Source organism: Micromys minutus, assembly GCF_963924665.1.
Source record: "Micromys minutus genome assembly, chromosome: 26".
Classification (NCBI taxonomy): Eukaryota; Metazoa; Chordata; class Mammalia; order Rodentia; family Muridae; genus Micromys; species Micromys minutus.
Genome location: NC_137961.1, coordinates 19,830,213 through 19,974,391, shown reverse-complemented (window position 1 = coordinate 19,974,391; position 144,179 = coordinate 19,830,213). Strand labels below are relative to the sequence as shown.

General features: G+C 40.2%; 3 protein-coding genes and 1 pseudogene across 7 annotated transcripts; 2 read left to right on the top strand and 2 right to left on the bottom strand.

The window, feature by feature from the left end:
• Nucleotides 1–2,865: 2,865 nt before the first annotated feature.
• NBN (nibrin) lies at nt 2,866–35,158 on the bottom strand. 3 transcript variants are annotated; one of them, XM_080938512.1, is made up of 16 exons: nt 35,002–35,158; nt 30,504–30,637; nt 28,860–29,008; nt 28,359–28,518; nt 27,190–27,293; nt 23,690–23,807; nt 22,138–22,331; nt 21,199–21,296; nt 17,981–18,110; nt 14,943–15,212; nt 12,865–13,306; nt 11,195–11,263; nt 8,587–8,739; nt 6,317–6,430; nt 4,131–4,180; nt 2,866–3,027 (listed from the first exon to the last, which is right to left on the bottom strand). In XM_080938512.1, exons 1-16 carry the CDS (start codon nt 35,036–35,038, stop codon nt 3,000–3,002), a joined length of 2,250 nt encoding a protein of 749 aa, XP_080794638.1. In that variant the 5' UTR covers nt 35,039–35,158; the 3' UTR covers nt 2,866–2,999. The 3 variants fall into 3 exon arrangements, with proteins under 3 accessions (XP_080794638.1, XP_080794639.1, XP_080794637.1); XM_080938513.1 differs by having other exon boundaries at nt 35,014–35,158; XM_080938511.1 differs by lacking the exon at nt 35,002–35,158 and adding an exon at nt 34,669–34,805.
• On the top strand, nt 23,194–23,584 carry LOC308437378 (large ribosomal subunit protein eL33-like; annotated as a pseudogene). Its single transcript has one exon. The product of its transcript is annotated as a large ribosomal subunit protein eL33-like (transcript).
• Nucleotides 35,159–45,188: 10,030 nt separating the features above from the next.
• Nucleotides 45,189–75,229, top strand: DECR1 (2,4-dienoyl-CoA reductase 1). Its single transcript, XM_080938810.1, has 10 exons — nt 45,189–45,298; nt 59,201–59,403; nt 61,307–61,364; nt 61,488–61,574; nt 62,598–62,745; nt 68,887–68,986; nt 70,643–70,715; nt 74,340–74,486; nt 74,899–74,961; nt 75,061–75,229. Exons 1-10 carry the CDS (start codon nt 45,230–45,232, stop codon nt 75,118–75,120), a joined length of 1,008 nt encoding a protein of 335 aa, XP_080794936.1. The 5' UTR covers nt 45,189–45,229; the 3' UTR covers nt 75,121–75,229.
• Nucleotides 75,230–87,593: 12,364 nt separating this feature from the next.
• Nucleotides 87,594–110,731, bottom strand: CALB1 (calbindin 1; the record flags this gene model as incomplete). Of its 2 annotated transcripts, XM_080938599.1 has the most annotated exons (11): nt 87,594–87,707; nt 88,036–88,107; nt 91,012–91,065; nt 91,190–91,229; nt 91,330–91,385; nt 93,228–93,305; nt 96,539–96,595; nt 96,702–96,785; nt 106,493–106,567; nt 110,090–110,166; nt 110,653–110,731. In XM_080938599.1, the coding sequence occupies 11 exons, from the start codon at nt 110,729–110,731 to the stop codon at nt 87,594–87,596; spliced, it is 786 nt and encodes a 261-aa protein (XP_080794725.1). The 2 variants fall into 2 exon arrangements, with proteins under 2 accessions (XP_080794725.1, XP_080794726.1); XM_080938600.1 differs by lacking the exon at nt 106,493–106,567.
• Nucleotides 110,732–144,179: the final 33,448 nt, after the last annotated feature.

Sequence of the window (144,179 nt, the reverse complement as noted above, 5' to 3'; positions counted from 1 at the left end):
TGTTGTGTGCAAGCATGTGTGCAGTGTGTGTGTGAGTGAAGGAAACGCAGAGATGCGCAGGAGTGTGGTAGTTTGAAAAAAGAAAACCACACAGGAGAAAAGCAGAATGTGCACGAGAAGGCAGAGTGTATGCAGCCTCAAGTTTTGATCAATTAAGAGAAAGGGAGAGAGGGAGGTATTGGGGGGGGGGGGGGAGGACAGAGAGAGGAGAGTAACTTTAAGCCTTGAAAATTTGCCTGTCAGCTTGTACCCAAAAAGTAGTCTGTGTTTATTTATTATGCTCCTTCCAGATACTTCCTGCTTCCAGTTGAGGACTCCCATCCTGTGTTGAGGCTGGATCCCCACAATTTAGTGTCAAAATACTAAGTGCACTAGGGTTCAATTCAAAACATGCAAGCCTCATGTCTTAGTTAGGGTTTTATTGCTGTGAAGAGATACCATGACCAAGGCAAGTCTTATAAATAACAGCATTTAATTGAGGCTGGCTTACAGGTTCCAGGCATGGTACAGGAGCTGAGAATTCTATTCATCCAATGGAAGCCAGGAACAGACTAAGCATCCTCAGAAAGCTAGGAGGAGTGTCTCCAAGCCCATCCCCAGAGGGACACATTTCCTTCAACAAGGCCACACCTTCTACTAGTGCCACTCGCTGGGCCAAGCATATACAAACCATCACACCTCACAATTAAAGTACAAAACTGCTGAGATAGGGGATTTCATTGACAGAATATATAGATAGGACATATTAAAGATATCAGTTCTTAGCCTGGTGTGGTGGCACACTCCTTTAGGGAGGCAGAAGCAGAAATCTCACTTAGGCCAGCAAGCCTGGTCTACAGACCATTCCAGGACAGCCAGGGGTACACAGAGAAACCTTGTCTTGAACTTTTCTTCTCCCCCAAAGGGCATCAGTTCTCTTAACTAATTTCTAGTACAATGTCAATTAAAATCCTAACAGAAAGAAGCGGGCTTGCTAGAACTGCAAGGACTGTTGAGCTCAGGGACTGGGGAGACTGTTCAGAGACAAAGCACTTGCATCACAAACCGAGCACTGCAATTCTGGCCCCCAGAAGGCAGAGATGGGACCGCTAAAACACGATGGCTAACCTTATCTGAGCTCTGATGTGACAACCCCGCCTTAGAGAATAAGGTGGACCAGGATATTCAGCTCTGAGGCTCCACATGCCTGTTAACACGGGCGCATGCTCCTAAACAGGAGTATGGGTTTTCAAAGCTTATAGTATTTCAAGAAAGAGTAGTCTGGTGAAAGGGTGAGTAAGCATAGGAAATCATAATTAATATGTGATGAAGTTGCCAAGATAATTTAATGCAGAAAAGACGTCTTCAAATAAACAATGTTTGATGTTCATAGGGGGAAACCTACCTCTGACCCATACATTACAACATACTCAAAGAGATTTACATTAGTATTTATGGAAATACTAAAATGTAACCTTATGGGCTAACCCTGAGTCTTGGAGTTAAATACTAGTTTCGTTTATGTGTATGATAGGAAAAATATCAAAGGAAACAGGTAAGTGTGACTTTATCAAGATTTAAAAGTTTGGGCAGGGGATGTAGTTCCGTTGGTAGAGCGCTTGCCTGGCATGCAGTCTTGGATTCTTCCCAGCACGATAGCAAATGCTCTTCATCGCTGGGCCATCTCTCCAGCCCATAGATGGAATTTTAACAAAGCCCTGGATCTGAAACTAGAGAGCTTTAGTGCCAGTCCTTCAGTGGGCTGAGGAAGAGCAACTCGTGGACACATGCTTACTGGTTCACAATGGAGAATGTGGAAGTGTGATGAAGGATGAGAACAAAGTAAAAGCCCGTGTTTGACTTGTCTCATGAAGTGAGGTCTGGTAGAGAGCAGCTGATCCAGACACTTAAATATAATGGTAAAGGGACACACACAATGCCACACAAAGGTAAGACTGCCAGGGAGGCCGTTTACAAGACCCAGAAAGCCTTCAGTTCATAAGAGGTTCATTATGCTTTCTAGAATATACTATGCCATACACAGCTGGAGCTGAGACCCACTTCTCTGTATCACAATATCTGAACAATAATCCATTTCCAGTCATCGTTTTCCTTTTTTAGGTAGAGGACAACCTTTCTGCCTTTACTTTATAGACAGGCGTACTACATTTAAGAAGCAAAGACAGAGTCACTGTGCTCAGTAAAACGACCAAAGAGCGGTCCATCTTTCTCTGTGGTACGATCTAGTCAGTGTGAAGGTTGCACACTATCTCTTGTACTAAGTAAGATGTGGGATATATTCTTACCGACGCCATTGCCCTTGGGTCACATCAGTTTAGAGAAGCTACAGAATAAGGAAAAAGTCATCTAATCTGAAGTGAAAACAAACAAGGCTCAGAGTAACCACACATGCTGATTCCTGAAAAGTGCAATTTGAATGAGTCAGGGAGGGCTGGAGGGATGGCTTACAGGCTAAGAGCACCAGCTGCTCTTCTAGAGGTCCTGAGTTCAATTCCCAGCAACCACATGGTGGCTCACAACCATATACAGTGAGATCTAGTGCCCTCTTCTGGTGTGAAAGCATACATGCAGATAGAGAACTATATATATAATAATAATTAAAAAAAAACCTAAAAAGAAAAAGATTGAGTCACACGAGTAAGTACATCTATATTTGTACTTATTATTTATGTATAGATATAACTCCCCACCCCACAGCAGGAATCAATCAGCTAGTGGGTTTAGAGACTTTGGTCTTTACCTTTAATGTAGTTTCAGGATTCTGGACACTATAATTGTGATAATTACTTAGTCTTAAGTAAGAAACACATTTAAAATGAGGGAAAAATTATAATATATATTTCCCCAGAAACCACACAAGAGGAATGGAGTTTGTTTGCTTTATGTAATAAACTGAAATCTTACAGCATTTGTGATTTCTATGTACTACATCGACATAGAAATCATTTCCCAGATGGTCTGCAGTAGAGATGTGCTCCTGTAGCTTCCTGTAGGTTCAATTATCTTCTTTTTACATTAGGATTATATCTGCAAAGAAAAGAATCGTTAAAGGACACTTCAGGACGGTGCCATTAACAGGCTGTCAACCACATTAAAACTAAAACAATAGCATAAAAACTTGGTGAGGATTTGAACAGATCATATACAAACATTTCCCTACAATAAAGTATATTGTTTGTATCCAAAGGTTAATGGCTCTAAAATATAATTACTGCGTTATAAGATTTTCTCCTATAGAAATTCAGCAACCTAATATCTGATTGATTTTTCTTGTTATTTGTGAAAAATCAGTCTTGTCACCATTCTTACCAGTTACGTACACTATCAACTATCAGGTCAATAAAACTGTAAAACTGATTGCAAACAGACTGGGTGGCAAGACGGCTCAGCAGGTACAAATTCTTGCTGCTGAGCCTGATGGTCTGAGGTCACGATGCACATGGCAGGAAGAAACTCAGTGTTGTTCTCTGAACTCCACACACTCACTACAGCGTGTGTGCTTCAACACACAAACACACAAATGTGGGTGTAGATAAATGTGTGCACACACAGTAAATGTGTTTTAAAAAAGATTAAGGCATCCTGTATTTCAGGTTGAGAAAGAATGTCACTCTGTCTCAGCCCGTGTCTACCTGATATAGTTCATTAGTACTGGAGAGGTAACCATTCCAAAGTTTATTGGGTTTCTAGAAATCTCAAAGTATATTAAATTATAAATGCTTAACAACTCTCTAAAACCTGTCATAAGGCAAACAACCAGTTTTGGGTCTCTATCCATCTGTCAAATTAGCACTAGGTAAATGGTCTGGACTCTTAACTGTCTGACTTCAAGATCTGTTCTTTTAATTCTCCTGTAATAAAAACCTCATAGATTGGTAATTTGAAATACTTTTGGAACTTCCTTCGAAATTTAAACATCTTATGATAAAACTGAATCAGCCTTAAATCTTTAGCCAGGAAATTTAATCAATGTGTTCAAATACTTGAGTTAAAAGTCAAACATTCTTTAGGTAAAGGCACTGCGTTGTCTCTTATAAGGACAGAGGAAACAAATATTGATTGCATTAACATAACTGAATTAATTATATCTACATGCCTCACATGACCTTGGGAGAAAACTAGAATCTTACCTAAACAGGTCGTCGGCAAGAGAGTCTTCTTTTGCTTGTTGTTTCTGTAGCTGTCAAAGTTAACATAACAAACCGTTTACCCAGCAGCAAATACCTGCTACTACTGTCACCGCTCACCCTCAGACTTCTGTACCCACACTTCCCCTGTCAGCAAGTCTTCTGTAGTCTTTCTCACTCGGCCAACCCCTCATTTTCACTTCATGCTAAGATTACTGCAGGACTGTAGTTAAGAAACCGTCTAGTCAATGTCAAAGTCCACACAGATGATTAACTTACTGAGTTTATAAACAGTCTTTCTGGTAGAAAGTTTGTGCTCTAGGCTCAAGGATGATGGTACACGGGCTTCATGAAAAGTGAGGATTTAGAAACAGATGGTTCAGGGAGTGAAGGTCCCTGATGATCTGAGTTCAGTACCCAGGTCTACATGACAGAGGGACAGAACGGACTCCAAAGGGCTGACCTCTGGCCTCCATGCACATACAATAGTACAGAATATGCAAAACCACAAAATCAAACCTTTTAATTAAGGATTTAAAGAGAGACTTGTCTGTCTAACTTGCTCTGAAGTAAGTCATACTGATTGCCCAACATTCCAGTGACCATGAGCTTGAAAGTACAAAAATCACGTTGTCTTCAATCAAAGCAACATGACAAAGACCTCCCTTCCTTCTGCTTCTAGATTGGCATGGAGTCGCTTCTGGCCACAATAATTTTCAATGGACCTCACCAAGCTCTTAAGCACCAGAGTTAGGATCAGGGAAAAGCCTCTGTTAAAGCTCCTTTCTCAAGTCTAGCAGGATCCTAGTACATGCCATTTGGTAGATCCTATCTACCAAAGAGAAAACGACCCCCAAGTCTGACCCTTAAGTATGAAAACCCTTACATCTGGCTCGTAGGTGTGCTGTCCTCGTAACTACCTTGTGCCTCCTCATGGTCCCTGCACTTGTTTTGTTAGTCAGAACCACAGATTCATCTCCCAAATACTCAATTCTTCTTCTCTTCTTTGTTTTTGTTTTTTGTTTTCTTATTTCTCCCTCTGCCCAGTTGTTTTTCCATATCTACTTGTTTTCGTGGTCAATTTCTTCAGTATTTACTTAGTGTCTACTACACAATGAAGAACATGTTCAAATCCGGTAGCAGAGTTAAAGATTATGTCTGATCCACAGAAAAGACAACATCTCCAGTTCAAGGAAAGGTTAAGCACTGGCCCCATGACTGGGAAACTTAGGATGGATCCGCAGCATGAGGAGAAGGGGAAGGACGAGCCCAGACGAGGATGGGATGCAGTGGGGGTAAACCTAGGGCCCGGTAATAATCCACAGAGCAGTTGTGTTATTATTCACTTGATGTTCCAACAGCTAATTGCCAGGCTTTAGGTTTTACCTTCTTCATTATTTATGTACTACCATAAAAGGATGTGCATTCGTAGAACATTTGTATACGCAAAACAAATAATTTAAAAAATTATTGGAGTCACTGGCAAAACTACCTGTAGAAAATAGGAAGAGTTGGGAAAAACAAAACAGACTTTCAGCAATGAAAGAATCCACGTCTTTAGGACCATGGCTGGATGTAGACAGTATTGAAGACAATCAGTAAACAGAGTGCCGACCCAGAGAAATTACCAAAACTAGCGTGAAACAAAAATTAGAGTTGATAACATTCTCTGGGTGCTCCAGAAGGAAAGAGGAGACAGCAGGGGATGCTGAACTTCTGGAAGCGGCTCCAGGGTGCAAGGCCCTCGCTCCCACCTGGGTCTTCACCCAAGAGCTCCTTAACCTTCTGTAGTGCGATCATCTTAAATGGACGAACTAGAGTCACTCTTCAGTTTGCTTGCACAAGTTTTCCTAACCGGGGACATGGCTGTGGGTGAAGGGCAGGCTGTGCATGGACAGCCGGAGAGCAGGGCCCTGGACACACCCCAGGACCTCTGCACCAGGGCAGTGGCCCAGGCGGGATGGCTGAGTAGCCAGCACTCCAGGACCAGGGAGAGACCCTGTCTCAGACCTAAGGAATACACTTAAAAAAGGTAGGAAATAATAAAAACTCTTGAAATCCACCTCTGGCTGCCACATGTGCACAGGCACTCTCCACCCCACACATGCGTACACACGCGTACGTACCCCCACACTGAGAGTCTCACAGGGCTAAAGTGCAATCCCAAGCACGCGGGCCTCACTTCTTACCTCCATTTCTTGTTTCAACCACTCTTCTAATTCGGTATTCTTCCGAGCATGGTGACCTATTAAATCTGATCCTCCAATGATGTGTGGAAGCCTTCCTGCTCCAGGAAACGTAGCCTGCGAAGGAGTGGGCAGTGAGGGTAAGCAGGTTCATAAGGTGAAATACTAGTTTCCACAAAAGAAAGAGAATACGATCCGTGTAAGCTGTGCATAAATGTCTCAGGTGCACACCTTCTATTAGTGAAACAGGACACAGACAGATTGTTACTATACCTCAAGCCAGATGCACCGCTAGGACTTACACATGAGTGAAAAACACTTCGGAGTGTTAATTGTAGGTTTTACTTCAAAACTGCTTTAATTCGTTACCTAGCAATTAAAGCAACCCAAGGAGAACAAACTATAATTTAAAACACTGTATCTCATTCTAAGATTTTCAAAATTTAACCTACAATCCCAGAACTTTGAAAGGCTGGGGAAGGAGATTTCACAGTTTAAAGTAAGTCTGGGTACATATTGAGTTCCAGTCAAGCTCCTACTTCGTGGAAGACTCTATCATAAAACAAGCAAAAATGGGGCTGGCCCTGAAAGGAAAGATGCCTGCCACCACACCTGTCAACCCGAGTTCAATTCTCATGACTCATATAGTGGAAGAGACATAACTCTCAGATGTTGTCCTGTGACCTCCAGACATACATGCTGTGGCATGTGTAAATGTGTCTGAGCATGTGTGCACACACGTGCACATGCTCATGTATTTCCTTTAATGAAATTACTCTACTTAGGGGAAAAATGTTCCCTCCAAGAGCCATAGACTAACGGAAACCCCAGTACCAGACTTGAGAAACCTCCTTGTAAGTTGTTGGTCAGAGGAATCCAAGCAACTCCCAAAATAATATGGACTGTTGCCATAGAGACTGATTCAGCTTCTGGGGGCAAGCAAGGGCTATGGTGACGGTCCATATTATTCTTTATTAAAAAAAAAAATAAACGCGCATGTGGACATGTACGCACACATGCTCAGACACATTTACACACTTACACCTGGAACTTCTGAGCCTCCAGTCCCCACCAATCCTGGTACTGGGTTCCAGGAATGCACCATCCAGTGCTGCCATCAAACTCAGCCCTTCACCCATGCTAAGCAGACACTGCCGCTGAGCTGCAGTTCTGATACTGCTGCTCATTTTATTTTAAAACATTTATGTGGGTTTATTTTATGTGTAAGGGTGTGCACATGCTACCATGTGCTTAGGACACAAGGGTTAGAAAAATGGAACTGGATTTGACCTGCAAACTTCTTTTCTGAAAAGCTTTCACAGTTCAAGAGGGAATGTCACTGAATGGACTCAGTAGGCTGTATTTATTTACTAATTTGTATTGGATACCAATAATGAAAGAAAAAGGCTCTGAGTTTGACAAGGAGTGGGAAGAATTGGGAGGACTTTGGGGAGTAAAGGGAAGAGAGAGTGATGTAAGACAGTGCACATATCAGGTCTGACAGCGACAGAGGGAAGTGATGTAATACAGTGCACACATCAGGTCTGATGACAGTGACAGAGGGAAGTGATGTAATACAGTGCACACATCAGGTCTGACAGTGACAGAGGGAAGTGATGTAATACAGTGCACACATTAGGTCTGACAGTGACAGAGGGAAGTGATGTAAGACAGTGCACACATCAGGTCTGATGACAGTGACAGAGGGAAGTGATGTAATACAGTGCACACATCAGGTCTGACAGTGACAGTACTCAGTTCCACCTATATTATCCAACCATGAAACACTTATAATTTCACTACTGAATTTGACTATTTACTTTAACTCTCTTATCTTCATAAAGTCCTGAGGTGAAGAATGCTTTCAGGTAGTCACATATCAACATTAGAACCAGGATGACACTGCCTTTAGAGATAAAGCCTACTTAATTCTAGAACTAAGGAACAGTAAGTACATTCCTTTCCAAATGTCCTATGTTTATTAATAGTTTGTGTTGTCTTTTAGTAACTCTTTTCCTTAACTGTTTGGAACAAAAGAAATAGGTTTCAAACTTGACAGTCAAGACTTCATACTCTAGAATGTACACTGTGGAAGGAGAGAACTGCCCCCTGCAAGCTGTCTTCCAACCTCCACATAACACAACAAAAAATAAATTAACGTAAAAAACAAGAACATCCCATTAAATGGTCCTTTCATCTGTACTCAGTGACAGTGGTGTTTCTAACAACAATCCGAACACTGGCCTTTGGAGACGGCTAATGAAGACACTTACCTTCTTGAATTTCTTGAAATTCCTCTGTTGACCACAATCATTTAGTATGCACGGATTTCTGGAAGTGGGGTTACTGACGACCAGTGGCCTAAATTCAGTCAGCAGCAGTTTTCTTGGAAGCTCCTCACTGCAGTCCGGAAGTTCATCACTATTCTTAAGTGGAGATTAAGTGGTTAGATAAGATCAGAAGGGACGGAAAATTTACTTGTCATTTAGAGATCTACAGAAAATGTGCAAATACTCAAGGGAAAACAGAGTTCTTTCTGACACCTGACCTTTGTGTTTGGGATCAATCATATTCAAAGCTCTGAAGACATCTAAAGCATGTCCACCTCAAAGACAATCATTTGTACATTATTTTTCACCTAGAGGCTTGGGTAGCACCTCAGCAAGCTTCCTTCTTATACATGTTCTCCTGACATATGTCATCACAGTCTGCTTCTTTCCCTCTAAGACTGTGTGCCACGACTATAAAATATTCCATTCTATAGGTTCCCAACTACTGTATTTATGTTTTTAACACACCGAGAAACCAAGAACACACTTGGGCATTAACTGGTAATCTGTTCAGTGAGGATCTGTGCTGATGTAATTTACTATCACACTGGTAGTAAGTGCAGTTTTATACTGTTAAAATCTGCTGTATAATATTGAAATGCATTCTTAACAAAGATGATTACAGAATATGGAATTGTAATGCATATTTCCTGCTTTATAGTTTTAAGAAAGACTTTCTCTTGTGTGCTTATTTTATATTCATCTTATATTATAAAAAACAATGTCAGACAAAAACAAATCTGAGTGAGTCTGTGGAGTTCAAAATAGCTTGTAAGGCAGCAGAGACTACATGCAATGCACTTGACCCAGCAACATAGAAACATATAATGAACATATAGTGTAGTGATGGCTCAAGAGCTTTAGCAAAAGAGGCAGGAGCTTTGAAAAGAAGGAGGTGGTGGCAGCCATCAGAGAGCAGTGGTAAGAAGATCTCACAGCTACAAGGGAAGTTACTGAAGAACTTGGTGTGGACTACTGTTCAGAATCTGGAGCAAACTGGAAAGATGAAAGGGTGTGCCTGTGAGCGTGATGATGACAGTAATAACTACGTCATACAACAGCTTCCACATCATCCTCTCCTGCTCTATGCAGGAAGCCACTTCCCAGTCAGTCTATGACAACAGTGAGGGTTAGTTCACTGGATGGACTGAGAAGCTCTAGAGCAGATCATTCACCAAAGCTAACCGTGCTCCCCAAAACCATGTCACTGGCCGGATGCTGCTGGCCTGAGCCAGTACCGCTTCTCAATTGATTCCTAGCAAACCACTGCATAAGAGAAGTACGCACAGCAAACTGACAAGATGCACCCAAAGCTCTAGAAAGGTCCCAATTTTCCATGACAACATCTAACTACACATCACACATCCAACACTTCCAAAGTTGAAATGAACTGGGCTGGGAGAAACGTCTGCCATGTTCTTGCCAACTGACCACCACTGATCAGGCACCTCGCCACCTTTTACAGGGAAACACCACCGTAAGCAGATAATGCTTCCCAAGAGTTCCTCGTATCTGGGTTTTTAAGCTACAGGAAGAAACTCATTTCTCACTGGCAAAAGTGTATTGATGATAATAGTTCCTATTCTGATTAATAAGGATGTATTTGAGCTTAGTTAAGACTACAATGACTTAAAATTCACAGCCTGGATCTGCAATTCTTCTTACCTCTAGTCTAATTTATCCTAATACTTATATAAAGACTGACCAGCCTAATCCTTTTTTCTTTTCTGGAGAAAGGGTCTCACTATGAAAACGTGGCTAACCCAAAATTTGCAATATAGACCAGGCTTGCTTAAAACTCATAGAAATCCACCTGCTTCTGCCTTACTGGGATGAAAGGCATAGGCCACACCCAGCTATTAATTCTTTCAATTGAACCATATAATTTATATGTAAGATAATTGCAGATAGAAAGAACAAAAACGAAAAGCCCCCATAAAGGCTCATCTGATGCTAATGGAATGTAATCAGAACCTTACTTAAGTAAAACTGGCCTAGTCCTTTCGGGACTTACAAGTATCACATATCCATTACTGTACTTGATGTAAACAACAACCCTGCTGGAAAGGTTCAGTTGCTTAATTAACAACTTTCCTTAAGAAAACCATTTGGTAGGCTGGACAGATGGCTCAGCAGTTAAGAGGATTGACTATTCTTCCAAGGGTCCCGAGTTCAAATCCCAGCAACCACATGGTGACTCTGATAACCATCTGTAATGAGATCTGATGCCTTCTTCTGGTGTGTCTGAAGACAGATACAGTGTACTTATATATAATAAATAAATAAATCTTAAGAAAGAAAGAAAGGAAGGAAGGAAGAAAAGAAAACCATTTACTCAAGACTGTATCCATGCAGTATGGTAAAAGGGGTTAAGCGTAAGATTCTCTATACTCTTTAATGTCTCATGGCTATAGCAGAATCTATCTCCAGAAGACGCAAGCCCCCAAATGGACCAGAATTATAAAAGGAAAATGTAAAGTGACAGAAATGTATATGATGATAATCATTTTAGGTCAAAATGTGTGGAAGAGTAAAATAAAAATTTCCTTACAGTTACTTCATGTTTTATTGACCATGATTCTGTCTGAAGCTCATCTTTCCTTTCTGTTTCATCTTCCTGCTAAAAAATAAAGAAAAACTGTTTATAGGAGTTATAAATAATCTCTTTAAAAACCTCAAAAACAATCATGCTGTGACCCTGGAAGTAAAAGTAAATTATATCCAACAAAATGTAGACACAACATAAAGTTATAAAATCATAGCCAGAAAATTACATTGACAGTTAATCTATATTGTATAAAGAAGATGGTAGAATATCAATAAACTGTTGGTCAACTTTCTTTTATAAGCATTTACAGAGATGTATCTTCAAAATGGCTTAAGAAATCCAATGAAGAATAATCTTACACTGAGCAAGGCTGTTGACTCTACCATTCCTGCATGTGTATCATGCAGGGTCGTACTGTGCAGGCTGGCTGGGAACTTACTAAGTCCAGGCTGATCTCAGACTCACAAGATATGCCTGCCTCTGCCTCCTGAGTGCCAGGAAAATAACAGGTCCTTAACACTTTACAATAAAAACAAAAACCTTTTTGCAAAGATCCTTACTAAAAACAAGTTAGTGTTAGAATATAGTGATCTACTTTTTAATAGATCCTAACTTGTTTATTCTCTCTTAACTCCTACATTGTATTTTTCATTTATAATGTCAGTGTTAGATCCAAAGGGAACCCCCAATACCAGACCCCTCCCCCAACCAAAGCATAAGATTCTCAAGATAAGAACCTGGGCTCAGCTCAGGCTGGACTATAATATTCCTGGTAGACAGATAAAGCTCAAAGGCAGCATTCCTCAGGAGCTTGTGAAACAGATCTCTGTTTGCCAAAGAAAACAGCTATTTACTCATCTGTTCTTACTGGATATGGGCAAATGGGGCAACTAGTTACATACCAAAGTGCCAATGTTATTAGCCTTCGGGCTCCTCTGGTCCCTATTAACTTGTACCTGTTACGTGTACCAAAGCCCCCTAAACTCCCATGCTGCTTTTACAGGAAGTTTACAGGCTTCCATCCCCTGACCCTACAGCTACTTGTTCTTTAATATGGGGGAGCACTCCTCCTCGATCTCTCTGTGCATCAGAGAGATATCTTTGTCTGCTACGTTCCTCTCTGCCCCAGAGAAGTAGCCACATTGCTTTGGACTTCCCCAAATGCCTGTGGTTATTCTCTTTGTCATATCTACAATGAGAAACTTTCCAATATACGGAGGGCACAAAACAGTGCTTTGTACGCCCTTGCTTACATCAGTTTGCCCTAAGTTTCAGAATAGTAAAATACGAATAAAAGAATTATATAATGAGACCATATACTACAACAACATAACTTTGTTGTCTGATCACATTATCATGAACCCTTAAATATTGAGTGAAAGCCCTTTGCTGCTTCACAGAATACTGTGTTAGTGGTATCCACGGGTACATGGTACTCAATTCTCGTCTCTTCCTACCTGGATTCTAACTGTGAGGCAGAGGCAGAGCAAGGGCTTCCATGACACAAACTATACCCACTCTTCTATAGGTCCTTGTTTAAGAAAAGATCTACTGCAGTTACAGCTCTCAAGACACGGGAGAAGGTTCACAGGTTTAGATCATCTGCCCTATACAGCTCACGAGACCAGCCTTGGGAACACGAAATCCTGTCTCATAAAAAAACCATTACTTACAATTACGCCACTGCTTTCTGTCACTGTTCCACCATTCAGGTGCCAATTCCTCTCGGCATCCATCCGTGGCTTTTTTCTGTTGCTGACATCTGCCTCCTGCTTTTCAACCTTCACGTGAGCTGCCAGCTCCAGCTTTGTGCTCTTGAGTAACTCTTCCAATACTTCCTCTTCTGTAGCCAAATCAACCTCTTTTCTTTTTTTGGCTCTAAGGTTTTCTGTGGAAAATGACTTACTGTCAGGACTCTTCCCATTGGGTTTTAGGTCTATTTCACCCACAAAGGAGGCACTGGCTTCCCTGTCCAGAGTCTCATTCTGAGACTGATGCTCTTTGCTTTTCCACAGTGAGGGTCCTGCAGGCTGAGTTTGTTCTAAAAGAGAACAAGAAAGTTCCATTCTTGATGATTTGCATGAAGACAGTTCTGGATTTTCTTCATCCCTTTCCCTTAGGTTTAAAAAGGAAAACAAAGTCGGAATGAGGAATTTTGTTTGATCTGTCATTATTTAGTACTCAGTCCCTGTAACTCATAACCTTCTCCTGACGTTATTAACAGGAAAATCAGCCTTCCCAATGGTATGTGCTTCATATTCTTTCTACGGTGCTGACAGACCTGGCGGGTCCTGTGGTTAAAGCGTTTGAAGAGCCCTGTCCTCTGTTCAGGTAGAATCATCCGTAAATCGATGTGAGGGAAATGAGAAATATATAAAAACACACAGAGTCCGCTGGCAGAAGGCAGCACCTCATCCAGCAGTGTAGGGAATTCATGGGCAATTAAAACCTTTATACCTGGGACTATAACTTGCTAAGTTAATGGGAGCTGGAGTCAAGAAATCAGGCCAAACGAGCTAAATTTAGAACACACATCCACTGAGTACTGAAAACACTATGGGACCATGTCTCTAAGAGCACTCTATACAGCAGCACTGTAAACATTCGCTCAATGTAAACATTTTGGTTAACATAAATTAATCAGTCCAGGAGTAACACTTGCTTCTCTTCTTTCCAAGTTCTCAAAGATTTCCATACAGTGCTAGCAAACATCCAGTAAAGAAGAGATGATTCCAGGGAGGCAAAGAGGAAATAATTAAGGAATACAATAAAGTAAACTACCCTTTTTTTTCTACCTTCCTAGACAAGAAAGATGATTCTGGAACTTTGGTTTGATTAATCTTTCCTAAAGACGGGCACACAAAAACAAATGCTAAAGTAGGAGGAAGATGAAGAAACATGAAGTACAGTCTGTATAATGGGCCTAGTGAAGGAGATGTGGGTTTTAGAACAAAACTGAAATGGAATAAGCTCAGAAATAAAATCACTAGGCCAGCAAGATGGCTGAGCTGATGAGGACCTCTAATCCCGACTGCACTGGTTGGCTTTGTGTGTCAACTTGAAACAAACTAGACTTATCACAGAGAAAGGAGCCTCAGCTGAGAAAATACTTCCACAAGATCTAGATGTAGTACATTTTCTCAATTTATAATGGAGTAAGGGGAAGGCCTAGCCCATTGTGGGCGGGGACATCCCTGGACTGGTGGTCCTGGGTTCTGTAAGAAAGCAGGCTGAGCAAGCCATGAGAAGCAAGCCAGGAAGCAGCACCCCTCCATGGCCTCTGTATCAGCTCCTGCCTCCAGGTTTCAGCCCTGCTTGAGTTCCTGTTCTGACTTCTTCCAGTTATGGATTATTACCTGGAAGTGTAAGCCAAACAAACCCTTTCCTCCCCAACTTGCTTTTTTTGACATGGCATTTTGTTGAAGTGATAGAAACCCTTACTAAGACGCTGACAGTCTGCAGTAGATCCAAGGACACCATGGTGAAAAGAGAGAACCAATACCTACAGGTTATCTTCTGATCTCCAAAATCTACCACCACCCCCCCCCCCCCCACACACAGACAGAGAAACAGAAAGAGAAAGAGAGACAGGGATGGAGAATCATTTCTAAAAGCATAAATACAAACTTTCTATAGATACATTCTGTTTCTTTTTCAACAGAACATGCTAAAGAAAATATTACTCTACAATTACCATCCATCTAACCATTTTTCTCCCAGGGACACAGTAGAAGAATTTTTGGCAGCATACCTTTTTCTGGTGCATGGCTGGAAGTAGTTTTTGATGGAGTTCTGCTGCTGCTGAGAAGTCCAATCTTTACTTTTGCTTGCAGCAGGAAATTTCACTGGAGAAAGCTGATAGCTCGGGGTCTTTCCTCTAGCCGGTGTATTTGATTCTACATTCTTAGCTTTGGAGCTTGGTTTAGGGGCCTCCTTTATATTGCATGTTTCCTGTGAAAACTTAGAGTTTTGTTCCATTCCAGGGATCATTACTTCTTTTGGTCTTTCACTCAAAGACATACTACAGGGGAAGGACAGAGAGCCAAACAATTAGTGCACCTTTTAGTTACAGACAAAGCTTTCTAGATGCTCCGACACAACTTCAGAAGAGCAGCAGATAATTTAGCTAATGTATTTTCCCATTCCAAGAGCGCAGTCTAGTGGCTGAAGGACATCTTACTCTTGGCACAGAGCCCAGGAGGCTCCCCACAGCACACATCTTCAGGCTCTCTCCTAGAGACACTGCCAGATATACTCAGGGCCCAGCCTAGTATCCTAGTGTATACTAAATTACGTGGTAGGCCTGTGTAATTTTTATTTAAGCATTTACAATATTTTCATAAAAGAGTTATGATAAAATACAGGGAATCATGAAAACTATTATTCCAGCCTCACACATATATTGCTATGTGTGCATTTAAATCCCCATAGACAGACTGATATCTGACTATCTAACCAGATGGTAGCGTCTACTGTAGAACTCCAGACTACCAAAAAATATTTTAAAGACATAAATTGTTTTGTGATTTAATGGACCAAAAAAAAAAAAAAAAAAAAAAAAAAAAAAAAAAAAAAAACAAACAAACAAAAACCAAAACAACAAAAACCAAATAAAAATAAAGTTCCTTCAAGCAACTACTAAAAATTAACTATTTCTTTCACAAGTTCTGCCCACAATATAATAGTAAAAATTTATACACTATCTAACATCGTTTATTAAATATCTTAATAGGAACACATTTTTGCATAATATTAAAAATAAGACAAATGAAAACTATCATAGAATACAAAAACAGTAACCCTTTCTGTTAAACAACAAAAACAAAAAGAAACGTATTTTTCAAATAAGAAAAACCACTGAAAAATGGCATGCATGGATGAATATTAACTATTTGGATATCCAAGCTGACATAATACATTATCTCCCAAATTATAAGCAATATTTAAGTATAGGTACTATGTAACAGAGGGAAACACTGCAGAAGTTCCTCCGTCCTGTACTCTTACTGAGGCCATCTGGAGTCTAACTAGAGTTTGATCTCCTGGATGGAGAATCCCATGGCAAATTACCCAGCTCTACTCTAGGACCCTAGGCCACCAGGCCCCAGCTAATTTATTTTAGCTTCTGTTAAACTGTGCAACACTCCCCGCCCACAGCTGCTGAACAAGATTACAGGACACGGTTTTTGCCTTTAAAATCCTCCTGATCCAAATGCTTAGGGCTACACTTAGGTCCAAATACTAAAATGTAGTCCAGGGACGGACATGGAAAAAAAAAATAACATCTTTTGATTGGCTATAAGCTGTGTCTATGGTCATCTCTGGGGGGTTATCTGTAGCAATTATACAAACTAACATATTTATAATAATATATCCAAATTCATGAGGAATACATTCTAAAATAATAAGGCACCTGAGGCCTGAAAACAATGATAGTGCCAAATTATATAAATACATATTTTTATGTATACATACCATTAATTTATAAAGTAGGCATAAATTAGAGGCTAATAGTAGAAACTAAAAAAAATGAGTAATCACCATGTACTACTTACTACACTATACTCACCCCTCTTATGATAGGACATGAAAGAATGACTATATGATTAAAGAGATGAATGGTTTCAGCACTGGACATAGCGTCAGGCCACTATGTAAAATTTACATGAATGTAAACACTGGAACACTAAGCCAGTCACTGCACACAACAGCTAGTAGTGAACAACAGCTGGGTAGCACATGCAGTACATCAGTCAGAACATGACGGTGATTCTCAATCTGTGGGTCGTGACCCCTCCTGGGGTTGAATGAGCCTTTACACAGATACACAGAAAATACAGATCTCTACACCATCATTCAGAATAGTAGCAAAGTTATAGTCATGAAGTAGCAACAAAAATAATTTTATGGTTGGGGTAGCCACAGTGTAAGGAACTGTATTGAAGGGTCACAGCATTAGGAAGGTCGAGAAGTGCTGTGCTAAAGTATTTGATCATGCTACTCAGAAGTGTGCGTTAAAACTTAGAAATCTCTAATTTCAGCATTTCCATCCAATACTTTTAGACAATGAAATACTATGGGTAATTAAAAATACATATATGTAAGGGCTACTCTGCTTCAAGTTTATTTCATTAGTGATAAATACCTTTTCTCTTTAAAACACATATGAAGGACTAATAAAAACTGCCCTACGGCAGTCAAACAGCTCACAGCCTGACTCAGCCTCGTCACACTACCCCGTCACTCAGCCATGAGCTGTTTACAGCTATTCTGATTCCTCAACGGCAGAGCTAAGTAACTACAATGAGGATCAAGGCCTCACGGGCCCGTGACATTTCCTTGCTGAAAGAACTACATCCAACGAAAGGCTGTTGAGAGTGGAAGAAAGTCTTCCCCGGGAAACGGAGCACACCAGCTGGTTATCCAATGCCAATGGTCAGCCCTGAAAACACACATACCAGTGAGATTATACAGACTAAGCGGGTTGTAGGTATACACTAAGGAATACACATGTGCATGGACACACACACACAGCCCAAAGAAAAAAGAGGCTATTAATTTTTTTGGTGGGGGGGCAATACAAGAAGAAAAGGGAAGAAGGAAACCATATAATTATTTAAAAAAAAAAAAAGAAAGAAAGAAAAGAAAAAGTTTGCCGATCCCTATGAGACACCATTTTTTCGAGCATCCTCCTTTCCCCTCCTTTGTCTTGATAAAGGAAGCAACCTTTTCTTGAATATGCTCTTAATTGATAAAATAATTACAGCAGTATGCTAAGAGATGCTTTACCATGTATCTGCTGGCTCTGATTCTGTGTCAGCTACGTATGTGGTCATATTCATTGGAGCACTGGGGATGATTCGTCCATTGGCTGACAGGCCTTGGGAAAGGCTTGGTCCTGGAGTCGTTGTCTTTAATTCTGTACATCATGCAAGGAAAAAAAAACCAACTATTACGAATTTGATGGAGAACAGGCAGCTGGAGCCTAGAAGACAAGGATGTGCTACAAAGGGCAGAGCTGGAGAAGTGACCCAAGCCCTTGGAGGAGCTCAGAAGTTCGTGAGTCGATCCCAGACACTGGATGGTTAGTTTGATTTTACTTTTGATTGTGACTGTGCCCTGATATTTTTCCCCCTTGAAGGAAAAAAGTATTTTAGTGGAGTTCACAGTTAAAAGACTTAAAAAAAAAAAAAAAAAAAACACTTTGAATTTTAAAACAAATTGGATATTTTAAAAGGATTAGAATTTTAATATGTAAAATTTTGTAAAGACTGTGAGACTCTTAAGGTTACTTAAATCTTGTGTTATTAAATCACAACTATGAAAAATTATGTTTTGAGACAACATAACCAGATATATGGATCAAAATAACGAAGCACTGAGAAGCTAAGGGGACTGGTTTGTTAGCTTTCATCCTGAATATCAAAGCCAGTGGCTCGAGGGCTGTGCAAAACACGCACTTAACAACCATATAACACACCCCGCTGTCTCGGCTACTTCCCAGAACATTTTGAACTACAGAATTCCAATTTAAAGTAAAAAGTGTTTCTATGGTGTGCATATATAGCTGAGAATTAAACAGAAACAGAGAGCAGATACCAAAAAAAGGGCCAGGATACGAGATACTGGCACAGGACCAGTAGCTAGTGTAATGTTATTGTTTATGCCTTAAATGATTGATACATTTGACTCCCACCCCAATAATAACCACAAAACAAATAGCACCTGCTACATCCCAAAAGGTCAGATAATTTTGTAACAGACAACGGGATGGCCTCTCCAAGAATGTGGTGGTATATAGGTAGCTATGTTAGTTTTCTTGTTAAAGGTTGAAGAGTTCATCTTTAGCTAGTAATCTAAAAATAAACTCTGAGAGTTTTATTCATGAACTTTGGGGAAATATTAATCATAACACAATTGCAGGAAAAAAGTTATATTACATGTTTAAAACTTCAAACTATATGTTTGTGGAACTTGGTCAGCAGGAGGAGAAACAAAGATGCTTCACCTCGCACATCAGACTACAAACAGGAGAATGTCACACAGCTGGGATTGAAGAATTGGTTGAACGCATTATCTGAGTTGTAAACTCGGATTACTGTACTAACTTCTCTGTCCATTAATTTCCTTGCCTATACAGTGTATAAGACATCTTTAAAAAGATTTCTGCTTCAAGCTAAGTTGCAATGATGCATGTAAAAATCTCCCAATAGCTTCTGGACATGCAAAGGCAGCAGTGATTTTACTAATCAGTACCACAGATAGTCTCTCTACCTGATTCCTAGTCATTAAGCCCTTAGTGGCTGTAGTGGCTGTTCCTGGCTGTCAACTTGACTATATGTGGGATGAAATACAATCCAGAATTGGAAGCCTCACCTGTGATCCTGACCTTGAGGCTAGAAGACACAAGATTCTGACCTGGACCTTGGCATGGAGATCTTGAGGCATAGTGGCTATGAATCCCAGGACACTAAGGCAAGGAGATCTCTGAGTTCAAGGTCATCTGAGACAAAGCAAGTTCCAGACCCAGGTGTGGTAGTACACACCTTTAATCTGGGACACACTTTATATTGGAGATCTACATAAGGACATTGGAAGAAGGAAGGTTTCTTCCCTTTGCCTGCTTGCCTTGTGGGACTGAGCACTTGGTAGATCCTTGGACTTCCATTCACAGCTGCTGCTGACCATTGCTGGGGAGTTGGACTACAGACTGTAAGTCATCAACAAATTCCCTTACTATATAGAGACTACCATTAGTTCTGTGACTCTAGAGAACCCCGACTAATACAGTGCTCAATCTTTCCAAACTCTAATTTCAAATATCCCCTATCCATTTAAACCAAGGTTGCAGAACATAACTGAATTAGTGTCCAATTTCCCAGGTACTGTTCAGTACAGTACAGCACCCCAAGTGGAAGTGGGGAGCATATGCTCTACCTTGTCTATTACCGAAGTCCAAAAACTGCTCATGAAAGAGTCAAAGAAAAGAAAGCTACCAGAAGAAATAAACGTAAAGGTCTCTAAAGTACCCTGTCCCGAGGTATATAGCAACTCCTGTACCTAAGGCTCAAGGAACACTGCAGAAGAGGAGGCAGAGCCACTACAAGACCCAGAGGATCAGAGGTTTGCTAAGAGATTGCGTTTCCTACAAATGCCAAAAAAATACCCCTAGTCTCACCAAGCAGAAGAACCATTACAGATGGTTGTGAGCTGAGAATTGAACTCAGGACCTCTGGAAGAGCAGTCAGTGCTCTTAGCCACTGAGCCATCTCTTCAGCCCTTAAAATGGGGTCTTGCTGTATAGTGTAGACTGGCCTGGAATACATATGTACCCCAAACTGGCCTTAGATTTCTGATTTCCCTGCCTCTATACTAAGTATCATTGAGTCATTTTGACTGGATTGGTAACTTGGTAGAAACCATAGACAGAGAAACCCATATGTGACAGAGAAACCTTTGCCACCATCTCTGAGGAGCCCACAGTAGTTTTCTACTTCAGTCTGCACTTCCACTCAGGACCCCGAAGACCTGTGTGCTACACCGAGCCATGTGACCCTTCCACCTGGAACTCTCCGTCAGACCCCATGCAGCTGCCTTGCCTGAGCAGTTCAGGTTGCAGGAGACTCAAGTGCCTGTCCTCAGTACAGTCTGAGCCTGCACACTTCCCGTTAGGGTTACAAATCCTCATCAGCTTCCTCCTGACACTTGGTTCTCCTGAATTGAGGAGTGTGGTCTGTTTGTTTACTGTCTGAACCCTGACCTTCAGAACAGAGAGTTCAAAAAAACAGGGTCCTGCTCACCCCACTACTGAGCCTTCAGCAACAGAGCAGCTCCCTGTAGTATAGCAAGACTGATTATGTACTGAGTGTATAAATGAACAGAGGTATGTACAGATACGCTTTCAAAGGTGGATATGATCACACCTCAAAAGTGTAACAGTAAAGTGTATAAATATACATACACACATATATACATTTTGTAAAGATTTAATAAAATGTTTTATTTACCTGGGCAAGGCTGGCCCTTGGGATTACAGTAATTCTCTGTAGTCATAAAAATAACAGCCAATCCAATCTCTGCTTCAGGAATAGGTCTGAGACCGTGCCTATGAATATAAAATAGCTTAAATATAATAGTATATTAAAACTAACAACTTTCAGTAATATAGTATCGAGCTTCATAAATCTATATTTTTTCCCCAAAGAGACACTCAAAGTTTATGATATAAACAGAGGAACAAGGTCATTCTTGCCCACATAGCAAGTTTGAGATTAGCTCTTTCTCAAAAAGTAAAAAAATTAAAAATCTAAAAACAAAACACCCAAGTCAAAACAACTTACATTTTCCTTATCTTCCCAAACTAGCATGTGCATGTGAGCACGTGCACACACACACACACATAACTATATATGTATGTACATCCACACATATGTAATTATATACACTATATGGTTATATATATAAAATATATAAGTACAAGTAGCTATGAAGAGCAAACTCTTCAATTCTATGTACTTTCTTAAAATATTTTGTTTTGATTTTTAATCCCAGCTACAATATACTGTGCATAAAAACTACTAGTTCATTAAATTTAAGAAACCACTGGGTGTGGTACCACATGCCTTTAATCCCAGCACTCAGAGGAAGAGGGGCATGCAGGTCTAGACCAGTTTAATCTACACTGTGAACTGAAGGCACCCAGAGCTACAGTGAGGCCCTGTCTCAACAAAACACAGCAGCAACCCACAGAAGCAAATCCTGTAAATTGTATTAAAGGAGCAAAAGGTGGAAAATACCTAGATAACATTATACAGCTATACCACTACTTAGTACCCCAAATCACAGTTCCTGAGAACATCGCATGACAGGCCCTTGTATATTCTTTTGCATTAACTGGGCTGCGTGTAAAATCTACTTGCATTTTTAATTAGTGAAGAATTATGCACCTTTGAAGAATATCCATTATCAAGTGAATCCATTTCTTCTGGGAGTCCGTAATTATGAGCTGTGTGTTTGTTATTCCAACGTCAACAACACAGGTTCCGGGAGCTGAGAAGAAGCTCTGTTCCTCTTCACTGTCTTCTGTCATCAGCCGGGCTTCCCCACCTCCGAAAGCAACTGCGGCGCTGAGCTTCTTATGCTGGAGATGGGAAGAAGCACCGTGACAACCCAGCAGCAGCTGCAGTGAGGGTTCTGAGCACACTCTCCTTGTGAACACAGTTAACTTGGCAATGAAAACGGAAACGCTCATCCTTCTTCCCAGTGGGGAACTTGAGCCTCCATGTGAAAGCCGCTAGGTTTTCTGTGTTTTTCTGCGGCACACAGCACTACACTGCTTCTCTCCACACTCCGACAGTTCTCCTGGGGTGGGTGGGAGCCGTACAGCATAAACTTTGCCACTATAACATAAACTTCTGAAATCCACATTTCCGGAACACAAAATACATTCTATACGTGTTCTGTTAGCTAAACCAGTTAGGACTTAAAATATTTTCTGTCTTCTCCACTAAGGTGCTCACATCAATGAAATAGGCCAATAGCCAGTGTTAGGACGTACCATAGTCAGATACATAATCACTGGGCAGGGTCTGGTGCATATGTAGCTTTTTATCTTCCTTCAAACACCTACACAAAAACTCCAAGTGGGAAGCCCTACCAGCCATCAATAAGAGTATCAGTGTATTGGAGGGAGAGACGCGTCAGGGATTGGACTGTCTTCCAGAGGACCTGGATTCAGTTTCAGGTACTCACATGGTAAACTCACAACCATCTGTATCTCTAGTCCCAGGGGATCTGACACCCTTCTCTGACCTCCAGTGTACCAGGAATACCCATACACTTCTTTCCACCATCTTGGTACCTGTGGAGGCCTGCTGGGAACAGGACTTCTAGATCTGACACCCTTCTCTGACCTCCAGTGTACCAGGAATACCCATACACTTCTTTCCACCATCTTGGTGCCTGTGGAGGCCTGCTGGGAACAGGACTTCTAAAGAGCAAGTATGTCTGGAAGGCTGAGGTGCAAGGGCCATTTTTGCTGGCTACAGGCAAGGTTTCCAGAACCAAAGAGAACACAGGGCTCTTCTTAAAACTGAACATATTTATGCCTGAGATGAAACTGCGTTCTATTTAGACAAGAGATGTGCTTATGTGTATAAAGCAAAAAAAAAAAAAAAAACAAAACAAACAAAAAACAAAAAACAAAAAACCAATACAGTGACTCCTGGAGGCAAACCAAACAAAACCAGAGTGATCTGGGGAAAAGTAACTCTGGCCCATGGAAACAGTGGCATGGTTCCTGACAAATTTAGAAGCAACCTTCCTGCAAAGGCTGCTGGACACAGAATCTGTGTGATGCTGTTCCCTTCTCTGATTCAAACTAATAGCAAGTAAACAAATAAAAGCGAAGAACAAAACAGACAAAACAAACCCCACACCCATACACAGACAGATAGACAGACAAATCAAAAATTTAAAAAAGGAATACTTTAAAATTACCTGTTTGGCATTTAAAAACACAAATGTTTTCCCTTTGAAGATTTGTTTTCTTTCATGCCGTCCTGACAGATCAACACTTTTACTTCCAATAGCTGGTTCATCAATGGGTGGGTAAAAACTGTAAAGATAATCAATATACCCTAATTATGTACTGTTCTCTATGATCACTATTAAATTTGCAAATAAAGTGACTGCCTGATACCACGAAGGGTGCATCTCACTATTACTTGAGCCAGGCACACTGATACAGGTCTGTACCCCCACGAGGTAGAAGCAGAGAATCAGTGTGTTTGGGGCTAACCTGGCCTACATTATGAAGTGAAGTAACTGAGAGAGCGTGTTAGAACGTAAGTGACCAGCCAGGGCCACATGGTGACATCCTGACATAAAACAAACAAACAAACAAACAAACAAACAACCAAAAACCAGGAGAAGCAAACAAAAGCTAGTACTTCGAGGGTTTTGATTTGGGCAAAGAGTTTTTATCTGGAACAAAATAACCAAATGGCTTTTCCTAAAATATGATACTGGTTCCATAAATCATAGTCTAATAGTCTAATGCCTGGATTTTCTTAAAATGAACACTGAGAAAGATGACTGCAACAGGACACATTTAAGTAAAGTAAAGGTGAGAGGTTGTTAGTGGCTCGTTTCTTCTCAAGCACGATCCTTGGTGAATAGAAGGCACAGGGATCACCTGTGCTACAAGATCCCAACTACCTGTCAGTAAGCATGCCCTCTATTTCAGAAGAGACACTACTTCATCTCCCAAGATGCTCACTACAGCATTATTCAGAAATGGCTGTGCAAAGGGCTGGCAGAATTTGTAGTCCTCACATAGCCAGCAAGCTATATATGAATGCTAGAGATCCAGGGAGACTCTCCCAACAGTGAGTGGCTTGTTGGAAATAACAACATGTAACAACGTGAGAGTTCTGTACTAACTGAATGGGAACACCCTCCTGTTTTCCTTGCAATCAGACATAAACAATGTAGACTCTGCTATTAGAATATACATGACACAATTAAACAGTCTTCTAGAGATGACTTCATCTATCCCAGAAACAAGGAAATCAAAAAATTGCATCAGCAACACTCAGTGGTGACTGTCTTACTGTTTTGTTTTTTTCCCCTTGACAACCTGTAGAATGCAGACATAGCTGTACTGAGTAGGATAGCACTTGCTGCAAACACCGTATCACAGATCTGATTTCAATTCAGAGCTAGTCAACACTTATTGAGAACTAAGAGTATAGTGACAGCAAGAGTTATTATAGTTAGTTTGCTATCCCTTTTATATTCGCTTCTCTTAATATTGTTTTCACTTTTGTTATGAGTGTTTGCCTGCATTCATGTTGGTATATCATGTGTAGACCTCAAGTAGAGTTACAGACAATTGTCAGTTTACCATCTCGGGGCTGGGAAAGAAATCTAGGGTCCTCTCAAAGCGTAGCCAGCCTTCATTATGAGATCTTGTTTCAAAAAAAAAAAAAAATACTTGGTCTAAAACAGACGCAGGATCTACTACGTACATTTTAATTTTGTTTGTTTTTTTTTTTATGAGACAGTGTCTTACTATAGAACATAGGCTAGCCTCATCTTGCTCTACTGAGTGCTAGGATTACAGTGTACCACCATGCCAGGTCTTAATATGTGACTGTCACAATGCCAATAGAAAACACTGACTACAGTAGTAGGCAGTGAGTTAGGAGTTATTCAAAGTTCTCCTAGAGTAAAGCTATTTCACTGTGGCCATGTGTTAATTTTGGATAGAAATCTGAATAGAAGGATGATTCAACAGCCAATTCTAAAAGCACCAACAGCAGGACAAACACTCGGTAGTAAACATTTACCAGGTTCTCTCATCCTGTCTGAAATCAACAATGGCTTCTGACCTGTAGTCAGAGTTATTTACAGGACTCCCCAGACAGAAAGACAGACTTCTAAAGGACAGCATGATTTTGCTTAAAGACAAGCCAAATTTGAAATGTGTCAGGGATGCTTCTTGAAGCTGTTTTGACAAGGCTGTACAGCTCAAGGTTAAGAATTATCTACAATTGACCAGAATCCAAAAGACTATATTATCTGATAACTGGATCATAAAATAAACCTCCTAGATAAAAATTATGTATGTATAAAATTTAAATCAACCACCCCAAACAAACAAACAAACAAAAATAATCAGAAGAATCTAATTTTTGGCTAAGTTAAACAAAGACACCTATAATCAACAGGGGCATGAACAGTTCCTAAAACTAGTGCAAAGAAGCCAAGAGCACATGCCTTTAATTCCAACACCCAGGAATTCCAACACTCAGGAAGCAAAGGCAAGTGGATCTCTGTGAGTTCAAGACTAGCCTGGTCTACATACTCAGTTCTAGGCCAGCCAGAGTTATTTAAAAAAAAAAAATCTGTACTGAAAAAAATTACTTGAGTTGGGTAGTTTAAAACTGGTGATAAAATTAACTTGCAAAACATTAAAAAGCTTTCTTCAAGGCTGATGATGTAGTTCAAGTGTTTGCCTGGTATGCAAGAAGCTCTGGGGTTCACTTCCAGCACCACAGAAACAGAGAACTGTGGAACTCACAGGTCAGCCTGCCAGTCGGGAGGAGGCCAGATGACCACACGTTCAAAGTCATCTTTTGGCCAGCCTGGGACATATGAGACCCTGAATCAAAGACAACGGCAGGGCTGGAGGGATGGTTCTGTGTGTAATTCACTGGTTACTGAACTTCATGCTCTGAGCTCAATCTCTGGAACCCACGTACTGGAAGGATAGAACCTCCACCTGTCAGCTGTGGCACATGTACCTACACATACACTAGGTAGGAACCTATAGAGCTAAGCCTACCAACAGTCAACTTTACCATGGAACCTATGAAAAAGGTCAAGTATCTTTCTATTTAATCTCAAGTTATATTATTTCAAAGTGCCACTACACAATATATAAATTTCCTAGGATAGTTGTTCAATATTTGACACAATTATCAAAAGCAAATAAAAGAGTATGAACCTATTCAGATGTTTTTACAGTTAACGGCAGCAAGCACTTGTATCAGACAACATGCTCAGATTTTAAATACTGTAGGTTATTACTAATACCTAAAATAGCTCAGCTAGAAAGTATTAGCCACCCCTAACACTCAGGTGTGTTTTCTTTTGAGAAAGGCTTTGGCCCTGTAGTTTGTGCTGGTTGTGAATGGTCATCCTTCCGGCTTAGCCACATCTCTGGATGAGGTGACGGAGAGCAGACTCCTGGCCTCTGTTGCTTCAAGAGTCTTACTGCACAACAATGCTTTGGGCTTCCTCTCCGATGACACTAGGGACTGCGACCACACATGAGGGTCATTCATTGTCTTTACATTGTGTTATTTAAATATTGACACTTAAGATTTGTTCCATGGCAACAAAAAAATATTTGACATGGGATTAATATGAATGAAACCAGTGCTTACTCATTTGTAGGCTATATTTTATTAAATTTAATGTAAGTTATATACCTTTCAATATCTGGAGGCTGCTTCTTAGACTCAACTGCTTTGAGAAATTCAGAAAAGTATTCCGGCTTTACAATTGGACATCCACAAATGAGTGCACATATAGTCTAAAATGGAAAATCAAATGTAACTATAAATACTTACATTCATAATCAGCTTATTTAAAAGGAAGTTATAAGTTATAAATTAAAAGAGATGGTTTTACACCATTTCTTCTTTCAAAGCCCTTAATGCACAAAGAATACACATTCTACAACAGAAGTCAGTACTTGGGTCATAGCTTAGGTTCATATTACCATTATATAAAGACTTACATTTAGAAAGCCCTCAGTCACAAAGGACCCTAGGGGCTTTCGACAGCCTTAAACCCACCACCTCAGGTCAAGGTTAGGCCAAGTTCCATTTTTCACCCACAGTTCTCCAGAGGAGCAGGTTGAGAAACCACAGAACGTACTGACTGATAGTCATGGCCTGTCACATGCTTGCTAGCCAATAGATTCAAAGGCCAATACGCTTAGCCAATGAATTTAAATTATAACCTTGTTGCTGTAACCTGTAACCCTAAAAAGTATAAAAACTGCTTGTAACAGCCTTTCGGGGTCACCTCTCCTCTGGATGTAGGCCACCCCAGTGCACTGGATGAATAAACCTCTTGCTTTTGCATCGATCCCCGATCTCTTGTCTCATTCATGGGAGCCTCTAATAGATAAGACTCAATTTGGGTCTTACGTGCATATCTAGGTTGGTGAGACTTACTAAGGTAATACTAAACTCCAGGAACTGCAAAGTCTTCGTGACTAGAATCCTGAACACAGAAGGAGTGTGGTATCATGAGATGGTATGAGGGCACGAGAGGCAATGTGACACAGGAGAAATAAGATGCCAGCCTTCAAGAGGGGCGAGCCCATTAACTGTAGTCTCTGCCTCAGACTGAAACATGCTCTATACGATCAAATACATTTCATGGCAAAACCCTTTTAAAATGTCCAATCAAATTCTGAAATATAACTGGGTGTGCTTCTGCTTCTCTGAGGCAATAAAGCATGAGAAGCCATTCAAGCCCAGATACAAACATGGGACAGTCACTTGTGAATCTGCAGCCATTCTAACTGTAAGTCTGTGCATAACTGAGGGGAACCTGACAGAACTTGATCTAGAGACGTCCAACCTACCTTAATGGTGACTTTAACTGACGACATCACAAGGTGAGTACATTCTTCTGTCCAGTTGTTTGCAGTGAGTCCTCCGAGCTGTAAGATAGCTTGATTCAACGCAGTTTTCCCAGAGACATCCAAACAAGAGGAACAAACAACCAGAGGCTCGTATTCTACTCTGCAAATGAAAATAAATGACAACAAGTTAGACTGCGGAGCCAGAGACAGCAGCACAGCATTTTAAAATAGCAGTCATCTTAATTTCAATAGATTCTCATTTCTTCAGCCTGGAGTCCTAAGGAAGGAAAAGCAATGACCCAAATTAACATTACAAAGTAACCCAAGGGGGCCCAAACAAGTCAGTCCACACACACACACACACACACACACACACACACACACACACACAGAGAGAGAGAGAGAGAGAGAGAGAGAGAGAGAGAGAGAGAGAGAGTTACAACTCATTATCCAAAGTCTCTTCCTTTAGAATTAGAATTTCACAACTCTGAAACTTCTTACCTGAATTTACTTTCAAACACCCCGAAGGTAACTCTATCTCCTGTTTTCAAAGTGGAGGAAAGGCCATTCGTCATTTTTTCTTCGTTAACAAAGGTTCCATACTTAGAATTATCTTTTATTGTTAAAGTAGGAATTTCCTCCGTTTGACTCTTAAAAAAAAAAAAGTCAGCAGATGATTTAAAGGCATTTACTACTTAGTAATCACAGAGTAGATTTCCCAAGCGTAATAACTTTCTGAGGAAGCAGAAACTAAGCAGACGATGACTCCACTTAGACCACCTTCTGGGAAGTCACTCAACTAGCATTTCCCCCTAAGATCATTTCTTAAAGTCAAGCCTTACCCTGAGAACAGATCTCACTGCTACAACCATGTGCATTTCCCGAGCCTCTCAAACCCATTCTTCTGAGGCTTCGCCTTTGGTACAGTCTGCGCTATGTTTCACATGCCAGATGCATTCTCTCCTACACATTTTTTACACTATCATTAAAAACTAACCATGAGAACACAAGGTTAAAAAGCTACAGTTTCTGACTGAATGCAAACTGTTGTACTTTCTCTAGATGAATTTCAATAACAAACATTTTCTCCATCCCTAAAACAGATTAAAACCTGAATTTTCCATGAGTGCATCCAACATTTATGGATGTGCAATCTGTGCATAAAATAATAGCTTTCCTTGCACCACAAATACTAACACAAGCATGGGCAGTTAAAAATATTTTATCACCTTTACCACCTATGGTTGTGATAAAATATACTCAGATCCATTCAATGAACCAAATGGCAGAATTATTTTCCCTAGTAACATATATCGAAAGTACTCACAGAAAAAGCCAGTGTTCATACACTGCATAAAGTCCTCTAAGTCAGTGTACTGACTTAGTACTCCCAGAATTGGCACTGATTGATATACACAAACCATTCAATGCCTAACAGTGGATCTGAGTGTCCTCCAAAGAATCCTAAGTGAAAGGCTTAGCTGTCAGCCTGTGGGGCCAGTGGATAGAAGTCAGATCTCTGAAGGGTAACCAGGAAGTTCTGGGGCCTCCACTGTTTGCTCTGTTTCTTAGCTGTCAGGATGGAAGTAAACTCCTAATGAGTGTTCTCTGATGTATGGCATGGGCCACAGATCCAGTATGGTGAGCAAGAAGACAGCAGATTGTAATTATTTAATCTGTTTATCTTAGGTAGTCCATCACTATGACAAAGACTAACATGGGACGTTTCCGGACAAACACTTTTTCTGATTATCAAAATCAGAGCCCCCTCCCCAAAATTAACCTATTCAAATGGAAGCTTCCTATTTCAAAATAAATACCACTAGAATCATTAACTATGTGTGGTTTTTTTTCCATTGTTGTTCCTTGTTTTGTTTTGTCTAATCTGCTAACAAGATAGTAAAATAGGGGCTGGAGAGATAAGATAGGTTATCAGTTAAGAGTACTGGCTGCTCTTCCAGAGGTCCTAAGTTCAACTCCCAGCAGCCACAAGGTGGCTCACAACCATCTATAATATGACCCAATGTTCTCTTCTGGTCTGCAGGTGTCCACACAGATATAACACTCATGAGCACAAAATAAATAAATACATCTTACAAATCTTAAAACAAACAAAAAGGTAGTAAAATAAAGTTAGCAGCATACCAAATTAGTTACAGGAAAGTTTACTGTTAACACAGCATGACTTCGACTGATTGACTGATCATTTTCGATTAGAATGGCACAGTTTTTCCTCCCAACAATGTAGTCTACGCCAGCCAAAAGTCGGCATGGTTCTCCTAAGGGAAAACAGAAGCAAATGAATATAAGGCACACACACACACACACACACACACACACACACATTCATGATACAGGACATACTATATACTTATTACAAATAACTCATACTTCTGCTACTTAAATACTAAGCAACGTGACATTACGCATGTGCATATTTATACAAATTATATATGTCACATCTGAGTTTGTTTCTTTAAAAGTTTTGCTAGATTTACTTTGTTTTGTCTACATGTACGTATGTCCATTGTGTGGGGGTCCCTGCCAGTTCAGCAGAACCACCATAGGCGAAAATGGAGCTCTGTTCAGCTTGACTTACTTAGCCAGTCCTGGGACAAAGTTCTAGAGTCTGACACCAGGCAGTTGGTATTACCCATTCTACTGGCTGGTTTTGTGTCAACTTGACACAAGCTGGAGTTACCACAGAGAAAGAGGAGCCTCAGTTGAGGAAATGCCTCCATGAGATCCAGCTGTAAGGCATTTTCTTCATTAGTGATCAAGGAGGGAGGGCCCAGCACATTGTGGGTGGAGCCATCCCTGGGCATAGAACTGGGTTATAAGAAAGCAAGCTGAGCAAGCCAGGGGAAGCAAAGCCAGTAAGTACCATCCCTCCATGGCCTCTGCATCAGTTCCTGCTTCCTGACCTGCTTGAGTTCCAGTCCTGACTTCCTTTGGTGATGAACAGCAATGTGGAAGTGTAAGCTGAATAAATCCTTTCCTCCCCAACCTGCTTCCTGGTTGTGATATTTTGTGCAGGAATAGAAACCCTAAGACAGCCATATATAAGCACAGCACAACTTTGAAGAAGTTCCTGATGACAATTAACCCAGCCCCATGTGTACAACAAAGCTTAAGACCGGTTTACACTGAAACTCTTTACAAAGTACCTATGGCTTCTCCCACAAAGATGGGCTGTGCTGACAGAGAGGACACTCAAGCTAAGGGTCTAGGGAGAAGGACTAAGGTAACAATGCCTGTGGGAGTCAGGGTTGGCCTGGCCCTAAGATAACAGAAGTCACTTAGGCTGTTTAAAGCACAAGTGGCATCTCTCATAAGGACAAGTTTAATGGACTGAGAAGCAATGTTCATGATTTAGGGAGGGGAACTGGATAAACAGACATTAGAATCTGGGACATTTGGGTGAGGCCTGGTCCTACAGATAGCAAAGATCTCCAGGGTTTGAAAGTGAATCACATCTTTCCCCAGCTTTCAGTGGAAAACAGACAAACATCTCCTTCCTTTGAAGAGATAGGGATAAGCCTGCATGTTTTACTTTCCCAGTTTTCCTAGTGTTTGTGAGCACAAGGATTTAGTTCCCTCTACAATTAGGTAAGTGTTTGGTGTCCCTGTAAGTCATAAGAGGGCACTGGATTCCCCAGGAATTGGGAGTTATAGCTGTGAGTCACCATGTGGATGCTGGGAACTGAACCTGGGTTCTTTGCAAGAGTTACAAATGGTCTTAACTGCTGAGCCATCTCTCTAGCTCCATGGGCCTTTTCCTAATAAAGCCTCACTGAAGAATATGAAAGGTTATCTAAATACATGGGAGCCTTTATCATTTTACAGAGGAAATACTGAATCAATACTCCCTCCAACGTAACAGCCATGACCCGGGCTGGCAGCCCAGACCAGGGATGTCCACATGACCTTTGGTGGTAACATGAGCCATGGATATGCGATACGATGAAACCACACTACTGAGTTTGGAGTTGATTAAATCATTTTAAAACATAATTGGGAAAATGTCTTAAAAATAAAGCAAGCAAGATGGACCTAAAAAGCACATGCCTTTAAACCAAGCACTCAAGAAGCTGAATTCAAGGCCAGACAGGTTGAGACCACCCCGCCCAAAAGAGGGTGCTACAAGAAAATAATTATCAAAAAATAATTTACTTTTACATGTATGAGCATTTGCCTGAATGTATGTCTGTTCAGCACATGCATGTAGTGCTCAGAATCCAGAGGATTCAGATTACAGCAGACTTGAACCCAGATCCTCAAGAAGGGTGGCCAGCGCTCTTACGGTGCTGAAACTTATAATCAGATGAAAGGAATTTGCCTTATTAGATGGCCCCTTCCAAGGACCATTAAGAAAACACCCAGAGGCCCCGGTGCAAGTATGAGGAGCAAGTGGAGAGATGGAAGAGAAGCAGAAGGATGTGGTACAATGAAGGAGGAACAGGAGACCGGAAAGTCGGGAGTAACGGCCTGATGTGAGTAGCCTTTGATGGTACCTGAGGCTATGTCTGGGTCCACAGCCCTGCTGCACTGGGGGCCTGTGTTGATGTCCATGGCCCATGTTACCACCAAAGGTCCTGTGGATATCCCTGGTTCTGGGCTGTCAGCTAGGGCCGTGGTGATGTCCAAGGGCTGTGCAGAGCGGGCCCCACCCCTCACCAGCTGTGGCACAGTGAAGAGCTGTCACCGTGACCAATTAAGCTACAACCCAGACCCAGGGCTTTGAGTTGGCTCACCCCTACATCTAGCCCCTTGATAAGCAGGAAGTGCACAGAGTAACAAGGGAACATCCAAGAGGAGTCCTGGTGATGATCCAGTATTGATAGTGTGGCAGAAGACAGAGGAGACAACCAGAACAATAACTCACAGCAATGAACATTTACAAGAAAAGCTGTTTGGGCAAAAGGGTGTGCTGTCGACATTCTGATCCAGGGTGTCACTTTTGTTTTGTTTGTTTTCTTGGGTGAAAGAGGGGCTGCCAGGACGATGGAGGGCTGGTATGAAAGGATGAAGAGTTATTGAAGTGCATGATACCAAATTCACAAAGAATCAGTAAAACGTTAAAAGTTGTAAATCAGCAACTGCTGGAGTAACAGCAGACATGTTGGAGACCCGTGGATTTTGGAGGCACGGGCGTCGATTCTGGCTGGCAGAGTAATTATCACAATTAGACAAACAGGAGGGGTTCAGCAGAATCCTGGGAGCCTTCTAAACAGTTTGAGTGGAGTCTTATCAACGAGATTCCCATTTGTTTCGCTCATCTTTGAGACCAAGCCTCACTATGCTGCCCAGGCTGACCTCAAACTCAAGATGCCCCAGCCTCAGTTCCCAGGAGCTGGGATTACAGGCAGGAACCATCACACTCAGTTTACCAGAGATGAATGTGGACAGTTCCAAGGAAGGTAAATATTCTGTTAGTTTCTGATGTAACACAAAGGTGACCAACTAACCTGAAAACTAATTCCTTAGCTTCTATCAGATGAATACATCTCTGATGTTGCTTCTAGAAGCATTTTTAATCTGCTAGCAAGTTAATAAAGGGTTAAGGCTACCTGGCTGGGTATTAAACTATAGCCTAAAAGGTACATTTTTCTAACAGCCAGGTATCAGTCAGCCACAGACTACGAAAGGATCAAGACAGAGTCCTTACACTGTAAATGCCTCTTCATACACCCCTCAAGTGGGGTGGCTGGTGTAAAATTTAATCAAGGTGCTTTTCTAAGCTATTTTCTTTTCTGTCTATAAAATATTGCCCGACCATGGTGTTTTGTGGAACTCTGTGAAACTCTACCGGTTCACAGATCCTTCCTTTACCCAAACTTAAACTTGGCAGATTGTCTATTTGTTTTGAGATAAGCTCTCCTGTAGCTCACAGGCCTCAAACATCTGTAGCTCAAAACCTTTAGCTACGGATCCTCCTTCCTCCGCCTCCTAAGTGCTGGGCTTATAGGTCTGTGTCACCACCTCTAGCTGATCTCAAGGCTAATTACCCAGAGTCCTACTTGCTTGGCAACACAAATTTACGTTCTACCTTTGCAGTGCCCGAACCCACGTAGATAAGCTTTCAGACTTCTTCCTTCCCTTTATACTATTAGCAAACTGCATTAAGGTCCCCGAAAACAAGATACAGTCGCAGGCACGTACTTAGTCTTCCATCACTCACGACTATAGAAGGGGACAACCACTTAGCACGTGCTAACTTTTTCACTGGGTAAAAATGGGTGGACGGCGGACTTTAGGGAAATTCTGAAAACTTTAAAGCGGGCCTGTGGTGTCACGTGATTTCCCACACCTCTGCTCCGGCCTGTGTCCGTCCCCACCCTTGGCTGGGCGCTTGGGCTAACTCCGCGTGGTGTTTCCATTAAGGGCGTAAGTTCTGTCCCTCGGTTCGCAGCCTAGCTGGAGCCGGTCTAACCTGAGCACGCACACCTCACCGCCCGAATTACGGTGGGCTCCCATCTCGGCTCCCACCACCCAGCTTCCGTGTCCAGGAAGCTTCGGCCGCCCAGGCGTCCGCCGGAAGCCGAGGAGGACGGACCGGAAGCGCGTTCCATGACTTCCCAACCCCCACCTCCCGCGGCTGTTTCCCGGGAAGAACTCCCCGCCGCCTCCTTAATCCGCCTACCTGGGGCCGCACCTGCGGCCGGGAGCAGCTTCCACATGAGTCCCGCGTCTCAGAGCCACGCGACGTGCGACGCCAACCGCGGCTGCTCTGCGTGCGCGGTCACCGTGCTGCACCGGCGCGGGCCCGGGGACGTGCGCGTTCCCAGGACTCCGCCAGGTTCTTCGGAAACGCGGGAATGGGGCCAGAGCGCGCCTTGGCGCGGGCGCCACCTGGTGCCGAAGATGCAGCAGTGCAGGGCAGAAAGCGTTCCGCTAGGACTGTGATGGACCAAACTAAACTTCACGCTTTCATCAACGAGCTGCAATAGTGTTTTTAAATCTCGGAAGTACTGTGGATTTTAAATTACATGCATTCAAAGTGCTGGTTGAATATGTTATTTGCTGTATTTAAAATGCCTTAATTTACATCATTTGTGGTAGTATCATCAAAATGAAGATTTAACGTCAGATTCAACCGTATGTTTAATCTTTTTCCACTATTTCCTGAGTGTGTTGTGCCAGGTCCATGTTTACGTCTTCACACATGTCAGAATTTACTTAATAACAATAAATCCACAAGCTGCATAGTTATCTTTGACTGCAATTTGCCAAGTAGCCCCCGGTTTCTCTTAATAGTTGATCACTGGCAAACAGGTTTTTTTTTTTTTTTTTTTTTTTTTTAAATTCCAGTTGTAATATTAATACATCATACAGCAAGGGTCTGTGTTCATTAAAGAATGAATTGGAAGGCAGAGGCAGGTGGATCTCTGTGAGTTCGAGACCATACTAATCTACAGAGAAAAATCCCGCCTAAAATAACTGTAAGGGAGCCACAGCAAGAGACATCGAGGGATTTGAACCAGATGCAAGCAGAGTACAAGCAACACTTACCTCGCATGCACTAATCCCTGGCTTTGATTGTCAGCGCCAGCAAACAGCACAAATCTTCCTGCATAGTTGTGACTGACTAGTAGATTACATATTATATACATATATATATGTAATGTAAGTGATATTTAAACAGCTGTCTGGTTCTATTGTTTAAAGAAAAATAAACTATCTGTACATGTTCAGTAGAAATACTTTTTAAAATAGTATTTTTGGTCTGTGGTTGTTAGAATCTGGAAACCCAGAAGAACCCTTAGAATCTTATCGGACAATCAACTGTTTACATTAAAGGGCCTCTTCCTTTATTTACAACACAGATAGTTAAGCTTGAAAATGAGGCTTACTGTTGTTTTGTTTTGTTTTGTTGAGAGAGTCCCTTTACTTGTCTGGAACTCTCTAGGTAGACCAGGCTGACCTTGAACTAATAGAGATGTGCCTGCCTCTGCCTTCCAGTATTAAAGGATTAAAGGTGTGAGGCACGTGCCTGGCTCAGTTGCTAAGCTTTTTATTATTTATTTATTTATTCTTAAAATAATTTTATTTATGTATGTGAGTACACTGTAGCTGTTTTCAGACACACCAGAAGAGGGCATCAGATCTCATGACAGATGGTGTGAGCCATGTGGTTGCTGGGATTTGAACTCAGGATCTCTGGAAGAACAGTCAGAGCTCTTAACCACTGAGCCATCTCTCCAGCTCCCAGCTTTTTATTTTTAATTGTGCCTATACTGCAAAGCTGCAAGAGACTGACTTCAAGTACTTCCCTCACCCCAGAAGCTATGAGCTTTGATTTAATCCAAATGACCTGTCATAAATGTATACAAGGTCCGGCATATTGGGCTTTTATAAAGCTAACACAAACATTAACCAGTACTTCAGTAACTTCTAGACAACAGTTAAATAGGACAGTTGAAGTTCTGCTCAAAAAACAACAACAACAAAAACCTGAGGTCATTTGTTTTGCTTTTTTGTTCAACTTACTAATGGATTACAACATGGGAGACCGTGAAAAAAGAACTGAGTACAACCCCAGTGTCAGTTCCTGTCATACCATTCTGGCCTAGCAACCATTCTTCACAGGCAGGAAAAGAGTGAGCACGTCCTGCCTATTACTACGCTAAAGCGGGTTAAAAGTGCTTTAGACTTATTGAAAGGTAAAGGAAACTCGAGTTAAGTTCTACTCCAAGGAAGCAGGTAACTAACATATATGTTTCTGTAAGACCCAAATCAAGTCTTATTTTTCTGGAGATTCCCATGTATGAAATGAGAGATCAGAGAACAATGCAAAAGCAAGAGGTTTATTAGTCCAGTGCACTGGGGTGACCTACATCCAGAGAAGAGGCAACCCTGAGCCCTCTGTTAGTATAGTTTTTATACACTTAGTAACAAGTAGGCTACAGCAATGGTGACTAGGCGTGCAGGCATTGGTGGGTTTGGTTGACTTTTAATTCGATTGGCTGCTGCCAATGTGGGTTGCATCTTAGTTTCTTAAAGTTCTTATGGTTAGAGAAAAAAATGAAAGTCATAAATCAATATACTTTCTAAATAACTTGGTGAAAACACCAGTTAAGTAGGCTAGAGCAAAGGAGAGGAAGGCCCTGGCTTTTTTGTTGCTGGAAGCTGGTTGTCTGTTAATACATGTTAAAGGGATTTAACTGGTACAGAGCTGTTGAGTCAGACACAGAAGTAGGTGTAATAAATGGCATTAAGGGCATTAAAGGTAGCCTAAGATAATTTGGCTTTGGATTTATAACATTTCAACTCTTCACAATCACAGAGTTTTTAATCAATTACCCTGTCATCAGAGGAGCAGCCCAGATCTGGTGCCAGCAGCCTGAGGACTGCCTGTCTTAGCTTTTAGGTTCTGCCATTCAGAACAAGCTGGATTATCTTCACTGCAGAAAAGAACTTCATAAAGCAGAATTGGAGTTTGTTGAAATGTTTAAACATAGATTTAAGTGCAGGAATTAACATGGGGGTTCTCAGGGAAAGGTTAGAGTATATCCCAAGGCTTCTGAGAAGAGGCTTGCACCTCTGAAGTGTCTTAGGGTGATCATGTGTATGATTATATATGCATGCATATGATCTTCAGCTACATCTAAAAGTTTATTAAGAAACTTTCTTCCCAGCTGTGTTTGCTGGCACTCAGGATACGGAGGCAAGCAGATCTCTTTGAGTTCAAGGCTGGCCTGTCTACATAGTGAATTCCAGGACAGCTAGAACTACGTCATAGACCCTGTCTAAAAAATAAAAAAGGAAAGAAAATCTTTTCTCATTTATTTGGTGTGATTTGGTGCGTGCATGCGTGCGTGTGTGTGTGTGTGTGTGTGTGTGTGTGTGTGTGTGTGTGTGTGTATCCCTTCACATCTTTTGTCCCCTGTTGTGTTTTAAATGAGAATGGCTGGGCTGGAGAAATGGCTCAGCCATTAAAGACAAGGCTCACAACCAAAATATATATTTTGTGTGTTTACATGCTAGTCCTCAGTGGATGAACCTTTGGGGAAGAATTAGGGGGTGTAACCTTGCTAGAGTTGGTGTGTCCTTGTTGGAGGAAGTGGGTTTTAAAGTTTCTCTACCTCTCCCTTCTCCTCCCCCCTCTCTCTGTTTGCCATCTGCAGATTGTTAAGGCCTAGGCAAAAAGTTAAGGTTTAGGAAACTGTTACCTGGATAGCCTGCCATTATAAGGAAACTTTCTCATGTTTCTGCTGTTACTAGGAAACTTTCTATTGCCAAACCGACTACATATTCTGTTATGTTTTGTGCCCTCGGAAACTAATCATGATGGAGGTCAGAAGCACTGCTTTGTATAGTTACTACAATAAACTTGGACCAGAACCAAATACCCACCAGTACTTCCTGCATCTGTGTATATATTTTTATGGTATTTGCTTTTATAAGCTGCCTCTGGGATGGACCCCAGCATAAGAGATATAAGAAATTACTTAAAATAAGACTTTCATTTTGAGTGGCGATCAAGTAAAGTTTAAGTTCCCAAGGCCTCCCTGAGAACTGACATCCTACATGGCAGAAAGAGACATGAGCCTGGGTAACTGACATCCTGATTGACAAGTGTCTTAGTTAGGGTTTTACTCCTGTGAACAGACACCATGACCAAGACAAGTCTTGTAAGTGACAACATTTAGTTGGGGCTGGCTTACAGGTTCAGAAGTTCAGTCCATTATCATCAAGACAAGAGCACAGCAGCATCCAGGCAGTCATGGTGCAGGAGGAGCTGAGAGTTCTACTACTTCATTCGAAGGAAGACAGAAACAGCATGGGCATCCTCAGGCAGCTAGGAGGAAGATCTCCAAGCCCACCCCCACAGTGACACACTTCCTCCAAGGCCACACCTTCTAATAGTGCCATTCCCTGGGATGATCATATGCAAACCATCACCACAAGTTAGGACATGAATGTTAGACAAGTTTCACCCTGGTCGACAAGTTCAAACATGAACATTAGACAAGGCAGATCCTCTGCCACCGTTGAATTTTCCAACTAATGGGAACAGGAAAAGTGTGCAATATACATTTCTAAGGAAGTCTCCTATCCCTACATCCTGATTGGTGGAGTAAACATCACACAGATGTTTGTCGGCTCAGGCTTAAAAGCTCTGTAGGTCCTTAACTCAGGGTCATGGTTCAGCTCCTGAGCCTGATTAGTCTGAGGGTGTGGCATTCAATAAACCATCCTTATTTGACTGAGATCAGTGTCTGAGTGGTCTGTGTGGCAGTTTCCAGGATCAGGATATAAAGCTCTCAGCTACTGCTCTATTGCTATGCCTCCAACCATGATGATCTCAAGGCTAGCCCTCTGTATTAGTCATAATTCCTTAGAGTAGCAGAACTTACAGAATGAATCAGCAGGAGGCTAAAGCAACCTTGCACTAGTGGAACACAAGAGTGTTGCAGACTGAATATACAGTGGCCTTGGTCCTGATAACATAGCCCTTTAGTTGGGTTCTCAGGATCTAAAATCATAGATTCCCAAAGGTCCTGGTACCAGGCTATTACGGGTTCTCTGAAGCATATTCCCACTTTTAGAGAAGGAGCTGTTATTTTTGGGGAGGGTTGTTTTTGCTTTTGTTTTCTATACATCAGGGCCTCATAGAAAGGCTGCCCAAGCCCTGGCCCCAGCCTCTTAACAGCTCTGCCAAGCACATTCCTCGTTTTGAAAGAGCTATGCTACTTACCCATATATCAGGGCCTCAAAGATCAATCCAGTCTCCAATAGTCACACTTCATGAAATCTGTATATGTCCAGAATACATAAACGGTCCAAACTAAGGTACTTTATAGGTGCATTGGCAGAAATATAAAGCGGGGGTAAAACAAAGCAGGAAAATGCTTCTTGCTGTTGGTGTCAGATGCTATTTGATAACAGTCTTAGCTTTAGGGTTGGTGGAAGTAGGCTGTCTGATGATATGCCCTTCAAAGTTTCACATAGTTTCTTTCCTGCTTCAGACTCCAGGCTCGCTGGTCCTACGCTACCAGGTGACTGTCCTGTCTTTGTTTATCTCATCGGGAACTTGCTTGGGATAAAGATGTATGGTTACATACAGATTTTTCTATGCATCTGAGGGACTGCATGAATGGTTATGCCTTTGCACTAACTGCATTTACCTGCTCAACCTTCTTGCTGGTCCCCAATTTATAAATTTTTTTTTAGGGAGGAAAAAAAAATCATAACTGACTCGATAGAATATAAAATCTGATAGGAAAGAGAGAAAGTGAAGGCAGGTGGGTTGTGTTGAAGTCCCTTGGGGAGCAGCTTCTTTCTGATGAAGCACTGTAAATTATGTGTGTATATGTATGTCTGTGTGGGTATACACACATGAATGCTGGTGCCGGTAGAGGAAAGTGAATTCCTTGGAGCCAGAGGTACAGGTGGTTAATGAGCCAGTGGGGGGTACTGTGAGCTCAGCTCAAACCTCTTAATTCTGATCCTCTGGGTGGGTGAGGACTAATGTTCTAAACTTCCCAGAAGATAAAGACATCTAATGGAGCATTTCTGGTGAAAAATAAAAATTGTCCTTTCCATTATTCTAAATGGGACAGTGAATTACCTGGTCAGGGCTGCCCTCCTCCCTGAGCAATGTTTTAGAGCTTTTAGAAAGTAGTATATATCCTGCCTAAACATGTTTGTCAGCAAAGGGACTGTTGTGTAGTTATACCACACCATGCTACCTCCTGTTAGTCCCTGACCCCAGCAGCGGCCGCCCTCCTGTGAATCTCTGCTTCGAACTCTGCCCAGCATCCACCTTCTGTGGTTATTGTCACAATTCCCAATAACCTGACAAAAATCAAAACTCTAGAAGCTTGTAATTTATCAGTCAGATTTATGTCGGTAAATTCTCACTCTACAAAATGTCCACACAATAAACTCAGAGCCAATTGATATTGATACAAACTACCCACCTAGAGCAGACAAATTGTCCTGTAATAGTCCACCCCGTATATGATATTCATAGTTACCTGTGGTTATGTAAAGCCACACAGGGATAGTTTCTTCTCCTCCTCCTCCCTCTTTTCCTATCTCTCCAGCCTCCCAAAAACTCTGTCCCCGCCTTACTTTTTCACTGTCCCATCACAGGCCTGGTCTTATCATGTGCCTGCGCTCCCCTGCATATAGACACCAACCACATTGTTATATTTTCATCCATGAGAGTGCTCTCTTCAGAGATGGGGGATAAAAGCTAAGATAGCAATTGGTAACAGACTTGCGTCACTGAGACACGCCTGACTATGTGGCTCTTAGCATGTTTTGTGGCTGGAGTCTGAAAGAATTTCCACCTTGTGGTTCGAAGAAGCCGAGAGTGCGTACCATTCTGATGGAATCTTGGATGACAAGAATGTTGAGAGAAGTGTGGATAGTGAGGGCCCGCTCTCGAGATCTCAGAGGTCAACAGTGACGCTATAGAGAACTGGAGAAGGGACATTCGTTTGATATCTTTGGTCAAGAATATGGGTTCATCCTACCCAGGCCTCTAGATCAGAGAAGACTGAAGTTGAATTTGAGGACAATGGAAGTATTTGTTTTAAGACAGGAGAACATTCAGGCTCATGCTGAGAAGACAGTGGCGCTTGTTAAAGAGATTGGCATTGCTGAAGAGAACTATGCTGACATGGGACAAGAGGATAGAAGACTTGAAGGTCAAACTCAGTCCCTTAAAGGTGCCATACTATGAAGACTCAAATCATTTAAAGGAAGCCTGGGTTGAAGACGTAATTACCTAAGAACACATTTCCTTGGGGTCAGTATGCAGAAGCTGGGGCAGAAATAGGAGCCGGACTCTGCAGGTTTGTGGCAGAGCTTGGCAACAATGTCCTTATGGAACTGCTCTTTGAAGGCATGAAAGAAGCCAGATAGAGGGGTCGTGGAGAACAGCTGAAGCTAGACAATGTGTGGTGAAGTTCGAGTCCATGTCAGGAGGCCCTGAGAGGTAAGTCTAGGCTTCAGTGAAGACCCGGGGGTTGGAGATGCCAGGACAATGGGCTCAGTACCAAAGAGTGCTGTGGGCATGGATTGGAGACAACTTAGCAGAAAATGTGCAAGCTGAGAGCATCAGGGTTGCAATTCCCCAAGCCTCTGGAACACAACTGATGTCTCAGTCACTTTTCTGTTGCTGTTACACAGGGAAGAAAGGGTTTATTTTGGCTGATGGTGCCAGGAGGCCAGAGGGCACGTAACAGCAGGAAAGTACTGGCATGGTGACAGGAATAGAGGAAAGAGAAGGATGGGGGAGAGAAAGAAGGAGAGGAGGAGGAAGGGGGAGAAGGAGGGAGAGAGGGAGGGAGGGAGGAAGGGAGGGAGCGCAACAGTTAATAATAACAACAGTTAATTACTCACAGAAGGTGATGCTGGCCACCAGACAGTCAGTATTCCAAGTACCTGATACAGCATCTTGGCTCCTTCCAGCACTTTCTGACCCACCCCTACCCTAAACCTCTTCAGTTCTTGAGCTTCTTTTCCCTTCCCCCAGCCTCTTTCCAATATAACCCAGGCGTTTTGGCCACGTGCTTCCTTTGTCCTCAAACTCCCTTGGTTCTTCTTGCCATCCTGGTCTCTGTCTTGCCCCCCCCCCTTGTCCTCCCTTGCCACTAACCGGGCTCCTTTCATGCTCCTGTCTATTCTGCTGGCCATGGTCAGTCTGGACCCTTCCAGATGCCTCTGTTTGTTCTCTTTCTCACATCTGCAATAAAAAAATCTTCTCAACGATACCTGGGAGAGGTCATGTCTCTATTTTCATTCAGTATATCCTGGGTCTTCCATTTTTAAGGTTTCTTTTTCTCTTTCTTTCTTTCTTTCTTTTGTTCTTTCTTTCTTTGAATATATATGTGAGTACACTGTAGCTGTCTTCAGACACACCAGAAGAGGGCGTGAGATCCTATTACAGATGGTTGTGAGCCATCATGTGGTTGCTGGGAATTGAACTCAGGACCTCTGGAGGAGCAGTCAGTGCTCTTAACCACTGAGCCATCCCTCCAGCCCTGGATCTTCCATTTTTTAAGGTTTCTTTTCCTCTTTCTTTTTTTATTTCTTTCTTTCTTTGAATATGTATGTGAGTACACTGTAGCTGTCTTCAGACACACCAGAAGAGGGCGTGAGATCCTATTACAGATGGTTGTGAGCCATCATGTGGTTGCTGAGAATTGAACTCAGGACCTCTGGAGGAGCAGTCAGTGCTCTTAACCACTGAGCCATCCCTCTAGCCCTGGGTCTTCCATTTTTGAATAGGGATTCTTATTCTGTACCATTATGTGTTGGGAGTATGGAACTTGTTTATGACCTAAGTCTTTGAAATTTTAAAGTGTTATAATCGTTAAAGATTATGGGGACTTTTACAGTGAGGCTGAATACATTTTACATTATAACATGCTTATGAGCCATTACACACACACACACACATACACACACACACATACACACACAAAGCTGGGAGCTTATTGCCTAAAGTTAATGGGATAGAGTGTCGGGCTGATATAATCACATGACAGATTGGCCTTTGAGGCCTGGCCGTCATCTTTATTCTGTTAAGTGATGTGGAAAGACCCATCTTCATTTTGGGCAGGACCCTTTCCCAGGCTGGGGGATCCTGAACTGTACAAAGTGGAGAAAGAGGACTGATCACTAACAGATACATTCATTGCTTCCTCCTGTCTTCCAATATAGCGTGAGCACATCTTCAAACTCCTGCTCTTTAGACTTCCTCCTCATGAAGGACCTGGAGCTGGGAGCTAACGTAAACCCTGCCTCCTGTTTCTTCAAAGAGTTTAAGTTTTTAAAATAGATTTATTGTTTTGTGTTCAGATATACTTGTGCAGAGGTCAGAAGACAGCTTGCTGGAGTTGGTTCTCTCCTCTAGACCCTGTGATCGCTAGAGGTGGAACTCAGGCTGGGAGGCAAATTACTCACCAGGTGAGGTACCTCACTGACCCCAGTCAGGTTCAGGGTATTGTATGTTATCACTCCTACAGGAAAACAAACCGAGACCCATACCTTTCGGATTTTTTCTTTCTTGATAAGGATAGGCGTTTTTTGTTTTGTTTTTGATTTTGTTTTTTTAAGTTTCAAGCAAGGCTGGAGAGGGCTCCAGATGGTTAAGAGCACTGACTGCTCTTCCAGAGGTTCTGAGTTCAATTCCCAGCAACCACATGATGGCTCACAACCATCTGTAATGGCATCCGATATCCTATTCTGGTGCGTCTGAAGACAGCTAGTGTATTCATCTACAATACATACATACATACATACATACATACATACATACATACATACATACATAATGTTTTCAAGTCTGAGAAATTGTAATCTTTTATAGTGCCCTGAGCTTTCAAACCCTGTTATCCCAAGTCGTGTATTTTATAATTGTGCATTTGCTTTTCAAGTGTGCACTTGTTACTAGGAGAGAAAAGCAAGGGCTTGGAAGTCAGAGCCAAGCTTCTTCTAATAGGCGGTGGCGAGCCCTCCGACGTTTCAAGGTCTGCTCGGCTTTAGAAGAAGCCATGCTCTAAGCACGAAATATTACTGATGGTGTGTGATGGAACTTCCCAGGGACCACGGCTGTACAACCTGGAGGAATAAACGTAACCGACTGAAAGGCATTCGGTGGACTAACTGCAGGTCGCGTTGTTTCGGGAAACTTTTGCATTACGCAGGGCCTAGTCCCGAACCCGTTTCTCTCTAGACAAAATTCTCTGTTCCCAAGGAGCCCAGAACTGCAAGGAGCCAGCGGGGAGCCGCCCCGATCTGGGCTAGACAGTCCGAGATCGCAGCCTGGCCCGGCTCCTCCCTCCGCCCCTGAACTGAAACTTCCGGGCCAGGGCGGACCCTGGCATTAAGGACTGAGTTCTGCTGCAGGAATGACGCTGCTGGGCCGTGCGTTCTCTGCTGGGGTGTCCCGCCTCCCCTGTGATCCGGGTCCTCAGAGGGTAAGGCAGCGCGACGTGGGTGAGGGCCAGGCTCGCTTCCACCGGCGAAGCTGAGTACGCAGGGGACGAGAATAGGGGCCCCGGGTGCTGGAGGCTTGAAGGGCCGGGGCCTTGGGGTGCAGGGATGTGGGAGATGCCAGACGAACCCAGAGCACAGAGTGCAAGGAGAGGGGCGAGGGGTCAAGGGTTCCAGGACTTGGGGGAGATGCAATGAGAAAGGAGAGCGCTCCAGGGGCGCAATGAGGGGAGAGGGAAAGACCCAGCTAATTTTGAGAAGCCAGAGGTCTCAGGGCACTGGGAGCTGAGAGAATGAGGGGGTTGGGGCGGAGACACGAATCTCCCAGAAAGGAACTGGCATTTGTATATAAACAGGGAATTTTACACACCCGTAGCAGGCTGGTTGAACTCTGGTCTGTCCCTAAGCAGACAGGGGTTGTGTTGGGATGTGGAAACCAGAGATCACTTTGGAAGAAAGCCAGGGACCTTTCACCTACTTTTAGCAGTGGCAAGCCCTTAGTCAAAACTAGCCTGAAGGGCAAATCTGTCAATTCGGAGGGTAGGAAAGGGAAAAGAGTAGGCTGCTAGGTTGGTGCCCTTTCTAAAGAAGCCTTCCCTGAGCATTGTTGCCCCTTTACAAGCCCCCCCCACCCCACTCCCACCCTACCCCATCCACTGTGCCTCATTTTGTGGGACATGGCAGGGATGACCTAGTTTTCTATAGTTATTTATCCAAAAAACAAAGGCACATAAAAAAGGAAATAAATGAAAAGCCAAAACTTGGGGAAGATAGTTCTCACCTTCTACAATTGGATCCTAGGGTCGAACTCTTTGGTCAGACTTAGGCTCGGGCCTTTCTCCCCCAAATAAACAAGCACGCCGTAATTAAAGTAATTTGAAAATGTCACGGTGGAATCCATGTCTGTTTCCCTCCAGTTTTTATTTGCTTCCCAACATTTACCCCACCAAGTCGACAGTGAGAATTGAACATGCAAGCGAAGAAACCAGGGGAGAAGAGGAAGAGGAAAAAGCAAAAAGCATTATTAGTTCGAGACAACCCATCCCCCTAACTCGGTTGAAAAATCTTAAGCTAAAAATCAGAATTTCCTTATCCAAGTAGGAAAGTCTATCCATCGATACTTCAAGTCAGAGGACCTTTTTTTTTCTGGAAAGGAGTCTGCTCACTGCTCAGATTGCCTTGATACCGTTTCTCTTTTAAAAGACGATGTAGCCTGGCAAAGACAAACAGACAAAACCCCCACATTCCTGAGAACTGGTCCTTTTCCAGGCCTGCAGTGCCTCTGTGACCTTAGGATTGCAGCAACAGGGCATAGCCCAGAATCCCGCTCTTCTGATACCACAGGATAGCCCAGAATCCCACTCTTCTGATACCACAGGATAGCCCAGAATCCCACTCTTCTGATACCACAGGATAGCCCAGAATCCCACTCTTCTGATACCACAGGATAGCCCAGAATCCCACTCTTCTGATACCACAGGATAGCCCAGAATCCCACTCTTCTGATACCACAGGATAGCCCAGAATCCCACTCTTCTAATACCACTGGATAGCCCAGAATCCCTCTCTTCTAATACCACAGATAGCCCAAAATCCCAATTTTCTGATACCACAGGATAGCCCGTTGCAGGAAAGAAGAAAACAATGAAAAGAATTGCAACCTGACGTTTTTGAAATTCATTTGCTTAAGGAAACTGTTAGGAGTCAGGTGTATCGGAGCACACCTTTAATTCCAGCAGTTGGGAGATAGAGTCAGGTGGATCGCTGTGAGTTGAAGGCCATCCTGGTCCACACACTGAGTTTAAGGACAGCCAGGGTTATGTCGAGAGACCCCATTTTCAAACAAAAGTTAGTTCTGAGGTAATAGCCGTGCCTGTCTCCCTGACACACGAGGGCTGGAGTCTGAACACTATGAGGAAAAGAATAACATTTGTGAATTGGGAGCTGCCGAGCAAGTTTATGTTTTTGAGAGTAAATATATTATAATAAAACCTTATATGCGAGAGAAATGTTTCAGTTGTCATAAGCACCGTCTGTGAATGCTGTTTTACACTGAACCTTGACCTAGGAAGTCCACACATTTCAATGCAGTAAACATGTAATATTCCCTCTGCTGAAAAGGACCTTGCCCTTAGTTTGCATTTCATTCTTCTGTAAAGCGTTTCGTTTAATCAGGTGTTCGTCATGAAATGTAGTTGCGGGGCTTTCTTCAGAGAGACTCCGTGGCTGGAAAGGCAAGCCCGCATTCAGCGTGGGACTATCTCAGTTACATTTCTGGAGCGTGGTTAGTAAGTTAGGATGGCACTTCGTGTGTGCAATCAATACATTTAGTGCAACCGGAGTGCGTGTGACAAAGGACTGGGGCAGAAGGCAGTGCCGCTGTGTCTTTCAGTGAGGCCCCATTTCCCTGCTGAACACAAGAGGATGTGCTCAGGTCTGTAGATTCTTGCTGGCTCGTGCTTGCCGCACGACCTTCTGTTTTTAATCTACAGTCATCACTTTATTATTTTTATGAAAGTGATTCCTGGTTAATGGTAATATAAGCAATCTAGCTAAATAAAAGGACAGAGTGGTACTTTTCTGGAAAATGAAGTTTTTCTTTATCCTATTTACGATTCTATTAGCCCTTCCGTCGTTTCGTTACGTCCGGTTAGCTTGTTGCTCGATCCTAGCACTAAGCCTGGCACAGAGTAAACGTGGAACGGGTGTATTACATGACTGCACATTACCATGTTGTGGGGTTGGAAATCTTACTACCATGGTTCACATAAAAAAATTCATATATAGTTGAGATACCAGCAGCTCCCGCAGACTGAAAACATGGTGCTTTATAATGCATAGATGAACAAAACTATCTGCAGGCGAGGCAGGAAAGGCTTGTCTAGAGGAGGTGGATCTTGTCACCTTGAGTCAGAAGTCAGATTGTAAAGCCAGCAGTTTCGACCCAGGGCAGGAGAGAGAGTTCGGTGGTCATGATTGCTTGCAGGTTTTCTGGAGGACTGAAGCTTGTTATACAACCTTATATGGCACTCATGTTGGCTCGTCAAGGTCACTTGTAACTACAGCTGCAGGGAATCTGACCCACTTCTGACCTGGGCACATGTCTTAGTCACTGTTCTGTTCTTGTGAAGAGATACCATGACCGAGGCAACTCATAGCGGAAAGCTTTTAATTGGGAGCTTGCTTACAGTTTTCATCGTGGCTGGGGGCTGGAGAGTAGCTGCCCGCTCTACATCTGGATGTGTGGGAAAACTATACTTAGCATGGGCTTTTGAAACCTCCAAGTGCACCCCCAGTGACACACTTCCTCCAACAAGGCCACATCTCCTTATCACTGTAATTTTTTTCAAATAGTTCTATTCCCTAGAGATGAGCCTCTGGAGGCAATTCTTATTCAAGCCACCACAGCACAAGCACAGCACACATTTGTACGTACGAACACACAGACACTTGCACATTGTTTGAGATGTCTAAAAAAGATCATTTCAACCTGAAGAATAAAGCCCATCAACAAGCGAAGGCCATTGCCTCTTTCTGAAAGTTCGTGTGGTTTGGTGTGTGGAGTTTGTGTCTCAGGACATGGATGAAAACACCCAAGGTTCCTCATCTCAGTCTAAGGACATTGGAGAGCGTGGGGATGATGGTGGAGGGGTGGTATCGCTTTCTTCTAATCTGAAGAAGATAACCCCTAAGTATCACCATTTTATTTTGATCTATTCATTTGAAAATATTTATTTTGATTTCACGTGTATGAATGTTTTGTCCTCACACGAGTTTGTGTCCCAGGTGCATTCCTGATGTCCCCAGGGGGTCAGAGGAGGCCATCAGTTTCCCTAGAACTGGAATTCTAGATGTTTTCAGTCACCGTTCAGGTGCTGGGAACTAAACCGAGGTCCTCAAGAAGAGCAATATGGTCATTTTACCGCTGAACCATCTTCTCAGCCCCCATTTGGGGAATGGCTTTTGCTTTGTAGCCCAAGGTAGCCTCAGAATCTTGGTAATTCTCCTTGCCTCAGACTCAAGTGCTGGGATTAAGGTCATGTGTGTCTCCCAGCTTTAAGTATCTCTGTTTTTAGGTTAAGGTTTGTTCTAAGATCCAGCTGTGCCCTACTAATTGCACTTTCTGATCAAACCATACTCACCACCCCAGAATGGTGTTCCGGTGTTGCCCAGTGGGGACAGCTCCCTCCCAAGAGCAGATAGGTCTTCGAAGTTTCTGTCCAGTGATTATCTTCAGAGTTTTCCGGATAGATCAAGCAGTTCTATGGGAAATTGTGCCCAAGAGCAGAAAGAGCTGGAGAAGTGTAAATGAATGGTTAAGATGGGAGTTGGGGGGAAGGAAGGTCAGGCTGCTCTGAGGGATGCCATTAGCATTTTATCAGATAGCCCCACTGCACTTGCCATAGGGCACCCTGGGAGCAGCTGTGTCCTTCTACCTGTAATAATGTCCTGCCTCCCTTCTATGCTATCCTATAACATGCAGCAAGGCTTAATGTACTGTATATTTCACTTCATTTATCTCTTTCCCCCACATCTGATGTCACCAAGGATAGAATAGTATATTGTTTTGTCTGTCTATTGCTTTATCATTGCCTACAATAGTGCTTGGGGCATAGTAGATGCTCAATAAAAACCTGATAAAACTAAGTAAATGGGTGAACTTTACCCTAAAGCTCGTTTTCTGTCTAATAATTTCCCACATAAGCAAATTCTCAAATTCAACCAATCCTTTTTATAAGAGCAGTGGCTCTGATGTTTGGTTCAACAGTGTGAGTCATGTTTCACTTGGCTTATGTAATAGGGAGTCAGTAAAAGATGTCTCCAAGGCAGACAGGAATGAAGACTCCAGTGGAGTTCCTCAGACTGTTTCCTCATTTAAGGCTGATTTCATCTTCTTTTATTGTGCAGTGTTGGGAAGCATCTTAATGTGAAGACCGATAGGGACTGTAATAATGGTAGGAAGTGCACCCCAAAGCACAGCATAATGACTTTTTCAAAAAAGGTGGTCCATTGCTATGGGATGTGCCATGACTCAGAAATGTAATTTCTGCCTTGCTCCTGGCAACTGCATGATTCAGCCTAGCCTTTGGAGCTTGGAGTCCAGCAAGTGCGTTTTCTTTTACATTCAGACTGGTTGCTGTGGCAACAAGGTCTGAGCTCCTCAGAAACTCAGCATCCCAGCCTTCTGTGCAGTACGCTGTTGTAGGAGTGGGTAGGCATGCTCAGGTGGTGTGCATGGTTACCGAGATGTGCTTACAGTGGCCTGTGAGGAGCCAAAGGTAACAGAGTTTGGACAGTTTAGTTCGTTTAAGCTTGTAGGGTCATAGTTGGCCGTTTGGGATGCTGGACAGGTCTTCCTTTCTAAGACCCAAGCTTTCTACATGAGAATGGGGAGAAAAGCCATTCCTGTGTTACCACATGCCTCCTGCTAAGAACCATAGGTGCTTTGCTGAGAAGGCAGTGTCTGGACACAAAGATCTCATGGCTGGCACTGATAAGCACGTTCTGGCAAATGGACAAAAATTGCAAGTCGCTGTGGAAGGCTTAGCGGGCAGGCAATCCTGTGAGTGCTCTGAGCGTGAGAGATAAAGGAGACTCGTAAAAGATGCGCATTTTCAAACACATACTTTGCGATACAACGGCTAGCCAGTTTTTGCCAAACATATGTTATATGACAGTTAGAGAGTAGTCTGCACAAAATGCCCACTTTGGTATGAGTCTGAGTCAGAGTAAATTTGATCTAAATATAGTCACCTGACACAAATCAACAGCCCCCTCATCTCCCTGAAAGAGCCGAGGAAGGAGTTGATTGTCTATAATGGAACTCCAGCCGGATGTTAAATGTCCTTATGAACTGTTCATGTGCATTTCTGGAGTGTTGTCTCCACCTCAGACCTTCCTGAATTGCGAGCCCGTTCACACGTTTCGCTCTTCTGTTGGCTATTTCGAGTGAAATATAACCTAATGAAAATGTCGAATACCCGAGCAGTGTTACGCTGTGCCGATCTTGTAAGAACTCTTCTGACTAGTTTCCTGTAGATTGTTCCAGAAGCTTTTGCGTTTGTGTCAACACAAGTAGGAAGACAGCCTTTTCTAAAAGGCACACAGATCACACACCACTTTCTTTGCATCTTTCTCTTAACAAACAATACATCGTTTTGTTGATATTAAACATACAGCGTTGAGCAGTTGGACAAACTAGTGATGTTTACCTTCAGCACGTGAGCTCTGTGCTTCTAATGGGTCCATGCTGTATGAATAGCTGCCCGTATTTCAAGCCTGCCGCAGTTCCGTATTAATTTTAGGATGCTCTCGTCAACGTTTGTAAAGAGCTAGGATAGGATTTTGATAAGGATATCATTTGTTTTTAGTGCTGATAATAGAACTGAGGGCTTGTGCATTCGAGGCAAATGGTTTCCCACTGAGCTCACCTTAATGCATGTCTTTGAACAAAATGTCCGCTGTCCACGGTCACTTAGTGAGTGGATACAGTTTTTGAATGTGGAGGAACTAGAGCAAAGGATATTATATGTAACATTTTGCTCAGTGTTGCCAAATTGAGCCCCAGAGAAGTAGGCAGCAAGTGGGAGGGGGGAATGTTGCTAATTTGCCTGGTTTTGACCTTGACTCTGCTAAATTGATAAAGAGTAGCTCAGGCTGGAGAGAAAAAAAAAAGAGCAAAGGTTAGCAGGTGAAAAGTTCTTGGCAGGCGTTAGGAATGCGGCAGTGTTAGTACCTGCAAAGTTTCTTGTTGGAACTGGTATGAAGTTGTAGAAGAGCAAAGAGGCCACACTAGATGGGTGGTGGCTTTCAAGACCCGAGTACAATTCCCAGAACCCATATAAAGCTGGGTCAGGTAGTACACATTTCCAACCCTAGTGCTTGGGAGCCAGAGGTGAGAGAGCTCCTGTGGTGTGCTGGCCAGCCTGCCTAGCTAGCCTAATCAGCAAAAAAGCATGGTGGACAATTACGGAGGATGATACCCAAGGTTTATCTCGCGCATGCGCCCTCTCCCTCTCCTCCTTTCTCCTCTCCACCTCTTTCTCTCTCCCGCTTCTCCCCTGCTTCTTCCTCTCCAGTTCTCTCTCTCTCTCTCTCTCTCTCTCTCTCTCTCTCTCTCACACACACACACACACACACACACACACACACAAACGGAGAGAGACAGACAGACAGACAGAAGCAGAGAAACAAAATGACTGGCAGACACGAAGAGACAGAGAGGCTTTGTCTTTCATTCTGGATGTATCCTTGTTTTGGAAGTAGGCATTTTGATTGTGGAGACCTGATCAACAGCCATGACACTGGTGGTTAAACAGCCGAGCCAATAGTTTTTAAATATTGATCTGTTCAGCCTCGCGACTTCCTGTGAAAAATCTATGGCTTAATGAATTTTGAAACTTAGCTTTATGTTGTAAAGAAACCTAGCATGTTTAAATACTATTTTAAAAAGATATTTATTCTATATGGAAATGCCAGAAGTTTACTTGTGGTACAAAGAAAACCAAAACAACACAAGCAATGTCCTCTACAAAAACCCCACACTTGTCCCACCAGTCTTTTGTACTGATGCTCAGGCTTTTGTTTAGACAAGGGTTCTTCACTCAAATGCCTCGGTCACTAAAAGTCCCTTAAATGGAAGGACATACAGTCTGTATGCTCAGAGACTGGGCAGGCAGCAAAACTTACCTCAGGCAGGCATGGGCTCAATCTCTCATGAAAAGGACAAAGCCAATATTCTTGCAGACTTTCCATTTTGAAGATGCGTGTGATTGATCACTCCTAGTGTACACGCTGGATATGAAGTAGGAGGCTGATGTGTAAGGGGGCGGAAGTGGGTGAGAGCCAATTTTCCTAAGGCAGATTTAGATAGAGCTCAACACGTAATCAGTTGGCATTTCCAAACTAGGAAGATTTTAGAAAGTTTGGTTTTTTCTTTTTGTTTTTTAAGTTCAGGACATGAAATAAATCAATGCTGGTAGAAAGGAATTATTTCCAATTAAAAGAAGCAAAAAGCCCAATTCACTTCTACACAAGCCATATGTAGAAAAACCACAGTGAGATTTGAAGGCCATTCAGGGCCCATTGACGTTGCATCGCTTTTCCTGATGAGGAAGGGGCCAGGCGCAGTTCTGGGTTATTCAGGATATTGCCTTGTGGAAAGAGGCTTGGTGACATCCTGGTCTTGTCATTTCTAGTCATGGTCTTAATAGACAACTTGTGAAGAGGCTAAGAGATGGCAGAATTCCTGCTCACACATGCACCATCCGCTGTCAGAGGATGGTATCAATTAAAATAGCAAGTCGCTGTTTTCCCTTTCATTGGCAGGAAAGGAATTCATACAGTTATTATCAATGAGATTACATGGACTTACTGAGACATGTAATGATGTTTCATTAACACACTAGGGGTTTCTATTATCAAATATAACATTTTTACCTTTGTATGCTTCCTCAGCCAGTTAGAAGGCTGATAAAACACTTTAAAATATATGTAAATGTTCTTATTTAAATGCTTAATTATCTTTCACAAAGCTTCAAATTCCTGCACAGATTAACCACAAATAAATAAAAGTTCATGGCAGAGCCTTTGGAACATTGAAGCATTTCCCTGCCCCCCATTATTCCCAGAGAGTGACAACTTTATCAGCCCTCTTGAATACATTTCCTGATTCATCATCTTAATGGAGTCATGATGGAGGTGGGTGGAAGTCTTAAGCAAATCTGCCAGTTATGAAAGAAAAAGATGATTGTAGGTTGATTGTGTTATTGTTTGGTGGCAAAAAAAAGATACAGAGAGAGAGAGAAAAAAAGCTAAAGTAGTGTCAATGTGATGATGGAATTATCATGAAGATGACACATAAACCCAATTTGTAAAACTTGACCTTTGGTGACAATTTCTCCTGGTTATTAAATAAGATTGTACCAAGTAGATTTTGAAAATACCTCAAACTAATATAAGAGAAAAAAAATGCATGAACCCCATCACTTAGAGATCATAACCAAGTAGAGGAGAGACTCTGAAGCCAGACACATCTTGGATTTGAGTCAAGTCTTCACTTCATCTTATTATTTATTGCAAATTTGTTATTTTAAAAATGTTATTTATGGATCTGTGTGAGTGTATGCCATATGATAAGGGGGGCTCCTTTCATGAAGGTGTCAGGTTGCCTGGAGCTATACCATACAGGTAGCTATGTCTGAGTGATGGAATCTCTCCAGCTCCCTTACTATCTTAAAAAGTAGAATTTCAGTTCCCTAGTGTGCAAATGAATATGATGACAGAATTTGAAAGATAACTTTTATCTACAGGCAGCATAGTCAGGCACCACATAGCTCACTACTTTTATTTTCTTCTTGTCTTTGTCCTGTCTGTCTGTTTGTTTTTCTCTCCATATATCTCTATCTATCTATCTATCTATCTATCTATCTATCTATCTATCTATCTATCACCTATCTATCTATCTAGACCAGGTAGGACCCTGAACTTTTTGTCCCCACACCTGTATGTCTGTGGTACTGTGATTACAGGTGTGCCTGACCAAACCAACTTCTCTGTACAGTGCTGGCCATTGAATCCAGGCTTTTCTGCTTTCTGTGCAGTACCGACAACTGAGCTACGTGCCCACCCCAAAACACTGAAGTCTATGTGTGTGTGTGTAATTTCTTGTATAAATTCAGTTGGATAGCACCCCCCATTTCTTTTTAAAGTCTTCTTCACTCACAATCCTGATAATTTCTTTGGGAGTAATTTGTGTATACCATGGATCATCTGATGACAGCTATGTAGTATACAGAAAAACTCTAGCAGGTAATGACAGATCTAGAATTTTGGTCTTGCAGCCATGACCTCTCTTTTAGGGGAAATGTCATATCCTTCCCTGGTGTATTAATGAAGCTTGAGAAGAACTTAGATGTAAGCCAGAGGTAGTATTTCAGAACTGGGCTCCAGAGTTTGCCAGCTTATGTCAGAATTTGATCCTGCAACTGGGTGAATGTTCACAACATCTCTGAGCCTCTGCTATGCAAAGAGGTAAAGGTAATAACTCGCACACGGCTGTGGTGATCACATGGTTCGGTATATAATCTTAGCCCATGGTAACTGATAAATGAGTGTTGGTTTTTACTGTGTTTTGTTCCACACTTGACATTTGCTTTCATAATTAAAATGTTTGAGAATAGCAGTAATTTTCACGGGTAATTACTTCTTAAGCCATAAATATAAAAACGTGCAAAAGAAGTATGCTTAAGTTAATTTGGATTATTTACCCTTCAGATTATAGCAAGAATATTTCACCTGCTCTAATATTTTTTTGGTCTTAAAAAGGGCACTTGATAAACTCTATAAAGAGTGTAAAAATAATAGTTCTCTTAGGGTTTTTACTGCTGTGAAGACACACTGTCACCACATAGCTCATAAAGGAGAACATGTAATTGGGGCTGGATTATTATTCAGATGCATAACTCATTGCTGTCATGGTGGGAAGCGCGGTGGCAGATGGGGAGACATGGTGCTGCAGAGACAGCAGAGTTCTACCCATGGTTCTACAGGAAGCAGGAAGAGACAATGAGATACTGCACCTCAAAGCCTCAGTGCCATACTTCCCCTGGTGAGGCCACACCCACTTCAGCAAGAACACACCTCCTAACAGTGCCAGTCCCGGTCAGCCTCTTGGGTTCATTCAAACCACCACGATTGTCTTCAGTAATTCAGTAACTCAAACACAAAATGAGGTTATCATCTAAATTACTCTTTTGTTAATAGGTTTTGTTAGGTGGCCCCGGGTTGGCCTTGAACTTGTGATCCTTGTGCTTCAGCCTCTGGATGGCTGTGGTCACGAGGTGTGTGCCACTCACCTGGCTCAAATACACTAATCCCACCCCCAACCCTCCCAAACAGGGTTTCTCTGTGTACCCTTAGCTGCTCTAAAGCTAACTTTGTAGACCAGACCGGCGTTGAACTCAGAGACCTGCCTGCCTCTGCCTCCCAAGTGAATTCTGGAGTTAAAGCCGTGCACCGCCGCTACCTGGATCTAATATTAGTTTTAACGACGAAAACCAAAAAGTCTTTATGTTTTGATGCGAGTTGGGAGCTGAGAAAAGTGGTATAATCCATGTCGGCCTCAAACTTGCCATGTGTCTGAGGATGACTTAGCACGCATAACCCTGCTTCGGGTGCGCTGTCCCACCTGTTTTATATTACATCATCATCGCTGCCATTAACGTCGTCGTCATCATCACTATTCATATTATTTCATGTTTTTTTTTTTTTTTTTAATTTTACTGTAAAATCTTTATTTTGCATTTGTTGACATAGATAAGATACATGAGGAAAGCCACTGTTCATGAATCCTGATTGGTAAAAACATGTAGATATGACACAACACAGGCATTTCTTATTTTCATGCCTAAAATTTTTATAATATTCTAGATCAGGGTTAGGCATGTTTCACATTTCATGTTCTGAGTTAGATTTGTTGCCCTGACCAGTCAGTAGTAGCTTGTTAAATAAATTCTTGTTGTTTGCATTGACCCGGTGTTTGAGTAGTGTCGAATCTTAATAGACCCTATAACACAAAGGCCTAACCACATTGCTTATATTCAGAGAATCTCTCCAGTATGTATTATTTCACAATGAGGAATCTATACAAATGTGCAAAAGCCTCAACATATTAAATGCATTCAAAGTTTCTCTCTAATATGGATTCATTTATGACTCTAAAGATGACAATGACATACAAAGGCTTTACCACACTAGTTACATAGGGTTTCTCTCTGGTACATATTCTTTTATGTTCTAGGAGATGACTCTGACTTTAAAAAAGCTTTACTACATTGATTAATTTCTAGGGTTTCTTTCCACTATGTGTTCTTTTAGGTATGAAGAGATGATTCTGACTTTAAAAGGCTTTATTGCATTGATTACATTCATAGTGTTTCTCTCCAGTGTGTATTTTTTTATGTATTTATTATTGTGACAGTAAAAGTCTTTATTACATTGATTACAATTGTAAGGTTTCTTGCCAGTATATCTTTTTTTTTTTTTTTTATGGTTTTAGGCACTATTATGCTCTGCAAAGGCGCTACCACATTGGTTACATTCTTAGGGTTTCTTTGTAGTATGTATTTTTTCATGACTTTTAAGTAGACCATATGTTCTAAAGACGTTCTCACACTGATTTCATTCATAGGTTTTCTCTCCTGTGTGAGTTCTTTTATGATATCGGAGACCAGCACGACATACAAAGGATTTACCACATTGGTTACATTCATAGGGTTTCTCACCAGTGTGAGTTCTTTGGTGTATTTTAAGAGTATAATGACGTGTAAAGGCTTTACCACATTGATGACATTCATAGGGTTTCTCACCAGTATGTATTCTTTTATGCCTTTGAAGATGATTTTGTCTTAAAAAGGATTTATTACATTCCTTACATTCATAAGGCTTCTCTCCAGTGTGTATTTTTTGATGCATTCGGAGAGCCTTCTTACCTGCAAAGGCTTTATTACATTCCTTGCATTCATACGGTTTCTCTCCAGTGTGTGTTCTTTGGTGTATCTGGAGATCCATAAGACGTGCATAGACTTTTCCACATTCGTTACATTCAAAGGTTTTCTTTTTAGTATGGGTTCTTCTATGTTGTACAAGAGAACTCAGTCTTTCAAAGTGTTTACCACATTGGTTACATTCATAAAAATTCTCTTCAGTATTTATTCTTTTATTCATTTGAAGATTGTGACATGCAAAGGCGTGACTATACTGCTTAAATTCATAAGGTTTCTCTCTAGTATGTGTTCTTTCATGTATTCTGAGACCACAATGATATGAAAAGGATTTACTACATTGGTTGCATTCATAGGGTTTCTCTCTGGTATCTATTCCATTATGTACTTGGAGATGACTCTGATAGGCAAAGTCTTTACCACACTGGTTACATTCACAGGATTTCTCTCCACTATGATTTCTTTCATGCCTTCCATGTCTTCTAGAACCTTGAAAATATTCCTCAATATTGTCATCTTCCCAATTGTAGCCTATAGCAGTGAGATTCCTGTAGGTCTCCAGCATCACATCTCTGTAGAGACTCTTCTGTGAAGGATCCAGTAAAGCCCATTCTCCATGTGTGAAGTTCACACACACATCATCATAGGTCACTGCACTCTAGCAACAGTCAAACTCTTGAAGGCCCATTTCCTGCTGGCTCTGTTCCAGGTAGGACTTGGCACATACATCTAATCCCACCACTCATGTTGAGACTTCGGAGCTAGCCAGACTGCACCTCACAGCACCCAGCAGCAGGAATCCGACCTTAGCATGCCAAACCACTCAATGGGTTTTTTTTTTTTTTTTTTTGAGACAGGGTTTCTCTGTGCAGCCCTGGCTGACCTCGAACTCTTGCCTCTGCCTCCTGCGGAGAAACGGGTTTAGAGGTGTACGCCACCATTTCCCCACAAGCGTTATACAAGCATAAGACCCGTCAGTGCCAATGCCGCCATTTAGACCAGCGCACCGTGCGCCGGGCGCCGCTTTCGTGTGTTACTACTGTAGTGATTTTACTTACTACAACGTGTGAACTCCTTACATGTCTCCCGGAGATCCTTTTACTGGTCCAGTTTTTTATGGATGAAGAAACTAAGGCACAAGGAAGTTTAAAGAACTTAACACTTATGCGACTATGGAGTGATCTTTTGCCTATGTTGTCTAAGCTGTGGAGCCCGTGCTTTTTAAACCACCTCATTTTACCACTTATTCACTTAAATCATTTAACCACTCAGAGAGAAACCTTAAATGCAGCAATGGTGGGTCCTTAGAAGATCTCTTCTCTTCTCTAAATATGCAGGAGTACATTACATGTCTTACCTCATTTTTTCTTCTTTTCTTTTTAGTTCTTCAGCTTTGGAACGAAAACACTGTATCAAAGCAAAGATGCTCCACATTCTAAATTCTTCCCGCCCCTTTTAAAGCCGATGCTACCTCCCGATAGTTTTCAAGGGAAGGTGGCTTTCATTACTGGAGGAGGTACTGGCCTTGGCAAGGCAATGACAACTTTTCTTTCCAGCCTGGGTGCCCAGTGTGTGATAGCCAGCAGGTAAGAGTCACTTGAGAGTCTCTGAAGAAACTACCTGTGTCACAGTGTTAGAAACAGGCCCATGTATTCAAAATGTTCTGTAGGTAGATTAAATAAATCTCCTTGGGAGAATTCAATTGCAGTTTGACTTGTAAAAATAGTAGGAGACTAATGGTGTTTGTGTTTTCTCTTTTTTAAAAAGATTTATTTATTTTACATATTTAAGTACACTGTCATTGTTTTCAGACACACCAGAAGAGGGCATCAGATCCCATTACAGATGGTTATGAGTCACCATGTAGTTGCTGGGAATTGAACTCAGGTCCTCTGGAATAGCAGTCAGTGCTCTTAACCACTGAGCCATCTCTCCAGCCAGGTGTTTGCGTTTTCATTTTCTGGATATGAAGGTGGAGTTTAAACGGACTCCATTGAAATGGTTTTGATTTCTGTTGGAGTTCTTATCCTTCTTATCAATCCAATCGACAATTAACCTCATAACAGAACAGTGGATGATGCAACCCTATGGTTGTTTTACAGTGGACAAGAATTACAAATGCATATTGTGATGGATATAAAGCCATACCAGCAGAAGTTCTTATGTAGGCATATCCTGGTACCAACTATGAAACCTGAATCTTAAGAACCTTGTTAAAATTTTTGCCCAAGTAGTCACCTTAGTGACAGTAGTCTGTCATTCACAAGTGCAAATTGGACAGAATGTTGATTATGTTCTTAACGTTGTAATACATAAAAAAATTTAAATGTTATTTTCACTTTAGTGCTGTATAGTTGGCATTCATGGTTTGTTTTGTTTTCTTTCAAGGATGTAAGTTACATAGTTATCCAAACTCATAAATATAATCTGAAACCCATGTGTATTATAACAGGAATACATTTCTTTGGTTGAAGAAGAAATATGATGACTCTAATCAAGGAAATAATTTAAATCGATAAGTAAGTCAGGTGTAGTTGCACACACTTGTAACCCTAGCACATGGGAGATAGAGGCAGGAGGATGAAGGATTCAAGGTCACACTGTTTAATAATAGAGAGTTGACAGCATTGATTACATACGTTCCTGTTTCTAAGACAAAACTTTCCTAAATTATTTGATATGTAGATAATGCTGTAGGAAAGTGATTAATTTCATGAATTAATTTCAGATATTTAAAAGTAACCTTTATTTGCCTGATGTAATTGTTGTCTTGGAGGCTTACTGCTGAATGAATGAGTTCACCCTTTTTGAACTCTGGCTGGTTGGTTCGACTCAGCTGTTCTGGCTCAAACTCCTCTCCAAGCTGACTGATTCAATCTGACTTCTCTCTGTTTCTCACTGAATTGCTCTGCTTGGCCACAAATTAACTCTAGCAATCTGTATAATCTTCTGGCTCCTTCTCTCTCTCTGGCTCATTCTATCTTCACCTATGTCTAGCTTGCTCTCTCTGCAATCTGTCTCTGTAAAACTGTCCCAGGAAAGCCTGCTTCCTCTCCCTCTTTCTCTGCTGCTCTCTTAAGTCCCTTCTCTTTCCTGAGCTATTCTTGTAAGAGTTGGGTATATCCCATCCTGTCAAATCTTTCTCTGATTCCTCACTTTGTCTGTCCCTCAATTAGACACCATCATTTGGTAAATTAAAGGTATGTACTGAGGGTGTGTCTGTATTCCTGCCAGATTATAATACTATAACCCACAGCAGCCATGTTGCTGGATTAAAATTCTTCTACACTGATATATTTCAACTTAACTTTTAAAAAGATAAAATTAATCAACTTGATTTTTATGAAAGGATAAAGTTCATACTTCCACAGAAACTTTTTTTTTTTAAACTGTTGGTTGTCTGTGTTCTTTAGCTTAGAGAACAAAAAAGAACAATGTAAAATAAAAGCATTTTAGGACTCATGTGAAGTTCCCTGTGCTTATTTCTAGGAATATTGATGTTCTGAAAGCTACTGCAGAGGAGATTACTTCTAAAACTGGAAATAAGGTATATTTAGCAGCAGCCCTTTAAATCTGATGTGGGGATTGTAACGTCTTTATATAGTTTATTTGTGGTTTGGGTTTAGGAGGCCTGGAAATGGCTGAGTTCTTTCCTTTCATTATTTTGCAGGTTCATGCGATTCGCTGTGATGTCCGTGATCCGGATATGGTACACAACACGGTGCTGGAGCTGATCAAAGTTGCAGGCCATCCTGATGTAAGTGCAACAGGGCCGAAGCCTTTCAAAACACAGGGTTTTGATTCTGCGAACATCACAGGATGCACAGAGGGAAGGAGCTGCTGAAATGAGCAACAGCCCGGGTGGGAAAAAGCTGGCTCTGTTTAAAGCAGAGAAAAAATCAGATGGATTTCTATGCTGTTACCATACTGGTATACTTAAAGAACACGTTTATAGTCACAGACCAAACTTGATTATACTCTATATAATGAGACGCTACAATAGCAAGAGGAGTCACCCAAGAGCACAGTAGCTGGTTTCAGTGATTGGTTGGGTTAGCTTTTCTTGATAACTGTCAGTGTCTCTCAGTGGAAGAGAATGGCACAAACCAGGGAAACTGTCAGAAATGTCACACTTGTGCTTCCTGGATCTGAGCAGTGATGAGAACTTTACTTTGCTCCTTTGTGAGAGAAAACCTACTTCTTCTAATAGTCTCAAAGAGAACACTTTTCTCTGTTAAAAGCCATTTCAGGGAGACCCCTCACACTGAAGCTGCTGCAGACCCCAGCAGATCCTTCCCTGGGAGTGAGGGACCAGGCTGCCAGTGAAGAAGTTCATTACTTAAACAAAAGCACAGCATATCTTAAAAGGCAATTGTATTTTGATGGCTTGTGTCTGTGGGTGGAGGGTGACAGGGATTGCTTCTCCATGTACCCCAGGCTGGCTTTTAATTCCCAGTCCTCTTGTCTCTGCCTTTCAAATGCTGGGGTTACAGGGATGCACCAAACAGCACAGCTGTCTCAAAGGCATCTTGTGGGTATTCAGAGTAAAGGGTAGTTACATGGTAAGTAAGCTTACCTACCTTTGCCGTCTCTGTAGCCTACACTAATTTAAAGGCAGAGCTGGGAATTCTGAGACCGGGACACAATACAGGCCATTTTTACAGACTCCAGAAACACACAAGTCACAGGAGTCTAGTGGCCTTGCTTCCTGTCTGACTGGGCGGTGGTGGGGGTGGAGCATTCAGATGTGCCTGCAAATACCCAGCCTCTTGTATTTCAGGTGGTGATAAACAATGCAGCGGGGAACTTCATTTCTCCCAGCGAGAGACTGTCTCCCAATGGCTGGAAGACCATAACCGACATAGTGCTCAATGGCACAGCCTATGTGACGCTAGACATTGGAAAGCAGCTAATTAAGGCACAGAAAGGTATTCCTGTTCATCCCTCTCGTGGTTAGCGGGCTCTTGCTCAGCTGAGTCAGTGCTAAGCCCTGGCATACTTCAAGATGCAAATGAGATAGCCTGAACTCATGTATCTCAGCATGAACAGCCACGTTTCTTTTCAGAGGCTGTGGCTGATGACTTAGTAAACATGTTTCAAGGGCATTTGGAAACTCCAAGATGGAAATGACTCCTTCTTCCTGTGGCTGACTCACTAATCATTACTATCCTTGATTTTAACACAGACTCTTATTTTTGCCTGGTAGAGGAGAAGGACAGATGTGCTTAGAGAATAATAAAGGCTTCCATGTGGATAGAGAAGAGCAGAGGAAGTAGGAAATGACTGTGGGGAGGTGCCTTGTCACATGACTGGGAAAGTCCCCAGCACCAACATAGGAAGTTAGAGGCCATTGAAGTTACTGTGTGAAGAATGACGAGTGGCTATAAAATGTCACTGACCACAGTGATGCTGGGAAGTTCGGTGGTTTTCTTTTGGGCATATGGAAAGATGGTGCGGGTGGGAAGGCAGGAGTGGTTTCCAAGCTAACAGCAGCAGAACTTAGGAGAGGAAGGTCTTTGGCTGGGATGAATAGTTTTTTTGAAGGTGACATCTTTGAGATTGCAAACACATGAGAGATCAAGAGCACCACAAGACTAGATTTGAATGGACGTTACTAGAACATTTTTGTCATGACGGAACCAATTTCTTTATTAAGATTTATGTCTATGTAAGTGGAAAATGTGTAATGCCTTAAATATGCTTAACACATATACAGAGAAAGAGATAGATAGATAGATAGATTGATAGATAGATAGATAGATGATAGATAGATAGATAGATAGATAGATAGATAGATAGATAGATAGATAGAATGTTTTGGTAACTCTCCAACCTCAGTAAACCTGTATAAAGAATACACAACTTAATTATAATATTTATAAGCTACACACCTAGATTGGGCAGATTTACCATACTACACTCCTCCCCAGCTATGAGATCCATTGCTACTTGCAGCTTCTCCAGACCACTTGGTTCTGTTCCATCTTCTTTCCTCTCTCTCCCTCTAAAACCTCCAGCCCCACCTTTCCCTTCCACTGCCTAGTCACAGGCTGTAGCCCTTATTTGATCAATTAAAATAAAATGCGGAGAGGGTTCACAAGAAATCAGTTGAGGATTTGATCAACACTCCTCATGTTGGGATTCTCTCTCTCTCTCTCTCTCTCTCTGTCTCTCTGTCTCTCTGTCTCTCTGTCTCTCTCTCTCTCTCTCTCTCTCTCTCTCTCTCTCTCTCTCTCTCTCTCTCTCTCTCTTCCTCTACTACCCTCTTAACTCTCCCATGACCTGAATAAACTCTATTCTGTACTATAGGTCGTGTGTGGCTGGTCCCTCAGGGGGAAGGGATTCCCAACATGCCCCCCCCCCAGAGGCATCTCCCTTGCCCCCATGCCTTGCTCACCTCCATGGACCACATGTCCCCCACTTTTTTTGTCCTTCCCCTAATACCTTGTCCAGACAGAGGAAGCAGAATTAGCATCAAAATACAAACACCACCAGGGCAATTCACTAGGAGAAGAGAGGGGTGAGGGAGGGGGTGCTAGAGTTAGGTAGAGTGCTTTGTTTACTAGATTCTTGCTGTTGACTTTATGTGACAGACCTGTGCTATGTGCCCTCTGGGGCAAAGGTGTACAAGATTATGCCTCTCCGTAATTTGGGGTAGGGCCTGAAGCTTAGGGCACTTTCTCAGAGTAGGTAGAACACACCAGACAAGGCCAAGGACTCTCAGTGGCTGGGGTAGGGTATGGAGGATGTTATATCTGTTCAGAAACTTGTCCGTGAGGGGCAGCTTCCTCTCCACAGTGTGGATAATTCATAAACCGGATTGAGGAGGGATGATCAAAGAAGTGTAAGGTGAAAAGCATCATAGAAAGGCACGGCTTTGCAAAAGATGGGGACATCCTTTCCCTAGCCCTGAGCATAATCCTCATAACCCATGTCCACTATAAACATGGCAGATGTGATTTGAACCTGGACATGCATGTGTGTGTGTTTTCCCCTCTCTCTATGATCCTGCCTTTATTTCTTTCTCTGCCTTTTCTCCTTTTGTGGGCTCTTCATTTTTGGCTCTCTGTTTCAGTCTCAATGATACTTTCTCTGCTTCATTCTCTCTTATTTCTATTTTTCTCATCCTTAGGATCCTTAGTTTTCTGACTCACTTCTCATTGTCTTTCATTTTAACACAGACTTCAGTCTATTTTTACCCCTCACACTGGATTAAAATTCTATGGACTTCATTATAAATGTATAAGGTTAAGACTCTTACAGACCGAGGCCCATTTCTGTTCTTCCGAGTTTCCTGACCATTGAGGCTGTGACCTGACATTCTGGGTCCTGGGTTGAGGATGCTGTGTTTTGTGTGTCTAAGCTGGTACTGCATTAGCAGTTGAGTGTCTCAAGTGCTTGTGATCTCTCAAGCATGCTGGTGTGGTTAAGCCTGGATGTTGGTTTAGGGCATGCATGTAATCCTTCACCAAAAATATGTAGGAAGTCTAACACCTAGGAGGTCAATCTAGGAATGCCATGGGCTAGATGCCCATCGAAGATGAGGGCACCAGCTTCAAGTGCATTCTTGCTGCTTACAGGGTAGTGATCAGCACAGCAAGGGGTCGAGGGCAGAGTAGCTACAGTCAGAGGCACAGCTGTGGGGATACAAAGTTAGCAGCTACGATTAACTGAAAGAGAAACGTGCCTGGCATTCCTTGTTCCTGTTCTTTTCTGGGGCCACCGAACCTCCACACCCCTTGACTTTGACACAAGGACGTTTTGCAGACAAACTGATTTTAGAGATCTGAAAGGCCAAGTGTGACATGTGGATGGAGCTGTGAGGATGGCTGTCAGAAGCATGCCTCTGTGTGTATTGTCATAGCACTCTCCGGTACCCTCCTCAGCCCATGCTCACGGGGCTGAGCCGTGTGTTGTTTCTGTTCTCAGATACGGCTGACCGGAAGAACCTTAACTATATGGAGGAAAGGAAGATCTTACAGACGTGTGCTTTGACATGCTTTCTTTGTGGTCCTTCAAGTTTAAACTGCTTTCTCCCTTCTTCCTTCCTGTTGTTTTGAGGCAGTGTTTTATTATGTAGCCCAGGCTATCCTTCAGATCTTGCCTCAGCCTTGAAGGTGTGGGGATCACAGGTGTGCACCATCGTACCTCACTTTTGAATATGCAGAAATGGAGATGTGTTTTGGAAAACACATAAGTATATTTCGTCATACCTTTATAACATTAAACATAATGTGTTTTTTTCTCCATATTTGGTATTGTATCTGTTTGAGAAGTAGAAAATCTGGTTTCCCACAACCCAGAGCACTCTTCCAAATTTTAGTGTATTCAGTTTCCTGAGACTCTACTATGTCCCAGACACAGTTGTTACTTCTGTGTGTGATGTTGCTTTTTACTTGAGCTTTATAGAGTCAATTTAAGAACTTGAGAAACAAGAGAGCATGCTTTTTGTTTGTCTACATTTCTGATATGTCATCTTTCTATCCATCTGGATTCCTCTTTAATATTAATTTTATTTGGGCCTCCAGGCTGTCTTTCACTTCATTCTGATACAGATGAGGGGCTGTGAACTCTCTCTGCACTGGGTTAGAACAAGACAGCACCTTCAGTTTCAGATCTGCTTTTGGAATTCAAAGTTGACAAGATTTTTGATTCAGAATCTTAAAGGTGTCACTGTCTTCCCAGTGGCCCCAATGAGGGTTGGGTGAAGACGTTACCTGGGCCACCTTCTTTGTCCTCTTCTGGTGGCTTGTTTCTTGCTTTTACAGTTTCTGCCTTGTGTTTTCCTCTCTTGGCCTTTGTTTGCCTCCTAGAAACTGTAATTTTTTTTTTTTTTTAACAAATTAGATTATTTTTTTAGTCTGTATTTCTTCCTTGCAGATCTCCGATTACACATATATTTTGTTAGAGTGTCCCATATGTTCTGGTGTTTGGCCTGTTTTTAACTGTTTCCCCTGTGACTTTTGTATTGGGTGACTTTTATTGCTTCTTTACTGATGATCTTCCATAGCTAAGTTCAGTCCTTTAATTTAAAATTCAGATATTACATTTTCCGTCACTGATGTTGTTTGCTTCTATTTTGGTATTTTTAATTATTTTTAATATTTCACTTACTGGTTTGTGTTTGAATATGCACACGTGTGCACATATGTTTGGATATATTCTGTAATGAGCACTCGGGGTCAAAGGACAACTCTCAGAATTATCTCAGTTTCTCTCTTTCCAGTGTACGGGCTCCAGGGGTTGAACTCTGGTTGTCAGCCTTGGTAACAGGCTCCTTTGCTCAGATACTCATATAAGATGCCTTGTCTGAACTCTTTTAATGTGTTTTCTTTGAAATTGTTTATCAAGTGTATCATACTGTTATAAAGGTCATTACATGCTAATTGTATGTTCAGGTCATTTTCTGACTCTATTAATTGGGTTTCCCCCACATTTCTAACTCAGTGTGAGTTTTGAGTTTTTCTTTGAAGTGTGTTGAATTTAACACGAGGAAGCAGAGTTACTCTGAGTACATGATCACATTACAACTCACCTTTAAAGTTTTTTTGGGTGAGTATAGTAGCTTGACTACTTAGCCCTTCGGTATGATTGTTCTGAGCTAGCAACTGAAGGTTTTGGATGCTCATTGGTGATTTTTTATGGACACTTACCCTCAGTTATATAATGGGGCATCAGCACAAACTTAGGGAGACTCTATGAAAAGTAATTGAGCCCTGTTCCTGTGCACATCCGTTCTCAGAGCTGCTTCTCATTCAGAAATTCTCAGATGGTGTTGGGCTTATCATCTTTTTTTTTTTTTTTTTTTTTTTTTTACCATTCTCCATGTTTATTGTGATTCCAGTGCCACACTGGACACATGAACAGCAGACAGTATTTATATGTGCACATATATAACTTATTCCCTATGTACAGAGCAGACCTTGCACAGGGAGGCTCAGGAAGGGGCATTGCTGGAGCTTGGGCTGCGGTCAGTTTTCTCTGCACTGACACTGAGAAGGCTGAGATGAAGCTCTGGAAAGATGCAGCCTCAGAGCCATTACAGCATGCAGAGTCACCTCGGAGTCCTCGGTTCACACTCCTTCATGTTTGGCACTCTCAGACCCTGCTACCTGGCCTGAACGCTTCATGGCTTTCAGTTGGGCTTATCATCGTAGGATGGCATTCCTTCTGTACTGCTTGACGGTGGCTGCCAATGACAGCATTTGTGTCTCTTGTATGCTTATAGTGATGTGTAAGAGTCCATCACGGTTAGAGGTAGACATCCTTGCTAATTTAATTTCATTTCTTTGTATTGGCCATGGGATGTGTCTATGAGATTTGGGTCTTTTTGTATTGACAGATTGGGCACAGAATCACAGACAGTGCAGATTGGCCAACCCAAAAACATTGTCTTAGGGTTTCCTTGCTGTGAAGAGACACCATGACTAAGGCAACTTTTATAAAGGAAAATGTTTAATTGGGGCTGGCTTATAGTTGCAGAGGTTCAGTCCATTATCATCATGGTGGGAAGCATGGCAGTGTCCAGGCAGACATGGTGCTGGAGGAGCCGAGATTTCTACAGCTTGATCTGCAGGCACCAGAAGGGGAAGATCTCACTGGCCAGACTTGACCCCACAGCCCCACCTCCACTGTGACACACCTCCCCCAACAAGGCCACACCTCCCCCAACAAGGCCACACCTCCTCCAATAAGGCCACACCTCCTCCAATAAGGCCACACCTCCTCCAGTAAGGCCACACCTCCTCCAGTAAGGCCACACCTCCTCCAATAAGGCCACACCTCCAAAAAGGCCACACCTCCTCCAGTAAGGCCACACCTCCCAACAGTGCCATTTCCCATGGGCTAAGAAATCTCAAACCACTACAGACATTGAGACTAGGAGCAAAATGATACACTTTTCTTAGATTACTCTTTAGGTGATGAAGGCTTGTTAACTTACAAACAAAAATAAGCCCTCTAGATTTTGTGATCTCTTTTAGCACAGGACCTCATTCTTGCCCGTAGTGTTTTTCGGATGCGAAGTGAAGTAGCTACAAGTCTGGTAATCACGTCCTTTAATTTTCCAGGAGCTGCATTTCTTGCTATCACTACCATCTATGCCGAGAGTGGATCAGGCTTTGTCATGCCAAGTTCTTCAGCCAAATCAGGCGTGGAAGCCATGAATAAGTGAGCACTACCGAGTTAATTGTGTTGCTGAAAATAGATAACGTTCCCTGGTCAAAAGAAAGACTGATTTGGAACGGGCTGTGTCTGACCATATGTTCCTGTGCCAGAGGACTGATTTTTACTGACCTGGACTTGGACTGATGCTCTCTTACTGAATTCTATTTGTTGCAAAATTATACTATATAAGGTCATTGTTATGTTAAAAATGCTTCCCTTTATAAACCTCTCAGGAGGGAACGTATTACTGAGTTTTGTACTAAACTCAGTTGCACTTCTGAGGAAATAGTGTGCTGTTTCTCATAGGCACCGCAAACTCCATTTTTACTGGGTCACGCATGGTAAGAGGATGCAAATTTGTCGTTACATAAAATACTTCTTGGGGGCGAGGTGTTGAAACTAGGTTTCTTTCCATAGCACCTGGTTATCCTGGAACTCACTCTGTAGACCAGACTGGCCTCGAACTCACAGAGATCTGCCTGCCTGTGCCTCCCAAATGCTAGGTGTAAAGGCATAAAACATCTATTTTATATTTAAATATTTGTTTGTATATATGTGCACTTTGTCTGCATGTGCATTTGCATACCAGAAGAGAGCATACATAGCTGTGAGCTGCCATGGAGTTGCTGGGTTTTGAACTCAGGACCTCTGGACGAACAGTGGCTGCTCTTAACCACTGAACCATCTCTCCAGCCCCCATACATAAAACATCATAATGCATTGCTATTAGCTTCATGTTGGCTCCATTCTGCTTTCTTCTCTGCTTTGGCCCTTCCCAGCTTCTTCCCTCCTGTCTTATCTTCCTTGTTTGGATTATTTGTATCTTTTAAGGTAACATCACTCTCCCTTTGCAACTGTGATAAGTACATGCGTGTACAGATACACACACGTGACGAACACGCCCGTCCAATCTATAAAATACGATCGTGTCGAAAAGTAGACTGCCAAGTGCATTTCTAAGCAGGTTCATGTTCACTCTTAATAATGTGTTTTCATTCAGGACATCAAAGAATTTGTTTGAGTCTTATTTCCTTTGAAGCCCAGTTCAACAATTATGTGAAGACCTAGTTAAACAAGGCCGTGTTACTATTTTAATTAACGGTGTAATCCATCTCTTGTTCAGTTGATGGTACTTGTCATGGTGCCTACAGACATTGTGGTCCAGAGCATAGGCTGTAAGGAAAAGTAATGACCTTTGTAACTGTCAGCTTGAGCCTCAGAGGGTGGTGGGCTTTGAACTCATAGAAACCTGGTTGGCTTTGAACTCATAGAATCCTGCCTGTGTCTCCTAAGAGCTGGGATTCAGTGTATGTGTCACTATGCCCGGCATATTAGATTTCTGGTAAACTGTAGATAGTAGCTGTAGTGACTAAGTGATTAAAATGTGTTAAGTAGTATAATGGAGGGAGTAAAGATGCAGCCTTGGCCTAGACCCTCAGGGGTTGTCAGGTTAGCAACATAAAACTGAGAAAAATGGTCTAATCTTTCTGCACCTCAGTTACCTGCCTATTTGTAACAGAGGGAGGAATCCTAACACCTGATTCCTGGGATGCAGTGAATGTGTACTGAACCCTGGTTACTCACACTTGAAGGTGCAGCGCACGGTTTTAGAATGTGCTTTATGTACTTTAACATGCCATATATTATCTTTAACTTTAGGTCTCTCGCAGCTGAATGGGGTAGATATGGAATGCGTTTCAACATAATCCAGCCAGGGCCTATCAAAACCAAAGTAAGTTTTACTTGGCTATTGTAACTTTGTGAGGGATTAAAGAATGAAACAGTGATGGATGTGTGTTCTCACTGCTGTGTGGCACTTTCCAGGGATTTCTAGACCCCAAAGGTCCTGTAGGGAGAGAGTCTTTGCAATCATCAGCATAAGTATCTTCATATACCTGGATACTTACATGATCAAGTTTGACATTTTACTGATTAATTTCTCTTACCATAGGTATGCTGTTGCCCTACATTTCTTAATTATTTTGCCTATTTAAAAATGTAACTATGTGTCAGGGCGTATTGTCATATTTGAGTGTGCACCATGTCCACGCAGCGCCCGTGGAGGAAGAAACTGGCACTGAATGCCCTGGAGTTAGAATTCCAGGTGTTGTGTGCTGCCTTGTGGGTGTTGGAAATAGAAGCCTGGCTGTCTGGAGGAGCAGCCAGTGTTTATAACCATTGAGCAACCCTTCCTTCCCAATGTTTGCTTGGTTTAGAAGTCCCATTGCTTTTATAGCCTTATTTTTAAGTTGTGGCAATGTCGTCTGTGTATCTGTAGCTTCCAAGGACCTATAGACATCTGAGAGAAAGGCTTTCAGGAGTGTTGAATGAGTGTCTTTGGCTCATGGCCATGCCCCTTAACTTCCAGCCAGTTCTGCTTATTTTAGCCTCTAGATTTGGTTAAAATTCACTCTGGAGGAGTGATCTCACCAGTGTCATTAATGTTCAGACAACCGCGACAATTCACGATCACCTCTTTTATGGACATCACTTACAATGGCCACACATTTCTACTCTCCCACATCATCTCCTGATGACTTCGCTCCCACATCATCTCCTGATGACATCACTCTCACATCATCTGATGACTTCACTCTCACATCATCTGATGACTTCACTCTTACATCATCTCCTGATGACTTCACTCTCACACCATCTGATGACTTCACTCTCACATGATCTGATGACTTCACTCCCACATCATCTGATGACTTCCCTCTCACATCATCTGATGACTTCACTCTTACATCATCTCCTGATGACTTCACTCTCACATCATCTCCTGATGACTTCACTCTCACACCATCTGATGACTTCACTCTCACATCATCTGATGACTTCACTCTCACACCATCTGATGACTTTTCTCTCACATCATCTGATGACTTCACTCTCACATCATCTGATGACTTCACTCTTACATCATCTCCTGATGACTTCACTCCCACATCATCTCCGGATGACTACATTCTCACATCATCTGATGACTTCACTCTCACATCATCTGATGACTTCACTCTCACATCATCTGATGACTTCACTCTTACATCATCTCCTGATGACTTCACTCTCACATCATCTGATGACATCACTCTCACATCATCTCCTGATGACTTCACTCTCACATCATCTGATGACTTCACTCTCACATCATCTGATGACTTCACTCTCACATCATCTCCTGATGACTTCACTCTCACATCATCTGATGACTTCACTCTCACATCATCTGATGACTTCACTCTTACATCATCTCCTGATGACTTCACTCTCACAATATCTCCTGATGACATCACTCTCACATCATCTGATGACTTCACTCTCACATCATCTGATGACTTCACTCTCACATCATCTGATGACTTCACTCTTACATCATCTCCTGATGACTTCACTCCCACATCATCTCCTGAGGACTTCACTCTCACATCATGTCCTGATGACTTCACTCTTACATCATCTCCTGATGACTTCACTCTTACATCATCTGATGACTTCACTCTCATATCATCTGATGACTTCACTTTCACATCATCTGATGACTTCACTCTCACATCATCTGATGACTTCACTCTCACATCATCTCCTGATGACTTCACTCCCACATCATCTCCTGATGACTTCACTCTTACATCATCTGATGACTTCACTCTCACATCATCTGATGACTTCACTCTTACATCATCTCCTGATGACTTCACTCCCACATCATCTCCTGATGACTTCACTCTCACATCATCTGATTACGTCACTCTCACATCATCTGATGACTTCACTCTCATATCATCTTTTGATGATGTCATTTTTATATCAGCTCCTGATGTCTTCACTCTTACATATTGTTTATTCACTTGCGAAGTCTGACTGTATGATTCTTGAGATGTAGCTTTGAAAACTCAGAAAGTTACATAAACACCATTCCAAGGTATATTCATTGAGTGGTAGGTAGTATTAAATTTTACAATGGAAATTGTACTATTAGTCTATTTATTAATTTAATAGATGGAAGATGCAAATAAAAGGTGCCAGAGTGAATGGAAATCAAATGAATATGTATGTATGTGTGTGTATGTGTGTATATATATATGTTCAATAATAAGAGTCTAATTATAATGAAAGCTGAAGCACATAAGTGAAGTGCCATCTGCTACACAGTATCCCACAAGAACTATAGTTGCAGAAGCTTCTTTCCTGGACCCCAGTGACTAGAAGAGATCATCTGCCTCATGTATTTTATTTGCCTTGTGTTTCTTTACTTTTTAAATATAGTTTTGTTTTTTTTTGTGTGAGTGCACATATATGTTGGGGTGCACATCAGTATACCACATGCATGCTCAGTGCCACAGAAGTCAGAAGAGAGCAGTGAACCCCCCGGACTTGGAGACAGGGATGGCTGTGAGTTACCATGTAGGTGCTGGGAATTGAACTTGATCCTCTGCAAGAGCAAGTTCTCATAACCGCTGAGCCATCTCTTCAGCCCCTACCTACATTGTATTTTTTTTTTTTTTTGAGTGCCCACCATATACAAAGATTGTATTGGAAAAGATGTGAGAACATTGATGTCAGAGAATTTCCCAAGTAGGTGTGTGTAGTGGAGAAGTGGGGATATGGGTTGTTCCCCACTAATAAGTATTTCATTTTAAAGAGAGAAAGGGGAAGCTGAAGCCCAGAACTTTCCTGGCAAGGTCTGATAGTATGAAGTTTACCCCAGCTGCTGCTTTTAGTCTCTGTGCCTTGTCTTGGGAGAACTGCAGGCTCACCCAGCACCTCCAGGGTGAGCCCTCACCTGTGAGAGGGGCCCTTGTTTTAGGAGTCTACAAGCGTTAACCTCACTTGGCTGTGTCTTCACACAGGCAATGTGGTATCTGCTCCCTCTTTCTCACGTACACTTGGAGTAAATAGCCCTCACTTTACCTTTTCTGTTTGTAGTTTTAAAGAGAATGAAGTAACTTCTATTCAACATCTCATCTTTGAATTGCTTCTCTGTGTTTATTGAATGAAATAACAGTGCACTGGCTCACCCATTTGATGGAATCCCAGAGCTCATTTGGGTGCATTACTTGTTCAATTGATTTATAATGATTTGCGGAGGTAGGAGAAATTAAAAACTTAGGTAACTGTTTACATTCTTGGTAGACCCTGTTTCCTTTCAAAGGGTAGACTTAGGGGAAATAAACCTGCTTTGGTTGGCGGCGACTGTGGAACATTTTGGGGACAGTCTAAGCAGTGAGCAGCATGCTCTAGTGCAGTTGTAGTTTATGTAGAATTGAGAAATTACCACATCCATGGGTACACAGCTGATCACACATTCATGCAGATACACTAACTAACTGAACTTTTCTCTTTTGTCGCTAAGGGTGCCTTTAGCCGCTTGGACCCGACCGGAAGGTTTGAGAAAGAGATGATTGACAGAATCCCCTGTGGTCGGCTGGGCACCATGGAGGAACTTGCAAATCTCGCCACTTTCCTTTGCAGTGATTATGCCTCGTGGATTAATGGGGCAGTAAGCATTTCTGTATCTTTACTTTTGGGGGGGTGAGGGGAAGCCCTATTTTGGACTTCATCCTAAAATGCTAGATATAGATATGATTTAAAATATTTAGTTAGTTGCAAGCAATCTAAAATATTTATACATTACTCACCCTCAACATTTATTCCTTAATAAGTTAATTTTATTAAGTGTGAGTTGCCTCGGTTAGACGTTGTTTAAAGAAGATCTTTAAATTGGGTAGAATTTTGTTGGGAAAGAGCATTCTAAGCAGAACAAATCATTCAGATTGTATCTGGGTTTTACCTTTTGAAATTTGAGCTTTGATTGAGACCATCGAAGAGATTACATTCAGTTGGGACATGAAGATGGATAATGGTTGGGAGACTTTTCAAAGGGGGTGAAGGGTTTGTGGTATCTTTTTCAGGTCATTAGATTTGATGGTGGAGAGGAAGTATTCCTGTCAGGCGAATTCAACTCTCTCAAGAAGGTAATGCCGTTTGGTTCATACACTGTTACAGGTTAGGGTGCTGGGCTTATTTAAGCCATTAGAAGATCCCGTTAAGCTGACTTTGTTTCCTTCCATCAGGTCACCAAGGAGGAATGGGATGTAATGGAAGGACTCATAAGGAAGACAAAAGGCTCCTAATATGCTCACGGCTTCCTCTGTGACAAACTGAAGTTGGGGACTAGAGTGAAACAGATGGGTCATGCTCTTCTGTGTGTCTTCTGGGTTAATAAACTGTTTACTTTGATGATTTCCGTAGTTTGGGTGTTCAAACCCAGGGTGTCTGGTATGCTTGTGTTCTACCTCTGAGTTGCACCTCAGTCCTAATAAATGGTCACTGTTCACTGAGTGCAAGCAGTGTGCCATCAGGGTTGGCCACTGTGTGTTGAAGGGTAAATTGGTTGGGATACCTTTTCATTAAAACATGTTCAAAACAAAAATAGGGGTAAAGTTTTTTTTTTTTTTTTCTTTTTCAAATTATTCTTGTGTTGATGAGATGGTTCAGTAGGTAAAGTGCTGACTGCTAAGCCCAGTCAACTGAGTTCAATCTCAAGGCGCCGCTCTGTAGAATAGAACCAACTTTTCAAAGTTGTTCTTTGCCTGTTACACAGGCACACCCTTCCCCATTGTGTGTGTGTGTGTGTGTGTGTGTGTATGTGTGTGTGTGTGTGTGATAATGCAAATGTGTGTGTGCACATACAGTAAGGGGGCTGACTGGCTGTCTGTGTCTCTGAGGACTATGACGCCCACCCCCCAGCAATCATCCACTGCCTGCCGCGCCTCAGGTCGATGTGTTGTGAAGGCTTTGATAGTGCTGGTGTCTGTGGAAAGAGGGGGGATGGAAACAGAAGTAGGCTTCTAGGATCTGGTCAAGCAGGAGAAAGTTAAGAGTGGAGGTAACCCTGTGAGGCCCCACATTACACTGTGCTGACAGCAATGGGGGCCTAGACAGGAGAGGAACTCTGTTGATTTCAAAGGATCCTGCCTTCCCAGTATCTTCTGTTTTTATTTAGATTTGTGAATTATCTTTCCTTATGGCTCTGTATTAACTCAACCTCAGTATGTCAGGGGATTGAATATCATGCCAGATGCTTTATCTGATGCAGAATAATGGACGGTACTTGGCTCTTGAAACTAGCAAGTGGGAATGGCATAGTTGTAAAATGATTGTATCGAAGGCATTGGGATAAATGTTATGTGGGATTTAGATGTTGGGGAAGGGGTGATTTACATTGCTTTCAAAGTCAGCAAAATGTAGCGACATGAGATAGCACTTAGATGTTTCTGTAAGCAGAGAATCATGAAGGTTATTCCACTGTTTGTGTCTTACTAATATATCTTTTTTTACTTGGGCTATAATCTTGTACTCTTGAGAATCAAATAAGAAAGCCCCAGTCTTAAGCCTCCAGAATTAGAATTGAGCCTGCGTTCTTAGAAAGTCCATTTGGCTTTGAGAGCGACTGCTTATAGCCTGTTCCCCACACTGGCTGCCACCATCATCCTCTGCGCTACCTCATCGATAGCTCTATGCAAGAATATAGAGTTTCTGCTTGTTATGTATAAGACCTGTGTGGTAACTATACACTGACAGTTAATTGTGTCCATAAATGATGTTTATTGTTCGGTAAACACATCCTCAGTGTCTTCATTTGGGTTTGGAATAATGCCCTTGAGAATCACAGTTCCGCTGGTGTCCACTGGGCTGGATTAAGATGCTAATACTTTTCCTGTGCATCTTCATAGTACCAACAACTACCCCACCCCAACATTACTTTGCCTCCTTCCCCTCATCTCCATCTTCTGCTTTAATCTTGTCAACACTCCATCAGCATTGAAAGATTTTTAGCAGTTGTATAATATTGTAGAGGCTCGCCATGTCTTTCCTTCCTTCTTTTTTCACTGTTCCATTTATGTATGTGTGTCTGCACATGTGTGTTTGGGTGCACAGAGGAGGCAGGATAGGCATCAAATTCGGCGTTATTAAGTTACAGGTAGTTGAGTGCTACCTGCTTTCCGTGTGGGTGAACTGGAGTTCTCTGCAAGAGCAGTCCGTGCTCCCAGTCCTTTCTTCAGCCCCCTAGTTTCTTCAACAAAATACGAGATTATGATATCTTCCTCGTGGAGTTCTTTAGGGAGAACTAAGATGAAGTAACACTTATAAAAATACAAAACATTAGGGAGGACTTGGTAACCCCCTTTTCTTTCACCTCCATTTTTAAAATTTTTACTTTATTTTCTCTTTTAAAATTATATCTTATTTCTTATTATTTAAAATGATCTTTAAATTTAAATGTATTTTAATTATATTCTTCCCCTTCCTTTCAGATTCTCTTTCTCTCCTTACCTACCAAACTTTAAATTCTTCCTCAATTGGGGCTTAACCTCCAAGGGACCTCCCCCTTCCCCCCAAATATGTAGCAGATACACAGCTTGGTCTTTATTCGGGTTCCCCAGCAACTGGATCAGGGGATATCTCCAAGTCTGTTTCCTGCCTGTGGACCCTGTTCCCATAACTGGGATGCCTTGTCTTTCTTCAGTGGAAGAGAATGTACCTAGTCTTGCAGTGACTTGAGTGAAGGGAGGTGGGAGATGGGGTAATACAGGGGACTGCCCCTTCTCAGAGGAGAGAAGGAGGGAGAATAGAGGAAAAATGTGGGTGAGGAGGTACTGGGAGAAGAGGGGGCACTGATATTAGGATGTGAGTGAATAATGAAAAAGGAAAAACTATTTAAAAATCCAAAAACCCAATACAACAACAAAACTCTCAAATCAAAACAAACAAACAAACAAAACTAGAATTACCCCCCACCCCTAAAGCATCACCAAATCAAAGCACTCTATAGTCTGACCCTAGAGCCATTGCATGTGTGGCTGCAGTATGTTTGTCAAAACTAGATCATTTCTGCCTGGGACTGTGGGTCTCTGGAGGGATAGAGCTTAAGACATAGCAGGGCCACTGGGGCAGGCAAGATGAAGGGTGAGTCTTAGAGGACACCGAACTGGTGCAGTAGGTACTCCCTACCCACCCCCTACAGGGAGCAAACCTAAGATGACCTCTAGTTCAGAGCTAAGAGGGCCTGGGTGCTGGGGAACAGACCATGCTGGAGATGACTCCTGCCAGGGGCCATAATGCATAAGCAGGGCATAGCACTCCTAAGATGACCCCAGACACTCAAAGACCCCAGGTGCCACTAAGAGGAGCAAGTAAATAGTGGATAGACAAAAGAGAAAGGAACAGAGCATTTGTAAAGAAGTGTGGACAAAAGGGTATATGGTGGGACACACTACAGCTTCCATGGCAAGATTTTTTTCTCCTTTGGGGGGAGGTTGCAAGGGCGAAGAGCAGGTATGAAGGAAGGGGGATTGTAGTGCATGATGTGAAATTCACAAAGAACCAACAAAGAACTAGTCAATTATTGAACATGAGGCTCATCCTGTAGTGATTAATATATCCAGGGTCACTCTTGAAAAACTGATTTTTAACTCTCCCAGGAGATGTAAGTGACAGTTTAGTTGTTAACTTTTACCCTAGTGACTAGGTTTTCATCCATCCATTCATTTAAAAAAAATACCTGAAACAAAATAAAATACAGTAAGACGGGGCAAGCATTATCACATCGAAGTTAACAAGACAAAGCAGCCAAAGGACAAAGGGTCAAGATAAGGCACAAGAGTTTCTCACTCAGTTAAGAATCTCAGAACCACAAGACTGTAACCTGTAATGTTTACACAAAGAACCTGTGCAGGCCCTTGGAGGCTCTATGCTGCTGCCTCGGTCTCTCTGAGATCTTTCAGCTTTGCTCTTGTTGATTTAGAGGACCTTGTCTTCTTGGTGTCTTCTATCCACTCTGTCTCTTATATTCTTTCTGTCTCCTCTTTTTTGGGGTTCCCTGAGCTCTGAGGAGAGGGATTTGATAGAAACAGCCTATTTAGGACTACGTGTTTCAAGAGTTTTCACTCAGAGCAGAAATCAACCAAATAGAGACAAAAAGAACTATACAAAGAATCAATAAAACCAAGAGCTGTTTTTTTTTTTTTTTTTGTTTTTTTGTTTTTTTTTTTTTGAGAAAATCAACAAGATAGATAAACCCTTAGCCAGACTAACTAGAGGGCAAAGGGAGAGTATCAAATTAACAAAATCAGAAATGAAAAGGGAGACATAACAACAGAAACTGAGAAAATTCAAGAAATCATCAGATCCTACTACAAAAGCTTATACTCAACAAAACTGGAAAATCTGGAGGAAATGGATAAATTTCTAGATAGATACCAGATACCAAAGTTAAATCAGGATCAGATAAACCATCTAAACAGTCCCATAACACCTAAAGAAATAGGAGCAGTCATCAAAAGCCTCCAAACCAAAAAAGGCCCAAGACCAGATGGGTTTAGTGGAGAATTCTATCAGACTTTTATGAAGACGTAATACCTGTACTCTCCAAACTATTCCACAAAACAGAAACAGAAGGAACACTACCCAACTTTGAAGCCACAATTACTCTCATACCTAAACCACACAAAGGCACTACAAAGAAAGAGAACTTCAGACCAATTTCTCTCACAAACATCAATGCAAAAGTATTCAATAAAATTCTTGCAAACCGAATTCAAGAACACATCAAAACAATCATCTACCATGACCAAGTAGGCTTTATCCCAGGAATACAGGGATGGTTCAGCATATGGAAATCCATCAACGTAATCCACCATATAAACAAACTCAAGGCAAAAAAACCCACATGATCCTCTCACTAGATGCTGAGAAAGCATTCAGCAGAATTTAACATCCCTTCATGATAAAAGTCTTGGAAAGATCAGGAATCCAAGGCCCATACCTTAACATAGTAAGAGCAATATACACCAAACCAGTAGCTAACATCAAACTAAATGGAGAAAAACTTGAAGCAATCTCATTAAATCAGGGAGTGGACAAGGCTGCCCACTGTCCCCATACCTATTCAATATAGTACTGGAAGTCCTAGACGGAACAATTAGACAATGAAAAGAAATCAAAGGGATTCACATTGGAAAGGAAGAAGTCAAAATATCACTATTTTCAGATGACGTGATAGTATACTTATGTGACCCCAAAAATTCCACCAGAGAACCTTTACAACTGATAAACAACTTCAGCAAAGTGGCTGGCTATAAAATTAACTCAAACAAATCAACCACCTTCCTCTGCGCAATGGATAAAGAGCTCTCAACATAATGTCTGGCTATGAGTCTATATTTTTCCCTCCGCTACAGGAGGACGCTTCTCTGATGATAGCTGGACAAGGCACTGATGTGCGGGTAATAGCACTGGCAGCCATTTTATCACAGCATTTCTTTTTCTTTTCCTTCCAGCAGTACTTTTTGGTTCTACCGTTGCTCCACTGACTGTCTAGTCTCAGGTTCTTGGTCACACAAGCAGTGTTGCATATTTGTTCTTTCTAATGGAGTGGACCTTAAGTCACATCAGATATGGGTTGGTTACTCCCACAAGGCTGGTGCCACCATCACTTTAGCTTATCTTGCAGGCAGTATACCATTGGAACTAAAGGCTTTGTGCCTGCCGTCTCCTTCTAGAGTGCTGTCACAATGAAGTCACTACATAATGAGGGAGACAGAGTTCCAACTGGCCATCTTGTCACCAAACAGATCCCAGTACCAAGGCTGGGTGACAATCTAATTGAGTTGTTGACCAAAGGGACTCCCTGAGGATCCCCAAACAACCCAGGCTGTTGCCAAGTCTGTATATTGCTTTCTACAAACGAACAAACGAATAAGCAAGGACCCATTGCTGACAGCAACACCTACACAAATCCTCAAAGATGGAGATGTCAAGCAGGTGCCTACATAGAGCCCTCATCCCTGTCTTCCAGAATCTTTAGTACAGGAAGGTACTCATTTATTTTAAAGACATGTTTACTACAGAAAGAATAAATTCCAAAGAATAGAGAAAGAAATCTTGTTAGAGTTGGAAATGTTTTTTCTTGCCCCTTTTCTTTTTATAGATGTAATAGAAACATGTAATTCACCCCAAAAAGTTTACTTCTGCCCCACTCTATAGCTAACTTCCACTAACAACTATCTTTAATAGTTTCTTTTTTCCCCCCCAGAACACAGTTTGTTTTTTAAATGAACGTTGTTAGTTTTTGGATCTTCCCAGTTGTTCTAAGCATGTTGACTTTCCTCTGTGGATGGTAAGTTAGCTTCAGTCTATTCCATATCCCTTTCTTTCTCCCACCACTAAACAAATATACACAAAGATTACTCCTCCCTTCCACTGAGTTCATCCACATAACCTCATCCATATTTTTATTAAGTGGATATTGTATTTTTTCTTTTATGATTTACAGAACATTGCCCCCGTGTTTTTTTTAGCGGTCTTCCATTCTTTTAACAGTTCAGATTATGTTATAATGAAGGACAAATTTGAACTCTGTAGTCTTACTTGTTTTCTTTTGACTTTAAAAACCATTGACATAGGGTGGTGGTAAGATAGTTCACTTAAGAAAGTGTGTGGCATGCATCTGTGAAGACCCGAGTTTGAACCCCCAGCACCCCTCTCCCAAAGAAAGGTAAATATAAAACCATGTGCCCATAATCCCAGCACTGGGGCAGTGGAAACTAGAGGATCCCTGGAGTTTGCTGGCGAGCCAGACTAGCCATTTGGTGAGCTTCAGGTTCAATGAGAGACCATATCTCAGAAAATAAGATCAACTGAGGGAGACACCCAGCATCAATTTCTGCCTTTCACACACAAAAGCACACATATATTTGTATACACACATACAGATTCACACACAGCAATCACTACCTTTGTAGGTCATGGCTGATCAGTCTGTTTCTAATAACCATTGGGTGATATTTCCACTCACTTCTGTAGGTAGTCCTGTTAATCATTTATGGCATTTTGTCTGAGACATTAATAGATTTCCTCCATAGTGACCTAATTCTTTCATTTTTCCAGAACTGAAGACACCAAAATGATGGTAAGATATGTTTAGATTTCGATCATATTCATGATTTATGGATAGCAGGGCACCACCATACTCAATGTTTCCCATGGTGGACTGAACCAAGGGCTTCTTACCTTAGATATTCCTCTACCGAGTTGCGTTACCAGCCTCTAAATCTTTCTTTCCTTCTTGCCCCAACTCGTTGTTCTCAAGTCTTTAACAATTTTGTTGTTTTGATTTTTAAAAATTATCTTATTTTATTTTTGAGACAGGGTCTCACTATGTATCTCTGACTGTCCTGGAACTCAGTATGGTGACCAGGTTAATCCAGAGTGCTGAGATTAAATGCATGCACCACCACACTCAGCTTTTTAGTGTTTCTGAGTGGGAATATGTTAAATACAGCCAGTGATAGATAAATAAATCAGATTCTGTATTCTGTGGTTTAAATGTATTAACTTGTTCATTGTAAAAACTAGTTTCTTTTGTAATTAAAATATTTCTTCCCTAAGGATATTGATGTTCTTTCTTAGCTAATGCATTTAAATTATCAATATTTTGAATAATAAATTATAGCTGGTTATATGTATGGATATAAATTGACATCTTTATTTTATTTTATTTATTTATTTATTTATTTTTGAGATAGTGTTTGTGACTTTTGGGCTGTCCTGGAACTTTGTAAAGCATGCTGGTCTTGAACTCCCAGAGATCCACCTGCTTCTGCTTCCTGAGTGTTGGGATTAAAAGCGTGGGCCACCAACTGGTTGGCCAATAATTTGATATCTTTATATATTTATAAAACATGGAATTGTTTGAATCCAGCAAAGAAACATTTATTGACAGGTTAACCCATATTATTTTTATAGTAAGATTTATGAAGTTTATTTTCCCATTTTGAAATATATTATCCATCACCATTGACTGTAGATATTTGTAAGTAGATCTTAAAATATTCTCCCTGTCTATCTGAAATCTTATGATTAGCCTCATTCTCCCTGCACCCTGTCCCAGTGTCTGGAAACTGTCATTGACACTCTACTTTGTGAGTTCACCTTTGTTTTATATATATATACACATACAACTGTGACCATGCAACAATTTTCCAGTATTGCAAATCAAACTGAACTTTTTAACAGATAAATTATATTTATAAGTTGAAGTGTTCCATGTGATAGATTATTAGAAAGTGTGTGTGTGTGTGTGTGTGTGTGTGTGTGTGTGTGTGTGTGTGTGTGTGATTATATGCAGAGGCATGGTTGCACATTATGTATGCATATGTGTTTGTGGAGGCCAGAGAGTAGCTTTAAGTATTCCTCAATATTGATCCTCCTTGTGTTTGAGATTGGACTGGTATTTGCCTTCTAGGCTCTCTGGCAATTGAGTGCAAGTATCTGCTTCCCTTTGCTTTTCCATGCTGGATTACAAGGCACATTACCTAACTTTACCTCCTATGATTTTGTGGCAATTATTTTACCATCTGTACCCTCCCTCCAGCCTTTCCTTATTGATCAACAGTTAAGAAGCTTTAGCATGGTAAAACATTTTCACATGTTTGTTCCAAAAATGTGCATGGATTTAGAACTCCTGAGCACTGAAACGCCTGCTATCAATGAAAATTATTTACCTATTTAATAAGAAACAAATCATAGTTCACCTAAGATATGTTTAATCGTTGGCTCTGTGGTAGAGTGCTTGGCTAGCATATGAGTTTGATTATACTTCTTTTTGTTTATTGGATATTTTCTTTACTTACATTTCAACCCTCTCCAGGTTTCCCCTGTGAAATACCCCTATCCTATCCCTTCTCCCTTGCCTTTATGAGAGTATTACATCAATCACCCACCCACTCCCTCCACATTTGATTATATTTCTATACTTGAGAATTTTGGGTTTTACTTGTTGATAATGATGTATGTACATTTTTTTTTGTATGAGCTTGTGTACTTTTTAAAAATCACTGAGTTTTCTAATTATTCCATGTTACTATGAGAGATGAACAAAGGACCAAAGGTTGTAATCACGGGAGAGGGGATCCAAAGAGAGATCATGGGAATTTCTCCTACTAAGATTTTTATGAAGGAGAAAACTCTTCATGAGTCATCAGACTGGCCACCTTGGGCTGTAACTACATCAGTGTGCTACCCTAAGGATTATTGTGACCACTCTCTTGGTACTTTCGATACAGATCCTTTCACTCTACCAATGGAAACATTAACGCCATCAACTGAAATAGGGTCACTCATAATTGCCATGTGAAAACTTTAGTGTCTCAAGATAGGGTGACAGTCACTGTTTCTGTTTGTTCATAGGAAGCTGATGCAGTAAGAGTACAACTGACTAAGAGAAACAGGCAGCAGCAGACACCCTCAGGCTCTTTACGGAGGAATCGACTGTCAATGGCCCAGGAGGTCACATGGCTCATACCAGGTCATGAAGTCAAGCTCATACCTGTGATCCAGTTAGAGATCTCATGAGTTCATAACTTAAAGGCAACGACAGGGGCTAAGCTAACTTATACAACTCCGAAAATGGAAAAAAAATCCCATCTAAATAAGCCTTTCAATTTAAGAAGAATCATCTCAACAAATTATCACAACAATCAATACATGCATAATATTCTGAAATAGAATGCTGCCAAGAATTTCAGAACCTCCATCACTATTCCTCACCAGGAACTGCTACTTCCTCTTTGGGACTATCCTTTTTGGGATTGACATTTACTACAATCATTATTCCTGCTTTTGAAACATGCAACTTAGTTAGTTTGTGCTGTTCTGGTTTTGGCCCATTCTACTTGTATAGAAGCTGCTTATGCACCCGAACTGGTCTATAGAATTCCTTTGAAAGTATGCAGTGTGTATGTACCCCGGTTTGTCAGTTCTGATATTGATGGATGTCTCAGTGGTTTCTAGTTTGAGTCCCTCCTCAATACAATGTTGTGAACGTGTCTGTCAGGTGAAAATATACATGTTCTCCAGTAGGCTGATAGTATGCTGATGTGAAATTGCTCAGCTCTACAGAATGGAAATTTAGTGGCGTATGTTCTAATCTAGGAGACACTGACAAAGTGTTTGTCAATTTGTTTATACTTTAAGCTGCTATTACATAATGGGGGAATCTTTCACCATACCACAGCCTCATCAGCCTTCTTAGGAGCAGATGGTAGGTAGGATCCCATTTTTAAAGTGTGTGTGTGTGTGTGTGTGTGTGTGTTTTATAGAGTATGGTTTTTCAATGTTTCTTTTTTGGTGCCCAAAGCATTAGAGATGCCTTTAGTGTTATCTACATACCATTTATATTCATGACGAAACTAAACTTAAAATGTACTTTGTTCAAGATTTTGAAGCAGAGATTGTGCCCATGGTTTTACATTTACATTTCTAGATTTATATTCTTTTTATTCTTTTTTTCTGTTCTCTTCCCAAGAAGAGGATCTGTTGACTCATTACAATATAAGAATTTTGATAGTGTTCAGGAACCTGACTTCACAATGGTGATTCTGCCACTAGAGTTATGACTGCTGTTGCTATCAGTGCTCTAGGGTCTTTTGAGACATGCTACTACCAGTGTTGAGTATGGTAGCATACATCTGTAATCCTGTCACTAGGGATGCTAAGGCACGAGGATCAAGAGTTCAAGGCCAGTATATGCTATGTCATGAGATTCTGTTTCAAAAATAAATAGAAGAATACTCCCCCAAACCCATTAAATAACATCAGAAAAACTGACAATTATATTTTCTATTGTAGGTTTTGTTCTACTACTATCACTAAGAATGACAAATTGGTACCATGTTAATGTCTATTTTGTTGAATAAATTTTTTTCTATAAATGGAATTTAACACATCTTTGTATGTTTTTATTTCTTTATAGACCTTGCATAAAAATGGTGTCCAAATCACTTGAGAAAAAGGAAATATCTACATATTTGGATCTTCTAGGATTTCTTTGTTAGTTAATCTTTAAAAATCCTCATACCTCTAGGTCTTATAGTCATTCACTGAACAAAATTCGTATTAGAACCCTTAGGCTATAATGATTCAAAATAGCTTCTTTGCTACCCTAATTGATAATAGATTACATGACAGTTAACATTTTGGGGCAGAAACAAATGAGAGAGTAGTGTAATTTTCTTTATTCTTGGTAGGTAAATTCAGTGTAATTCATTTCTTCCAAATCCACGTTGAAACAAAGTCTGAGAATCACTCCTCTCCATCCTGGGATCTAGTGGGACTCTTGTTTGTTTGCTTTTGACAGATTCCTTTTCTATTCATCAACAAGGGAAGATTCCATACTTCTTGTTGTTAATTTTATGAATTGGAAAAAGGGTGCTTAATCCAGCTGACCTAAACCTCCTTAGGCACTAACTATAAATTTCATAAACTCTGTCATTGTTTCTTGCTATTGTGAAACTATTGCTTCACAATAATGAATCCCGGCAATTATTCAGGATTTGTCGTCACTAACCAGCATAGGCCACACTAGCTAAAGGATACATAAAGTTGAGTTACATGTGGGTCAGTGAAGGTTTTGGAATATCATTTACTATCAGTAATACAAATGATTACACTAGTGTTTCTCTTTTGATTCTATCTTCAACTCATCTGGGATTCTACAGATAGAAATAGAACTATTTTGAATGCTGATCTCAATATGAAACGTAGAATCCACAAGTTTTGATGAAATAACATTCAACAATCAGGTTGCTGTGAATCTTACATTAAAATTCAATTACATATTAAAAATAGAGTAGTTATAGCTAGAAAAAAATATTTTCAGAGGCAGCAGATACCCTTAGTGGAAATCAACAGTTTCTACATAGAAAATTCAGGAAGTATGCAAACTAGACGCCAGAATACTCAGTACATTGAATTTAATCAGAGAGTACACACAGAATATGACATAAAACAGCAGTTTACTAGAATCATTGTCATCTGGAACACATGAAAATAATTTAGAAAATGGGCTAAGGTTATACTCTCTGGCAGTAGACTTCTTGGAAATATAGGTACAGAATCAGACAGACTGATGTGTCACCTGGCTACCTTCCCTTGCCACCAAGCCCGCTTGAGTCAATAGTGTGGTGTTTATTCAAACAGTAGACATGTCATTGATTAGTAAACTAAATCTCTAGGGAGGTCATTTGATAATAAAGCCATAGTTAACTATTGATATTTGTTGCTTCAGAAGAAGAAGCACATGCCTTCCACTAGATGGAAACAGCACCGAAGTGCTTTGTGGGGACAGTCCCATGAGTGCCTAAAATAAAAACACTTGGCTTGTCATGAGTTATTCTTTTACTCAATGACAGATGTGCATTTCCACATCTGACACTAGAATTTTTGAGATGGTAGAATTTTTAGGGAAATCCAAGTGTTCATCTGTATTTGTGGAAACAAAACCATGTTAGATTCATTTGTTAAAATTGATTGTACTGACTGGCCTAAGCATAGACTTTCTTCTTTTCGATTATATGCTTACAAAAACTGTACATTACAAACAGTATAGAAACAAGCAGAAAAGAATGTGCCACACATCCTGAATAATTCTCTATATGCAGTAGAATTTACAGATATAAAAGAAAATACATTTCTACTCCGTTATAGCGCACAGTTATGGTTTTAGATACAATGTATCACTAGCAAGTGGTTGTGACCACCATATCTAATTGTCCCCAGCAGAGAGAATAAGAGCCAGATCTGTTCGGTACAGCTTCCCTCCATCCGACAAGGCCATTATGTTCTTCTTGTATGTAGTAATATTGTTAACATCCAAATCCTGTGTAGGACAAAATAGCATTGTAATCCAGTTAAAGATGGATGTTAATTAGCCACTGGCCAGTGATAAAACTCGAGGAACTTCTTGCTGTACCAATCCATTTAAAAAGAGATCTCTTATAAGTGCAAATAGTCATCATGTCATTGCTAAATCAAATCTGTTGGTCACAGTTTACTGATTTGTGCTTGACTCAATTTGAGTTAAGAATTAAAATCTACTCCTGTTTTCTGCAAATTCTTTCAGTGTATTTCCACAACAGATAGATGGTTGTTTCTGGGCAGTTCCCTAAAGTCTGCCTAAGAAAGAGCTGGTTGGACTACTACATTACCTGTTTGTTTTTCTCACACAGGTCTTTCAGTAAAGCATCCAGCTCATTTTCATCTATGTATCCGTTGCCATCCTGGGGGAGAAGAAATGGAACAGTATACATTAGAAGTAACTAGAGCCCTTCAGAAAATTCCATTTGGTGGGTGCCCTGACCTGCTGTGTTAGGGTAGAACCCTTAAGGTTCCAAAATAGGTGAGTGCTTACATTTGTGAAATAGATTGACAATTTCAAAGCATGCTCATATTCAATAATTCACTTTGTGTTTGAAGTATATTTCATTGAAATAAGTAAATAAGTAAAACTAAGTATCTTATGACAAAGGAGACCACTGTGCTTTGGGGAAGCTATGGTTGGCTTAATGTCACACAAGCAGGCAGAAGTTATATAGAGTTTAGATCCAGGAATAGATAACTTAGAAGGCAAAAGCATGAATTAACAGACCTAATCGTTTCTCATACATGAAGTTCTACTTTTTTAATGTGAGAAACTTCTGTGGAATGTCTCCTCTAGCTTAAGTTTTAATTGAACTCTGCCAGGGACCATCATTTCCTATTTACAAACAAGATTGTGGCTCAGAGTGTTTAGGTTCCTTCTTCAGACCCTCACAGTGGTGTGCCTAAGGCTAGCATCTGAAGAAGGTCATGTTATATGAGCTATACTATCCAAGGTTTCTGTTGAAGGAATAACTTGGTTGTGTAATTTCAGCTGTTCCTGTTTTGTAAAAATTGTGACCCTTTAGTTTGAAGGTCTTATTTTCTCCTGGTGACCACTTTCTAGGTTTTCTGGAGGGAGAAATTGTAGACAAGAAAAAAATTGAGAAAGAAATAATATGATTTTTAAACATAAAAAATTCCAGAAATCAAATATGTTGGCATTAATAAGTAAATTTAGTAAAGTCCTAAAATATAAAAATCTACATCTAAAAATCAGTTTTGTTTCAGAACAGATAATAAAATACTTCTTGCAATAGTTCTAAAAATAGAATAAACTGCTTAAGAGTAAACCTAGCCTTTGCTTTGTAAAATAAAGTCGTTTAAAAAAAAAAAAGAGTAAACCTAGCAATGAATGTAAAACCCATGCACACTGACAGTTGTAAAGCTCTGGTTATATATATATATATATATATATATATTCTAAAGATCAGCATAATCCCTTTCCAAACTCCAATACTATTTTAAGAAGAAATATAAAAGACACAGCTAAAATAATATATAATCACAAAGGACCCAAAGCTGAAATAGTTGAGAGAGAGAGAAAAAAAATGAAGGATGAAAATGTAGGTGTTGGACCGGTAAGATGGCTCAGGGACTAGGAATTGCTGTGGCATGCTTTCCTGCACAGACAAACGTGAAAAAAAGCACCAGCACCAGCAGTTTCTGATTTCAAAACAAAGTACTCGGTTACAGTAACCAAAATAGTATGGTATTTACTTATAGACTGATATAGAAATGAATAGGATAGAATAATAGGATGAGATGGAATGGAACGGAATAGAATAGAACAGAACAGAACAGTACAGAACAGACAGAACAGAACAGAACAGAACAGAACAGAACAGAACAGAACAGAACAGAATAGAATAGAATAGAATAGAACAGGAGTTTTGGAATTTGTCCACATGCACAGAATCAACTGATCTTTCTCCAGGAAGCTGAGTATAGGGACAGGATATTCTCTTCAACAAAAAGTATGAGGAAAACTGTATCCTCCTGCAAAAGGGGGAAAAAAAGCCTGGACCCCTGTTTTTCACCTGGGCAAAATTAATGTAATGCAAATATTTAAATCATGGAGATATAAAACTCCTAGAGCTAAGAATGGTGACACACATCTTTAATCTTAGCTCTTGGAAGGCATAAGAAATGGGTCTGTGAGTTCAAGGCCAGCCTAGTTAATATAGTGACTGTCAGGCCAGTCAGCATAGGACCTTGAGTCAAAACTAAAGCCCAAACTAGATAATCATATAAACTAGGTAGAAACCTCACGGCATTGGTCTTAGCAGTGAGCTTGTGGGTAATGACCACAGCATAAACTACACTAAGACAGTGGAGCTCAGCATAGATGGCACAGACAACAATCCAGGGTAAAGGTAACTTGCAGATAGAGGAAGATGTTTGCAGACCATTGATCAGGCAAGGAGCTAATTCCTTACCTAAAGGAATGTAATATTAAGAGATGTAAGGAATATCTGTCATTCACTAGCATAAAACTAATCTGATTTTAAAATGAGATAATACGTGAATAGATACTTCCCCCAAAAGATGTAAACAGCTAATCAGTTTATTGGAAAGGTGATCCGTGTTACTTTCATCACAGAAATGCAGATTAACATGAAGGAGATCATTTTACAGCTGCACAGATGACTATTACCAGACAAGCAAAGGAAGTGTGTGTTGGTGAGGATATGTAGAAATCGAAAACGTGTACACTGTTACTGGAAAATCAAAATGGCATGGCGATGTTGATACACCAACAAGTTGAAAATAGAACTCATACATGATATAAAACATCCCAATTCTGTTCTTTTACCCAAAAGTTCAGAATCTCTTAGAAGGTATTAACATATGTGTTCAGTGTTTTCAGGATAGCTAAGATGTGGAAACAGGCTAAAGAAATAATATATATAGGGAGATCATAATATACCACACAATATTACTCTGTATTTAAAAAAGACACTCTGTAACATATTACAATGTAAGGAACCTTGACAATATGCTGAGCAGGGTCGTGATACAATGTCTGTAAAATAGTGAACCTCCTGGGAGGAACAAACTAGTGGATGTCAAGGAAGGAGAGGCAGAGAAAATGGGAAGTCACCAATCAGGGTCCAGTCTCAAATGTGTAAGGAACTGCCACACAACCTTGCTAATAAATACATGTCACACTTGAAATCATAAGAGGACAGATTTCATCTCAAATCGTTTTCATAAGGTTTTTGTTTTTAAAGGGGGAAAAAAAAAAAGGAAGAAAATACTTTTACCTGATCGTACAACTCAAAAGCCTTATTGAACTCTTTCCCACACATTTTGATTCCCTAGGGGTCAGAAGAGAGGTTCAGTCAAAAAGTGGTATGTAATTCAGCTTCTTTCTCTCAACAAATGTCCTGCCATTTGAGTCTTTAAGGAAAGTATTATTTACTGTAGAGAAAAGCCAACTACCTGGAATTTAAGGAGGAAATTTTCCTGCACTGGTAGTAACCTTTTGAGAAAGAGAGAGAAAAGAAACATTATGTTAATAGGTTGAAGTTTTAGATGAGGTTCTGGTTATTCTAATAAAATTGGTGAAATCTGAGACTTACCTGGCCATCTCTGTCAGTTCCAGCTTCCCATCATTATTTGAATCGAATAACTTCAGCTGAAAGGCATTGTTATTGTTTGGGACACTGAGTTATACATTATCAAAGGAAGGAGCCACACATTCAAAAAATCAAACATCCTGAGTGCCTGCAATGTTAGCGCTCTAACCCTGAACTACACCCCAGTGTGTTTTTTGAAACGTGTTTTTAAAATACAAAATGAAACAAAAGCAGTAAGTAGATCACAAGACTAAGTAATTTTGAATAATCTCAAATTATTTGAACTGGCTACTAGAAACTTAACAATATTTCCTAACTCACTGTGTACATAAATATCACATACTGAGATGCACTCAGACATAAATACATATACTTATTTGGGAAACATTTACATTTTTAGAAAGCAATAAATATTACCATAATGAAGGTACTGCTAATACTGAATGGGCCAAATGTAGCATTTTCAAATATATTTGGGAAAAAAGGCCATGTTAAAGACAGTCCATAGAGGTTTAGAGAGTTTTTTCTACAGTAAAAGGAAAAGTTTGAGATGGTCTAAGATTTCTTTTTTGGAAGTACATCTTTTTTTTCAGGGTTCTGTACTGATACAGCATTTTACAATCTCTTGACCACAAATTGTAATATTGTTACACTGTCTACCAAGATATTGGACAACTAGATCACCGAGTTTAGTGCCCATAGGGAAACGCTTCCTCACCTATATATTTAAATTTTAATTAGCTCTTGATTAATTACTTCCGGGATTGGAACTGGTTTGTGACATTTAATCAGATCTACTGGGCCAGACCAACAGGGGGAAGCTCCCATCTGAGTCGTTTCTGAAAGGCAGCTTCAGAGTCCTACCTGTACAGGGGACTTTACTTTAAATAGAATCCCTTAAGATTGAGACAAATGAGAAAATTGGCAAATGTAGGTTATTATCCACTCCCCAAAGAAAGGACCAAAGACAACTTAGGTCTTGCCTTTATGATGCAGCGAGAATGACTCCCACCTGTTTGATGCTGCAGGGGCAGATAGAACTGTACTGAGGAGTTAAAACATGCAAAATAAGCCTCAGCAGCACTGCTGAGAACACAAACCTCTAGAAGATTGTTCCTCAGGGTATCCCAAATCTGATAGATCACAGAAGTAATGGATTATGGTTTATTTACTTAACCCACTGGGTAAGAACGCATAACAACTTTTCAGTACGTAGAAAAATATAAACACACCATATACACACACGTATTGTTTGGAACTGTTAATCCTACGCATGAGTTTAGATGAGTAAACCACCTACTTGACACAAGTAACTTCATGAATGTGTCTTTTATCTAGAACCTCATTAATTTAGTAATTAATCTATTCATTAGACACATGTTTAAAGAAGTTTTGTGGTTATACTATTCATATTTTCTAACAAGTGCTGTTTATATAATTACTAAAACATCAAGTATAAGGTGTATTTGAATCTGCTTACTAATATCATGGATAAAACATTTTAAAAAAATCAATGGAAAGGAAACCCATTTGAAGTAATTTAATAAAATAAAATTTGATAAAGTAACTATCAGTTCTGAAACTCTTATAAAGTGTATGGTTTTTCTAAACCATGACAAAAATAAGTTCAGAATTACGATGACCAGGGGATAATGTCACTTATATGCTATGTATAAATATAACATGTATAAACTATATAACTTAGTAATACAATTACTCTGGCTTTTAAAGAAAAGGCATCTTTTGATAGATAAACATGACACGGCTTCATCAGAAATGTGGTTATGTGATGTGTAAGCTGTGGCTTATTTATTCCATCCTAGGTATTCTTGAGAGTTAGCAAAGCCACAGACAGTACGCTCAATGAGACCCTGCCTAAGTCTTTTCTAGGTCAGTCTTACCATGAGGTCTGTGTACTCAGCTAGCTTTGTATCATCCACAGTCTTGTTTGCCTTCTCGAGTAGGTCCTTCAGAAAGTTCTGTTGAGAAAAAGAGCACTCAGAAAATTTCACTGGTAATACGTATTTTGCAACAGAGTATACCTGGGTGAATGGAAGGAAAACCTCCATGATACAGTCAGGTGAGGAGAGAATTCCGGAACTTAGGTGGTCATCGCGGCCTCCCAAAATGAGGCACAACACCTGCCTCTTCCTGAGACCCAGTGTGTCCCAGCCAGAGCTATGTTGTGTTCTTATGGTTGTAATCAAGGGAGAGTATTGACTGTGTATGTAAAAGGGTCGGAATTAAAACTGAAAAGAGCATCACAATGGACAGGTCTCTTCACCTGGATTCACACGATCTTCCTGATAGAAGTATAAGGTACCATCTCTGTGTCTCCCTAACCTGTCTGAACAACGTTCGGCTTCTGGATGGAAATGTGGCTCTAATTTAACTGTATTTCCCACCACACCCTGGGACATATTTGCCTATAAGTCTGAGTGTGAAGTCCATTCCCCAGATGGCCTGGTGGTTAGCTTTTAGGCATCACAATATGTACAGACTCTTTGCTTGGATGCTTCCGCTGACTGTACACAGTACAACAGTCGGTGACATCGAATTCTTGAGGGACATATGAATCATATTAAAATAGGGACTAATGTGGGAAGAGTGCAAGTGGCTATTAACAGTTGGGACTTGGGAGCAAGTTTAATTTTTGTTTTACAGAGATAAAAATGAAATAAAAGCTTTAGAAAGGCTAGCTATACGAATGTCAGTGTGGATTCGGAGGGATGTACTAGTCTTTCGTTTCCTGCACAGATGTTCATCTACCACTCTTTTTTTTTCCTCAGAAAACCAATTACTGCAGCTATGGAAACTGAGCAGACCTGCGCCCAGAAAGTCCTGGAGGGCCGTGTTTCTTTGCAACTTTGTCTGTGGTCCAGCTCCTTCCTTAAAGAGAACTTCACTTTTATTCGAGGGAGGGCTGGTTTGATCGTTTATTATCCTTTCGAACGTTCTGCTTCAGAGCTACAGTGAAATCCATAGAAAATTCAAAGTTACCTGGTAGGGGTGAGATTTCTTTTTGAGCTTTATAAGGCTTTCTTTCTTTTTTTCTTTCTTTCTTTTTTTTTTTGTCAGAGATTAATTGGGTTAAATAAAAAGCCTCATCAGACAGTGAAATGGTGGTCACAAAAATAGCCTTGGAGAAACCTTGGGACACTAGGATTCAAAGTCATATCTGAGAGCAAGTGATGTTTTACTCTATTATGGATCTTAAAATTAGCTTTCTTTCCTTAAAATTAGCTTTCTTGAAATATCCATTAAAAAGAATGCCAACGTATCTTTGAGATTCTCCGGGGAGGAGGACTTCTATTTAGAATTTCCTTTCTCAGGATAAAATTTAGAACAAAGGATGAGACTCAATATATTTTGAGGTCAGTATTGAAGTGAGCTAAAGTTTTCATTATGTACTGTGATAGTTCTTTTTTTTTTTTTTAATAATTCTTTGAGTCTAAAAGAATAAAACCACAATAGCTTCCCTGGCAGCTTGTGGACTCATAGCTATAGACACATCGCTTTCAGGAACTTCATGTTAAAAGTGTTGGTGCTTCAAAGAGGCTGCAGTTGAGTCTTATAGCAATTTTAACAGTCGTTCAAATGTACCGGTCCAATCCCTAAAATTCTGTGCTTCTTAAATCATGCTGACGTACCATTAGGAAAACAATGCACCCCCTTTCCCCACATAACAGGGCAGAAGCAGCTCACAGTGAATGAAGCTTGAGGCACATGGTGCTGCAGACAAAACGCATCTATTGCTGTAGGCAGACACTCTAGGACCAAGCCTAGTCTCTCTTCCTAGGCAGCTGTGTCGTTTCAAAATGTTCTCCGGCCATTCTGAACTCCTGGCCCCATACACTGGGAGTCAGTAAACCGCCTGGGGAATTTTCTGAAGAATAAATGCTGAGATTCGATTCAGATGCTGTGTCATGTCTATGACATAGAAGGCACATGTACTCAACAGTATTAACTTGCTTCCCTTTTAAAAATTAAAAAAAAAAAAAAAAAACAAACAACTGTGTGCGCATGCGCAAGTGTCGGTGTGACGTCGCACAGGTGTTATGGCACACGTGTGCAGATCGGAGGATAATTCTGCTTCTACTTTTGGGGATCAGGAGATCAAAGTCAAGCTGTCAGACTTGCTAGTGTCAGGGGGTTCCCTGAGCCATCTCACTGACCTCGCTTCAACTAATCACTCTGCATTCTGAAGTTAGAGGAAGTGTCTAACTTTCTGACTAAGACGTCTTCTGGTTGGCTGGAGGAAACGAGGTGGAAGATTTGTTTGCACTCCTGAATTGGGTGTAAGATCCTTAGTTGTGCTGTGTGCCGCATAGCTCACAAAGGCATGTGTCAGCTTTGTGGGCAGCATCTTACTTGGATTCCATAGCATATCATTACCCCTGCTTTAAGATGGGAAACAGTAGAATCCCGTGGACATTTGTCCTGAGGTTTTATTTGACTCAGACCACTTTTCCTTATATCTCTCTCCCACATGTCTCCTCATCCCTGAGGAATTCTGTCGTGTGATGTACGAACTGATAGCTTTACTTTCAAAATCTTAGTTTTCCACCGTTCGTGTAATCTATATCTCGGGTAGGCAGCAGGTTATATGCTGTATCCGAGGCCTTCGAGGCGGGTGGGTCTGGGATTAAACATTACAGCCCCGTGTGTCCTTTCCGTATGGTCTTCAATAGGTTTCTCACTGTTTTACAGGCCTTTGTCACTGGGGTGATGCTTTTCTCACCTAATATATGCAAAGATGAAATAAATATGCATAAGGTACAACGGGGGGGGGGGGGGTCTCTTTCATTTGTCTCGTTGAAAGAGAAATCTATTTAGGCGTTCAATTTATAAAATGGAGTTTCACATCTCAGCGGAGAGTGGTGGCGTACCTAGCTGGCATAGTTGGCTACTTCTATCTCTCCGTCTCTGCGTGTGACACAGTCACCCATCTATTTTATGCAACTGTAGATGCAGCACAGAAAATGCTAATCTCTCGCCCAGATGAACAGAATCTCAAGAAGCACTTGAAGTCTGTCTTTCGATCTGGTGTTTCATTAATGATGCGAAGAGTGGGTGCGAATGTGCAACTGCTCAACGTAAGTTCCTTTGGTAGGAGGTTTTTTCTTTTTAAAGATACGACTTTAAAGAACCCTTAGCGGTTCAGGGTTGCATCTGGAAGGGACGTGCTGAGCCTCAGCTTTGACTTGCTCACCTTAAGTTCCTCGGTTTCTATGAAGCCGCTGTGGTCAGTATCATACTTTCTCCAAGTCTGTAAGAAATTTGGAGATGGAAACCAGATTTAAATAAATCAATAAGACCCAACAATTTTCTCACTCCCAGCACCTTTCTTCCAGGGAGGATTTTTTTTTTTTTACCTTCATAAATTCCTCGCAGGACTTTAGTTGCTGGCAACGAAAGAGAAGCAGGAAATTCTCTTCTGTGGGTAAGACATGAGCCAACTGGAAAAGATGGAGAAACAGACATGAGGAGCCTGGAAAAGGACCCATGCCATCACCCGCTGCTTCAGTTTCTGCTGAGCATGCGCTGTGAGCAGCTCTAGAGGCTGAGAAAGGAGGGGCAGATTGATCTCCTGACTGGTAGAGGAGAGCACACAGTTCACTTTCCCCGTCGGGCACTTTACCTCTGCAAAGTCCCGAGGTACAGTTCAGTACCTATGCCCCTGAGGACTTCAAGCCTAGCAGAAGAGATCCACATTTGGTCTGCTGTACATATGTGCCGATGCATGCTGCCTAACCTCTAAGCCACCAATCAGCTCTCGGGCCTTCTGGGGTGCACTAGATGGTACACAGGATGGCTGTAAATTTCACGTGAAATGAGAAATTGTGTGAAACATGCATAAAGGTGAAAGGAAAAAAATTATATATATATATTTGTCTAGTTCTGGAGAGACACACCATGTAGAGGGGCCAGACAACTGGACAACAGGAGAGAGAGGTAGAAAGGTACATCACCATAAACAGGGGAAACCGGACTGTAACAGGGAACACTCTTAAACTGTGAACTCTGCTTGGATCTAGGGCTCAGGTTAAATTTTGATCTTCACTGTGTGACTCTGTGACATTCTCCCTTAGATCTCATTCCATAATATCAACAGCAGTTCCTCCATTCCTCCCTCCCTCCCTCCCTCCCTCCCTCCCTCCTTCCTTCCTTCCTTCCTTCCTTCTCTTCCTCCCTCCCTCCCTCCCTTCCTCCCTCCCTCCCTCCCTTCCTCCTTCCTCTCTTCTTCCCTCCCTCCCCCACTCTCTGCCCTTCTCTCTTGGTGTAAGGAGCCACAGATTCCATTTTGAGACGAATAGAATCTATTGCGTGAGGAGAAGGAGGGAGCTGGATTGATGGCCCCGTTGCTGATATGACTTCTATTTCTGGCTCTGCTGCTAATGAGCTGTGGTCCTCGGCAACTTCCCCAGCTCACTGGCCCTCAGTACCTTCATCACTAGAAAAAGAAGGTGAAGGAGAAATGAATGTCCCAGGCTCAAAGTGCGTGCTGTTGGAATTACTGACCCTGCACCATTAAAGAATGGATCTTCACACACAACACTGGATGATTTTTCAGTAGTGGTTGAATTCCCTGAAGTATAAAAGTGACCCCTTAGCCTCGGTATTTACACTTGAAACATCTTGATCAGAGGTAAATTTCTCCCACGCACAGCTTCTTTTCTCCTGAGAATGTTTTAAGTGAACCCAGGTGGGTATAATATAAATACATAAACAAAACAGTTACTGATGATGAACTGTGACGATTTAATTTAAAGTCATTCTTTTTATCTAATTTACCACTTATTAAAGATGAATTTAAAATTAAATCTGGGTTGGATGTTTGATACTGCAGAATGTAGAACATCTTCAGTCTTTTAGAAGTGATCTACAGGCACTGAGGTGGAGTGGGTGATTGGGAGAGGGAACTCCTTCATGGAAGCTAGTGGAGGGGAAGGGGGAGAGGAGGGAGGAAAGGGGATAACATTTGAAATGTAAATACAGAGAATACCCAATAAAATAATAAAAAAAATAGAACTGATCTATCTGTAGCAATTTCCTAAAGTACAATAAAATAGTCAGTGCTGTGAACAGTATTTTATATCAATATGTAGTATAAAACAGCACAAACAGATCTTTGCACCATCACAGAAATTGTTGAATATTCTGTCCCAATCCCAAGCCAGTATTCATCCAACAAATTTCTGTGAGACTCAATTCGACACTTCTAGCACGACATTTTAAAATCAAACATTGTAATACAATCCACAGACATACTAACTTTACACACGTTAGGGAACGACAGTAGGAAGATATTGGAAGTTTTTCCTTCCCATAATTAGACTATTACGTTTATCCAAGAGCAGAAAACTTCATATGTAGAGTAAAAAGACTGAACTTCCCAGGGCACCATAGTGATAGCTGGGTGTCAGGTGGTGTTTGCTGGCGTTGCATGGAGTGATGCATGTATGGTGCCAGGTGAACATGTGTGTGCTTGGCACCAGACGTGCAAAGACATTGTACATGGCAACTGTGCCAGGAGCACCCTGGATTCATTACACTTTTAATTTTGAATTAATTGGTTTTGTGTGTGTGTATGTTCAGAAAACTTTTATTGTTGCTAAATTGTTCGTGACCCCACATGGGCCATTACCCACAGTTTAAGAAGCTGGGGTTGAAATCAATATTAAGGTCATAAAATGTCCCAAGTGTTCAACTATGAAATGGGCAAGATCATCGTGACCACTTAAAAAATTTCCAACCGTTTGGGCCCATTGATGTTTGAAGTTTAATGTGAAATGTCATTTCACCTTATAGGCACATAGATTGTATAATATTTCAAGCTTTGAAAAATGGCTGTAGTTTCAATTTTGTTCATAGTCTTTATATATATGGTATTAAATATGGTGTGTATTAAAATAATGTAAAAGACAAAACAAATAAATCTTGTTACAACATTCAGTATGATCCACTCAGAGAATATCTTAACCAGAAGCAAAGGCCATTAGTCTGGGTAGATGATAACTAATGTGAGTAAAGGTAAGTATGTATGTGTATGTAGATGTGGCTATATATATGTATATATATGTATGTATATATATATATATATATATATGTAAGTAGTATATGTAAGTGATAACACATCTAAAAGATGAAAATAGGGCTTTATAATTTGCCAGTAATTTTAGAAATTAAATCAGGTTTTGGTCCATAAATATATCACTGTGGTAGGAAATTATATAAAAATATAATATTATATAATATACATAGTAATATATGATATTTTATTCATATTTTAGGCATCTCATTGCAACATTCAAGTCTTGTCTGTATAGTTGACTTTGTTACCCATAAAATTCTGCCCCTTAGAAATAATACAGTTCAATATCATTCAAAGTCCAATTGAGTTGAGATACAAATTGAATGATCTGATCGGGTGACTTTGCAGGCTCTGAAATTCCATCTCCCTCCCCCCCCCTCTCTCTATATGTGTGTGTGTGTGTGTGTGTGTGTATGTATATAAAGATTTATTTCTTTATTTTATGTATGAGCACATCATCACTGTCCTTAGACACACTAGAAGAGGGCATCAGATCCCATTACAGATGGTTGTGAGGCACCATGTGGTTGCTGGGAATTGAACTCAGGTTCTCTGGAAGAGCAGCCAGTGCTCCGAACTGCTGGGTCATCTCTTGAGGTCACTTCATTATATTTTATGAGTGTTAATACATTGAATCTGCAGCACACTTCTTGCTTACATTAGCAGGATGAGTTGGTTGCTCCTTCACTCTTGGAATGCACATGAAGCATTTGTTGGTGATTGTCACCACTGACTATGAGAAGCTGTGCTTCTTTCCACTCTTGGAAATCTAGAACTCAACTTCTTTATGAGTTTTTCTTTCCTCTGCACTTGTATTTGGCCCTAGTGAAAAGCGACTATAAATGACTTTCCTTATTGAAGAAACATGAGTTAGGCTCAGAAAGCAGGTCTCCACTGAAGCTAAGGGGGAAGAGAAGAGAGAGGAGAACTGTAGGCATAGAGCAGGTCTTCAAAGGGAGGAAAAACAACCACATGCCTAAAGCCCAGTGTTGAATACTGAAGGCATTCTGCAGAATGCTTCTTTTAGAACTTCAAATGATGCAAGGAGTGGGGAAAGATTTATACCCAGGAGAGGGGTGAGAACAAAGAAGAAACAAAATAGAAATCCTAGGTCTTAAAGAATAAGGAAATAGGTCAGTGATGAGACGAGTTGACCAATGGAACGTGGTATGTGTTCATGATACAGCCATGATTGGACTGACATACACACTCATTTAGAAAACTGGAAATAGGCAGTCTCAACTCTCTACTTATTGGTATGTAACATTTAATGTTTTGAGTGGTTCTTTCCCAGGTCATTTCAAGAACTCAAGAGAGTGTTTCTTGTCTGCATTGTATGCCCATCCAGATTCAACAAAGCCCAGCATATCAGGTGCCTAGGATACATGTTTATGATTTCCTTGATGATTTTTTAAAATTAGAAACACTTCATTGACATGATCTAGAATCAGCATTCTTTACTGATATAATTTTCTATATTGCTTGAATTTCATATAATATATGTTGTCTTAAACTAAAAACAATAGTGATTTCTCTTAAAACCTATACTTCTGAAAATCCACCAACTATTTAAACATAGAAAAAATAGAAGAATACACTAGTTAGTAATGACTAAAGATTAGGGGAACCCACCTACCTGTGTGTTATAAAGTTTATGTAACTCACTTAAATATCAGACAGTTCTAGAATGTCACAAATAAAGAGTCATAGTCATCCTCCTTTTCCTCCTCCTTCCCTTCCTTTACCCCTTTTTCTTCTTTTTATTTTCAGCTTTTCTAGACAAGGTTTCTTTGGGTAGACCAGTCTGCTCTCAAACTTAAGAGATCCACTTGCCTCAGCCCCCAGAGTGCTGGGCTTAAAAATGTGCACCACCACAGCCACTGTTCTTTATAGATAGTATACATTTATATTTCTTTGTACATGCCGTTTTGATCTTAATTATAAAAATACTGACTGCATCTATATAAAAACACTTAAGAAATCTCACTAAACTGTTAATGTTATAGTACTATCTTATTTTTTTAATGAATTTTACTCAGATAAAATGTCATCATAAGGCAAAATAGCCATTTAAAAAGCAATGCATGTGTTTGGATAATGCTTGCCTCAGCTGAATAGAAAGACCTCTTTTCAAGGTAAATTCTACAGTGTGGTGCTCTTGTGATTTCAGTTGCTCCCTTTGTCAATGCAAGTCATTATTAAAATTTCATCAGGAGCATGGAGATTCTCCATTTATAGCCACCAAGACAATGTCTAGGATGTGTCAAAGGTCTCTCTCACAGAACATTAGGTAGGACTACTTTATTCTCAGATTTTCTGTCCCTATGCCTGTAGAAGTTCCCAGTCCTGGTGGAGTTTTAAGATTCTTGATGATTTGGGATGCCTGCTTTTCCTCTTACATACTCCCCAATCTTTACTGTGAGTTGCAGAGAAAAGTAGAGTGAATCAAAGGAATGAACAGAAAGTAAGACACGTCTGTAGGTACCGATGGGATAGCTTAAGTCTTTGCTTATGGAATTGGTTGCTTGGCACTGAAAGTGGGAAAGCATACTTTTTTTTTTCTAGTTGCCTGTCCTTAAAGATACCATCTACGCTTTGCTGATGCAATGAATGATGTTAAGTTTGTCTAGAGTCAGCTGTAAATCCCAACGGCTGGGACTAAAGATGTGTGCCACCACACCCACTGTTCTTTATGGGTAGTATAGATGTATATTTCTTTGTGTGTGCTGTTCTTATCTTAATTAGAAGAATGCTGACTATCCATATGCAAAATGTTCTTTCAAAATCTCATTAAACTGTTAACATTAGTCATTATAGCACTATCTTCTTTAAAAACCAATGAATTTTATGTATTTGTTTAAAAAAATGAAATTACTGACGTCTGATGAAAGTAAAGTTCCCTTGGACATAATTCAGATCGTTACTGGGCTGTGGATAGGGGTTGGTGTGGATATTAAGAAAGGCTGCTCTGAGTTGTTTCTAGTTCCAGAAATATTACTGTGCACTCAACCGTCTCATTGCGAAAGTGTCTGGGCTGAAGACATCCTCAGGTCAAGAAGGTTGAATCTCATGGTTAATCCACATGGGAAAATAATAATCCTACCCTCTTACTCAAAATATAGGAGATTTCTGAAGGGACACCCCCATGTCAGAGCTCACTACAGAGGAATTCTCCATTAACTCTTTGTTAATGAGCTCCCTGCTCTCCCAAGTCCTTCCTAGCAATCCTTTTGTGTAATGATTCCACTCAGGTCTGCTTCCAGGGAACTCAGCCCTACCAAGAGTTTGGCTTGCACGCTTTACCACCCCCTTCATTCCCTAGCACAATATGGAGCTTTTGTGGTAATGCTTTCGAGAAGGTTGGGATCCTAGCCATGCCTCGTCTGGCTGCTAACTTCCAGGTCACTATGTTGATTTCTGGTGTTCATTCATAGTCCCCCCACCCATAGTAAGAGTCTTCCAGGAAGACAGATAATTTTAAAAGATACCTTTCCGTAAAAATTTCTACTCAAGACATAGGCACAAAAATAAAGCAAAATTCCACATGTCAGAAGAGAAGCCATATATGTCTCTTCATAGAGAGACAAATAGCTGGGACAGACACATAAACACGCAAAAGAGCAAAATTCATCACATTTGAAGGCAACTCTGAGACCAATCACCCTTCCCAAGCATGTTAGACAAGAATTCATTTTTACATTTGAAGAGCCAAGGAGGGTTTTTCTCTCAATGAGAAGTAAATCCAGGGAACACGGAAGGTAAATAATCATGAACTTAAAAATATTTGAATTTAATAACAAATCTAATAAATTATGTGAGAAAGAGAAAGAAGTTTTGACATTTAGGACAATAGAGTAGGTTTTTCAGTTGCTTATTTCTGTACTTAGTAATAATGCTAAATGTGCATCCTAGGCATTTACACTATTCCGTTTGACCTGAGTGATCTCATTTGACACGTGCTCACAATATCCATATGAAGTTAGTGCACAGTCATGTTTATCCATCACCCAGGAAGCATGTTATGAGGCTATTTATGTAACTTCTAGTTTGAGGCAATTTTTAAGTCAGATAATCTAACAATTTTATTTTGAGACATTTATCCCTTACCATTGCACCCCATATTCAAAAGGTGATTCGAATACAACATTTAAGTCTATCCAGAGAAAACTTTTAAATGTGATTTTATTAATGGGTTTCTACCATTCTGAAGTGGATAAGTAGTCTGGCAAGAAAAATTAACTTTCATCTTGCTTAAGTGTACAAGCTTAAATTCCATCTTGGAAGAGAGGAGAAAATGGCTGGAAGAGTTTCTGCTTCTCTTCAATGGTTGTTACAGTTTTTAGGTTAAAATAGCTTTTAGATCTATTTTTTTTCAGCATATGCAGTGACCTGGACAGATAGAAACAGGAAGACTAGAGAAGTTGATAGGCTCCTACACATTGCCCAAGGGAACAGAGGGAGCACTTAAAGGTTTGACATCCGGCAAAAGGAAATTTCTGTGTGTACTTGATGTGAGACCTAGAGAAAAAAATCCATGACCTGCTAAATCATTCTGTTTTTCTACTTAATTATTTTAATGGGCCTTCTTAACTTCAGGAATATCTTAATCTGAAAAATTTAGAACATTTTTAACTGCAATGACATTTGTTAAATTATCTCAAATATTCAATACTTGTCTTTTGAATTTATACTAACAATTTTGTTATCATTGAACTATCTTGATGTGAATTTTAAAATCTACTAAAGCCGTTAAATAACCACATTCAGAATATTAGACATATCAACGTTTCTTTTTTTAAAAAATATGTTTAGGTATTCTGTGGAAAGTGTCAGTCTACATATCAAGTCAGAACATTGAAAATTAAGTAACATATTTTTATTTTTAAAAATTCAATTGGGCGGTGCCATTGGGGAAGCAGAATACTCTATGCATGTTAATTTACTCTGATTAGACTTCAATAAGTCTTGAAGTCTAAATTAAGTGAGCATTACATGCAAGTTAGTTGTATCTTCTTCTTTGAACACAGTGAACTTGCTAGGAGGAAGGAGACTGTAATACGTTTGGGAAACATGGGGTTCTCTTATAGCTAGGTAGGCTTTCTATATTGGAGTGCCTCATTATACTCAGGACATCTTAACAAATAGTATCTCATATCGAATTAGACACAGGATGTGAGAGTCTGCACATCCCTCACCATCTCCCTGTTTCCTGTAACATTTTACTATCTTTTTGAGACAAGTATCAGAACTTATTGCCTCTCAGATCTTACCCTGGACGTATGTTATAAACCACCGAGACAGTTTTCTTCCTCTTCTCCCATTTAAAATTTCTCTTTTCTTTAGATAATCACATTCATCTGCCTTCTCCAAATCTTGGCTAATAACTGTTATGAGGGCTCACAAGGTACAGGGCACAATGTCATTAAGCTGTGCTGCTTGGCAGGTTTGCTATTCTCTCTTTCTTATCCATCTTCTTTTACCTCCATCTCATTTTATTCATTCAAAACCTGTTGGCTTCCCTCTAATAGTTGTCATCTTAAACTTGTGGAGACTCTGTTTTATCATATCTTAAGACAATGTGTTTACTCGGTGCCAATTGATATTAAAGTTCAAAGGACGAGTCCAAAATGGCCAGACTCTACAGAGTATAACCTGGATTCACCCATTTTACCTAATGAAACACTCAACATCTTGTGAATAAGGTGCGTACGTATAGCCTCCTATCACCAAACAAATGACACAGTAAATGATTGAGCCCACCAGACTGCTTCAAGGTGAAACTGATAAATACAAGATAATAATTTTCCTTCACAAAGAATCATAAAGTAGTCCAAACTACGAAAGAGAAAATTTAGAAAAATCACGTGTGATAGATTTCCAAATTAGTTGAGCAATTAATTATTCATCTCCTCTCAGTATATTCAGAAACATAATTTTATTATTCTTATCTTGACTGGTCAGGCTCTGTACCAGCTGTAAGTTCAATAACTATTACCTATTTATACGGTAATGAGTTGCACACAGGCGAAAGGGGAAAGTGTATGCTCCAGGGAGGAATTTTAATTACAAAGATAATAATAGCCTGTCCTTCCTTCACTCTATTTGTAGTAGGTGTTTAAAAATATGTGTATTTCACACTGGCACCTCAAGTGTCCTAATAAGATGAATTGTTTGGAAACCAGGTTAATTCTTTGAATCAAAAATAAATTATAACTAATTTTTTGAAGGCCATAGCACTTCACAACTGAAGAGATTGAGGATGTTTTATGAACATAATAATGACTTGTCATATTTCATAAGATGGTCTTATTCATTTTTTAGATAAAGCTTTCTATCCAGTTTTAAAAAAAACAGGTGGCAGAGCTAAACACAGCTAAGACATCACTGGTAGGAGTAAGGGAAGAGACATCTATTTTGCAAATTGAGAATATAGATGGATGCATAAATGATTTTCTTTTCTTGATGATTTATAGGCATAGCAAGATGTTTATCAGAGGAAAAGTCATTGCCAAAAGGCCAGATTTGACACACACAGTTTTAGTCTCTAGAGATTCAAATGTGTGTCCACAGACCAGAAAGTGAAGTGTTCACTCACTGTAGGAAAGTTCCTGTGCTTTTGGTAGGGCCATCTATCAATCTGAAAGAGAATTTCAGAAACTAGCCAGGATGCATCCTTTTGCCGTGACAACTTCATGGGGCTGAAAAATTTTGATTTGAAGAGATCACAGAGAAGTTTACACTGTTAAGTGTCAGACGCTGTGCTGAGGAGACTATGGAAGAGACAAAGAGAATATGTTCATCTAGAAGGTGGGACTTGCACTAAGTCAGTGAGCAGGAATGTGGGAGAGGCTTAGTGTTGCACTTCTAAGTTGCAGACTAGGATCCAGACTACATTAAACTCTTCAGTCTCCTTTTAAGTTGCTACCGTCTTTGATGTGTGGGAAAACAAGATGCTATCTCACTAACATTGAATGACCTCTGTGGTTGAGTTCCGTATGACTTAAGATGACCTGATAAATGTTTAAAGTCGATGTTCATTCATTCAATCAGACAGATGCATAGGTTCCTTACCTCTACAATTCCTATTTTCCCATCATCTCTCTGCCCATATTGATCCACAAAGGTTTTCATCTCGGGTGATAGCTCCTAAAATTATAAAATAAAATTAGGTAAGATGTTTGGAAAAAAAATTCTTATACTAATGTTAATAAATTACTGCAAGGAAAAAAATCAAACATGAAGTTGAATAGCTGTTAATGTACTTTTAAAATGTTTGCTTTGTGGCAGGTTATTTTTATTATGCTCTACAGTCTTATTTGATAGCATCTCTTTATTTTTACACAACGTCTTATCTATGGGAGGTAGGAGTAGGCATTTGTCTCTAACAAGCAAAATATGCTTATGTGAAAGAGCTGTTCAGTTTGCAAACAATGGATCCTTCTGGCTGGAAACCCGAGTGTGTTCATTAAATAAAATTAGAGAATTAAATGTTGGGAGAAAATGATTGGACAAATTTGTGCTTTCACTAGGAACATGAAGACATTGCCAAGCTTCCCTTTCCTCCATTTTCCCCAAGATACTATCTCCCCCCCCCCCTTTAAAATAAATAATGTGTTGGCATGACTAAGTAAGTATGATCTTTTCCTTTGGCTTCTTCATATTAAATATGGTTGTTCCTGTTTATAATCTCTTTACACATCAACGTATTAAAAAGTTATGAACTGTAAGCTATTTTAAGTGGGTCTCAAATGAAGCCCACTTAAAATAACTCTGTTATGAGAACTGGTCTATTTAAAATGGGTCAGTTATTAGAAATAACCTATTCTACCTCCTTGAGAAAGCAAATTAAGGTCTCAGTTTTCACCTTAATGAACAAGATGGCAGTGCCAACCACGCAAGTTTGCTGTAGGGGTAGATCGCTGGTCTAATATAAAGTAAGGGCCACACTGAAGCTTCAAAGCATTAATGCCAGTATTTATCCATTCGAAGCTATTGTAAATGTGTAGCAGAACTAAGGTAAAAAGCAGCAATAAATTAATTTAATTACACGGTGGTCCTAAAAGAACCCCTGTACTAGTGGCAATTTTCCATTTGCATTCATTAAATTTTGGTTCAGAAATAATTATAAGAAAATGCAAGTGTATAGTCCAACAGTGTCAGACATGGGAATACTAGCCCCAGACCGTTTACACACAGTTTTAAGTGGACAAAAAACAAAGTCTTCACTTTTCAAAATTAAAATTATGGCATACAATAGCTCAGGTAGCAGACTTGGTATTTACCTTGGGAAATTCCTGGGTAGCAACTGTGTTGCAATCTACGTTTTAAATAGTGAGGAACGTGCCATCATCACCACCACCATCATCAACTGCAGACTTATAAAGATGAGTGTAAATGTAATGATGGCATGTTCAGTGCAGAAGGGGAGTGATTTTGGAAGTAGGACACTGGGCTACCATATTAACTTGGTGAAAATGAAAATATTCATATCATTAATGTGATGAGTCAAATCATTGTTTCTCTATGTCTTTGTAAGTCAGGGAATGAGAAGAAGTCTGGTTAACAGGTCAGCATGTATGTTTTAAATAGTGAAGAAACACATAAAAGTAGATTTATGGCAATAGATTATTAGTTTAAATGAAATGTGCCTAATATAAATGAGTTCTATGGATCTTAATTTAGGTTTTTAGTTAGTCAATCAAAGCCTATTATGTAATTCAGAAAAAAAATACTCAGGTATCAAGGTACTAAGTAATTTGATATGACCGTGTACTTGCATGAAAGATTAATATTCTCAAATTATAATCTAATTATACTTCTTATGGACCAAAATTAGATTCTAGGGAGCAGAAAAAAGAAATAAGCTCTAAATTCTATAACTTCCACCTGAATTGTTTTAAATAAAAAGACAAGAATTGAAATAATAAAAAACAGATATCATAAATACTTGTATTTATAGAATAGAACTAAATTTCAATATTAAAGTTGCCTCTGGGAGATTAAAATATGATCATGTGGCTTTTAGAAGCACCATCCAGGACTATAATTATAAATTCTATGGAAAATAAGACTTTCCATATATATTTAAGGTATTTTAAGTGAGGGAGAAAAATCCTTCTGTCTTATCAGCTAAAGATCCACAGAATTATAGTGATATTATTACACAAATTTATTTGCATGTGAATACATAAGGGGAAAAGAGGGCAAAGTGCATAGAAGACATTTTTATTTGGTTTTATTCTATTACACTTTAGATTACACAATGTCATATCTGAGTAAATCAATCCCCAGAAAATGATCTGGTTTAAAGTCAGTTTGGCATGATTTTAGCAACTTGATAGTCTGCATGTAATACATCAGCTGCATGGAGATTCTTTTTACTGTTGTATAGGGATAATTACTGTACACATTTCACCATAGACAGTACAACAGCAGAAATCCCCCAGAGAAACAAACAAAAACCAACAAAGCCCCCAAAACAAAACACCGTCCTATTAATCTCTCTCTCTCTCTCTCTCTCTCTCTCTCTCTCTCTCTCTCTCTCTCTCTCTCTTCTCTCTCTCTCTCTCTCTCTCTCTCTCTCTCTCTCTCTCTCTCTCTCCTCTCTCTCTCTCTCTCTCACACACACACAGCATTAGAAATGGTGGCATGATATATATATATATATATATATATATATATATATATATAGGGATGGTATGTATATTATCTTCATGTAAAAATTTCTCTGTACTTATAGTCCATAAGACCAAGGGCTATAAGCATTTGACTGCTTCATACCCAACCTTGCTTTCTGAAGAGCAGTCTTACGTAAATGCCAGCCGACCTGTAAAACTCTCAATCTACTCTTTACACAAACATCTCACATGTTTAAAAGTTGGTTTGATGATTCTATTTTTGCACTGACATCATCCTTTCCCAACAAACAAATTTGGCCCAAAGGAATTAATTCTTAAACAATAATTATAATTTATTTAACCAGTGGCTTATGTCAAAACCATAGCTTATTTTAATACCATCACTAATAGTTTCTCGTCAGAATTTTTTTTTTCTTTCCACAATAGATGAAATTCTTACAGTGCTTGGGTTTTATTGCTTTCTTAATTTGGGGGGTTTCTCTTCAACAGACATAAAAAAAAAAACACTGCTTGCTAAATTCTCACTCACACTTATTGCAAATTAGTTATCTTTCCTCAGGAATAAGGGTCAAGGCAAGCTGTAGTCTCACCCCTCCCCCGCCCCCTTTCCAGCTACTCTGATTTCGCAGCAGAAATTGGCACTAGAAATCTGCAGATCTGCTTATGACCACCAAGGGGCAGGAATGTATTTCTACCCCTTACTTATGGTTTAGAAATGAGAAGTTAGAAACCACACAACCAACTCGGATCTGACGAAGGGTCTTGTACATCGACATATCCTTTTAAGACCTATTAAGGAAAGGAAGATTATAGGCTATATTTGCCCGATTTAAGACAATAGGGATTTTTTTTTCTTTAGACACCCCACCACCACCACCACACACTTTTTCTCCTGACGCAATTTGGAAATACGTCCTCTCTCGCCTTTCTGAGTAAGTAAGCCTTTACTTTCGCCCACAAAACCTTTTTTATGAAACACAAAAATTGGTATATCTTAGGGTTGACGGGTCCTGCCCAAACCCAAGCCTACCAAGCCAGCCTTCTTTCGCGCCTGCAGAAGCTCCTGGATCAAGTTTTGCAGCTCCTTTCCTTCCAGGTAACCACTTCCTGAAAAGACAAAGAGACACCCAGGTGTCAGATGTCCCTTTCTAAGTTTCTCCTCGCTTCTTTCCAAGACAGCCTTCCTGGGAGGCTTCGTAGCCTGAGCACCAATTAATTAGCAATGGTACAGCCGAGGCAGCGCTTGGCTTCCGAGGTGTAAAACTTAAACGGCATCGAGGGCATAGGAGGGTGGTAGGGGTGCTGGGGATGGTGTTTGAAACTTTTGGGGAACAGGGTTTCCCAATCTTTGCTTCTGTCTTACCATTACCGTTCCTAGAAAGGTGGATGCTTACAGCATGTGGATGGCGTACACACAATGTAAACTTCCAGGATGATGGGTCGGCAGTCAGGGGGAGATAAGATTAGGCAGGGTGATGGAAGATGAAAAGAACAACCAAAAAAGGATGGTTGGGATGAAGGCGCACAGTGGAAGGAAAAGGCAGGGAAGGAACAGGGACGAGTCTTGAAAGGGTTAAAAAGGAAAATAATCACCGTCAGCGTCGAAATGAAGCCAGATCTCAAAAAACTGTGAGGCTGTGATCAGAGGTGACTGCAGGTGGGATTCTGCCATGGTGCAGCGGCTAGTTTCAGGGAGCGCTGGGCGCGAACCTCAGGGCGAGAGGGCTGCGCAGGCTGAGCTGGGCGCGGCGCGGCCGGGCGCTGTCCGCGGTGCTGCTCCGCTCGGGCGTCCTCCGGAGTTCTCCGCACCCCGCACCCAGTTCTCAGTATTTATCCCGCCGGCCCCAGGCCGGGCCACGCCTCCTCCTGCCTCCCTTTCCTAGCTCCCGCCTCTTGCTCTCATGAACCTTCTTCCCCTCCCCTCCAGCGTTCTCTCTTCCCTGGAAATAGCTGGAGCTGGAGTTTTGGAGACTAGGAAGCAGCAGGTGGTGGGGATCCCTTGCTCAGGCTCCTTTCTCCTCACATCCCCCAGGCTCAGGGATGCTTTTACTCCGGAGTGTTAGAGTAAAGTAACATACCTAGAATGGTTTGATATTTTAGATGGAAGGGAAAGCTGACTGACAAACCACGTTAGTGGCGATTTTGTCTGCGTATTATTTATCGAGGCAATCCAGTATTTGAACAAAATCAGACTGTCATTATTAGTTTAACTTGATTAATGCATACGATAGGGTGGTTAATCTCAACAATGCGTCATATGGCGCTAATGGAGACCATCATGTGGCTGTTTAAGATGTGAGCTGTCCTTAAAGACAGGAGAGTGAAGGCTTCTGCTGCGTTTGCTGTTGTTACTTTTTAAGCTTGAAGTAGAATTATTGGAATGTAGTAGAATTAACATGTAAGAAGTTAGGATATTAGGAAGGGGGCGATTTTTGTGATGTTATTAGTTGCTTGGATCTTACAAAGTAGAAACTGAAAGAAATGTAACACGTGGTCACCAGGCAAACCAGTGATGCAGTAGCAGCCCCGTTCACTGATTTTACCAGTTGCGCCTCCCCTATCTCTATGTGAGGGATTCCTTTTTTTTCAGAAACCGGAAATCATTAGAGGTGGGGGAAAATCCAGCTATATGTTACAATTGGTATTTTGAGATGACAAATGCTGTATCCGGGTTATCATTTATGTACTATTTATAGTATTCCTACGTTGTCTAATTGTCAGTCTTTTGAAACCTTAGAGTCTGCCGAAAATGAACCCTAAGTGTCTGGTTATAATAACACAAAAGCAAAGCAGTGTGGTATAAACTATCTAAAGGAGTTCAGGAAACTCCAGACGTTTTCCTGGTGTTATACAATATGAAAACCTTCACATCTGTGTTTCCTCCAGTAGTGGGGTTGTGAGACTTTTGATTGCCCTCTCTACACAGGACTTGCAGCCATAATACTGGTTCTCATGGTGCTCAGTTTATTAACCAAGGTTGGGAAGGCGTTATTTCTCAAATGTTCAGGAGCCTGTCACTTTCCAGGATTCTGGAAGAGGTACACACCCTTTGAATAACGAGATCGCTCCATAAGATTAAACTTTCCGAAAGCATTGCGAAGCACTTTTATGACTCGCTTGTTAGGCCTCGTTAACATTAAGGTGAATGGGTTCACGATCTCTCATGCCATAAAAGGAGAAAAAAAATTCTCCAGCACAATTAAACTCTTTTCCATTTCATGTTACTGAAATGTTGCCTCTCTGTTCAGACTCAGGCCTCTCTTGGCAGTTCAGCTCTCTAAGCATATGGGAGACCCAGAGCCTTTCAGGTTGAACGAACGCTCTTCTAGCCTTCAAGCAGAAAAGAAAATGCTCAGACATTTTACGATGGGTTCAAATACATGGAGGATTCCATCACACTCTTTTATGAACCTGTCCATACATAGGATTTTAAATAGATTAATCAAGCCATCTAGGGGAGAGATTCATGATGTTAACTGCTTGTGTTTCCTGAACGGTCCTACATCCCTTCTGCCCCAGGAGTTGAAAGGTTTGTACAGATGCTTTGGTAAAAGGACTATTCTTAGGTCGCTTAGGTGTAATGGGAAATCTGTTTCATTCAGGATGCTACAATTTCTTAAAAAAAAAAAAAGCTGATCAGTCAAATGTAGGTTATACAAAAGAGAGTAAATGTGCTTGGTAACAGTGGTTTTAGACACATTTATGGGATTTAGAACATGAATGGGAACTTGTGGATTTAGATAGCAAAGTTCAGCTTGGAGGAGCTGCCCTCATGTGTCTGTTGAGCTTACCCAATGAGGGGGAGCAGACTGTATTGGAAGGCTGGTTTACTCACTGGAGGTTACCTTTTACAGTTTTAACAGACTTCTCACCTCTGCAGTTCTCCACAAAGACGAACACTTGTATAAGAGTGGTTTGTCCCCACAGGTGTTCGGGGACACTCACCCATTAAGTACTTTATTGATCATAATATATTGAAGGTGCTTTGATGTTACAGCTTCTTTGACCCTTCCAATCTTTTTAACTCTATAATTTCGTGACTGCTTGTTCTGACCCATATTGAGATTCAATATGAATTTGAGTAAGAGATTTCTAGTAGGAAGAGTAGGTTATGGCTTTGAGAGGTAAATTTCTTTTTATTTTATTTTTAAAGATTTTATTTTTATTTTTAATTGTGTCTGCGCATGCATGTGTATTGCCCACAGTGGCAAGGAAAAGAGCTTGATTTTTTGGAGACAGAGTTTCAGGCAGTTGGTGATTCATCTGACATGGGTTCTAGGACCCAAACTTCAGTTCTTTATAATAAAGTTCATGCCTTTAATATCTTTCTGTCCCATAGAAAATGCTTTTCTTCATAAGCTAGTACACTTACAGCAATTATTAAGCCTTCTGCCTCATTAGTTTTATTCCTGAATTACAAAGACTAGTAAATGTTACAAAGTACAAAACACATACATTTTGTTTGTTTGTTTGTTTGTTTGTTTTAGATATGATTTCTCTACAAAACCCTGGCTGTCCTGGAACTAAGTAGACCAAGTTGTCCTTGAACTCTTAGGTGTCACTTGCCTCTGTGCCTGCTGACTGTTGGGATTAAAGCTGTGCAGCACAAAGCTTGGCACCAAACCCATGCATTTTAACTTACCCTAATGGTATGCCCACCTTTAAAATAAGACACAGAATTTCTCTTTATAATTTAAGAGAAAATGAGAGGCCTACTATCATATATTTTCTATAATTATACTAAAAGTCACCAGGCCTTTGCAATTCATACAAAATTTTTAAACAGCTCTGTTCTCTGTTTTTTTTCTCAAACTTTATTTCAGAAATGATGAATCTTGCAGTTATTGCTCTATAAACCATACAAATCTCATCAATTCTGCATTCTGTTTTTTCTCACAACTTAGTATTTTTGAAATGATGAACCTGACAGTTATTTTTCTATAATTATCAGGTCAATGTGTGACAATCAGCTGTATTTTAATCATGACGAAATCTGTTAATTCTTTTAAAAATGTCTTAGGTTAGTGATGGGCTTGCAGAGATAGGGCAGTTATTACACACCTGGTCACCTGAATTTGATTCCCAGAACTCGCTTGAAGGAGGGCGGCAGGGTTGGGGCACCAACTCCACAAAGGTGTCTTCTGATGTGCCTTGGCATGCGGGCATATACACATCATACTAAACATAGTAAAACAATATGTAAAATCTAAACAATTTCAGTGGTTACTCATTTGCTTGAGTAATAGAATTTAAATCCTTTATGTCTAAAATTCAAACAGATGTGTAATTTAGCATCATTTTCAACACTGCCTTTGTAATATCTAACAACAAAATCATTTATATATTTTGAGCATTGTTTCTTCTTTGGGATATCTGGTGACCCTCCTTTGGCATCTCCCGTGGAAGCAGTAGTTACAGGATTTCTCTAGTTTCTTACAAAGACATAATATTTCTTCAGTGGTGTAACTTGAGCCACCACCTTCTTGCCCACTTCTCTTCCCTGCCTGGCCCCTCAGTAGGAAGGTCCAGTTATTTACTAAATGACTTAAAGAGTTAAACTGAGAGCAATTAAGTTCACGAATTCAAGTCAGCCAATAACAGGTTGGACGTTTATTACATTTTGATTTTGATCTGATTACAAGTTAATACCGGACTAGAAGAAATTTACTACAAGTTAATATCTTTGAATTTAGAGTTGCATTTATTTATAAGTACAAACGAGACAGGCCAGGTGAAGCACCCTTATTAAAACATGGAATGGGTGGAAATATTAGCTTTTTGGTTTTTTTTTTTTTTATAAATTGAACAACTTTATTTTAAAAAAACAAAGATAAATGTACAGATTTTAAGCATTTTTGCATAAAAGTATATGAATACATTTTTGTCAGTACTTGATTTTTTTTTAAAGGTTTGATAGTATGCATTAAAATCTTACTAGTTATAATGAACATAAAGTACATGTAAAACAAGATGTAACCTGGAAATAGTCAAAGTTTTTTTGGTGTGTAAAGATTAAACATAATTATTTTTCATTTTTCTGTTCTTTTTTTTTGGCCTTTGTTTTTCTTGAACTTCATATACTCTGTGAGCTGTTTCTGGGGTGTTCAGAGCTTTCTGGGGTTAGTATCCAATTATCAGTGACTGCATATTATGTCTGTTCTTTTGTGACTGGGTTATCTCAGGATGATATTCTCTAGATGCATCAATTTTCTTAAGAATTTCATAAAGTCATTGTTTCTAATAGCTGAATAGTACTCCATTGTGTAAATGTACCACAATTTTTGTATCCATTCATCTACTGAAGGACATCTGGGTTCTTTCCAGCTTCTGGCTATTATAAATAGGGCTGCTATGAACATGTGGTGCATGTGTCTTTGTTATATGTTGGAGCGTCTCTGGGGTATATGCCCAGAAGTGGAATAACTGAGTCTTCAGGTAGTACTATGTCCAATTTTCTGAGGAATCGCCAGACTGATTTCCAGAGTGGTTGCACCAGTTTACAACTCCACCAAAAAGTATGGAACCCTTCATGAATTTGTGTGTCATCCTTGTGCAGGGGCCATGCTAATCTCTGTATCGTTCCAATTTTAGTATGTGTGCTGCCAAATCGAGCACAGTTTTTTTGGTTTTTAATTTCTGTTATCCTGGGGATGGAACCAGGGCCTTGTGTGTAGGAAACAGGTTTCCTACAACAATGCTAGAAACACAAATACCCAAATTAGCCCTTGAACATATAATAGAAATTGAAAGTACACAAGGAGTATAAACATGTATTTTTCAAAGTCTGGTGTCTGTTATCCTTTCTATCTTCTCAGATGTTTTCTGTGCAGTTTCTCTACAGAGACTCTCAGAGACTCCCCTTTCCTTACAGGGTCTTTGCACACACATCCACTCTTCCTGAAACATCTGTATGAACATCTGTGTGAACATAATTTCTTCAAGGTGTCCTTATTACATATTTTCTGCTTTATGCCCTGACAGGACCCCATGCAATTATCATGCCATAAAATGTCCATTGTGAAAAAAATGTCCATCGAGATGACCAAGTTTTCATGTGTCTCTGCTGTTTCACAAATTCCTGAATTAAGCTAAATGCTCAATTATATTTTATTCTTATTGTTTGTTTACTTATTTATGAATTGCCTTTTGAGAAAGGGTCTTATTGTTTAGTCCAGGCTGGCTTCACATTCATGGTTCTGTGGTCTCTGCCTCACACCTGCCAGGAGTTAATATGTTCATCACCAGGTAGAGCCCCAATATTATAAAAATGATTCAGCATTTGTAAAAATTTAGATTTAAGAGATTTTAACTAATGGTCTGAACTACCGAGTTTCTGCTTTTCTGTGATTCAGGTTTAAACAGACAGGCAGAGGGAAAGAGGACCCAGTGAAGTACGTATTGCTTCATTCAAAGCAAATGTAAAAGCCAGTTAAAAGACGTAACTGTTTGGAGGTATGGCTGAAAGTAACCTGGGATATTAAAGCCAGAGAAGTCTTGCCCCAAACTGAACTTATTATCCAGCCTTCCCCTTCCCCACTACAGTCTACCTGCTTCTCTGTACTTTACATTTGCTTGAAGAGTAACATCTTTTAAATACATTTCCCAACAGAAATAGAATCACATCATGTTCCCATCTCTCTTTCCTTCCTAGAGCCCTTCTTTTTAGCCTTTTTTCTTTATTATTTTTACATACATGTATTTAAGTATATATATGTGTGTGTATATATGTATGTATAGATATATGGCTAAATCTGTTTTATTTCTGTTATTGTTGTTTGTGTGCAGGTGCTTTAGTGCTGGCCACTCTGTGTTAGATTATCAATAAGAATCTCATCCCTGGGAAAGGTTGATCTCCTACGTTTCTTGCCTGAGGGTGGGGCTCTCAGAAAACTTCCCCTGCTGATTGATATTGCTGTCTCAGTTTTGTTGATGCGGCCATTTCTAGGATCACAGCCCTCTTCACAGCACTCTGGCTCTTAGCATCTCTCCCTCGCCTCTCCCGTGACATTCCTTGGCTCAGTAATGCAGGAGTCATGATGTAGATGTAGCTACATCTACATTGAAGATCCAGTGCTCTCTGCATTTCGTCCAATCGTGGCTTTCCGTGATAGCCCCTGACTGCTGTGAAGAGAGGCTTCCTTAATGAGAGGTGGTGGCCACACTCATCTGTGGATATTAGGGTAAGATTTAGAGTGTAGTAAGAAATTGTGCTGGTCTAGCAAAGTGGGGGTAGTGGATTCTTTTCTGAAGTCCGTGACTTCGCTAGTTTTGGGAAGCTCGTGAGCTTCGCAGTAACCATGCATGACTTCTCTCCTGTCAAGTGGGCCTGAAGCTTAATTAGATGGCTGTTAGTCACCACTAAGTTATGAATGCCACTCGAGGCATCTTTGTGGATATCTCTCCAAACTTATCTCGCTTGCCCTTGTTGTGGCTCACTGGTGTTGCAGCTAGGTTTAGACAATTACCAGCCTTTGGATGCTTGCAAATTTACCTAAATTTATAATGATACACTTGAGTGTAGGTGTATACCTACATATGTATGCATTTACAATTAAAGGAAGTTAAGCCAGTTGGGTTGACAACGTTGACCACAAGACTCACACATTAACAAAAAACCCATACCAAGCATGAGAAATTGGAGAACATAGACAGTCCCCAAACAATATAGATTATCAGTGAACCCTTTGCTCAGTACCTCCGCCTCTCAGGAGCTGAGGATGGGCCCCTATTGCTGAAGACACCACACATGTGTGGTACTTTCGAGCTGGGACCCCATCTGACATAAACCTGTGCAGACCTGTGAATGTTACCACAGTGTCAGAGACACACATTTGTCTATCTGCTTGTGTGCTGATGGTCATTCAATTTCTTGGTTGTTACAAACAAAGCTCGAGTGCATTTCTATGAACAAGAGGGGCTCCTGGTGTCTTAGCCCTCCTTGCTGAACGACTGGCTGCTGGCGTGGTCTGGCAGAGCAGAGCCATTTTTAGGCATGTCCCCACTGGCGAGATCATCAAGCTCCACTCAACAGTTCCGCAGTTGTGGTCACACACACAGCATGCGTTAAACTCAGAGGGTCAAAAACTAAACAGGACAAGAGTACGGGAAGGAAGGACCTATTGGGAGAGAATGGGTTAGCAGGAGTGGGAGGAAGATGAGGGAGGACTGGATGGGAGAGGGAGAGCAAGCAGAATGCAGTGGCCACACAAGTGAACATCCTCAAGTAACAACTCAGTTTAAAAAAAGCCTCAAAAATCGTTCATCTGTTTTCACATATCTTGAGAGTGCATTTCTATAGGTTGGCTAACTCCAGTGAAAGAAACACGTTTACATTTTTAAGAAACTGTCAGATTACTTTGCAATGTTGTTGTAACTTTTCACACAACAACAAGGTGTTTTTTTTTTTTTCCAAACACTTCTCATTGTCAGCGAGTCTTTTTCTTACAGATCTTCCCTAAGAAATCTTTGCTTAATTGAATGCCATTAAGATTTTCTCTTACATTCTCATCTGAAGAAGTGAAGGAGTTTCTCTAATTCTTTGTTTAAATGTTACCTGTGCCCCTTTGAAAGAAAAGGTGACTGTGTCCTTGGCGTTCCATGGCTCCTGATCATGGTGTATGAAGTTCTTTCCAAGCTCACTTTCTCTATCAGCTTCTCCACAGTTCCCCGATTTGGAGACATGGACCAAACCCTGGTGCTGTGCCTGGTAGACTAGTGTGCTATCGGCCTGAGCTAACCTCCAATCTCCCAATGTTTTTGTTTTAACATTTTATTTTATGTGTAATTTATGTGCAATGCTGTTGTGCCTGCATGCATGTCTGTGTACCATATGTGTACGTGGTGCCAGCAAAGTCCATAGGACTTGGATCCTGAGAACCAGAGTTGTCAGTGATTATGATTTGCCTTTTGGGAGCTGAGAATCTAACATGGGTCCTTTAGGAGAGCAGTCACTGCTTTTCATGTATGAGTCAAAGCCCACAATGCTACAATGCTTTTCTTTTTTTTTTTAAATTTTGGTTTTTAAGTTCTTTACCCAGTTTTTCAACTGTACTGAATTATTTGCTTTACCTAGGCATTTTCTGTTCTGAGCATTCCCACATGCCATTTCCTGCCCCCTAATCTTCCAGGATTAAGAACCACCAAGTCTTAAGCTTTCTTTGACCTTTCTTTGTTGCTCTGACGGATCCGTCCTTTTCCCATATTTACTGTAGCTTTTTGTTTGATTTCATTACAAACAATGATGACTCCCAGATTGCAGGCCTGTTCTTCAGTCCATGAGAACAGAAACTCGATGTCTAATTTGTTGTCTCCTCATTGTGAAGTGCGATGTTGGGGACACGGTGAATATTCAGTTACTAGCCTCATAGATGAGCAGAGATGGGGCAGTAAGGTGAATGCTCATATCAGCAGGACTTCATGCAAGGACATGTGTTTGGTGCAGGACTCTGGCATCACAGCTGCATGTTAGTATTACCCAGAAAGCTCCAAACACCTCCTGCTGCTTTGCTTAGACACTAGGCTAGTAAATCAGAACCTTAAACAAGGCAACCCAGACATGAAGGTATTTAGAAACTGACTGTGATGATTTAAACGTATAAACTACGTTGAATAATACTTCCAATTTGCTCATTTTTGTTTTATTTTTTTGATTATTGATTGATTGACTGATTGATTGATTGTGTGTTTGTAGCACAGTCTAACTAGGAAGCCCTGGTTGGCCTGGAAGTTTCTGTGCAGAACAGACTGGACTCTTGCCGTCCTAGAATCTAAGGACTTCCTTTGGTCTCTGTCAATTTCAGTTTTCGGATACTCGGTGAAATTGGAATCAAACAACATGTAATCTATTGCTCAGGTGCCTCCATGTATAGTATGGTATAGCTTCCATGTGTTATAGCATGTATCTGCATTCTTTCCTTATTGAAAACTAGCTGACAGCGTGGATCCGAGTTTATTTCTGAGCTCTGTATTCTGCCCTTGGTCAGAGTCTCTTTTCTTGTGCCAGTCAGTACTCACCCTGTTTTCAAGTCTATAGCATTCACTCACTGACACCAGAAAATATGCTTCCAGCTTTTTTTCTTTTTAAATCAAGATTGCTTTGGTTAATCAGGGTCTTCTGAGGCTCTATGTGAAGTTAGGTATAGTTTTCTTTTTGAGAGACAAATACTATCAGATTTAATATGAGTTGTGTTTTTTTTAAAGGTGGTTTTGACATGTAAACGACGTTATTTCTTCCTATTCATTAGCCTGGAGTATCTTTCCATGCAATTGTGACTTTCATCAATGTTTTACAAGTTTTAGTGTGCAAATCCTCATCTCTCTGATTCAGTTTATTCATAAGGATTCTGTTGGTTTTGAGGATATCCCAGGGAGTATTGTTTATCTTTTTGGCTTGGTCATTTTTGTTGAAAAGAAATTTAAGTTTTGTTTGTTTTTTGTTTTTGACTATCAATTATGTATCCTGGAACTTTACTGAATTTGTTAAATCTAACACGGCTTTTGTTTGTAATGATTTTAGGATTTTTTTATATATAGAATCTTGCTATGTTACAAACAAGGATGATTTTACTTATTTCTTAGATAGATTTGTTTATTTTGCATTCTGATGACTTTAATGCTTTTGTTTTTCTTTAAAAATTAATAATTTTATTTTCAGGAGTTTAGCAATTATGTGAGGCAGAAGGAAGCAGATTATTTTTGAAAACTATTATTAAGTTATTATTATTATTTTATCTATTTACAATTCAGCCATTACCTCCCTTGGTTCCCCCTCACTAGTCCTCATTCCATTCCTCTTCCCCTTGCCTCTGAGAGGGTGCTCCTCCCCCATCAGGCTTTTCTCTTCCCTGGGGCCTCAAGAGTCTTTTGAGGATTAGTTGTATCTTCTCCCACTGAGGCCAGAATAAGCAGTCCTCTGCTATCTATATGCTGGGGATCCTTGGACCAGTCCCTATAGCTGCCTGGTTGGTGGCTCAGCATCTTAGAGATTTCAGGGGTCTGAGTTAATTGAGACTCCTGGTCTTCCTCTGAGGTTGTCCTCTTCCTCAGCTTCTACCAGTTTTTCTCTTAATTAAACTACAGGGGTCCCTGGCTTTAGTCTAACGGTTGGGAGGAAGTATCTGCATCTGTCTCAGTCAGCTGCTAGTGAGGCTCTCAGAGGACAGCCATGTTAGGCTGCTGTCTGCAATCATAGCATCAGTGACAGTGTCAGACCGTGGTGCCATTTGCTTCATGAGATAGATCCCAAGTTGGGCTGGTCATCAACCACCTTTCCCTGCAGCTCTTTTAGACAGGAACAATTCTGGATCAGAAATTCTAACTGTGAGTTGGTAATCTCATCCTTCCATTTAAGGCCCATTCTATCTACTGGAGGCCGACTCCTCGAGTTTCCTCCCTTCTGTTTGGCATTTTGATTAAAGTCACCCCTATTGAGTCCTGAGAGTGTCTTACCTCATTTTTCTAGAGTGATTGCTTTTTCTATTAACTTACATCCCCACCAAATATGTGTAGGGTCTTTTCCCTCCACATCCTTGCCTCCACTTTCTGTCCTTCATCTGTTTGGTAGTTCTGGGGTTTAACTCAGACCGGCTTGCACAGAGCCTCCAGGAACGTATCAATTACAATCCAGATATTTCCACCCTGGTGCTGCTTCCCACAGAGGTTTGTGTCTGTGGTTCTGTCCGAGTGATTTTGCGATGCCTCTGCTCATTTGTCCGTCTCTCCAGTCTTCAGGGAATGGTTTGTGCTATGACTTTACCTGCTTTACAGATCAAGAACCATTGAGTTTCCAACCACATTTACCTCTTACATACTGTTAACCCTGCATGGCAACTTTAGAGCTTCTTTAGACAGTCACTTGCAGGATTTTAGAATAAGGGGACATTTGAGTTCTTTTGGGACAATTCTTTGGGCGACCCTACCCACCTGCATGGCACTATTCTAAACACTGTACTTGTCATTAAGCAAAAGTTTTAAGACAAATTCACCTGTGGCCCCTTCAGCCAGACAGTTCCACATAATTTTTCAATGTTGCTGGTATATCCAGGAATACTTCAGGACATTCTTTTAGTTTCTAACTTACTGGGTATTTACATCTAGTTTCTCTTTATGTTTCCCAAACAACTCCATAAGAAAGGAGAGTTTATGTGTGTGTCAATAGGCAAAAAATTATGTTGACGTCATGTTATACTGTATAAATAGAAATCTAATCTGCCTTCATGTCTTTAAGTTTTCTATTAAAGCTGAGTATGAAAATGAGCTTATGGAGCAGGGTTCTGTGCCGTGAGCCTTTACTGTGCACGCGTGAAAAGACCAAATCTAAAGGATGCTGGTGTACTTCCTAGGGTCAGTTTTGTCTAGTGCTATGGAGAGAAAAGAAAAAGTATGTGTTCTGTATCGTGGTAAAGATGGCATGTTTTGAGGTCAAAATATGGATAATGAGTGAGATTTGTAAAAATTTCAAGGGAGATTAATGGTTGAGTTATTTTTTAAATTTTTACTTAAAAAATTCATTCAACATATTTTATTATATTTCTTTATTCCATATGTTCTCTCTTTCTTTGAGTGGTGAGTTATAAAAGATTGGTCATCTTTTAATGCTATTCCATCATTCATTCAATGATAACAGATATTCCTGATGATGTACCTTGTCATAATAGGAAAAGCAGGAGCTTGGCAGTTAGGGTGACATATTTAAAAACACTTACTTTGCTACTTTCTAATTTGACCAAAACCAGTCTTGTCATCTGCAAAATGGTGATGTTGATCCCAGGGTACAGCAGTGGTTAACAAGGATTAACAAGGGAGCTAAGCATCTATACTGTGCCTGGCTGTGTTGTTAGTGATTGATGTAGTTAAAATAATCTTCTGTTAGCGTTCAGAAACTACAGCTCAGTGTAGATGTAAGAGTCTTAAGATGGATATAATCCTGAACTGAGAGTGACTGATGGAATGATTCTCGTGCTTGGTTTAATAGCAGAATTCCGTGGTGAATTTTATTCATGCTGATTATTAGATAATGTTAATTTTCATTCATGATTCATTAACTACAGGCACTTATTGAATGAGCTTCTGGCATCTGCGTCACACACAAAATATATCAGCATGAAGTGAAGTGCAGCCTGTTGATCATGTTAAAGACCTTTCACCTTTGGAGGTGCAGACCTGTGTCCCTTCATAGCATCTTAGAGAAGCACCCGTGCGCAAGTCCATCATCTTTAATATCCTGGAACTGACTTGTCTAAGCCAAGATGGCTACAACTTCATTGGGAATTTTAACCCTGTGGGACCACTGTGCATGTACAATGTGATGACTGAATTATCTTCGTGGTGTGCATGAGTTTAATGTTACAGAAGCATTAAGAATATTTTCCCTTGAGCTAGAGAGATGGATCTGTGTTTAAGAGCATATACTGTCTTCCAAAAAACCTGAATTTAATTCCCAGCACCCACTAGGAAGGCAACCAACTTCATTTCTCTCTGTCTCTGTCTCTATCTCTCTCTGTCTCTTTCTCTCTTTCTCTTTCTGTCTCTCTCTGTCTCTCTGTCTTTGTTGGTCTCTGTCTCTGTCTGTCTGTCTCTCTCTCTCTCTCTCTCTCTCTCTCTCTCTCTCTCTCTCTCTCACACACACACGTACCACACAAACCATAAAAAATAAAATGAAATCTTTAAAAAATTAATTTTAAAAAAGAGTATCTTTTGCCTACCAGGAAAGATTATTTAAAGTTTTTGGAGTAACAAAGGCTTTTGTATGTTCAAAATTAAATCAGGGTGAAGATTTCACAATGCACCTTTACATTGTTTCCCTTTAAGCAAATGTGCCTGTGAAACACTAAACAATGTCTCCATGGGATAATGAGAATCAATTAGAATCCCCAGACAGAGGGAGGCATCAGGTAGCATGGGAATTTAAAATAACAAAAACATGATAATCATAGTGTTAACATTAAACATTGTTTAACAATTATTTGAACTTAAGTAAACTGAGCTTTACTCATTGATAGATAAGTGTTCATAAGGTAAGTGCACATATATCCAAACATATATGTAGTCAGAGTTATTTTTACTCTATGAAAGACAATGATACTAAGAAAGTTGCAGGCAAACTGACTTTTCCTTAAGTGAGTTATATATTCTGGTGTATCCCACTTACATAGTTAAGAATGTTTCTGCTTGGAACCAGAAAGGGGTGCCTTCTCAGGGGCTCAGCCAGAGTCACGCAGCTGTGCATTCTTGCAACTAACCATCAGACTGAGCATGGGGACCATGGTAAGGGTGCTGATGTGTGTGTGTGGGGGGGTGGGGAGAGAATGAAGGAGCTGAAGGGGGTTGCGGCCTCATAAGAACAACAACATTGTAGACCAACCAAGTCCTCCACAGCTCCCATGGACTAGAACACCAACCATTGAGTATGCATTGAGAGACCCATGGCTCCAGTAGCATATGTAGCAGAGAATAGCAGAGTCTGGCATCACTGTGAAAAAAGGCCTTTGGACCAGTGAAGGCACATTTTCCCAATGTAGGAGAAGCCAAGGCACTGAGGTGGAGAGGGTGATTGGGAGCTGGTGCATCTTTGTGAAGACAAGTAGAGGGGGAGAGGGGATGGGAGTGGGGAGAGAAAAAGGGGATAACATTTCAAATGTAAATACAGAGAATATCTAATAAAAAAATTAAAAAAGAAAGTTTTTGGTCACTATGTTCATAGCAGCCTTGTTTGTAATAGACAGATGCTGGAAAGAACCCAGATGTCTTTCAACAGATGAATGGACACAGAAAAATGTGTTACATTTACACAATGGAGTACTACTCAGCTATTAAAAACAATGACTTTATGAAATTCTGAGGCAAATGGATAGAAGTAGAAAATATAATTCTGTGTAAAGTAATCTAATCTCAAAAGAACACACATGGTATGCACTCACTGATAAGTGGATAATAGCCCCAAGCTCAGATTACCCAAGATACAATCCACAAACCACATGAAGCTCAAGAAGTTGGAAGACCAAAGAGGGGATGTTTCAGTCCTTCTTAGAAGGGCTTCTTAGAAATGTTCACAGGAGGAAATACAGAGACAAAGTTTGGAGCAGAAGCTGAAGGAAAGTCCATCCAGAGCTTCCCCATCCAGGGATCCATCCCATATACTGTCACCAAATGCAGACAGTATTGTGGATGCCAAGAAGTGCATGCTGACAGGTGCCTGACATAGCTGCCTCCTGAGAGGCTTTGCCAGAGCCTGAGAAATACAGAGTCAGATACTCTCAACCAACCATTGGACTGAGAATGGGGTCCCTGATGGAGGAGTTAGAAAAAGGACTGAAGGAGCTGAAGAGGTTTGCAACCCCACAGGAAGAACACTATCAATCAACCAGACCCCCCATCCCCCAGAGCTTCCACAGATTAAACCACCAACCAAAGAATACACATGGAGGGACCCATGGCTTCAGCAGCACATGTAGCAGAGGATGACCTTATCAGGCATCAAGAAAAGGAGAGGTCCTTGGTCCTGTGAAGGCTCAATACCCCAATGTAGAGGAATGCCAGGGAGGGCAGATGGAAGGGAGTAGGTGGGTGGGGGAACACTCTCATAAAGGCAGAACAGTGAGGGCAGGATAGGATAGGGAAATTCTAGGGGGAAAATGGGGAAAAGGGATAACATTTGAAATGCAAGTAAAGAAAATATATAATTAAAAATTATTTTCTGTACTCAGAAAAAAAATAAAGAAAATACATTTTCCTCTCATTAAAAAAAAAAAAAAAGAATGTTTCTGCTCAACAGGGATTTTGTGCTACCCACTGAACATAAACTAAGGATACAGTTCTAAACCATCCACTGTATTTCCCAGAGCACAGCTTTTAAACCATGACTTGTGATCCCATTTTGGGGCAACATAACTGTACGTGGGGGTTATGAGAAAAAAAAAAATTGCAACAGTAAAACGTTTCTGAATATGTAATGACAGAAAATTAACTCCAATTATGTAATGAATCGAAAGTGTTTCTGACAATCTGTACGTGAGTGGCAGCTCATGACTTCACCCCAGTCTTGGCTCTGAGCACACAACAGGAACACGTTACACTGCATGTTGCTGTGCAGCACCAACAGGCAGTGCTCGGAGCACCTCCGCCCAGACTTGAGATCTTGGCCTATCGTTAATTGCAGTGGATTCACCGAGTCGTCTATTTTACTCTCTTACAAAAATGTTTTAACTATGGAAAACGATTATATCAAATCAGCATGTCTTTGCGTTGTACTGTATTAGAGTGCTCGACTTTAAGATTTATTGGAACACCGGAGTTGGGTTTCAAAAACAGGAAAACGTTAAGTCGAATTTGGCTTTAGGTTATGACAGAATTTTGAGCAACTTTTGAGACAGCTTACGGTTCCACGGTCTGCCCTGCTGTTGGGGGTGTACTAATGCTGCTGGGTAGACAAAATGCAGAGCACTGGACTTGATTTACCCTGCACTGGAGCTGTTGGGTGCTGGGTTCAAGGGAAGTGCCAACGTACCACTCAGGTTGTTGGAAAACACAGTCTAGGATGTGAGAGGCCGAAGCTGGGATCCCAAGCTCCCGGTGTCTAATTGCTGCTGGAAACTTAATGGAGTCCGGAACAAAGGGTGTGGGGCTCGCAAACTCCTGGACATCCAGAAGCCACTGGGTCTCCAGGAGTTGGGAATAGAGTGGGCTGAGGGTGAGCCCGGAGCCGAGGGAGGAGAACTTTGGCTTAGCTCATTGGTTGTCTGAGAGTATAGAGAGGCCTTCTGCGAGAGGTTTAGGAAGTGTGGCTCTGTAGGCGAAGTCCTTCTCCATGCTCCCCATGATGGTTCTTGATGAAAGAGACAGTCCTTGGCTCCAAACTATTTACTGATTGTTCATTGTAGAAAATGGGAGCATACCACCTCCTCAGGGTCGACCAGAGATTAAATACCTTTTACAGGAATGTCTAAGAAGGGAAGCTTAGTGCCTAAACCCTCAGGACCTCTAGACCTCTAGATACCTCATTAGCATGGAGAACTCCCATGTGGGAAATGAGTCATGTGTTCTAGGCCAGGAATCTGGTAGGAGCAGGTAGGTCCTGGGACTCTGAACCTGCCTAACCTTATCAAGTTTCTTGGCATGGCCCATTGTCCCACAATAGCCCTAAACTTACTTCTGGAATTTTGTATCACTATGCATGTGTGTGTGTGTGTGTGTGTGTGTGTGTGTGTATGTATATGTGCCAAGTGCCATTTCTCAGCATTGATGATTCTAAAATTCAAGAAGCAACCCATTCAAGGAAAACTATGAAGATGGACTATATTTTTTGGACTAAAATTTCAGCCAATAACTAATTCTTTATGTAAAAATCAGCAAGCACCTCTATTAGCATGCAAATTCGCTGTCATTTTAAATGAATGACCAAATTATACACATATCAAAGAAATGCATGAAAGTGAATGTCTTTATGATTTCTGATTAGTGTTTGATTTGTGTATCCATTTTACAAGCTGGGGAAGGGGTTGCTAATGGGAAAAGGTTAAAGGAGCCCTTTACTAGGCATTCTTGGCTACAGCCTTGGGAGTAGATGAGGAATTTCTGCACAGTGTGGCATGTGCCATCAACAGATAATGTAAATTCTAAAGAGTGTGCAAAGACATGAGAGCAGATCTGAAGATGCCAGTGTATGCAAGGGTGATGGTGGAGGCAGTGAAGATGGGTAGTGTTCACGGCATTTGAGGACACAGCACACGCACACACGCACAGAGGGGAACATGCTGCACTCATAGACTTTAACATTTTAACTCTTGCTGGAAGATGTAAATGCCTTATGATTAAGAGGTGTTGATGATGAGATATGCGGCTGAAATTAAAACGTGAATAAACCTATAACTTGGGCGACCTGTTGTTTGGTGAAATGCTATAAACTACATTTCGAACTCACTGCTCTATTTTGTGTTGCTTTCTCATTTCTGTGCTGTAAATACTCCCACAGTGTCTGACTTCGTGCTAGCAGTAATCAAATGAGAGGCTTGCAAAAATCTTTGGATATCCGTGCATTGGCTCTTGAGTTTAATGAGACTATGGATTTTATTTAAACCCTATGATGTTGTGGGACTCCTCTGGCATGGTGCCCGAGAACAAAGATGCACACAGACTCATTATTGTTCGACTAGGGGAGCGGAGGAAGCACAGGTCTTCAGCCAGCTCCATGGAAACTGGAGACTAGTAGAAGGTTTTGTTATTACTGCATGTGCATTGGAATTCAGCTTTCAGTTCTTCTGCTCTGACACCACTCAGACGGGGCCATGGGAAGCTTCCTGTTCCCGTGAGAGCTTCACTGACACTACTGTGGATGGTGGTTACTGTCAAACATAGGTAAGGATCCTGCCTTCCTGCTCCATGCACTCCAGCAGAAGGAAGACCTGGGGAAAGCATATTCTATTTGCCTCTTCACCTATGCAGGGAGGTTTGTGGTGTGGCCAGAGTTTTTTTCTGCTATGTAGGGCTGAAGGCAGTTTTTCTGTTTTATTAGGATACCACTCGGGGAGATGTTAGCTAGAGATACAACTTTCTTGTTGCCTTGGCGCTTTAAATGTCAGATTCTACATATCTTTTAACCGTTCATGAAAATGTTGTCTAGAAAGCTAATAGGTAGGAAATGCACTGTTCAATTACAAGATCCAACGAGAAAAAACAAAAACAAAAACAAAAACAAACAAACAAACAAAAAAAACCCCCAAAGTTAGAAACAGTCCACAAATGTATTCTTAGCAGTTGGGTTGTCCTGTCAACTGGCTGCTGCTGACAAAATTCAAGACTCATGAAGTGGACTGGACCGATATTTAAGGCTTCTTCCAACACTGAAGGCTTTGAGACAGGTGTCACACTATGTGCTGTGGGTTTGCCTACTGAGTATTACAGTCATACATCACTATGCCTCATTAGGCTGTGAAGTTCTTAAAACATTTCAGACAAACAGCTCCAGAATGCCTTCTCCAGTAAAGAGTACTGTGAGCCTGAGGTAGAGAGAGAGAGAGAGAGAGAGAGAGAGAGAGAGAGAGAGAGAGAGAGAGAGAGTTTGTGTGTGTGTGTGTGTGTGTGTGCATGTGCCCATGTGCACACGTATGTTTGTACAGGTGTGAGAGGATATGAAGAAGTCATTTACTGTAAACATCAAATGTATATATTTAAGTAGCTTAGGTCCCTGCACACTTTCTGCTCATCATTTCATGAATTCCATCATCAGCTATACATAAAATTGTCTGAGTTTTGTATGTTTTGGAAAGTTCTTAGGAAAAGGAAGGCTTTGTTTTTGTTTTGGTAAATTCATGAGCCTGCGAATTGATAACTTAAGGCGCCTATAATACAAAAATTTAAAAGTAAAATTTCAGTTATACAAAGCAGTGGGTTTTGTTTGACTTTCCCCCTAACACACACCACCATCTACTGTTCTCATTGGTTCCTTTCCCCCACTGCCTTCCCCACCCCTCCTCTGGCTACTCTCTTCCTTCAATTCCCCTTTCTACTTTCACACCACACACATTACATTTTCTCCTCTTTTTAGAATTTTGAGAACAATTTGAACCTCAAGTAATGAACCACAACATTTGCCCGCACGTGTTTAATCTAACTCCACTGTGCACTTGTCTATATATGAGAACTCATAATTACTCCTTGGGAAAAACATTCATTTTAGAAACACGTCTCTACTGGAGAGAGCCTTAATAAGCAGGAGCAGCCCTGACATGAATCCTGAAAATTACAAAATGTATAATTCTACATAACTTTATTATAGAGATAGGTCAATTGCATGTGACTGAAAAGCAAATGTATTTTCGGAGGGGTATCTCAATAAGGTTTTATATGGAAAAACCCATATCAAAATACACAGCCTAAAAAGGTTAACTAGTTCAACACCTGACCTCTGTGAACCGGAGATGAATTAGGTATGTACTGCTGTAGGGAGGGAGGGATGAAGAAAGTAGGCGTCATAACTGGATGTTTCTGGTACAAACTTGTTACTCGGTGTGGGGATCACCCAGATGAAATGAAATTAAATCTTTATCTACTCATTTTCTTGGCTAGTCCCACCATAGGCTCCAGCAACAACCAATTTAATGTTTGTTCCCAAGCCTGCTTTGATTAACATCAGCTCCTGTGAACAGTGAACAATGAAGGTGAAATCAGTTTCCTTTGTAGTTTCCAGAAGGTGCAAACTGAGGGAATTATGAAATAGAAATGTTACTATGCTTTTAAGGACATACTGTATATTATTCCTTCAGAGATTTTCACTTGAACGACTAAAGGCTAGACCTTTCAATGTGTACATTTAAACGAAGTCATATAGTTTTTGCTAATAACAGTTCATGCAGTTGGAAGGGAAAAGATCGGAGTCATAATGTTAGAAAATCTGTTGACTAATAAGAAAAAACTAAACACATGAGAGGATTGACATTTGCTGACTTGTGTGAAATCTGAGACAAAATGAACTCTTTGGCTTAAATTTGGTATACAACTTTAACACTCGTGTCTCTTTAAGCCATGGCCTTAAATTCCTTCTGTGTGTCAGATCCTGAATCTGTGAAAGACTGTTGCTAGCAAGGGTGATCATCAGAACACCAAGAGAAGAGAGAAGAGGAGGCTCTTATAATACCACCAAAGGGTGATATTTGAGATATGGGAACAGGGTGAAATAGAATTTTCTAGAATTTTATCACCTTGAGATTTCAGCAGCATCACCTCTTCTTTCCCACTTGAGGTTCTCAAAGTCAAAGCACCATGTTGTTTTCTCTGTTTACTGATTGCTTTTGTATTTTTGTAAACCGTTTTAGTGAAGATTGTGCTTCTAAGGTGGAAAAACTTAGATTTGATCTCTGATTTTGATTTCCATGGCAACCAAGTCTGCCATTTGGTATTCTTTGCCTACAGGGAGAAGGGACCCATGTTTTAACATGGCAATGAAGACTAGGAACTTTTATTGATAGGAGTTTATTTCTGTTTATGCTAACTTAATCTTCCCTGAAGACAGAGATTGTTTTCTACATAAAGCCCAACTTTGTTCTTTTTTGACCTTTATCCTCATTGCAGCATTTAATGACCTTCATTTAAAATGAAATTTTCCTTGTAAATAGAATCTAAGCTTCTTTCTGCCTATTCCACTAGAGAGAAACACACAGATCTGATTTTCTACTGAAAAATTGGAGTCTCATCCCTCTGCTTATGAAAATCAGATTTTTTTGAAGTCTTACTAATATCTGGTGCTGTTTCTCTGTTGTACAATTTAGAGCAAAAGATGTTTACAAAAAAATAATCCAAGCTTAGCAACTACTGAGAAAAAGATTATTTGATTGACTACCATGTTTGAATTTTTAATCATGTTTATTCATGCCCCACACAAGCCACAAACTGTTAATTTTCAGTGACCTTTCTCATCAGCAGTGTAAATCAGCTGGTGAGTTTCTCAACCTGAGATTTCATAGAAGTTTAAGATTTCATAGATGTGGGAAAATTGAGGTGACTTTGCTTATTGCACACTAGGGAGAACGTTTGAGACAATAGACAGCTGGAATGTTTTGAAAAAACTATTCTTTCAATTTCAAAACAAACCAATGTGTTGGTTGTACCCAGTGGAGCAGAAATTCCTCGTGACTAGGTTCAGAAACATTTATGGTACTAGGGCATTGATGGTCTGGGTGGAAGAAACTGATTAGAATCCAGAGGAGAACCATGTGGTTAAACCATCAAACTCTCCTCCTTCTCTTGATAAGTGGAGGTGACTTCTAAGCAACAATTAACAGAAAACAAAATAAATTGCATATATGTATATATGTATGTCTATATGATGTATGTATATGCAAAAACCAACTCTATAAGGAAAGATTTTATTTTGGATGTTACGAATGCTACCAAAGGTCAAAATTAGTTCAGTCTTCCTTTTAGCTAGTTGGCAAAGATGGAGACAGGAATTAGATGGGCATTGTACAATACTCTTTCCTACTGAGAAGCAGAGTCTGGTGCCACTAGGCAGTCCTGCTCATTCTGGCCATTCTGAATTCTAATAAACTACCTGACAATGAAAATGGGTTTTTGTTCTCACATTTCTTCTGTCACCATGGAAATGTAAAAGAATTTGTTTTCATATTTCAGAGTCTAGTCTGCTCCTAGTTAACAAGGAGTTTGGGTTCCACTGCCTGTACTGGTTTTTAAAATAGAGTTATTCATGAAAACATCCGAAATGGACCCAAGTATAAAGTGAATCCATACTGCCTAAGTATATTTAAAAGACAAGGTTGAATATTGTGGAGGTAGGATGGTGAAGAGGGAGAAGCCCAGCTTGGTGTTAGAAGCTTTGACTAATTGGTTCAATCAATCCTTTATGACTTGGGAAAAGTGATGTCAGGCTTTTTATTTAAATGTGTGTGCCTTCCTCTGTAACGTGGGGGAAGTAAGACTTCATTGTACTTTTGCATGATTTAAACTAGAAGGAGCATGTGCTCTGATTAACGTTCTTTTCTGATCATCCTGTCCCCTTTGTCATTAATGACTAACATACCATTTACCAGCCATGCTTGTCCTCTCAACATATCCTATATAATAACTGTGCCCTGTGAGATGGGTAGACCCTTAGCTAAAGCTAAAGACATTTGACAGTGAGAATACATTCAGGTGCCTGATTACTTTTGTTTTAAAAAGCATATTACTGTTTAACCTCTGTTTTCATCCCGTTGGCTGATGTTCCTCCACAGTTAAGTCAGAATGATAAATAGACCCTTTGGTTGTTCAGTGGAGGTAGGCATTTGCCATACTGCTAATAAAATTTTTATTACAACTCTGGGTTACTTCCCCAAATTAGTTTACTAAATAGAAGGAAAGCATAAATCAGTAATTGGCTTGTAAAACTTATCATGCAAAATGAATTTTTGTCCTACAGCTTGCACACAAAATATTCTGTGCTGTATCTGTTTTACTATTTATTTTTATTCATCTCTTATATATTATATCCCAACCGCAGTTTCCCCTTTCTTCCCTTTTCCAGTCACACTTCCCCCATTTCTCCTTTTCTCCTTTCCTCACAGATAGTAACCCTATTCTTCCAATTTCACCCACTACCCTCTCCCTTCACACAAGAGCAGGTCTCCTAGGGGTGTCAACCAAACACTGAATAGCAGGCACATAATATCACATCAAGGCAGGACAAGGCAACCCACTAAGAGGAATAGGGTCCCCAAAGCAGTCAAAAGAGTACCACTATTAGGAATTACACGAGAACACTAAGGTACTCAGCCATAATATAAATTCTGAGGACTTAGGTCAGATTCCTACAGGCTCTCTTGTCTCAGTGAACCCCCTTGAGTTCAGGTCAGTTGATTCTGTGGGCCATGTTCTTGTGGTATCCATGACCCCTTGGTTCCTCTGATCGTTCTCCCATCTCCTCCACAGAACTCTAGAGCTCTGCCTAATGCTTGGCTGTGGGATTCCATATATGCTACTATCAGTTGCTGGATAAGATCTGGATTTTGGTCACTCTGCAGGCATAACACACTGTAGGTTGAAAGTTTTGTGGCTGGGTTGGTGGCCCAATCCCTCCACTTGAGGTCTTGCCTGATTACAAAAGATGGTCAGTTCAGGTTTCGTATCCCTATTACTTAGAATCTTTGGTAGGGTCACTCTTAGCTTATATGGCGTTTCTGTTGCACTAGGTTTCTACTTCTCCCTTGTTGTGGTAAATATTAGAAAGGAATCTGCTGCTACCAGTCTTACACTTTCTGCGAGAGCCACTCCAGTGTGGAGCCTTAGGCCTGGGCTCTTTCTCTATTATGTGGTCCTCACACCACCCTCTTTCAGCTGTCTCTCTTTTAGTCAGTTCCTGCACAGAGCTGCAGGCCACCATGCTGAAACTGCTTGCTTGGCTGCTCCTCTATTAGCCAAGAAATTAGCTCACATTCTCCACAGCCTGGTAAAAGCATGACTCACAACCATCAACTTATCAAACAGGTTTATATGTTAAATTGTCAGTCCACAAACCTTCTACACAGTAAGCTTACAACCAGCGGACAAAGACACAAACTACCCATCCAGAAAAGATGTTAGACCCATAGAAACCATTGAAAATAATAACAATCTCATCAAGCTAGAGATGCGCCAAGAGAAACATACATGTCGGCTTCCATCTTGCCTCCGTCAATCTCCCCCTCCTTTCCCTCTCTTCCACTTGTTCAGCCTCTTTCCCCACCTATCTCTCCACTGTCCAATCATGTATCACCTTAACATAAACCCACACTCCCCTGAAATGCTCCCCATTTCCAGTGATTTCTTCCAGCATTTTCTCCCTTCCTCCAAAACTGATCCATCCTGTTCTCAACCCCACTTGCTCCCAGTAAACTGCTGAAATCTGTTCTATTTCTTTTCCCCCTCAGGAAAATTCTTTCATCCCACCTTAAGTCATTACTGTTACTTAGCTTCTCTAGGTCTCTGGAATGTGGAGTGATTGTCTTTTACTGTACATCCACATATGAGTGAGGACATACCATGTTTGCCTTTCTAGGTCTGGAACCTCACTCAGGATGATTTTCCCCCTCTAGTTCCAGATTTTTTTTTCAAATTTCATGATATCACTTTTTTTTAATACAGCCGAGTTGTATAAATGTACCAAATTGCCTTTATATATTCTTTGGTTGAGGAATCTCTAGGTTGTTTTACTTTTTGGCTATTATGAATAAAACTGCTACAAACATAGTTAAGCAAGTATCCTTGTGGTAGGGTTGAACATCCTTTGGGTATATGTCCAGGAGTGGTATAGTTGGGTCTTGAGGTAGATCAATTTCTATTTTTTTTTGAAAAAATAAAAACCAGCCAAATTGTTTTTCAAAGTGGCTGTACAAGTTTTCACTTTCACCAGCAATGGAGGAGTGTTCCTCTTGCTTAACATACTCACCAGCATGAGCTGTCACTTGTGTTTTAGATCTTAGCCATTCTGACAGGTATAAGATGGAATCTTAACATTGTTTTTATTTGCATTTTACTGATGGATAAGAATGCTGAACATTTTCTCTGTTTAGATCTATACTCCATTTTAAAATTAGATTATTTTCTTTGTTCATGTCCAGTTTCTTGAGTTCTTTATGTATTTTGGATATCAGTCCTCTGTCAGATATAGGGTTAACAAAATCTTTTATCATTCTATGGGGTGCTGTTTTGTCCAATTAATTAATAGTATTCTGTGCCTTACAGAAAATGTTTTATGAGGTCCCATTTATTAATTGGTGATCTTAGTGCCTGTGCTATTGGCATTCTGGTCAGGAAGTTGTCTCCTGTGTCAATGCATTCAAAGCTATTCCATACTTTTTCTTCTATCAGATTCGGTTTTGATTTTAAATTGAGGTCTTTGATTCACTTGGACTTGAAGTTTTTTTTTTGTTCATTTGTGCATTTATTTGTTTTTTAATTTTTATTAGCTATTTATTTATTTACATCTCAAATGTTAGTCCTCTTCCCAGTTTCCTGTCTACAAACCCTCTATCACTTCCCTGTAACCCTGCCTCTGTGAGAATGTTCTTCCACCTTCCCAGCCATTCCTGTCTCAGAATTTTTTGTGTAGTCTTGGTTGTCCTGGACCTTGTCTTCCAATAAGTACTTCTATTTCTTTAGAGGTTAAGGTTTATTTAAATTGTTTATCTGATATTGATTTAAGTTTGGTAAGTGATAGCTATTGCAAAAGTTGTCCATTTCTTTTAGATATTTCAATTTTGCGGAGTTTGAGTTTTTGAAGTGTTACCTAGTGAATTTTTGGATTTCCTTGGTATTTGCTTTTATGTATCCCTTTTGGTTTATGATTTTGCTAATTTGTATATGTTGTCTCTGTCTTTTATTTATTTTAAATAAGGGTTTGTCTATCTTGTTGATTTTTTTCTCAAAGAACCAACTCTTTGTTTCATTGTTTTGTTGTGTTGTTCTCTTTGTTTATTTGATTTCAGCCCCTAGTTTGATTAATTCCTACCTACTACTCCTTTTGGGTTTGTTTGATTTGTTTGTTCTAGAGCTCTCAGGTATGGTGTTTAAATGCTAGGATTCAATCTCTCCAATTTCCTGATGAAGGTACTTAGTGCTATGAACTTTTAGCATCACTTTCATCATTTCCTATAAGTTTGGGTATTTCTGCCTTGACTAGTGTTATTCCATAGAGAGTTGTTTAGTTTCTTTGCATTTGTAGGCTTTCTGTTGTTTCTGATTTTGTTGAGATCCAGCTTGAATCTGTGGTACTATGATAGTATGCATGGGATTAGTTTAGATTTTTTTTTTTTGTGAAGTTCCAAGAAGAAGGTATATTTGTTTAAGTGAAATGTTCTTAGGTAAGGTCCATTTGATTTATAACCTCTGTTATATTTATAAGCACTTGATTTGTAACCTCTACTAGTTTTGGTGTTTCTCTGTTAAATTTTTGTTTGGATGACTTGTCTATTGATGAGAGTAGGATATTTAAGTTTCCTACTTCTAATGTATGATGGTCAGTGTCTAATTTAAGCTTTAGTATGTTTCATTTTACAAATGTGGATACCTTTGCATTTAAGCTATAGATGTTAAGAAGTGAAATACCATCTTGTTGGATTTTTCTTCTTTGATGAGTATAAAATGCCTTTTCCAATCTCTTTTATTTAATTCTGGTTAATAGCTAATAGCTACAACAGTGTGCTTCTTGGGTCCATTTGCTGGAAAGTCATTTTCCAACTTTTCATTCTGAAGTGATGACTATCCTTGATGGTGAGATGTTTTTCTTCTATGCAGCAGAAGGATGAAAGCTGTATTTTACGCATTCTGTCATCCTATATCTTCTTATTGAAGGAATTGAGTCCATTGATATTTGAGACTGTTGAGATTATTGTGTTGGATGGGGACTTTCCTTTTTGGTACAACATATTTGGTATTCAGTAAGCTTCTTGTACCTTTATAAACATCTCCTTCTTTAGGTTAGAAAAATTTCTTCTATGCCTTTTTGAAAATATTTTCTGGGCTTGTGAACAGGAAATCTACTTTTTTTATTCCTATTATTCTTAGTTTTGTTTCTTTCATAGGGTTCTATATTTCTTGGGTGTCTCTTGTGAGGAACTTTTTAGATTTAATATTTTCTTTGGAAGATTTACTAATTTCTTCTGTTGTATCTTCTATGCCTGAGATTTTCCTTTCATCTCTTGTATTCTGTTGGTAATGCTTAACTCTGTAGTTCCTGGTCAGGCACCTAGATTCTTGCATTTCTCATATTTCCTCATTTTGTGTTTTCTTTATTGCTTCTATTCCCATTTCCAGGTCTTGAGCAGTTTTATTCATTTCCTTCCCTATTTTTTTTTTTTTTTTTGGTGTGGTTTCCTAGATTTCTTTAAAGTATTTGCTCATTTCCTCCTTAAGGGTCTTTATTATCTTCATATGATTATATTTAAAGTCATTTTCTTTTGCTTCAGCCTGTTAAAATATCCAGAGTTGCTGTACTATGATATCTGGACTTTGGTGGTATCACACTGCCCTGATTGTGGTTGATTGTGTTCTTTGGCCTCTAGTTATCTGCTGTATGGATTATTATAGGTTTATGTGCTGATTTCTGACTTTATTTTTGTTATATAGACTTTTTTTTTTACATTTTGTTTTCCTTTTGGTCCTCTGGAATAAGTGGTCTATTGTTCTGGTGACCAGTAAGTCTTCAAATCCAGTAATGTGTCTCCATTGAGCTTTTGATGCCTGTGTGATCTCTCTTGTTTTGATTGCTTGGATTGTCTCTGGAGTTCTAGGGTTCTGGGAACTGGCTTTGTCTCTCGGGTTCTTGATACTGGTGTGGCTTCTGGGGTTCCAGGCACCTCGGTTTCCTGGGGTTCTTGTACCAGCATGGCATCAGGCAGTCTTCTGTTCAGGTTGTGGGCCTAGATTTGAAGCCCAGGGAAAGAGATTTACCATATGTTTATCTATATTAGTGATATATAATTTTAATCATTGTAAACTCTAATCAATCTTACTGTCCAGTAGAACAAATTTCTCCTTACTATAATATCTTTTCTCATTCAGATTCATTGCATGAAACTTAAAAGAAAATTTGCTTGTTGTCAGTTCATTTTTCCTCCCACCCTATGGGTTCTGAGGATTGAGGTCCTCAGACATGGCATCCAATGTTTTTTCCTGTTAAACCATCTCTCTAGACTCAGGACTTTATTTATTTATTTATTTTTAGAAATTGAGCAACTCGTTTGCCAATATAGTATATCTCTTATTAATATAAGTAACTTAATTGACAGTGAATTGAATTTGAAAAGTATTTTGTATAAATCTGATGTCTTTAGAATTGCATTGAATTTTTCTTTTAAAAATCTAGCATTATAAAATTAAAAGAGAGCAGAGAGGAACAATGGAGAGGTTTGAATGGAATATAGCAATAGAGAGATGTTTAAGTAAAATACTATCTTAAAAATAAGCAAAAGAAAAGATGGGGCATATTACATACTTCAGTTAGGGAGTCTAGTCATAACTGTCAGCAAATGTTCACAGTTTCTTTATAGAAAATGTACATGGTTCTTTGGCTTATCTTTAGGAGTAATATAGGTCTTATTTTAAGAGCATTGTGAATAGGACTATTTCTCTTAAGCATGTGCTTTATCCTTTGAGCTGTCTTGAAGGCTTTGGTGTTGTTGGATGATGGGAAGATTTCTGTGATACTAGTCCCTTTTGGGTAGGTACTGTGTCAAGCTTGCTATTCACGGTTCAAGCATTGGATTTCATCATTTCTCTCTCTCTTTTCTCTCAACTTCAGAGGGAAATATGTGAAAATTTGTATGTTCATGGCTTTATTTTTAATTTAATATCGATACTTTATTTTCATCATTTTTTACAAAACAGAACAAAACAAAAAAAAGCAAGTATTAAATTCCAGCCAAGCGTGTACAATTTCTGTGCCCTTCATAATTATGACACTGACATCTTATGCAAATAATAAACACAGGCAGATTTCCCTGCTGACCACAGGCATTCAGGTGTCTTGTCTGGGAGTGATTTTGAAAAATAACTTTTTATTGTACCAGTTGATTTTTCCAAGAAGTGATTTTATCTGTTAGACCAAATAAAATATTTTATATTTTAATTTTTTTAAAAAAGCATTAAGCTGTAACACATAAAGAGTAGTTGTTTTATTTGTGGGAGTTCAAGGCAGCAAAGTTAAGCTTTATTTGTGTGCCATAAATATGAAATGTCCCAAGGTACAAGTGGTATTAGCACACCTGTTCTTTGACTTTAGTGATTTTTTTCAGAAAAATTCCTTTGTTTATTCCCCTTAGTTTTTTATTTGAAAAAGATGATTTTTCTGTAGACTGTTTTAATTATGAAGGGCTGAAATTGGGACATTTTGATGTATGTTTATAATGCATTTTGAACACATTTTCTTTCCATTTTTATTCCCCTGCTCTACTTACTATTAACCCTCTCAATACTCCCCTACATTCCCCAGTTCTGCACATGCAAACACACAACTCTTACCACAACGGAGCTAAGCAATCATTTATTCTGCAGCCAAATATGAATGACCATGACCTGGGAACACAGATTTAGGTTACCCTAAATTCCATGTACCCATGCAAAAGCAAATTCTATGATTTTTAAAATAGTTTCAGAATAAAGAAAGTTGTAAGTCAAGATACTTTTCCACATTGGTAAAAATATAAGAAAGGGTAATTACAGAAGAAAAACTTTGCTATAGACCTTACACATTGTTGGTCGGCATTTTTAGCTCCTTGGTTGTTGGAAACTAGGGTCTTGTTAAATTAATATATCACAAAATGCTTTTTCTGTTAGATACAGAATCATAGGTCCTCAAAAAGGTAGGCAAGGGAATGTCTATTAGACAGCTAAAGATAGACAAAGATAAATCGTAACCAACCCCTGGAAAACTCCATTCTGAACTCTCTATACTTATCAAAGTTTTAGTCAGCCAGCCTCACAGAAGAGTTCACTTTGAAGATGCAGATGACTTCAGCAAAATTTTGTTCACATGCATTTTTCTTTCAATGTGCCCAACTAGCCACATGAGTTAGAAAATATAGATCTGTCTGGTTCCTAAATCCATGAGTTTTCCTACAATAGTACAGTAACTTTTTAATGAGTTTATTGAATAGCTATAATTTCTTATTACATACTTAATGAGAACCCAGCAAAACAATTACTAAGAGCTTGCTTGAATATAATTACTTTTAATAATGTTTTGTTATTTAGATTTTCAGCAAGAAATACAAATCAGTATATTTGTTTCTTCCTCTCTCTTCCTCCCTCCCTCCCTCATTTCTTTCTTTTCCTTACTCTTAGTAGAGGTTAACTTCAAATTCATTATGTAGATAAAGATTACCTTTACATTTTTATTCTCCTGTCTTAACCTCCCAGATGGAGAAAATTATAGATATGTATCACCACACTAGTTTTATAAGGAAGGATGGATGAAACATGGTTCTTCATGTGTACAAGGTGAGTACTTTATCATCCTATAATGTATTCAATTTAAGGAGGCTCCATGAATTTTTCTGTTACCTGTCAGTTGAACTCAGGATAATATTGTATTAGAAGGCATTTGATAAATAATTTTTATATAACATTATGCTTTTCTTGAGACTTGAATTTAATGATGTATAATGTACTATAAACTCAAGAGATGATATTGTTAGCTAAGAGGAAATATGATACTAGACATTCAGGAAAATTTAGGGTTAAAGTGATAGGTGGTACCCACATGGAAGTATGTTAACATCAAATGCTTGAGATATCTCAGGTAATGAAATCTGTGGGGATACATTGCCATTTGTCAGGTATTACTTTGTATCAAGTGGTTAACAAGATGGTTTCTGTCTTGGAGTAAGCAAAACTTCAACCTAAAAGTGATTCTGTGACTTGCACACTAGAGCTTTGCCTGAGGCATTGAAGAAACAATGAGAGAACTCATTCATGGTGCTTTGGTGTCTTTAGAAGACACAGTCAGGAGAGGAGAGAAAGAGAACATGGTAAAGAAAAGAAACTCCTCCTGCTACTTGGGAAAAACCCTTGCTTCAGCTCTTTAGACACAAATGGATCATAAGGCTTGATTTTTTTGGTTGATGTTAAAATTGACCTGCAGACTGTGAAAGAGCTCGTCCAAACAGTTACAAGTAATTGAATATACCATGTCAAGCAAAGGATCCATCTCTTAGGAACTCATCTGACAATGAGGTTTTCGTTTATATTCCTTTGATGGAAATGGCTTCACAAAGTGACAGCTACAGATTACACTGTACACTCTGAGTATTGAAGTTGTGACTATTTAAGTGAATGCTCTGTGATTTTTTAAGATTTGGAAAAATGACTTGACATTGTTTTAACAAAACTACTCTTTCCAATTAAACTTATGTGAGCAGGGAGACTCTGGAGGGATTTTCTGAACTGAAGGGGTATGTTGCTAAAAATCGATTTTAAGGATGCTGGTTCTCATCCAGTTGTGTTTCTAATGGTATAAACATTGTACAAAGATGTAGGCATATTTATAAAGCATTTAGGTTTTTGAACAAATAAAAATAAAGAAAAAAATTCAATGCAATTATAAAACTTCATTCTATGCTACATGTTCAAGGTAAAATTTACAGTTAAGCAAGAACATCTGGGTATGACTTCTGATTTTAATATGTTTATCTCATATATGATTTAAGTTGTACTCTTCTTTATAACCCATGTTTGTATGATTATCTGAGGCATATCAAATCAAAATTAAAATTTGTTTTCAGATCTTTTATACAAGTTTTTATATACAAGACAATCATATTATATAGGAGTATCAGAGGCAGCCCGCTAAGTCATGCTCTAGACTCTCTTGGAAGCTTACAAAGCCACGAAGAGGTGTTACTTATTTACTTAATGAATTTTCATGACTGTGTTTATATATTGAGCAGTTTTATTTCTTTCAATTCTTCGTTTTCTTATTCTTTAAATACCTTCCTAAATGATTTGTTGAATTAGAAACTCTAGCCTTAGAGCTTTGCTTGAGAAAATGATAAGAACCAAGTTGGCTTTCCCCTCTCAATTCCTTTAAACTGATGACCAATAGCGGATGTTGGCTGGTTTCTCTGGATGCGCATGGCCTGATTATTGTGTTTGCCATGACAGTGGCCATTGGCTGTGACTGTTCACTTCTTCATTCATGTTTCCTTAGAATTGCTAAAATTGTTGGTGTTCTTTTCCACAATGCTGCACATTCTAAGTAACTGGAAGCAAGAAGAGGCAAATGTAAACAAGTCATTCGTTCCTAGCCAAGGCAAACGTACTTCAACACTGTTGTTTAGACATTTTTGTATACAAGCAACAATGTTCTTAATATTGTCAAGGTGACATCTGTTGTAGTTGTCAAAGTTTACTGTACTTCATGGCCATTGTTATTGATAATTGTAGCTTTCTTAATTTTGTTGTAAAAAAATCCTTCAGAGCACCTGTTCTAAACACTGTATTTATTATACTAAGTGGATTGTAGATACTCAGTAAGTGTCATTTGAGATCATATTTTTAGAATAGTTGAAATGAAACCCAATAGTTTAGTAATGTGTGGTGATCATGCTAGACTGGATTGTATTGTGGGTAAATCTTTGTGATTTTAATACATGGCTTATATCTTCCTCTTTACTCTTATTGACAAGGCTCTGTACCTGGGGGGATGAAGGCTTCCTACTACATAGTGCTACTATGTAGAATGGCATTGTCCATTCACACTAGATAATCATTCATAGAATTTTCTGAATTAATTTTTTTTTTTTTTTTTTTTTTTTTTGGCCAGAGCCAGTCTTTTCCTACACGCAAAGAGATGGACATGTTGAGGAATGAATACAATACTTGATGGATGTTAGTATTGTTGTTACAACATGATAAGTAAACTAGATGATGCCACTGCAAAGTTTACTAAAATTGAGGGATATAAATTCTAGAATAGCTGTTAGATATTTTATGTAAATTTTCATAATGAAAATTAACTTAATTTCTAGGAATACCATAGGTAGGATGCTAAGATCTCCTAAACATCCTCAAAGTGGCAAAATTCTGTTTATTTATCTTGTGCATGTGCACACGTGCATGCACACACATGCAGATGTGTGTGTGTGTCTGTCTGTCTGTCAGTCTGTATATCTGTCTATCTATCTATCTATCTATCTATCTATCTATCTATCTATCTATCCATCCATCCATCCATCCATCCATCCATCCATCCATCTATCTAGCATCTATCTATCTATGCCAAAAGTCAGTCTTGGGTGTTATTTCACAGGAGCTGACTACCTTATTTATTGAGACAGGGTTTCTAATTGGCCTGGAGCTTGCTGGATAGGGTAGGCTTGCTGGCCAAGAAGTCCCTAGGTATCTGACTATTTCTGGATGACAGGGGTACGTTCTGGGGATTGAACTTGGGTCTTTCTGCTTATGTTGCAGGTACTTTACCAACTAAGCCTCAAGTGTGATTTGAGTATCATTGGCTGATAGCACTATGTGAGCAAAGAGCTTTCATACAATGTTGTAGATCCTAGTACTGAGCTGGTACTTCGAAGGTCAGAACTATTGTTATTTAAGGGATGGCTATTTTCTACTCAGAAATTAGGGCCTCCAGAATATATTTCCAGGTGTGAATCACTTTGCCTACTCTGTCAAAGATAATTGTGTTACCCTTCACATTGATGATTGTCCTGGGGCCCTAGTCCTGCTATTTCCAAGGATAAAGTCACATATTCCTAGACCTAGACATCCTTGCATTGATTAGACAAAGGCTTTCCATTATTAATGAGAAACTTTTACTATCCAATGAGATATACTATACTTTCTACTTCCCATGGTTATGAGAAGGTGGGAGATTCAGAGATTGCTACCTCTAATCAGAATCTCTTGAGTGTGCACATGTAAGTTATTTTATACATTATTTTCACATTTTCCAATATGATTCATAAACCTTTGGACATAAACAAGGAACAAAGTCATTTGCCCAAGAAATGCTCGTTAAGATGTAAGGGTATGAAAAGCGTGAGAATAGCTGATATATATTTCATATAATGCTTTTATACTTCTCAAGTGAGTGTTCAATAATGTAAGATTTCCACAGAAACAATACTCAGACACTGAAATTCACACAT

Bases quoted from the DNA above. Each gene is read 5' to 3' on its own strand.
- NBN (XM_080938511.1), bottom strand. From the start codon at position 34,738: ATGGAAACACCACGCGGAGTTAGCCCAAGCGCCCAGCCAAGGGTGGGG. The intron at 18,111-21,198 runs GTAAATAAAACA...CATGATGTACAG, and splicing joins CAAGGGCCAGCCTTGCCCAG to AATTAAAGACAACGACTCCA. The intron at 4,181-6,316 runs GTAAGAAGTGAG...TAACTTTGACAG, and splicing joins GGTTGAAACAAGAAATGGAG to CTACAGAAACAACAAGCAAA.
- DECR1 (XM_080938810.1), top strand. From the start codon at position 45,230: ATGACGCTGCTGGGCCGTGCGTTCTCTGCTGGGGTGTCCCGCCTCCCC. The intron at 61,575-62,597 runs GTAAGTGCAACA...CTTGTATTTCAG, and splicing joins AAGTTGCAGGCCATCCTGAT to GTGGTGATAAACAATGCAGC. The intron at 62,746-68,886 runs GTATTCCTGTTC...TTAATTTTCCAG, and splicing joins GCTAATTAAGGCACAGAAAG to GAGCTGCATTTCTTGCTATC.